The 121,896-nt window shown below is 39.7% G+C and overlaps 1 protein-coding gene across 1 annotated transcript; it reads left to right on the top strand.

The window, feature by feature from the left end:
* The first annotated feature begins 19,176 nt into the window (after positions 1-19,176).
* On the top strand, positions 19,177-117,924 carry LOC126297497 (PI-PLC X domain-containing protein 1-like). The gene is made up of 6 exons (XM_049988382.1): positions 19,177-19,285; positions 54,510-54,668; positions 60,923-61,151; positions 63,546-63,785; positions 91,452-91,747; positions 113,227-117,924. The coding sequence occupies exons 1-6, from the start codon at positions 19,225-19,227 to the stop codon at positions 113,592-113,594; spliced, it is 1,353 nt and encodes a 450-aa protein (XP_049844339.1). The 5' UTR covers positions 19,177-19,224; the 3' UTR covers positions 113,595-117,924.
* The last annotated feature ends 3,972 nt before the right edge of the window (positions 117,925-121,896 follow it).

Genomic DNA, 121,896 nt, shown 5'->3' on the forward strand with positions numbered 1-121,896 from the left:
TACGTCTGTTCTGGATTTTTCTGCAAGTGAAAAAGCAGATATCTGGCAGCAGCTATTTGAACTTCCTGGTCATAGTGCTGAGTTAATGCAGTGATTACTCTGTCGTAGCTGAGTTCATTGGGAAATGCCATTGGAAATAGTTTTTGTATTAACCTGAGCAGTGGGGATCCCACAATTGAAGGAAAGTATTCTAGCTTCAAAGTACCTTGAACATGATGAACTTGACAATTTGCTTGGAAATGCATCAGGTATTCGAGCCTCTTCTGTGTCGTTAAACTGCCTGCACATTGTTATGCTGGTCAGCAGCACTTGCTGGGCTCATTTGTTCATATGTTGTGCGGTCGACACAGCTTGTGCAGCCAGTTGTTGTTATACCATCATCAGTAAGGGAGCAGTTTTTTGGGATTGAAACTGAAAAGCTTGTGTTAGATCCACCACATTCGCCACCTGTGGCTGAGGTGTGGGAGCACTTGTGGAGGGGGTTGGGTAGCCATGATTTACACAAATACGTTATAGCAAAAAAGTAAGCAAATCCTCTAAAAAGAGATGTTTGATTAGTTCTGTGGCTCCCCTCCTGGAATACATGCAAGAACAAACAACAACAGATTAGCAAAATGACCACACCTGCAAGCTAAAACACAAAATAAGCAAGCAATATCTTCTTCTGCACTGAATTATCCTCATCGCCACGTTTGTGTCGTCTCATTGCTGCTGTTGAGTCTTGTGCCATGGGAAGCAAGGAGAGGATGATGTTTTGTCGGTTGGTATCCTCTTTCTACAACACTACTGCACACATTTATTAACAGGGTTATTTATTTATCAGAACAGAAAGCTACTTACCTTTAAGCTAGTCCATGTGTTGTGGCACAAGTTCTTCTGTAATAGTCCATGTCAGTGTCACTGCTGGTGAAGTACAAGTCCCACTATAAACACTACACTCTCGTAGCCAGTGATGTAAACTGACAGCTGCCAAATAGAATAGTGACCGACTCTGTGACTGCAACTGAGTGTGACTTGATGACTATCTCTCTCTCCTTGGCGGTGATCTAAATACTGGCAGCTGAGAGGGTGTTGGCGGCACCTTTCTTGTAAGTCTGTCTTCGTCCTCTCTCCTCATAGGCATGCTTGATTTGGCACCTATCATCGATCTTGTTGCAACCTCTTTGCTGTGTGCTGGCAACATCTTACACCTGCACTGTAAATAGAGCTGTTTGTACAGTAATTATCAATGTTATTTTTTGTGTGGACAACTGACTGATAAATCCACTCACATATTGCAGTTTAAATCCCTAATGTACTGAACAGGTCTTTACACTGGCTTTACTACAATTTTTGGTTATTATTCTTATGGTCCTTCTCTGTAGTTTGAAAACTGTGTTCATATTTTAATGAATTTGCTCTCCAGAAAAGAATTCAATATCTAAGAACTGAGTTTACATATGAACAGTATGTAAATAAAAGACACTAGTTGGTACACACCAATGGCAGGATACTATGGCCATAACATGCTGATGACATTTTGTTTGTGTGGTCATACCGCATCAGCTGAGAATAAATATTCATTCCTAGAAATTTTGTCTTTGTTATGCAGTCTATCGAGGTCACACTCACATGTAACTTAACAGTGTTGTTTTCCTTCCTCAAACTGAAATTTATGGCATTGCTTTTCTTCATGTTTAATGTCACTTTATTGTGTATTGGCTATTTGTAAACTTCTTTGAGGATTTCATTTGATTTTTCTTCAACAGGTTCTCTTACTTCCTCAATGACTACAATATTGCTGTAATTAAAAGAGAGAATTTATGTCTGTGATTGACAATATTCATAAAGTCACTGATGTATATGAAGAACAGTACTGCTCTTAATATGCTGCTCTGAGGGACTCCCATATTAATGTATTTTGTTTCTGATAAATGTTTCACTAAAAGTTTAGCCTTATTTGAGGTTTCTGTTGTCCATACACTTTGAACCCTGCCTGCTAGGTATGATCAGAACAAGTCATTAGCTATGCCTCTTATTCATAATGATTCTAGGTTATTCAGTAGAATCCTATGGTCAACAGTATCAAAAGCCTGTGATATACTCATGTTTGCCAAAAGTATCAAGTACTTTGTAATTCTACTGTAGCTCATTTTGTACTTCTGCTGCGTCAAACCCCAAACTGTGAGTCATTTAGAAGGTTGTCTGTATTCAAGTAATTCATTAATCTGCCTTTATATATCATTTATTATTTTTGAATATGATGACAGCAGGGAAATGGGCTGTTAGTTTCCTATGTCTTCTGCATTTGCTTTCTTTTGTAGAGGCACAACTCTTGCTTGTTTTAAATACTCTGGAAATTTTGCTAATGTGACAGACCCATTTATTACGATTTCTGCAGGACATATATTGGTATTCGTCTGAGACTACTGCCTTTTTATTTTGTAGGTTTTCTAAAGTTTTACTGACTTTGTGCTCTGTGGTTGGTAGTGACATCATTGTACTTAGTGCAAAATTATTTGCAAGTGTTATATTTGTTTCTGGGAATTTTTGTTTTAATTTCTGTGCAGTACTTGATATGTGCTCATTCATATAGTTTGCAAGGTGGTGTGGATCATTTACTACTTTACCTTGTTTCATACCAGTATATTGTTACACTTTTGTTTCTCTCTCCTTGTTTAATGACAGCGTTGATTTGTTTGCTTTTATTCTCTGCATTATACAGGGTGGTTGTAGAGTCAACACCTATTTTTAAATTTGATTCGCCTTGAAAGTAATGACAGCTTTTGCTGGCACGTAATACCATTGACTAATTGAAGTTTACCATTTATGGTTTCAGAGGTTGGTGAGTGAAAACCAAAAAATGGCTGGTGTCCTCACAGTAGAAGACAGGGCTAAGATTGCTGCCAAGTGCAGAGTTTGGCAGTCGGTTGTATAAGTTCAGAGATGGTGGAGGCAAGATAAAGGTGGGAATCCAACACTTAACCATTAGACAATAAATATATAATATATAAAAATTAAGAAAACTGGTAGTGTGTGAGACGCAAGTTGACCTGGAAGACATGAACATCCAAATAGGAAGACAATGTGAATGATGTTCAGCACATCTTTGAACAGAGCCCTTCAAAGCCAACAAGACAAGCTGCTAGGGAAACAGGATTGTCATGTCACATGGTAAAGACCATTTAAGAAAGTCAGCTATCTTTTTGACTTTTGAAGTCACATTATGTGCAACATCTGTTTGATGAGGACTGCAACAGGAGAACGGACTTTTGGAAGATTATGTTTTTTCATGAGATGATTATCCCGATCAGTATGATAATATCCTGTGTCTGATGAAGCAGTATTTCACCCTGGAGGTTTTGTGTACCATCACAATTATCATTATTTGTCAAATTTGAATCCAAATGTAATGGCTGAAAAAAGCAATCAAGACCAAAGGTAAATGACTGGTGTACGATGGCATCAAGTAGATTCATTGATCCATATATGCTATGTGACATCATGAATGGTGCATGACACCTGGACATGCTTTGAAAGTATGTATGGTCTGTGACTCAAGAATAGGAAAATGAAAGAAAACTGCTGTTCATGCAAGATGGAGTTCAGCCCCATTACACCATTCCAGTGAGAGAGTGGCTTGATGACCATTCCCCAGGCAGGTGAATTGGCTACCAGGGGCTGACAGAATGGCCTGCATGCAGCCCTGATCTAACCCCATGCAACTTCTTCCTTTGCAGCTGGGCTAAAGAATAAGTGCAAAAGTTAAAACCATAGGATATTAACACTCCTGAACAAAATATCCTCAAGTGTTGGCAAATGTCCCAGTTGATATGCTAAGAAAAGCCATGGTTTCTGTTCCTGTTTGTGTGGAACATGCCATTGCATGCATTTAAATGTAACTTAATAACCAAGTGGTACACCCTAATAATATATTCGGAGGGAATAAAGCTGTGATAAGTTGTACGTTTTTTTAAATATTCATTGTTACTAATAGGTACTCACTTTACAATCACCCTGTATATTATTTTGTCATTAAAGGATATTTTTGCAGCAATCAATATGTTCCTACAAATATTTTTGCACCTATGACAGAAATTTAGGAACTCTAGCTCATTATGACTCTTTCTCATATCAACAATAAGGTCATCAAAGACTGAGCACCACCTTATATTGCGTATGTATCACAAAGCAGATTGGTTATGCCCTCTAAATCAAATCATCCCGGCATTTGCCTTAAGTGAAATCAAGGCAAACCTAAATCTTTATGGCTTTATTGGGATTTAAACTGACGTCATCCTGAATACAGGTCTACTATCTTACCACTGCTGCAGTCAACACCAGCTGATGACAGTTACCTACAATTTATTTATTGTGGTTACCCCTATGAGAATCGAACAAAATTGGGCACTGACTGTTGGAAGTAACTAGGAGGGCTATGTTGACTCATACTTTACAGAACCATCTCCACATCATCAATTTGGCCTTTATGTTTCCATGACAAAGATAAGTACAAAGCCCTAGGAACTGTGGTCGCTGAAGAAAGTTGATGGGAGAAGACTTGAAATAGAACGTTGATCATTGGCTTCTTCATGGACAATGACACCACATGCTTGATGATTGTTTTAAGATAGTGTGAAGCCTGCAAGTACAAATGTACATCTCAGGCGAATGCCTCACCTTGCTATTGAGGGTAATTTGAGTGCTGTCCTGTCTTTGGATGATATCCTCCAGCCTGTAGTCCAGCCTAACAATCAGCTTTTTAGCAATATGTCCTCTTCCAAGTTGATAATGTGTGAACACCCTGCTCTCCCATTATCAACACCTTCCTCCAGCTGCATGGCCTGCAGTACCTGTTGACATGACATGATGCAGTTTAGTGTCCTTAGGACCAGTTGAAATGTGCAGTGCTTCTTACACACTGGCTGACCTCAGTAGAGCCGCAAATAAAGAATAGGACAAGCTTGATCATCAATGTCTCAACAACCTAGTGGACAACATGCCAATGAGAGTTCAAACAGTTTTAAATGTACAGAGACAAGCAACATAATACTGGGTGTTATGCAGCAGCAGATTTACTTTCACGGATGTGCAAAACTGGGCAGATTTGTTTAGGCAGGCTTTATTATGTTTACTGTTTTGTTTTACATTTTATGGATAATGTTTTTTAGGCTTATTCTTCCATTCACTGCTCCCCTTGTATCAAAGCCCACACCCCTTTGCAGCTATGCAAGTGGTGCAAAACATTTATTGAGGTGATTGTAGAATCATTATCTTCAGGAAAGCATGCATTAAGTGTCAAATTAATATTTTATAGGGCAAGTAATAAATGCTATGTACTTTTTTACTTTAATATTAACCAGCTGGACCGAGCAAGGTGGCGCAGTGGTTAGCACACTGGACTCGCATTCGGGAGTGTCTAATGGCCTCGTTGTCGACGGGACGTTAAAAAACACTAACCTAACCTAAACAGCTGGTATCATATAACTTCAGTTTATCTTCTTTGTTGTTGCCTATCTTTCCAATATGTCTTTATCTTCTCCACTTGTTGTCTTTTTCCGTCCTTCCATACATGTTGTTCATGATTTCTCATTTTTCCTGCCTTGAAAGTCTTCTAAATTTAGTATTTCATACATAAAAGTGTATTTTTCTTTTATTTCCAATTCTTTGGTATTGTTACCTTCTAGTCCTTTTCTTATTTCTGTGATCTATGCTATTGTTCTCAATTTTAAACATGGCAAACAGCAACAACCATAAGTAAATTTTCAATGAATAAAATACACAGCTAACTAATTGCCTAAAAGCCTTGACCAAGATTCAGTACCACTAATAGTATCTTCTTCATACAAAAAGTCACCTACTGTGTTTTAAACAATCTATAAAATAATCATCTAAAGTACTTAACACTTTACAACATTGAAATGGAGTACTTGGAATAAATTTGGAACTTGCATAATTACATGATGGTAAATTTGTACACATATATGATGCGCTAAGAAGTCTCCCTTTCTTTTATGGACACTTTACTTTCTTATTAATAGCACATCAGATGGCACTGTATAACATGTTCTGTTCTGCAGATTTTGTGTAAAATATATTGCCCCCTTTTTCACATATTGTAAGATCTTGATAAAACCTTCTGCAGTAGATTCCTTATTCTCAGCAAGTATTCGTAATTAACCATTATATTCATTTTGTGCTACATATTGTCATAGCCAATTATTTTACTCCTTCTGTATCTTTTATATATCCTTTCTGTTATACTACACACAATTTACTCTGTTTTTTGCCCACATTGGACCACCTTAGTCAATATTATGAATTAGGTTCTTCTGTTACCCCCCCCCCCCCCCCCCTCCAAATACTTTTTCATTTTTTCTGATTGTGCCCTTCTCTCCTCATCCGAAATCACGCTTCTCATTCTCTATTTGTTAATTTTTATTGTCAGCATGATATGTTTGTCTTGAAGTGTGTTGAGCAGGTCAGTCTTGCCTTTCAAATCCTCCATAATAATCTGTAATTTCATCATGTGCTCTGTGATCTCTGTGAGCCATCTAATGCCACTCTTACAACTCCATCACTTCTCAATTATTCTCCTGTGAATTCTATTTTCTGTTGTCCTCATCAAATGTCATGGTAAATAGATTAGATTCTTTTTCATTGTACTTGTCACTGGTTCTATTTCTTTATAAACTGTTTCATTCTCCAAACTCCATATTTTTGGTATTTTTTATTTATACATATTCTAACTACCCTTCTTTCTATTTTGAGTAATTTGCCTATTGCTATAGTGTTGGAAATATGTATCATACTAGTGTGTTACTCTAACAGCTGGGTATTTGTACGGGCGAGCGTTTATCACACTATTTGCATCTAATAAATGGTGCAGAGTATAGCAGGTTTACCTGGCATGGCATGTAGTTGCCACAAATTCAGTCCAATGTCTGCTGTTTAGAAAATTGTACCTCAGGAACAAGTTTTACTGTTTTCATGGAGAACTTCATTCTGTATTTTCTATTATTTGCCTTGAGCTTCTTACCTCATCATATATGTACAATTTTAACACCATGTAATTTATGTAAGTAACAGTTTTATTCCATGTATTTTATTTTAGTGTTGTAAAGTACAAAGTATTTTAGACATTTATTTTATATGTTTAAAACATTATAGCTGACTTTCCATTTTAAGAAGATACCCTTAATATTATTGAAACCTGGTAAAGGTTTTTACAATAAACTTATGGAACTGGTTGGCTATACGAGGTTTGTGCAGAAAATACGTATATAAGTTGAATAATGTCTTTCTGTTACAAGTTGCAGTCATCGCCAGGTGGGACTACTGCTGTAATCAATCCCATCAATGCTCAGTTCGAGTCAGAGCACTCTGCGTGAAGGTGGGAGTGTGCGGCAGCTTGTTTCTTTTTTTTTTTTTTTTATTGTTATTTTCAAACCTGTTAACAGGCAGGCCTGCAGCAGCATACTATGCCACTCTTTGGACTCTGAGAAACACACAAGATACAAATGAAGACAATGTGAGAGAAAAATACGGTGGACATATAAACGGAGACAAACACTTTTTAAAATACATGGCGCCATTAACAGGCGTAGAGTCCAAGATAAAAGTTGTTCAGACACTTGGACACATACATAGACGAAAATTGTCACATGTGACCGCAGGTGCACAAAACGAATAACACTGAACCACTTAAGCACAAAACGATGGTACACACAGAAACACGAGGTGTTGATCTCCGGTGTGCGAATGATCACTAACCGTGTACGAGTCCGGGGACCTGCCAAGAGAGGAGGGGGGGGGGAGGGAGAGGGGAGAGCAGATGCCATGGGCAGGGGAGATAGGGGGCGGGGAGGAAGGGGGGGAAGCCCAGGGGAACAGGTGTGGAGGAAGGGGACGGGGGAAAAGGAAAGAGAACGGAGGGAGGATGCCTAAAGGAAAGGACACAGGAAGTGGGGCTGGGAGGATCAAAGTTGGTAGGAGGGGTAGATGGAGGGGGAAGAGGACATCATCAGGGAGCGGGAACTGGCAGAAGCCACCATGGGAGAGGGTAAGGAGGGTGGAGAGATGGAGACCGAGTGGGATGTGGGAATACAGGCATGGCAGCGGGCAGTGGTGGGAGAGGATGGGTGAGACAAGCGGGTGAGAAGGATTGAGTTTGTGGGAGGTGTGCAGGATCCATATCCTTTCAAGGAAAAGGAGGAGGTGAAGGAACGGAATGAGATCGTACAGGATCCGCATGGGGGAGGGGAGACGGATGCGATAGGCGAGGCGGAGAGAATGGCGTTCAAGGATTTGAAGGGATTTATAAAAGGTAGGGGGGGGGGGGCGGAGATCCAGGCCAGATGGGTGTAACAAAGGATAGGGCGGATGAGAGATTTATAGATGTGGAGGATGGTGGAGGGGTCCAGACCCCACGTACGGCCCGAAAGGAGCTTGAGGAGATGGTGTCGGGAGCGTGCCTTGGCTTGGATTGTCCGGAGATGGGGGGTCCAGGAGAGGCAACGGTCGAGGGTGACACCAAGGTACTTGAGGGTGGGGGTGAGTGCGATAGGACGGCCATAGACGGTGAGATAGAAATCAAGGAGGCGGAAGGAAGGGGTGGTTTTGCCTACAACGATCGCCTGGGTTTTGGAGGGATTGACCTTGACCAACCACTGGTAGCACCAAGCGGTGAACCGGTCAAGATGGGATTGGAGAAGGTGTTGGGAGCGCAGCAGGGTGGGGGCAAGGGCAAAGAAGGCGGTGTCATTGGCAAACTGGAGAAGGTGGATGGGGGGTGACGGTGGCAGCATGTCCGCCGTATACAAAAAGTACAGAAGGGGGGAGACGACAGAGCCTTGGGGCACACCGGCGGAGGGAAAAAAGGTGTAGGAATCCGTGTTATGGACGGTGCCGTAGGAAGGACGGTGGGAGAGAAAGGAGCCGATCAGACGGATGTAGTTAATGGGAAGGGCGAAGGTTTGGAGCTTCAAGAGGAGACCGGAATGCCATAAGCGGTCATAAACTCGTTCGAGGTCCAGGGAGAGGAAGATAGCGGAGCAAAGGGAATTAAGCTGGTCGGAAAGGAGATGAGTGAGGTGAAGGAGAAGGTCGTTGGAAGAGAAGGACGGCCGAAAGCCACACTGGGTAACGGGAAGGAGGCGGTGCTGGTGGAGATGCTGGTGGATGCGTCGGGTGAGGATAGATTCCAGGACCTTGCTGAAGACCGAGGTAAGGCTGATGGGACAGTAGGAGGAGACGGCAGATGGCGGTTTGCCAGGTTTAAGGAACATCAGGATATGGGAGGTTTTCCACAGGTTGGGGTAGTAACCAGTGGACAGGACTACATTGTAGAGCCTGGCCAGGGTGGAGAGGAAAAAGACAGGAACTTCACGAAGATGACGATAGGTGACACGATTGTGACCAGGAGCGGTGTTTTGTTTTGTGCGGAGTGTAGCAATGAGATCCTGTGTAGTGATAGGAGCATTGAGTTCTGTGTGTGCAATGTTGCGGCAGCTTGTTGACAGTTACCCTTTTTCACCTGCCGTTGGCATGGAGCTCTCTCTGATTGCCAAACAGCGCATCAACATCAAGTTTGTTGCAAAGCCAGGGAGAAATGTCCGTGAGATTTTTGAGTGTTTGAAACAGGCTTATGGAGACAATTCGCTGAAGGAACCAACCATGAACAAGTGGTTAAAAACGTTCCGGGATGGCCGAAAAGAAGTGAACAATGACCCATGCCCAGGACACCCGTCAACATCGAGTTCCGATGCAAGTGTTGAACGAATTCAGGCTTGTGTTCTTAAAGACTGTAGATTGACAGTCAGAATGATTGCTGACGAGCTGTCAACCCCCAAAACAATCGTTCACAAAATCCTGACACAAAAACGTGAAATGAAGAAATTGTGTGCGAAAATCGTACCGAAGCTCTTGACACCAGAACAGAAAGCAAAGAGGGTTGAGTGCTGTGAGGATTGGTTGGAAGCAGAGGAACAAGGGGACTTTCTCAATCGAGTCATCACTGGAGATGAGTTCTGGTTTTATGAATTTGATGTGGAGCTCAAATCTCAAAGCAAGGAATGAAAACTAGCAGGAGAACCGAGAACAAAAAAGTCGCGAGAATCAAGGTCCAATGTGAAGACAATGTTGATTGTTTTCTTTGATTCTAGGGGCATTGTTCACAAGGAATTTGTCCCTCCCGGCCAGAGAGTGAACGGAAATTTTTCCGTTGAAGTTCTGACACATCTCAGAGCTCGTGTGGCCCGAGTTCCACCAGAGTCGGCAAAGGGGGCAGGTGGATACTTCTTCGTGACAATGCGCCTGTTCACACATCACTCGTTGTGCGCAATTTTTTGGCCCGAAGCTCAATCACCATGACAGACCACCCTCCTTATTCACCCGATTTAGCCCCATGTGACTTCTTTATGTTCTCGAAATGCAAAATGGTGCTTCGGGGGCGGCACTTGGGAGATGTGGAAGCCATCACGGAGGAAACGACACGGCAACTGAACAACATCACAACTGAAGACTTTCAGCAATGTTATCAACACTGGAAACGGCGTTGGCAGAAGTGTATCGCATCTCAGGGCAAGTACTTTGAAGGAGACCATATTGTAATACCTGAATAATTGTAAAATAAAGTTATTATTCAACTTTTATACTTATTTTCTGGACAAACCTCATATACTTTATTCATTTAAAAAATGCTATTTTTAATTTCTTTTTCCAGAATTACAGGAATATATGTTTTGTTAAAGTGGTCTCATTCATTTGGTAAAGGTGTCCAAAAAAGGTAACCTTCAGTTTGCCACTACCTCTGATATTTTCTGTATATTTTGTTAGATTACACATTATGTCGCATTTTTCAAACATCTGTTGTTTGTGTTGCGCCCATTATTGTTCTACTAATCTGCCTTTCAAGTATATTTATTCTGTCCAGCTTATTATTCATTGTCAAGCATTCACATGTGTATCAACATTCTGACCTTGCCACTGAGATGCACGGTTTTAGTTTGATATTTCTATAGATGCATTGATATTTTTAGATAAACCACATACTCTCTATATTTTATTAATTATTACATACATTGTAAATGTTTCTAGTCCATTCTGCTGTATAGTTTCTCTAATGTAATTAAATTTATTAATTCATGGGTTAAAATAATTTTTAGATTTCAGCACGATCTGTTGGAGGAAACCTTGAACTACCAGTACATGGTGGAAGCAATCACATCATTTCACAGGCCTCTCAAAGCCTTCTAAAAGCCCCTCTAAGCATGCTATGTATCCAAACAAAATCATACTGCCAGTCACAATATGAGATATATACACTCCTGGAAATTGAAATAAGAACACCGTGAATTCATTGTCCCAGGAAGGGGAAACTTTATTGACACATTCCTGGGGTCAAATACATCACATGATCACACTGACAGAACCACAGGCACATAGACACAGGCAACAGAGCATTCACAATGTCGGCACTAGTACAGTGTATATCCACCTTTCGCAGCAATGCAGGCTGCTATTCTCCCATGGAGACGATTGTAGAGATGCTGGATGTAGTCCCGTGGAACGGCTTGCCATGCCATTTCCACCTGGCGCCTCAGTTGGACCAGCGTTCATGCTGGACGTGCAGACCGCGTGAGACGATGCTTCATACAGTCCCAAACATGCTCAATGGGGGACAGATCTGGAGATCTTGCTGGCCAGGGTAGTTAACTTACACCTTCTAGAGCACGTTGGGTGGCACGGGATACATGCGGACGTGCATTGTCCTGTTGGAACAGCAAGTTCCCTTGCCGGTCTAGGAATGGTTGAACGATGGGATTGATGACGGTTTGGATGTACCGTGCACTATTCAGTGTCCCCTCGACGATCACCAGAGGTGTACGGCCAGTGTAGGAGATCGCTCCCCACACCATGATGCCGGGTGTTGGCCCTGTGTGCCTCGGTCGTATGCAGTCCTGATTGTGGCGCTCACCTGCACGGCGCCAAACACACATACGACCATCATTGGCACCAAGGCAGAAGCGACTCTCATCGCTGAAGACGACACGTCTCCATTCGTCCCTCCATTCACGCCTGTCGCGACACCACTGGAGGCGGGCTGCATGATGTTGGGGCGTGAGCGGAAGACGGCCTAACGGTGTGCGGGACCGTAGCCCAGCTTCATGGAGACGGTTGCGAATGGTCCTCGCCGATACCCCAGGAGCAACAGTGTCCCTAATTTGCTGGGAAATGGCGGTGCGGTCCCCTACGGCACTGCGTAGGATCCTACGGTCTTGGCGTGCATCCGTGCATCACTGCAGTCCGGTCCCAGGTCGACGGGCACGTGCACCTTCCGCCAACCACTGGCGACAACATCGATGTACTGTGGAGACCTCACACCCCACGTGTTGAGCAATTCGGCGGTACGTCCACCCGGCCTCCCGCATGCCCACTATACGCCCTCGATCAAAGTCCGTCAACTGCACATACGGTTCACGTCCACGCTATTGCGGCATGCTACCAGTGTTAAAGACTGTTATGGAGCTCTGTATGCCACGGCAAACTGGCTGACACTGACGGCGGCGGTGCACAAATGCTGCGCAGCTAGCGCCATTCGACAACCAACACCGTGGTTCTTGGTGTGTCCGCTGTGCTGTGCGTGTGATCATTGCTTGTACAGCCCACTCGCAGTGTCCGGAGCAAGTATGGTGGGTCTGACACACCGGTGTCAATGTGTTCTTTTTTCCATTTCCAGGAGTGTATATATAACTCCCTTAAGATATCCTCCACTAAATGATGTTCATCTCTTATCTTGTTGGAATAAAATATTGAGTTATTATGTACTTAGCATAGTCCAGTTAAATTATTCTGTAGGCCCTACATTAAAAACCTGACTGAATACTGAATCAGTCTCCTATACTGCAGTGGGATGAGAGGTTTTCTGGTTTATTTCCTATGTATCTGGTTTGTGGCTGGCTGATGTAGAGGTCCAAGAGAAACTCATTCTGCAAATTTTTTGAGTATTGACTCCAGTAATGATAAAAATGTTAGTTGATGTAATCCAGAAGATAATGTTAACATATTATCTGTAGTTCTGTCAAAGATTTCAATACTTTGAAATCACAGTTAGTATTAATTTTATCTTTGCTCATGTGTGTGGTTAGTGTGAAATTTTGATTCCTAATCCTTGAAATGTTATGTCATTTTAATTGGTATGTAAGTGTAAATAATACAAAAATTAGACTGTTGTGTCATGTTAATGTAACAAAATTTTTGAAAAAGTCATGATTCACTGCCAAGAGCTGCTAATAATTTTTCTAAATTATTATAAAGCCAGTTTTGCCCCACAGGTACCATAAAATATTTACAACAGCATAGAATGTGATATATAATGAATTTCATCATATATTATAAAATAGTAACATAAATTTATATTATGAAATGTCTTTAATTTTATATAACTTTGTGTACTGTTGTAAATATTTTGTGATACCTGATGATCATTTGCGCACTGAAACTGATTGTATAACAAAGAAAATTTTATCAGCAGCTCTTGGCAGTGAATCATGACAGTTTTCAAATATTCATGAGCTGTAATGCACCACCTTCTTAGAATGTATCAAAAGCCAGTGCTTAAAAGTGCTGATTATGAAGCTACTTGACTTGCTTCTAGGAAAATATCATGTTGACGAAAGAGTTCACGGGTGAGGAGCCAGGTGTTAGTGTCCAACAGGCACAATATTTCAACAAGCAGGTGTACTGACAAACCGACTGCCAAGGCACTGGCACCAGGCTTTTATCTCCTCCCCTCTCCTGGTGTTCCAAACGTGGTGCGCACTCAGTCATGGAGCATCCAGCATCTAGTCTCTTCATGGTCCGTGCCAGGAGCGCATGCTGGCATTGTCGTCTTAGTATCTCTACCTGTTCTCGAAGTCAGTTCGTAGTGGGATGTCTTCCTTCTTCTTTTAATCAGATTCAAAGCAGGTTCCCATGCCTTACTAAGGATGTAACCGCTATCTCAGTTGATCAACAGTTCCCATATTCAAATCTCGATAGGTTCTTTAATGACATAGTCCCAGTATTTGGATGTCTGTGTCAGAACCTTCGTCTGGTTGTAATTCATTCCGTGTAATTCCAAAAGACAACATTCAGCAACCGCCAACTTCTTCTGCCACTGCAGTCTGGTGTGCCATTGATGTTCTTGGTAACAATCTTCGATAGTATGCACCATTTGACCTATGTAAGTCATGCCACTGCGCAGGGGATCTGGTAGACTCCAGATTTCCATAGTCTTAGGTCATTCTTGGCATTACCAAGCAGTGCCTGTGTCTTAATTGGTGGGCAGAAGACAGCCTTCACTTGATGTTTTTGAAGAACTCTACCTACCTGTCTCGATGAATCACCACAGTACGGAATAAATGCTATACCCCCATCCTGCTGAGGTTCCTCTCCTGTTTGCTCTGCTTGTACAGTTGGTGTGGGATGTAGAGCTCTCCAGAGTTGCTTCTCTGTGTAGCTGTTGGACACTAACACCCGGCTGTTCACCCATGAACTCTTTCATCATGGAGTATGCTGGGAGAAATTGAAGAATCCTAAGTATCATATTGATGGTCACATTGTTCACGTGTTTCTGAAGTCTGGTTGGGGCTGTAAAGGGATGTATTTTGGGAACCTACATACTGATCAATTTTCTTATAAGTACTCTGGACCATTGTGGGGTGAAAGTAAACGTCTTAGTTATTGTGAAAATGTGTTCAGTCCTTTCGTACCTCTCATTATTATACAAAGTTGCCCATTTTGTTCAGTACTCCCATTAACTCTTTCTACAAGAAAGATATGTCAGGAAGACATATACTGTTCTAAAACATGTGATATAATAAACAAGATGTCCAGTACATTAAAGCAGAGGCTGACCATGTGTAAGGTCAGTCATGTGGTAGATACAGCCATCAGTGTTCAATGAAACAAGCACACTGCATGAAAGGGATGTGGATGCCATTTGATGACATGTGGCAGCAACTGTCATTTGTAGATGCTTTGCTGATGGTATCATTTATGCCATAATTCCAGATGTATGTGTAGTAGCTACCCATAACTAGAGAAAAAAATACAACTGACTGGATTTTAGAAAATCTGAGTAGTCACAAACAAACAGGTACTAGTTGTTTTTTGGTGCATTTATTCCAAATGATATGTTTCAGGCTCTGCATATCATCAGATTCCCTGGTGTAAACAGTATAACAACTAATTATTCACACATTTTTTTAAAAAACACCAAATCTTAACAAGAAGGCACAAAATCGAACTAAGTGTCAAAACTAATACATACCATTTCATAGCAAAAACAAATTTGGCAGTTCATTCCTTGGTCATACATTTGCAAACCGAAAGGTGTGACATATAATTTAAACTTGGCAAATGGGAATGTTGATCATGAGAAGGACTATGAAAAACTGCTACTTCAGTGTGTTTGCATTTGTTAGGTAAACCACATGGTGCAAGAGAGCACCATGTTATGGCATTGTGGCTATGTAAATGCCAACATGTTTATAGAAAATTAAAACAGTAACCAATAACAACTAAAAGTACATGTTGTGTGCCTGCACATGGACACATTGAAACACACATCACAGTAGTAAAAAGTACAAGGAAGTACATTACAAAATTGTAGGAGAAATATTTTGTCTTGGAAAGACATGACTTGTTTAAGATTAGAAAATAATTTGTTTAGATTTGTGATTACACTTCTGTACTGTTCATCAAACATAAACTCTTAAGACATTTGTCCCATCCTGTGGTTTATTAGTGCAGCTATCGATATGCCAAAACTGTTAACACAGTAAAAAAACAACAAAAGTACAATCTCATGCCAATGTCTTAAAGTTATTCTTCTTTCATTTTTATTGTGCTTAAATGTAGGCAGACAACAACCTTTCTCTTTACCTTTTTTTTTTTTACATGTGCAGGCACACTACATGTATTTTTGTTGTTAGTGTAACTGAATATGTATCAGATCAAAACATAAGTGTGTTCATTGTTATTGTAGTAAGTATTGATTGTGAAACATTTGTATAGGTTGTGTTATGTGTGAAACAGTAAAACAGTGAGCAAAATTCAAGAATCTATGCACAACTATGTCCTCAGTAAATGTTCTTACAGTATAAATAAATATTTGTTAGCATAAAGAAGTAAAATATCATACTACACATTTTTGTCATGATGTCCTTTAAATTGAAAATAACTTTTAATTTTCAAATTAGTGTCTTTTATACAAAAAGCTGCAGTTGTAAACTATGGTATGATGATGTAATTTACATTTGTGTCTTGAGCAAGGAAGATGATATTGTAAACTATCATCACATCATACAGTACAAATGGTAAACATGCTATTGGTTTTTTTGAAGAAGAGTAAACGCGCCTCTACCTTTTTTGAGATTTAATCACAGTTTGAATTGAAAAAACTAATTATAATTGTGTAATGTAATAATTTACTTGCAGCTTTTTTGTATGTAAACTCATGTATATTTGAAATAGATGTAAAGTTTATTTATTCATGTTGTCTCATCTCATCCTCTCATAATACTGACTTGCCCAATATCAGTTTGTATCTATGTACAAGCACGTTGAAGAGGGTCAATAAAATAGTATAATACCATAAAATAATCTAAGCGATTTATACTACGCTTCCAGGGTTTCTGGCACTACACTAGGAAGTACGCTATTAATCAGCTGTGTAGAGAGAACCTGAGGGATCATCATGATCTAAGTCGGCAGATAGGGATATAAATTCTGCTCCTTCCAAATGTGACTATGAGATGTCAGATGCTGCACAGGCTATCTCAATTGTGTACTGATGTTAATTCTTAGAAACTGATTGTAATTTTCTTCTTCGGATGACAGGTTTGTTAAAAAAGATTTCACTGGAAAAATGACATTTCATGCCATTGCTTCAAGGAATTGATTTCATTTTCTAAATGCTCATCCAGCAGGTAATATGACAAACGATATGTACCGAGTGTATTTTAGAGTGTGATTCTGAACTGGTGTCCTACTTTAGCAGCATTGCAATGAACTTACAGAAATTTTTTCCAAAAGGTGCTAATCAACCAATACAGAAGCATATAGCAAACTCAATGGTATTGCTTCCAACTACTGAGGAGGAAGTATGCGATGTTGTAAGGCAATTAAAGAACAAAAACTCGGCAAGTTTAGATGAAATCCCAATGTGTGTGCTGAAAAAATGTATAAACGGTTTCAAAGCTCCACTAACAGAAATCATAAATGAGTCCTTCAAAACTGGTTACTTCCCCGACTATCTGAAGCATGCCAAAATTTTACCAGTTCACAAGAAAGGCGACATAGAAAACGTTGAGAACTATAGACCAATAGCCCTATTGTCATGCTTTTCCAAAGTGATAAAAACAATAATGAATGTAGAAACAATAATGAAAAACATGCTTTTTAGGTATCTAAGTAAATTCAACCTCCTCTGAAATGACCACCATGGTTTCAGGCCTGGTAGAGGTACGGAATCTGCAATAGCACAATTTACAAAAACAGTTTTAGAAGCACTAGATGAGAACAGCTATGTAACTGGCCTTTTCCTAGACCTGTCTAAGGCATTTGATACAGTTGACCACCAACAGCTGTCACATACATTAGAGGCACTAGGAGTAAGGGGAGTGGTTCTCAAATGGTTTCGTTCATATCTAGAAAACAGAATACAGTCAGTAGAGATCACACATGTCTCCAGTGGATCAAAGTACATTGAGAAACATATATCTGAATCACAATATATCAATATTGGGGCCCCTCAAGGAAGTGTAGTAGGCCCTGTATTATTTCTGGTGTATATAAATGATTTCTTATAACATATCAGCCATGGAGAGAAGATATTGTTTGCGGATGACAGCAACATAGTAATCACCAGTAAGACACCAGCGAAAATGTTGGAAAATTCTACTGAAGTGCTGAGGGATGTTCACAAATGGTCTCAGGAAAACAAAGTAACTCTCAACGTAAAGAAAACAAATACAACATGCTTTAGAATGAACAGAAAACAGAGCCCCTTAAATTTAAAACTAGATAACATCTCCACAGATGATGTACCCACAATAAAATTCTTAGGGTTGCACATTGACAGCCAAATGAAGTGGAATGAACATGCTATGAAACTCTTGAAAAAGATATCCACAACATGTTATGTACTTAGAGTCCTTGTATCCACATGCAGTAGTGAATGTTTGAGAACTGTATACTTTAGTTATGTTCATTCAGTAATCAGTTATGGTATTATTTTATGTGGAAACAGTGCTCAGAATTTACAAACAGTATTTAAAATGCAAAAGAGAGTAGTAAGAATTATAACAAAAAGCAGTAAGTGGGCCCACTGCAGAGAACTTTTCAAAATGTTAGAAATTCTAACTGTTCCTTGTGAATTTATATTCCAAACCATAGTGTACATCAAGAAAAACATAGAAAATTCTAGCACAAATAGCATTTTTCACAACTATAGTACAAGAACAAGTCACTGTCTTCACCTAGACAGGAAGAATAAACATAAGACTCAAAAATGCTTCTTGTACGAAGGTGTAAAACTGTATAATAAACTGCTGCAGAAAATAAAAGGAGCAGATAACATGTACCACTTTAGGAAAAATCTTAAATTGTTTTTACAGAAACACTGCTTTTACACTATAAGTGAATTCCTTAGTACAAAATTATTGTAAATAGCTTTTGTTCCACAATATTTTGATAAGGAGCAAAAATGATTGTAAATAACTTACATGTCACAATGTTTAACTGCATGTAACAACAAACTGTATAAATATATGAATGTACGCAACTGACAACGTCCATACATTTTAAAATGTTCACGGATGACTAAATAAATAAATTTAAAAAAAATCTTAATATTTTTGGAGAGGCTAGAGCCATTCCACTGTTTGTCGAGTGTGTAGAGGCACTGTCCTGGATAACATTTTCTGGATGGTGGGTTAAATGTTTGCTAAGGAGAGCTACTGTAACTATCTGAGAGTAAACGTGTATGGCGTTTTCGTGGGTCATATCAATCTACACGTAGGTCAGAGAGAAGTTTATACACTGCTGGGGCTACCACGAGTGGCGTACGGGGGAGTGAGGACGCCAGATTGCGGCATTAGGTCAATGGTGACTGGCAGGGCGTGCAATTTGCGTGATTATTCAATTGACAGGGGAGCCGGTGCCGCGAAACTAGCACACATCCCATGTCTTCACTCGTCGATGCGACCTCCTCGTGTCAACATGTTCGTCCTGCTGCTCTTCTGCGCCGATCTAGCACACAGTAAGTTTCGGCAGGCGTTTCCCGCGCCTGTTCTTCTTACACATTATTCTATGTCTGCTGTAATGTTTTTAAATATTCATAAACTCAGTTTCTTATTTTCTTCAATGAATGAGACCAAAAATAAGAAAAATGTAATTGTACAAAGAATTGTGTTTGAATGGGACCAACAGTGTGTGAAATTTTTGGAATTAAGTGGCTATTTTAACGATACGTAATATGGTTTTTTGTTCCCGTCTTTTATTCGTTTTGTGGATCATTTGATCACATTTATCCCATCTAGATTTAGGCTTCTCGCAGTTTTCCGAAAACGATGAATGTGGATGACAGAAACGTTCTGTTGAAATGACCAAAGCCATTTTCAGAGATTTGATTTTTATCTGGTTTGACAGTTTGTACAGACCGTCTGTACCATGTCCAATACGAGTTTGTGCTTCGTCTCTAATGATTTCGACGTCGACAGAACACAAACCCTAATCTTTCAATCTTTCTTGTGATTGCTGAGAGCAAAGTCTCGTGTTAAATCTGCCGAGGAAACAATAATTAAAATATTTCTACTTGGAGTCGTGGATCGTATATCGGAAAGACAGATTAGAGGCCATAGGAGTGGGAGTGTCCATTCCAGTTGACAAAAATATTATTGAGGTCGAAGCTGAGTGAGACTGAAATCATGTGGTCGCGTATAACAGGCGTAGGTGAAACTAAGTTAATTTTTGGCTGTCTTTACCGGCCACCAAATTCCGCTGTGACAGTTCTAGAGCCATTCAAAGAAAGTCTACAGTCAATAGTGCGTAAATACCCAGATCATGCAATAATAGTTGGAGGCGAGTTAAACCTGCCGAGTATAGACTGGGATATCTATGGATTTATTGCGGGGAGTACAGATAGACATGCGAAATACATTTTCAGCATCCCATACGCAATGGGCATATCTTAGACCTAGTAACTACAAATAGGTCGCACCTTCTCGACAATGCCAATATAGATATGGGGATTATCGATCATGATGTCATTATAGCAACTATGATTACGAAAGTTAATAAGTCAGTCAAGAAGGGTAGTGGAGCGGTTTTGCTAGATAGAGCAGATAAGCAGTTATTAGCATCTCACACAGTGTGTGAATTGGCATCAATGAGTTGATTACAACATTCAAATAACATTTACGGCCAATATTCGACAAAGTAGCTGTTATTTTTATGTATTTAAATCTTACGAAAATCATTAAATATCAAGATCTGGCACGTGATCGAAAACGCTCTTTTACTGTCTGATTCTCTGTGTGATGTCACAGACTTGGAGTAAGATGAAGCTATACATATGTTATAGGAGTACTAGCCGAATTTATGAGGTTTTTACGTACTTTTTCTGCAAACCGTTTAGTTATATAGTGATGGAAAACGCAGTGACAATTTTTATCTAACAGTAGAAAGCAATTTGGTGAACGCTGATAGTGGAAACATTGTGATAGTTGATTCGATTGTGCTCCACCCATTTAGAGCGGCGATATGTGCAACTAAGGACATTCTTTTCCCTGCTCCATGCAACATCATTAAACTCGCTCAAAACTAGGGAATTGTAGAACTTTTGCAATGCGTCAGTATATTATAACTAGATTGTCGACTATCAGTGATGGGCTACAAACCAAAGCACAATAAAACTATTCTTGGCAAATCTTAGTGCTGTTTCCCTACATAGAAGACATTCAGCTGCGATATTTCTGCAGCAGCAGCAGCAGCAGCAGCAGTAATACGAGGTGCATTCAAGTTCTAAGGCCTCAGATTTTTTTTCTCCGGACTGGAAAGAGATAGAAACATGTGCATTGTTTTAAAATGAGGCCGCGTTCATTGTCAATACGTCCCATAGATGGCAGCACCATACGGCAGATGGAATTTTACCGCCAGCGGCGAGAATGAGAACTGTTTTAAATACTTAAAATGGCGACGTTTTCCTTAATTGAACAACGTGCAATCATTCGTTTTCTGAATTTGCGTGGTGTGAAACCAATTGAAATTCATTGACTGTTGAAGGAGACATGTGGTGATGGAGTTATAGATGTGTCGAAAGTGCGTTCGTGGGTGCGACAGTTTAATGAAGGCAGAACATCGTGTGACAACAAACCGAAACAACCTCGGGCTCACACAAGCCGGTCTGATGACATGATCGAGAAAGTGGAGAGAATTGTTTTTGGGGATCGCGGAATGACTGTTGAACAGATCGCCTCCAGAGTTGGCATTTCTGTGGGTTCTGTGCACACAATCCTGCACGACGACCTCAAAATGCGAGAATGTCATCCAGGTGGGTGCCACGAATGCTGACGGACGACCACATGGCTGCTCGTGTGGCATGTTGCCAAGCAATGTTGACGCGCAGCGACAGCATGAATGGGACATTCTTTTCGTCGGTTGTGACAATGGATGAGACGTGGGTGCCATTTTTCAATCCAGAAACAAAGCGCCAGTCAGCTCAATGGAAGCACACAGATTCACCGCCACCAAAAAAAAATTCGGGTAACCGCCAGTGCTGAAAAAATGATGGTGTCCATGTTCTGAGACAGCGAGGGCGTAATCCTTACCCATTGCGTTCCAAAGGGCACTACGGTAACAGGTGCATCCTACAAAAATGTTTTGAAGAACAAATTCCTTCCTGCACTGCAACAAAAACGTCCGGGAAGGGCTGTGCGTGTGCTGTTTCACCAAGACAATGCACCCGCACATCGAGCTAACGTTACGCAACAGTTTCTTCGTGATAACAACTTTGAAGTGATTCCTCATGCTCCCTACTCACCTGACCTGGCTCCTAGCGACTTTTGGCTTTTTCCAACAATGAAAGACACTCTCCGTGGCCGCACATACACCAGCCATGCTGCTATTGCCTCAGCTATTTTCCAGTGGTCAAAAGAAACTCCTAAAGAAGCCTTCTCCGCTGCTATGGAATCATGGCGTCAGCGTTGTGAAAAATGTGTACGTCTGCAGGGTGATTACGACGAGAAGTAACGCCAGATTCATAGATTTCGGATGAGTAGTTAATTAGAAAAAAAATCGGAGGCCTTAGAACTTGAATGCACCTCGTAGTAGCAGTTCTTTGACGAGGCGCTCAGCAGCACAACGGATAGCGCAGCTGACTCCGAAGTTATGTAGTTAGGAAAACGCGTTTTGTAGCTCGCATTCAGCTTTCAGACAGGCGGTCTGGGAAGAGATCAGGACGTGGATAGACCAAAACATATGCAACAATTCTCAGAAGTAGAATGAGTTTGTTAGGTCACAGCATGAGGAGATGGATGAAAAAAATGTATAAGAGTCTTTTTTATCTGCAGTGTATTTTCGAATCCATGAAAGGTTATTCACTTTCAAAAGTTTTGCACGAAATATGAAAGTAGAGTTAGCAGAAATCAGTTGCATCGATGGTGGGATGTACTATATATAGCGTCACATTAATCTTAATCTGATGAATGGATAACAGAGCATAATTGCATTTACTTTGCAAACAAACATTCCACTCTTTTAGAAAGCATTGCTAGTAGTGAAGATATCACTATACGCCCACAGTACAACGAGGTGTATGACGATGGTGTTCTCTATGCGGAGTAGAAAAAAATCATGTACAACATGAGGGTAATACAACCGTGAGGTTTGTGATGTACGTGAGTGTAAACTAACGCCAGTCTCTGAAACAGACTTAGGTCATCTTTATGTAACGTGATGAACTTCAGAAGTTTAAACAAATAGCATCGTAGCTCGACAGTACAGAGATAAAGTAACTTGTTTGTAATAAAGTAAAAATGTTTTGGTCACATTAACTAGAAAATATATTTCTGAACGTGACGTGTGCGAACAGTGATTGCAAATAATGTCAGCACATGTAAACAGCAAGAAAAGCACAATAATATTCTGTTTCTGATAGGTGAGATGACGATAGGCAATTTTGATGTGGTTTTCATATGAGAATACTATCGAGTTGTTTTACATATAAGTTAAAATATTTTTCTGCGGGCATCATCTTACAAAATTCGACGTACCACGCTAATTACTGAGCTACCGAATAATGCAGATAAAGTTGAGTGAAACGACGATGTTCAATAAAAATTTAATTTCGTTGAATGACACTATCCTTCATTGTAATAGAGGGAAAGCATACCTCGGAGGCAAATTTATATTAACTACACAGTGCAATATATTTGTAATTAACTTGTTAGTGAACTTGTGCGTCAACGTGGTGGCACTTTACCGGTTCAGTGCAACCACATTTTATGCATCTCCTCATCTTTGGAGCACTCAAACTTTTCAGGAGTTATTATAGACGTATTTGTACAGTATGGTACTAGACACGTGAATTCTAAAGCAAGTCACCACTGTGAATTAGCATTATGACTGTAGTAGTAGTAGTAGTGAGCTAGCTGAAATTCAAGAGGAAAAACAGCATGTCAGGAGCATAAAATGGCATAATCAATCATTAAGACAGTTTCCAGAAAACAATCAAATACCCTATTATGAGCAAAGTTTAAGTAGATTGTAAGTCGTGGCATCGAGAGTTATGTGCTTAGTAAATGGATAAAGGATGGAAAAGACGGGCCATGATTTAATAACGAAATTCGGCAGAGGCTGTTGCAGTTTCGGTTCACAGGAGAGCTCACAAATGACGACAAGCGAAGGTTATTAGGGATTCGGGCGTCTGTGAAAAGATCTATGCGCGAAGCATATAACTATCACCGTCACATCTTAGCAAAAGATCTGACAGAACCGAGAAAACTCTGGTCTTATGTAAAATCGCCATTCATTCCCTTGTTCACCAGTCTGGTGTGGCAGATGAAGATAGCAAAACAAAAGTCAAAGTTTTAAATTTCACTTTCCGGAAATAGTTCACTCTGGAGAATCGTACAAATATACCGTCATTTGACTATCGAACAGACTCTCGTATGGACGACACAGAAATAAGCGTCCCTAGCTTAGAGAAACAACTGAAAAATTGGAAAACAAATAGATGACTAGGGCTGGATGGAATCCCAGTTCGATTTTACAAAGAATACTTTAAGGCACTTACCCCTTACCTGGCCCGCATTTATCGTGAATCTCTCGCCCAGCACAAAGTCCCAAGCTACACTCCTGGAAATGGAAAAAAGAACACATTGACAGCGGTGTGTCAGACCCACCATACTTGCTCCGGACACTGCGAGAGGGCTGCACAAGCAATGATCACACGCACGGCACAGCGGACACACCAGGAACCGCGGTGTTGGCCTTCGAATGGCGCTAGCTGCGCAGCATTTGTGCACCGCCGCCGTCAGTGTCAGCCAAGTTTGCCGTGGCATACGGAGCTCCATCGCAGTCTTTAACACTGGTAGCATGCCGCGACAGCGTGGGCGTGAACCGTATGTGCAGTTGACGGACTTTGAGCGAGGGCGTATAGTGGGCATGCGGGAGGCCGGGTAGACGTACCCCCGAATTGCTCAACACGTGGGGCGTGAGGTCTCCACAGTACATCGATGTTGTCGCCAGTGGTCGGCGGAAGGTGCACGTGCCCGTCGACCTGGGACCGGACCGCAGCGACGCACGGATGCACGCCAAGACCATAGGATCCTACGCAGTGCCGTAGGTGACCGCACCGCCACTTCCCAGCAAATTAGGGACACTGTTGCTCCTGGGGTATCGGCGAGGACCATTCGCAACTGTCTCCATGAAGCTGGGCTACGGTCCCGCACACCGTTAGGCCGTCTTCCGCTCACGCCCCAACATCGTGCAGCCCGCCTCCAGTGGTGTCACGACAGGCGTGAATGGAGGGACGAATGGAGACGTGTCGTCTTCAGCGATGAGAGTCGCTTCTGCCTTGGTGCCAATGATGGTCGTATGCGTGTTTGGCGCCGTGCAGGCGAGCGCCACAATCAGGACTGCATACGACCGAGGCACACAGGGCCAACACCCGGCATCATGGTGTGGGGAGCGATCTCCTACACTGGCCGTACACCTCTGGTGATCGTCGAGGGGACACTGAATAGTGCACGTTACATCCAAACCGTCATCGAACCCATCGTTCTACCATTCCTAGACCGGCAAGGGAACTTGCTGTTCCAACAGGACAATGCACGTCCGCATGTATCCCGTGCCACCCAACGTGCTCTAGAAGGTGTAAGTCAACTACCCTGGCCAGCAAGATCTCCGGATCTGTCCCCCATTGAGCATGTTTGGGACTGGATGAAGCGTCGTCTCACGCGGTCTGCACGTCCAGCACGAACGCTGGTCCAACTGAGGCGCCAGGTGGAAATGGCATGGCAAGCCGTTCCACAGGACTACATCCAGCATCTCTACGATCGTCTCCATGGGAGAATAGCAGCCTGCATTGCTGCGAAAGGTGGATATACACTGTACTAGTGCCGACATTGTGAATGCTCTGTTGCCTGTGTCTATGTGCCTGTGGTTCTGTCAGTGTGATCATGTGATGTATCTGACCCCAGGAATGTGTCAATAAAGTTTCCCCTTCCTGGGACAATGAATTCACGGTGTTCTTATTTCAATTTCCAGGAGTGTATTTGAAAAAAGCGCAGGTGACTCCAGTGTATAAGACGGGTAAAACAATGGACTCGTAAAATTACGGACCAATATCCGTAAGTTCGGCTTGTTGCAGAATGCTTGAACAAATTCTCAGTTGGAATATAACACATTCTCTTGAGACTGAGAAGCTTATGTCCACGAATCAACATGGTTTTATAAAGCTTCGCTCTTGTAAAAGTCAGTTTGCCCTTTTCTCACACGATATACTGCGAGTAATGTATGAAGGGCAACAGGCAGATGGCATATTTCTAGATTTCCGGAATTTGACACGGTGACCCACTGTAGACTGTGTGGAATAAGTTCACAGGTATGAGAGTGGCTCTAAGACTTCCTGAATAATAAATCCCAGTATGTTGTCCTAGAAGGCGAGTGTTCATCAGAGACAAGGGAATAGTCGAGAGTGGCCCAGAAAAGTGTGATAGGACCGCTTTTGTTCTCTATGTACATAAATGATTTTTCGGACAGGGTGGGCAGCAACCTGCAGTTGTTTGCTGATGATGTTGTGGTGCACGGTAAAGTGCCGAAGTTGAGTGACTGTAGGAAGAGACAAGAAGACTTAGACAAAATTTCCAATGTGATGAATGGTATCTAGCCCTACATGTGGAAAAAATGTAATTTAATGCGGATGAGTAGGAAGAGCAAACCTGTAATGTTCGGATACAGTAGTGCTAGTGTCCTGCTTGACACAGTCAGGTCGTTTAAATATCTGGGCGTAAAATTGCAAAGCAAATCGAGATGAAGTGGAACGCCGACCGGTGTGACCGAGCGGTTCTAGGCACTTCAGTCTGGAACCGCGAGACCGCTACGGTTGCAGGTTCGAATCCTGCCTCGGGCATGGATGTGTGTGATGTCCTTAGGTTAGTTAGGTTTAAGTAGTTCTAAGTTCTAGGGGACAGATGCTCAGTCCCAGAGTGCTCAGAGCCATTTTTTAAAGTGGAATGTGCATATGAGAACTGTGGTCGACTTTGGTTTATTGGGAGAATTTTACGAAAGAGTGGTTCACTTGCAGAGGAGATCGCATATAGGACGCTGGTGCTACCCATTCTTGAGTACTTCTCGAGTATTTCGGATCTATACTTGGTCGGATTGAAGGAAGACATCGAAGCAATTCAGAGGCGGGCTCTTAGATTTGTTATTGGTACGTTCCAACAAAACGTAAGTGTTACAGAGATGCATCGGGAACTCAAACGGGAATCCATGGAAGGAAGGCAACGTTCTTTTCGAGAAACACTAGTGAGAAAATTTAGAGAACTGGAGTTTTTAAGTTGACTGACGAAAAATTCTACTGTCGCCTACATAATTTGCGCGTAAGGACCACGAAGATAACATTCGAGAAATTAGGGCTATACAGAGGCATATTGACAGTCGTTTTTCCCTGGTTCTGTTTACTAGTAGAACAAAATGAAATGGCAAGTAGTGGTACAGAGTGCCACGCACCGTAGGGTGGGTTGCGGAGTATCGATGTAGATGTAGTTAAGTGTCCAGATATTTTGCGTAGACCTTGTAGTTGAGGTGGGGAGGAGTATTTTTAATGTTTTGGAAGATGAATGGCGGCCTGTAAGCGGCCATAAAGGGTTCCATTCCGAACCTATTAAAAACCTGCATAATACCAACTTTTAAATCATTTTCTTGAAAGAGAATTACTTTACTGCATTACATTTGAGTCCTTCGTGCAGAAAGAAATGAAGATGTAAACTATGGTCACACGATTCGGTATAAATGGTAAACATCCTATGCTTTCTCGTGTTCTTATTAAGAGTGTCCCCTCCGTATATCTTTCTTGAGGTTTACTCACAGTTTGAATTAAAAAGACTAAGTGTAATTGCGTACAAGTAATAACGTGCTTGGAGCTCTTTTTGTATGTAAAGTCCTGTATATTTGTAATAGATATACATTTTATAATCATCACATTGATTGATGTTGTCATATCTCATCTTCTCACAATACTGCCTGGTCCTGAATCAATAAAACAATAAATTACAACTTGTCTGAAAGCTGGTTTGGGTGGTGGGGTGGCGGAGGGGGGGGGGGGGGGGGAGGGGGAGTTATGGGCTCCCTTGGGCAGATGTTCACTGAAACGCGCTTGGTTACTAGTAACGTAATGTGGGGAGCATATAATAAATAATTAACGTAACACAGGACCTTTCCCAAATTCCAACAAAGTTTCGTCATATTATGTTTAGGACTGCATGTAGCTTACAAAAGCATCATCTATAGAAATATGAACGAGACGGGAAACGAAATACAATATGGCAAAACAAAAGCCGAAATTATGAATTCTGTCTTCAAAGGTCATTTTACAAAGGAATGTTACCATCATTAAAAAAACTGTACCGTCGGTAAGGCGAACGAGACAATAGTTGCTAGGGTACACTAATGTTCAAATGCAGTTTAAATGGCTGAATGTCAATAAGGTCCCAGAGTCTAAGGGAGATAGTGACAGCCGGCCGTGGTGGCCGAGAGGCTCTAGGTGCTTCATTCCGGAACCGCGTGACTGCTACCGTTGCAGGTTCGAATCCTGCCGCGGGCATGGATGGGTGTGATGTCCTTAAGCCGGGTTCGCACAGGCAACGAAAGTATCGTCACTAGTCAAGTCATTCTGGAGTGGCGCTGTGAGCTACCGTTCACAATTCTTCGTAATTGCGCAGTTTGCAAAATGGCATCACCTGTCTCAGCTGATTAAATGGCTGCACATATTACTAAATAAGATGTTTAGGAAACATAATATATGTAAAATACTAATTACCAAAATGTTTCTCGTCTCTCTTGTCTCGACTACATGTTTTAAGCACCGATCTGCAGCTGCAAACCTAGCGAGGCTGGGTTTATAAATACCGTCTGTAGACGCACCACTGTTAAGTGATTTCAGTACTTTTTTATGTTCATTCATGTAAGCATTTCGAATTTTTTATTTTGTTGTAGCTACATAAATTCCAGGTACATATTCACGCATACTGTTTACTATTTCAATTAATGCAGCACTTCTCAAATTTCTGTCTTTGTGTGATTCGCTTTTGTGGTTGCAAAGCCATTCTCGTTCTTGATACACCGCCAAGAATCTTCATAATTGTCGCTGTTGACCACTTTTTCGACATATTAATAGCAAACGCACAAACAAAAGCACTATCTGCGAACGAATACGCACTAGAAAGGTTTGAATCCAGCCGCGAGGTTGCAATCGACTGACGTTATTCGATTGCGGAGACGGCAAAATGGCGCAACAAAGTAGAACCAAGATCAACTTTTTGTGGCGTGACAAAGTTGCGCTTCTTAAATGGCGCCACCGAAAACTAGGAGTTCACACATGCGTTACAAAGCAACTGCAGTTCGGCATTAGCAGTGGCGATACTTTTGTTGCCTGTGTGAACCCAGCTTTAGGTTAGATGGGTTTAAGTAGTTCTAAGTCTAGGGGACCGATGACTTCAGATGTTAAGCCCCATAGTGCTCAAAGCCATTTGAACCATTTTTTAAGACAGTGACAATATATGCACAGAATTTGCTAGTAAATTGTTTCCATTCATGGTTATAATTTCCCACAGATCCCTTGCTCAAAAAGATGCCTCCTGACTGGAGAAGAATTCAGGTCTTTCCCCATCCACGTGAAAGGAAATCAAATTGGTCTAGAGAACTACCGTTCTATATCACTTATGTCTATTTGTAGCAAAGTACTGGGACATTTTCTGAATTCAAGCATTACGATCAACTTAGCACAAAATAACATCCATGAAAATCAGCGTGGGTTACGAAAACATCGATAATGCGAAACTCAATCAGAGGTTTTCACACATAAGTATCGTCAATGCGATTTATGAAGGAAGCCTAGTTGAATATTTAATCCTAGACTTTTCTACACTTTGGTTCTGTTCCATATCGACGTATATTATTTAATGCCCCCCATCACACTCTCTTGGACATCGGCCCGTTTGCGAACTCAAGTTTACTGGAACTTTTTTACCTCTATTATCGTATACTTTCATCCGATTCTACTTTCGCTACTAATATGATAAATCCTGTATATAAAGCTTGCACCTGCCCTCCTCGCCTGGCAGAGGGTTCATAGAACTATCTGCATAATAATTCTCTATTACTCCACTCTCAAATAGCGAGCGGAAAAAACGTACGCCTTTATCTTTCCGTGCTAGCTCAGACTTCTTTATTTTATTATGTTGATCGTTTCTCCCTATGTAGATCGGCGTCAACAAAATATTTTCTCCTTCCGAGGAGAGAGTCGGTAATTGAAATTTTGTGAGAAGACCCCGCTGCAACGAAAAACCCATTTGTTTTAATGACGTCCACCTCAAATACTGTATCATTTCCTTGACACACTCTTCGCTATTCCTCGCTAATACAAATCGTGCTTCCCCTCTTTAAACTTTCTCGATGTACTCCATTGACCATATCTGGTTATCTGGTAAGGATTCCACACCGCGCAGCAGTACACCTACAGAGGACGGACAGGTGTAGTGTAGGCGGTTCTGTAGTAGATCAGTTGCATCTTCTGAAGTGTTCTGCCAATAAAACGCCTCCTTTGGTTCGCCCTCCCCACAACATTTTCGATATGTTCTTTCCAATTGAAGTATCATGTAACCAAAGTTTAATGGATTCCTTTTAGCAATCATGTTGATGGCCTCACACTTTTCATTATTTAGGGTCAACTGCCAATATTCGCACCATGCAGATATCTTTTATAAATCGTTTTGTGATTTCTTATGATCTTCTGATGGCTTTACTAGACGATGAACGACAGCATCATCTCCTTACAACCTAAGACTGCAGCTCAGAGCCCGCATCTCGTGGTCGTGCGGTAGCGTTCTCGCTTCCCACGCCCGGGTTCCCGGGTTCGATTCCCGACGGGGTCAGGGATTTTCTGTGCCTCGTGATGGCTGGGTGTTGTGTAATGTCCTTAGGTTAGTTAGGTTTAAGTAGTTCTAAGTTCTAGGGGACGGATGACGTAAGATGTTAAGTCCCATAGTGCTCAGAGCCATTTGAACCATTTGCAGCTCAGATTGTCTCCTAAATCGTTTATACAGATAAGGTACATCAGAGGGCCTACAACACTGCCTTGGGGAATGCCAGAAATCACTTCTGTCTTGCTGGGTGACTTTGTCAATTGCTGCAAACTGCGACCTCTCTGACAGGAAATCATGAATCCATTCGCATACGTGAGATGATATTTCATAAGCACGCAATTTGATTACAAGCTGCTTGTGAGATACAGTGTCAAAGGCCTTTCGGAAGTCTAGAAATACGGAATCAATTTGAAATTCTTTGTCGATAGCACGCAACACTTCGTGTGAGTAAAGAGTGTGTTTTACAAGAATGACGTTTTCTAAATCACTGTTGACTATGCGTCAATAGAGTGTTCTCTTTGAGGTAATTCATAATGTTCGAACACAATATATGTTCCAAAATCACGCTGCATATCGACGTCAATGATATGGACCGGTAATTTAATGTATTACTCCTGTAGTAACTCTGCTTTAGCAGCACTGTCAGCGATAGCATTTCCATTGCTTTCACGCAAAGAAGGCATTGATTGTCTTGCCACTAGCATACTTTACTTATTACCAGAATCTCTTCGAATTTCCTGCCAGGTTTCGAGACAAAGTTTTGTTTTGGAAACTATTATAACCTTCTCGCATTGAAGTCCACGGTAAATTTCGAGCTTCTGTGAAAGATCCACAATCTTGGGGATTTTGCGTTCGTTTAAATTTGGCATGCTTTTTTCTTTGTTTCTGGAATAGTATTCTGACACGTTTTGTGTACCAAGGAGCATCAGCTCCGTCGTATGTTAATTTATTTTGTATAAATCTCTCAACTGCTATCGCCGGTCGGTGTGGCCGTGCGGTTCTAGGCGCTTCAGTCTGGAACCGCGTGACTGCTACGGTCGCAGGTTCGAATCCTGCTCCGGGCATGGATGTGTGTGATGTCCTTGGGTTGGTTAGGTTTAAGTAGTTCTAAGTTCTAGGGGACTGATGACCTCAGATGTTAAGTCCCATAGTGCTCAGAGCCATTTGAACCATTTTTTTCAACTGGTTTTGAACCAATTTTTTCAACTGCTATTGATACTATTTCTTTGAATCAAGCCACATCTGGTCTAAACTTACATTGTTAATTTGGAAGGAGTGGAAATAGTCTCTCAGGAAAGCATCAAGTGAATTTTTATCTGCTTTTTTTGAATAGATATATTTTTCGTTTGTTTTTCGTGGATCTGAGAGTTAACGACATTCACTCTCGCTTCGACAACGTATGTTCACTAATCCTTGAACCTGTTTTGATGCTCGTTATTAGTTCAGGATTATTTGCTGCTAAGAGGTAAAGCGTGTTTCCACAATCATTTACTTTCTAGTGGGCTCATAAACTAATTGCTCGAAATAATTTTCAGAGAATGCATTAGCAGAACTTTGGATGATGCTTTATGCATACTTCCGGATTTAAACGTACATTTTAGCCAACATATCGAGGGTAAATTGAAGTCACCACTACCTATAACTGTATGAGTAGTGTACTTGTTTGAAACTAATCTCAAGTTTTCTTTGAACCTTTGAGCAATTATGTGATCTACGTTGGGGGGTCAGTAAAAGGCTCCAGTTATTATTTTATTCCTGTTTCCAAGAATGGCCTCTACCCATATTAATTCACAGGAACTATCTATGTCAATTTCGCTACAAGACAAACTATTTCCAATAGCAACAAACATGCCACTGCCAACCATATTTATCCTATCCTTTCCGAACACCATTACGTCCTTCGTAAAAATTTCGGCTGAACCTATCTCCAGCTTTCACAAACTTTCAGTGCTTATAAAGAATTGAGCATCAGAGCTATCTATTAGCGCTTGGAGCTCTGATACTTTCCCAACACAGCTACGACAATTTACAACTGTTACACCAATGGTTCCTCGATCTACGTTATTCCTATGCTCAGCTTGCACCCTTTGACACTGAAGCCCTCTTTGTGTTTCCCTGAGACCCTCTAACCTAAAAAACAGTCCAATCGACACAGCCTTTGCTACCCGTGTGTGTAATGGCCCTATTTAGCGGAACCCGAACCCCCACTACCCTATGACGCAAGTCGAGGAATCTACAGCCTACACATCACAGAACCTCTGAGCCTCCGATTCAGACCCTCCACTGGGCTCTGTTGCAGAGGTCTGCAGTAGGTCCTGTCGACTATGCTGCAAATGATGAGCACTACTGTCATCTTGCAAGCAAGTCTGGCAGCTTTCACCACCTCTGATAGCCGCCCGAAACCAGAATGTCTTCCGATCCAAAGCCACACATATAATTGGTACCGACGTCAACTACCACCTGCAGTTGGCTGCACCATATGCTTGCTCCTCATGGCATATAGAAGGACCTCTTCCACATCTGGAATGACTCCACTCGGTATGCACTCGAAGTGCACACTGACTTTCTTCTGCTCCTTGGTAGCCATGTCCCTAAGGAACCCAATAATGCTACTAACATTGGTGCTCCCAATTACCAATAATATCACCCTCTGTGACTGCCCAGACCTTGCAGACTGAGAGGTTTCCTTTGAAACTGGACTAGCGACTGCATCTGGCTGAGATGCACTGAGAGCCACAGATAGCACCTGGAACGTGATTGTCAGACTAACAAGGAAGACCTTACGTTCAGGTCCCCGTGTAGTCTTTCACAGCCTGCCACACCTCAAGGCAACCTCCCACTTGGCCCCGTGTGAGGGGTCAACCTTTAAGTGAGCAGTAACTGCACTAGGCACTGTTGTGGACCAATTGGAAGACTCACTGGTTGTGCTGGACATCTATTGGATCCCTACTGCCAGTCCACAACAGTGATGCCCATACACTGCAGCCTCAAGCTGTGTAACCAAAGCCAGCACGGCCTGGAGCTGACAGCGAAGTGTCACAAACTTATCAAACATTCACACACAGCAGTCACAATCCTTATCCGTAGTGAAGGCTGTGGTAAATCATACTATGACTATCGACACGCACTGTGGAACTCTACTGCAGTCACTGATGAAAACACAAGAGCTGTGTCTGGTAAATTAGATTAACATGCAGAGAACCAAAAACTAAACTTCCAAAGCAACCAGGTGGGACTAAATAATTTGCTCCTGGTTAGGAACTTATAACACGTCACAAAATCGGTTACTTTCCGACACGAACGAAAACTCGAAAACACTATTATTTATGATGCAGTTATGTATGAGGAAATTCTGTCTAGTAAGATGTCGCAAATATATCCGTTAAGACCGGTAACTAGCTCTTAATGTAGAGGAATGTAAAACTGTACCCTCCAAAAAACGTAAAAACATGTTATCTTTGGAGTACAGGATTAATGAATCACAACCCGCCAGTAATGCGATGAAAATAGTTACAAGTATTAATGTGTGTAGATATCAAGTGGAACGAAAACATGCCCCATCAGTCCGAGATTGGGTAAATAAAAAAAAATAGAGAAAAGTTCAGATGGTTGTTTTAATGGTTCAGGTGCTGTACATAGTTCAAATGGCTCTGAGCACTATGCGACTTAACTTCTGAGGTCATCAGTCACCTAGAACTTAGAACTAATTAAACCTAACTAACCTAAGGACATTACACACATCTATGCCCGAGGCAGGATTCGAACCTGCGACCGGAGCGGTCGCTCGGCTCCAGACTAGCGCCTAGAACCGCACGGCCACTCCGGCCGGCTCTGTACACAGTCTCCCCCACTTGAGTACAAGACACACCATCTGAAACTGTCAGAAAAGTACTTCTTTGGGATGATGTTCAACTCGCACATAACATTTGCACTTGCTGTGTCTTGACGGAAATGCAAAATGTGGACAATTCTTTTCTTGAAACAATCACAACAGGCGACGAAACTTGACGTTACCAATATGGACCTACTACCAAAAAGACTCCTTTATCTGCATACTACTGTGAAGTGCGTGGGACAGTGTAATTCTCGTTATGCGGTAGTGCATATTAGTGTTTCTTCCCCATTCACAACTGTACGGTGCGTGAGAAGAATGACAGCTTAAATGAATAAGTTTGCACTGTAATTAGTCTAATCCTGTTTATGTGGTCCTACCGAGCGGGGTAGCGCAGTGTTAGCACACTGGACTCGCATTCGGTAGGATGGCGGTTCAAACTCACGTTCGGTCATGCTGATCTGGGTTTTCCATAATTTCCCTAAATTGCTTAAGGTAAATGCTGGATGGTTCCATCAAAATGGCACTGCGATTTCCTCCTCCATACCTCCCTTATCCGAATTTGTGCTCGGTCTGTAATGACCTCGCTGTCGACAGGACGTTAAACAATAATCTCCTCCACCACCACCACCACCACCACCTCCTCCTCCTCTTCCTCCTCCTCCTCCGCAGTATCCATGAGCGCCATACGTAGGCGCTCTAGTATATTCCCATATATCTCACTTAATACTGGTTTTTGAAGTTTGGAACTAGCATTTTCGACCATTTTAAGCGTCTATTAGTCTGAGGTAAGTCTGGTCAATGGGACCCTCGGGTAAGGACCTGAAGTTCCCCCCCCCCCCCTCCCCCCATACTTTCCTGCTCCCCTTTTCCCAAATCATCAAAACGTCGCCCACACCTTGTGCCTCACAGCCAGAATAAACGATTGACTGACGCTTTAGATTTAGTGGCTTTTGTATTACCCAGGAAATACGGAACATTAACTTTTGTGGTCCTGTCGTCATCAGTTGCGTATAATGTTACGGTATACTGATAATTTTTACTTTTGGGGCGTCTAATTACAACTGAGTGAACAAGTTTTCTTGCCATACGCGTTTCGCGATTATTCTTTGCATGGCATCTTCAGTGGAGGGTTTCGTGGATGTTGTTCTACATACTGTGTTTTGGTTGCATTTTTGGCGTTGTTCTTCTATATACAATTGCCGTTTGAAATTTTATTTTTCAGACTCCGCAGCACTCGGAACTGAACACGATATCAAAACAAGTGGTTACTTCCTTGTTGCTTGTGTGCATTTTGGTGTGTCCCCTTGTTTTATCCGGCTTCCCCGGTCGGAGGTTCGCGTCCTCCCTTCGACATTGGTGTGTGTGTTGTTCTTAGCATAAGTTAATTTAAGTTGTGTGTAAGACTAGGGATCGATGACCTCAGCAATTTGGTCCCTTAGGAATTCACACACATTTTTGAACACCTTGGTTTATTATTTGCCATGCTGCCTTGCATTTATTTGGGGCTCTTTCTATATAGTTTTCCACTGCCAGGTTATTAATATACAGCAATAGCGAGTCCAACAATGCTTTGCCCAACTGCTAAATATAGATGGGAATTGGATATCCCTCTTGATCTCCTCCTCCTCCTCCCGCTCTCTCTGTCCATCTCCCCGTTTCTGTTTGTTTCCATCACAGCATCCCCCCCCCCCCCCCCCCTCCCGCGCCCTCTTTCTCTGACTTTGAGCTTTGTTTGTTATTCCAAACGAAACCTTGATTGGGAATTGAAGTCGCTTAAAATGAATGGTAAGTCGCTTGGGATCCTCAGCAACCGAGAGACGCTTCCAGCTGCTGGATTTGTGAGGATAGTAGCTTCAGTTGCAGCATTTCACATAGTTTTAATCTGCATAGCATGATAAATTCAGACGATTCAGATTCTGTAGTAGTATTCTAAATGTTATGTGATGAGCCATGAATACAGTTTTCCTGTGACCCATTAAGACCGACTGCGAGGAAGAAAACGAAACAGCACATTGTTGTGTATACAATTTTTGTTTAATATTAGATATACGGAAAAAGAACATATATAGGGAAAACAGTTTGCGTAATGGGTGCGCTCTGATAATTAAACTGACTGAACGAATCAAGAAAACGGAACCGCACATTAATACAGCACAGTGTTTTCGTTCTCGCAATTTGTTTTAGCAGGAAACCTGTACATTGTTGCTTAAAAATAATTATATCCTATGTGCGTCTGTAATTTTATTAGCGTATCGTGTAATAATTTGAAGTAAAGCGTTCAAGAACTTTCAGAGATTTTTGCTATGAACGCTTTCCTATTACATATTATTTACACGTTTATGTATTAAAACATATAGGCTATGTCCTTCCGAAAGTTAATTAGAGTTGCATGCAAAAATTTGAAGTAAGTCGGTCGAGAACTTTTAGAGATTTTTTGGTAACTTTAAAAATCTTGTCTGTTCAAATGTGTGTGAAATCTTATGGGACTTAACTGCTAAGGTCATCAGTCCCTAAGCTTACACACTACTTAACAAACACACACACCCATGCCCGAGGGAGGACTCGAACCTCCGCCGTACCAGCCGCACAGTCCATGACGGCAGCGTCTTGGACGGCTATTTTTTTTTAAATCTCATTTTGCTCGATATTGGTCGATGAATTTGTTCGTGGCGGACGTCTGATGACAGCCGTTCAGGTTCTTTGTTGTTCCGTATACTCAGTTATTTATTACACAAGGTGGCTAACCCTCTGACCGAGCACGCTGGGCTACCGTGCCGGCAACCGCTCGGCTAATCCCGCGCGGCGTCTTGTCCGTATACAGCAGTATAGATGAAGAGGATAGGTCCCCACACGCTACCCTGGGGCACGCCTGAAGTCACTTCTACACTCGTAGACGACTTTCCAACCAAAATAACACGCTGTGTCCTCCTTATTACGAAATTTCTAACCCAGTCACAGATTTTATTTGATACCCTAAATCAGGGCTTCCCAACCTTTTCAGCTGGCGGACCCCTTCTTCAGTCGAAAATCCATGGTGGACCCCTAGTCAGTCAAGAGCACAGTAACTTTAAATTTCAGAGAGAAACCCATGGGAACTGGAAGCTTCTTAATACAAGTGCCATGTTCCCAATGACCACCCTCCCCTTTGCCCGAAGTATCAATAGTCTTTGGTTTAGAGATGAATGAAAACAACTTGAAATTAACGATCCAATTTGAATTCCCACTGTAGCCAGACACTTACTAGTGGATGTACTTCCTTTGTTAAACATACTACAGCCTGATTAAAATTACTTGGTAATTGACACTTCACACGTTGGAGCTGCCTTCCTCCAAGAGCAATCAACGTCTTCTCCAAACTGTTCGCTGTTGACAAGCTGCCGCTTGTGGTCTCTTCACTTCCACTGTTTTTCTACTGTTGTGTAAGGAGGAGCATACATGTTTCGTAACATTCGTGTGTGTGTGTGTGTGTGTGTGTGTGTGTGTGTGTGTGTGTGTGTGTGTTTTTTCGTGAAATCCGAAGAAAAATGTTCAAGTGTATGTAAAGTCTATGGTACTTAACTGCTGAGTTCATCAGTCCCTATTCTTACACACTATTAACCTAAGTTTAACTTCCGCTAAGCACAACACACACGCACGCACGAGAAAGGACTCGAACCTCCGGCGGAAGCGGCCGCGCAATCCACGACGACATGGCGCCCAAGACAGCGTGGCCATTCCGCGCGGCTGTGAAGAAAAGAGGTACACCCATGATTCAGGATACAAACACGTCACGAAAGAAAAGAGGCCACGGAATTGCCTTTAAAGGACTATTGTGACATCTGTTGTGCAATGTGTGGGAATACATTCACCCAGTTTACATGCGTTTCCAAAACCGGATTTCGCAAGCCGTTGTCCCAGTTCCGCTTTTGGTTGGTCAGGTAAACACTTCAAAATAGATTGTGGAAATCTGCTTTTATAAAGCCGTTTTCGAGATCCACAATCAATTTTCGTGCCCATGTAAACAGCTCGGAAAGTCTAGCTACTTATACGTCTTTGCGTATCTACTGAACGGCAACTGTCAGTTCATAGCCGGCAGCTAGCAGGCGGCGTACTGCCAGTTGGTATCTGGCAACTGGCAGGCAGCGTGGCAGCAGTGTAGCCACAGCTGACAACTTCAACTACTACTTTGACACTATACCATGGCAGTCAGCCTTCACTGTAAACAAATAGGAAAACAAACAAACAGACTATCTTATTTCTATATAAGAAGACAAAGCATTCCACAGAACGTAAAACTTTTTTCCTCAAAGGAAACATTTCTGGCAGAGGAGGTTTACGTTTTACAAGGTGGCACGTGACAAGTCCTCATCTGTTTATGCTCGCAGCCAGTTGCCACAATATAGTGTCAGAGTAATACCAAGTAATTGTAATTGAAGTATAGGCAGGCCATATTTTTAACTGAGAGGACGGAATATATTATAAAGAAAAGAAATTAGCTTTAGAGGTCATTTCAATTTTCGTAACAAAAGTATCAATGCCAACAGAATTCAATTAATATTTTTTTGTAAATGATAGAAGACAGAAACAAAATTCCTGCAGTGTTATAGTTCAGGTACGTTCATGGAGCATCTACGAAGAGAAATGGCTTCTTCTTTATTATAGATGAGTCTGTAGCAGTAATAATGGAATCCTAATGTGATGGTTGAGGGTGCTTCTGCCGACACTATTTTGAAAAGTTGGGTTCAGTTCTTGACAACTGGAGACGAGTGTCTGGTTTCGCATCTACACAGCTTCGGTAACTCCTTGAGGAGAGGAAAATACTCGACCTCCCCCTCCTCGACACTCTTTGCCCAAAAGTTGATTTTCCCCTTGAATGCTCGAACTTTGTCGATAGCAGTGACCTTTGTTTCACTTTGCCCTTGAAGTGAAATATTCATTTCGTTCATTTTGGAGAAAATATCTGACAAATAGGCAAGTATACACTGCCAATTTTCGTCATTAATAAGGTCTGCTAAGTTGGTGTTATGCTCCAAAAGGAAAGCTAAGACTTCCAATCTTAATTCGTACAACCGAGAGAGTGCATTCGCAAGTGAGAGCCACCTCACTTCTGTGTGGAGAAGCAGGGAACGATGAAGACTTCCTCTTATCTTCACAAAGTTTTGTGAAAAGTCTTGACTTCAACAGCCTTGATTTTATGTAGTTAATGATTTGAATGGGTTCGTCTAAAACTTTCTTAAACGAAACAAGCATTTGTTTCATAGCTCAAGCATATCTGTGGAAAGCACAATGACTACTGCAACAATTCTAGGCGTTTTCTTTTATTTTCGGTATTGCTCTGACTGTAGGACCCTTCATAGCTTTTGCACCATCTGTGCACACATCTATGCAATTAGACTATGAGCCGGTCGTGGTGGCCGAGCGGTTCTAGGCGCTCAGTCCGGAACCGCGTGGCTGCTACGGTCGCAGGTTCTAATCCTGCCTCAGTCAAAGATGTGTGTGATGTCCTTAGATTAGTTAAGTTTAAGTAGTTCTAAGTTCTAGGGGACTGATGACCACAGCTGTCAAGTCCCATAGTGGTCAGAGCCATTTGAACCAATTAGACCATGAAAATTCGTTAGTCCTTAAAAAATCATCCAATAGACGGAATATTTCAGCACCTATTGTGTTAGCAAGTAGTGGTCTGCACAATAGTAAGTCCTTCTCAAACCATCCAAAATATTCATTGTGGAAAAAACCCAATAAAATAGCTAATCCTGCAACATCAGTGGATTCGTCGATCTGCAGAGAAAATTGTGTTGGATGCGAGAAACAAGAGTGTCTTTCACATCATTTGACACGTCAACAATGCGTCTCTTGACAGTATTGTTTGATAATTGCACCGAAGATACAAGCTTTACTGCATTTTCGTCTAGCATGCAAGAAACACACGGCTTTATGAGATTTTCTACAATGGTATGAGCTTTGCCTGTTTTTGCCACTCGATAACTAACCAAGAAAGAAGCTTTCAATGAATTTTCATTAATTGTTTTTGGATGAGTTTTCATGCAATGCTAGAAGCAGCTAGTTCAGCACTCTTCCTTTTGAAAAAATCGATGTCTTTAGCCTGGAAATCCGGGTGAGTACTTTCAAATAGACGGCGTAATTTAACTGGAACCTTTGAACTGTTCGGAATGACTCGAGCACAAATTATACACTGAGCGTTACCCTCCTTTGTCTCCATAAAGCCCATTTCTAAACAGCTTTCGTTGTACTTGCGCTTCTTGGTTATTCCACTTCCACAGGATATTGTAACCAATGAGCAACTTGCAGCGTTTTCCGTAATAAATCCGGCTGTGGAGCTTCTTGTGATTGTTCCTCCTTAGGTTGTCCTCCTTCCTCATTCATTTCAACTGGAAACTTACCTTGTTGTGAAGGCGATGGAGAAACTGCACCCTTCTTCAATAATCCAGACTTCAGCCATCGATCCACGTTAGAAGTAATATACTGACCAAAAATCGACTTATGAAAGAGGTAGTGCACTGAAAAAGTAAGTTTAACATTTAATGATGCCTGGGGCCGCATACGTGCCAGCGAGCGGGGTGATTGGTCGACTAAGCTCGCTCCGCGCATGCGTAAAAGGTTTCAGCGCATCTAGCGCCGTGAGCCGGCTCACAAACGACCCCCGTATTGTTGCGAAACAGTCAATCAGAGAAGCCGCATTCTCCAGCACTAAACTGTGTATGCGTTCTCACTTAGGAACCGCAAATGCTGCTTGGGAATACGACCTGAAGTAAAAGTACACTTGTTTTTCACACGAAAAAAAGTAGTGATGAATTTGATTTTCACATTTTTATTCAATAATTTTACTCATTATTTTAAACGATTTGGTGAAAGATGGCCGCGGACCCCCTAGAAAGAGCCGGCGGACCACACGTTGGGAAGCCCTGCCCTATATGATTGTGCTTTCGTAAATAAGCATTGTGTGATACTGATTCATTTTTTTTCTTTTGTTTTAGAAGTCAACAAATACTCCATCCACCTGATTGCTTTGATACATGGCTTTCAGGATGCGTTGTGAAAAAAGCACGAAACTGGTTTCACATGACTGATGTTTTCGGAGTCCATGCTGGGTGGCATGGATTTCATTTTATTCTAGGGACTCGATAATGTTTTAGCTCAGAGTATGTTATAAAATTGTACAACAGATGGCTGTCAGTGATACTGCACAGCAGTTTTGAGATTCAGTCCTGCTTCCCTTCTTGTGTACAGATGTGACCTGTGTTTCTATCCAGCCACTGGGCACAAACCTTTGCTCAAGGGATGGACTGTATATTATGATTAAAATAGAAAAATTGTTTGTAACGAATAGTCAAGAGTTGTCAAAGTGGATGCGTCAATGATGATAATCCAGACAACTGTAACAAAGTCAAGTGCTTTGGAAGTGCAATGTTACATAGCTGCTCACAACAGTTCTATTAATATAAAATGTGTTGTATGGGGGCTGTGCAGACAGTAAAAAAAAAAAAAAAAAAAAAAAAAAAAAAAAAAAAAAAAAATCCATGAAAAGAGTGGCTCGTGTGCAGATTCAGGTGCAGCTTCTGTATAAAATTTCCAAAAATTCCACCGGTCCCTGGGGCAATCTCAGTTTTTTTTCTCAAAGCCCTGACATTAATATACACCATGGGACCAAAAGTATCTGGACACCCCTACGTAATGATGATCTGAGCACCAGAGTTCACGATAGGTGAACCAGCGAGTGAGTACTGAGTTGTCAATAGAGATACAGTAACAGCAGAGTAGGTCGGTCTGCAGTGATTAGTGACTTCAAATGTGGATTAGTCACTGGATGTCACCTGAGTAACAGATCCATCAGGGACATTTCAACCCTTCTACAAGTACCCAATTCGACTGCTGGTGGTTTGATAGTAAAGTGGAAATGCGAAGGAACAACTATAGCTAAACCAAGACCAGGTAGATCTTATGTGACTCTCAGCAGAGGGTGACTGTAAAAAAATAGTATGAAATCGGAAGAAGTAATCATTCGTGAGTTACAAAGTGCTGTCAGCAGTTGAGCTAGCACAGTGAGCGTACGTCGGGAGCTGGGTTTGGCAAATGCCTGCAGAATGTTACCTGTCATCATGGTACAGTGAATCATAGATGAAGTGGTGTTATATGGGGGAGATTTTCGTGGTTATGGTATCGTTACCTTACTGCACTTAATATAACGTTAAATGCAGAAGAATATCAAAATATTTTGCAGCACTGTGTAGTGCATACAGTAGAGGAACAGTTGGGTATGATAATTTTTTTGTGTGAGGATGGCAGTGCACCCTGTCAATAATCAGCATCTGTGAGACAATGGTTTGTGGACAACGACATTTCTAAAATGAACTGGCCTGGCTAGACTTCCGATCTGAATCGAGCAGAACACATTTGGAATGAGTTATAACGTCGACTACGCTCCAGACCCCCGCGCTCAACATCACCACCTTCTTTCGTTTCGACTCTTCAGAAGAAATATGTTACGGCATAAAGTCGATCACCAGCACGCCAATCAGGAACGAGAGAGCAGAGAGGGATGTGAAGAAGTCAGCCCATTGCACGCTGACCGACTCGTCTCCAGGGCAACGCGACAGCCGCTGCCTCTATGCGAAGAGAACATAAGCGCCGCGCCCGACTGGCTGCGGCCCAGTTCTACACCAGCTACACTCCTGGAAATTGAAATAAGAACACCGTGAATTCATTGTCCCAGGAAGGGGAAACTTTATTGACACATTCCTGGGGTCAGATACATCACATGATAACACTGACAGAACCACAGGCACATAGACACAGGCAACAGAGCATGCACAATGTCGGCACTAGTACAGTGTATATCCACCTTTCGCAGCAATGCAGGCTGCTATTCTCCCATGGAGACGATCGTAGAGATGCTGGATGTAGTCCTGTGGAACGGCTTGCCATGCCATTTCCACCTGGCGCCTCAGTTGGACCAGCGTTCGTGCTGGACGTGCAGACCGCGTGAGACGACGCTTCATTCAGTCCCAAACATGCTCAATGGGGGACAGATCCGGAGATCTTGCTGGCCAGGGTAGTTGACTTACACCTTCTAGAGCACGTTGGGTGGCACGGGATACATGCGGACGTGCATTGTCCTGTTGAAATAGCAAGTTCCCTTGCCGGTCTAGGAATGGTCGAACGATGGGATCGATGACGGTTTGGATGTACCGTGCACTATTCAGTGTCCCCTCGACGATCACCAGAGGTGTATGGCCAGTGTAGGAGATCGCTCCCCACACCATGATGCCGGGTGTTGGCCCTGTGTGCCTCGGTCGTATGCAGTCCTGATTGTGGCGCTCACCTGCACGGCGCCAAACACGCATACGACCATCATTGGCACCAAGGCAGAAGCGACTCTCGTCGCTGAAGACGACACGTCTCCATTCGTCCCTCCATTCACGCCTGTCGCGACACCACTGGAGGCGGGCTGCACGATGTTGGGGCATGAGCGGAAGACGGCCTAACGGTGTGCGCGACCGTAGCCCAGCTTCATGGAGACGGTTGCGAATGGTCCTCGCCGATACCCCAGGAGCAACAGTGTCCCTAATTTGCTGGGAAGTGGCGGTGCGGTCCCCTACGGCACTGCGTAGGATCCTACTGCGATGGAGCTCCGTATGCCACGGCAAACTGGCTGACACTGACGGCGGCGGTGCACAAATGCTGTGCAGCTAGCGACATTCGACGGCCAACACCGCGGTTCCTGGTGTGTCCGCTGTGCCGTGCGTGTGATCATTGCTTGTACAGCCCTCTCGCAGTGTCCGGAGCAAGTATGGTGGGTCTGACACACCGGCGTCAATGTGTTCTCTTTTCCATTTCCAGGAGTGTAGAAGACTAGTAACTGGATAGAAGCGTCATAAGTTCGTTACTTTGCTCGTACATTCTATATAGCTCTATAAGGAATTGTTATATGGAAGAACATCGTCTGCCGCCCTTTGCTTTCGACACATCTGTTTAAAACAAAGTTAACTGTTGTTAGTTACTTTTCGTAATAAAACTCATTAATACGGTTGTTTGAATTGTTGACTAGCGATCCGAGAAAGCAGGTTTTCTATACGTCGAATATTCCACGACTAGGCAGGATTCAGTTTATTTTGATAAACTGTCATTCCTCCACAGACATCCACACACCTCACTGAAAGTGTATGCAGCAGAGTTCAAGCCGTCATAAATGCGAAAGGTGGACACATTCCATATTAATGTCCACTAATAAGTCGCTGGATGCTTTTGATCAGGCACTGTGGAGGTGTGACAATAAAACGGGGGCAAAAATCCTGGATCTTGGTTTTTAAAATAACGTCTGAGACTCGGTTCAACGTCTGCTTTTCCATGCCCAGTTTCTTTTCTGCGTCATCTGTGAGTTTGTGGACCGTAACTTTGGTGCCACTGGCAGCCTTTACATGTGACCAGAATTTCTTTATTAGAAGGCTTTCGATAAGATCTTGTTAGCTGTTGAAAGAGTCACACATTGCAACATGTAAACGTGTTTCATTGAGCAGCCTTTTGTCTACAGCCATGTGCTCCGTTTTACATCAATTGTACAATACCGGTAATCGTTATTTCTTTTGAAATTCTATGCCGTGGACACTCCATTCCTCCCCCTCTTCCACTGCCCTATCAAGAACTGTTCTACCAGGCACATATCTATCCAGTGCTTGGTCAACTTTTCTTGTAAACATGAGCCATAACTAATCTACAAGGCCATAGTTGAGAAATGACAATACTGCATTTTATCTAGTTTACTGAATTTGTCAAAATTTCTACTTTTTTGTTGCCCTTTGCATTCGTTTAAGAGGACAGGTCCATTTATTGGTATTATATCTAATATATTTCTTCATGACTGGGCTTCAGGAAAACCTGTTCTAAGCGGTTCACAGAGAAAGCATTTACCATTGTTTTACATGATGTCTTGCCATACAGATTACTCATAGTAGCTGTCTGAATGGATTGCTGGCCGATTAAAATCTTCTAGCAATATCATTAAGGAACATAACTATTAGTGAGCCGAGATTTTCTGGCTTTCTGGATTTTTTGGTTACATCTTGGAGAAGGACCGACCTGCGAGTTTTTGCTCATCCTCGAAACTGAGACTCGGCCGAATAATCTGGCATACATCTTCAGGTCCTGTGGGTTTAACTTTCTTTGCTACTACCGCAACGATTGCACCACCTACAGTCCTCATTAATAACGTGTCCTTTGTTATGTTGCAGTTAATAGTGGAGCTCAGACCTACCAGAAATTTCCAGTTTCAGTCGTCATGGAGAAAGCGAGGATAGTATAACTTTTGTTACTATTCTCTGTACAAGTAACCTGATTTAGAGGTTACTGTTCTGACTCAGTAATCTCCACATATCACAGGACTGACGTTTGCTTCGGAAATAGCTGGCTCTAGTCACTGGCCACAGGTTATCGGACACTTAAGAGCGGCAACAAAAGTGTATTCTTACTCGAATGACTTTTCCAGCTACGGTAATTTACTGAGTGTGACGAGTTTTCAGTGTACAAAAGGAAGTTTTCTGATGATTTGTTCACAAATACGGGGACGTTGACTGAATGCGAATGCTTTTGTCAGATCACTAAGTTCATCGACGTGCTAACTTTCGTAGTTTCTTCCGAAATAATCTTAAATGAGTCTTATGCACAAAGCTTAACGTTTTACCTATCTTTACAATACCATTGGCAACGTAAAAGAAAGCTTTATGGTGCTAAACATTAAGGCGTTTCTTTCTATGTGTTCATCCAGGATCTTCCAACAGATAAGTAATCAGAACCAGGGCCTATCCGTTGTGCTCAGAAAGGAAGGGTGTTAAATTATTCACACGCAGTCGAATGTGTCCATGACTGTTTTTTTTTTTTTCACAAATTGAACTACATGGGCCTTTAGTACCTCGAGATCGCACTTATATGGTTGTTTTCAGATTTGTACACATCAGGCCGGCTCTTAATGCCATTAAAGATATATGTGAGTTGGGTCTCACCATTTTACATCATACTTTGTGGAGGCCCCAATGGAGCAAATTTCGTTCTGGATCTTGCATTAAAAATCTTGATACCCATGTAGATGCACTTCATAGTGCAAGTAGTTTTAAAAAGTCTTCAAATAATTGTGGTAATGGGAAGTCTTTGGTGGAAAATTTTTAGAAGGGGTAAAGGTAACTTCTTACTATATAAGTGGAGGCACATAAACAAGTAAGCTTGGTTAACAGCCTCTCAGGTGAATCCTTCTTCAGGCCTCACTGAAAAACACACACACAAAATACTGTAACAGCACTGCATCTCATCTTGTGTGTGGGGGGTTGTATTGAGAGGAGTGGGTGAGAGAAAAGGGTGGTGGAAGGGTTGGAGGAAGTAAGACTGACAATAGTGTGTGGGAAAAAGTAGCAAATGTATAGGATATGGATGGGGAACCAACAAGCTAGCACTGGAACATGTGGGGTGAGTTATGTGTAGCATGTAGTGCTGTGAAGGAGTGGATATAGAACAGAAGAAGGAGGAACTGCAGGTTGAGGGTGTGAGTGTAGTATGAGTGAATCTCTGGGTGGGGGGGAGGGGAGGAGGAGTTGAGTGCAGGACGGGGGATAGCAGAGATGGAGGCTAGGAGGATTGTTTGATCAATGGATGTGCTGTAAGGGCAAATCCCCTCTACATAGGTAATTCGGAGAAGCTGATATTCAGGGGAGGATCTACATGGCATGGCTTGTGAAGCAAGCATTGAAGTGGAGCATGTTATACTCAGCTGCTTGTTCTACCGCTGGGTGATCAACTCTTTTCTTGGTCACAACTTGGCAGGGGAATTTCTTTGGATAGATGGTCGATTGGTGGATCATGACCAAATAACAGGCTGTGCAGAAGTTACAGCAGAGCTGGTGTATGATATGACTGATTTTTTAGATGACCTTGCTTCTCATAGTATAGTATATGCCTGTGATGGGACCAGAATAGGATGTGCAGCGTGGGTGCATCAGCCAAGTCTTGCAGCTGTATCTTCCACAGGCGTATGACCCATGTGGCAAGAAGTGGAAGCAGGTGTCATCTAAAGATGGACTAGGATGTTTTGTAGATTGTGTGGTTGGTGGAATGCCACTTTGGAAGGGATGGTAAGGACTGTGGGTAAGATGTTCCTAATTTTTTGGTGTGATGATAAGTAGTTGAACCCTGGTTCCAGTCCACACTGATGTTAGGTCATGAAGATGGTTCTCTTTGCAGCTGGTTCAGGGGGTAATTGGAGGACTAGAGACATGTATTAGTATGGCACATGTGGATCAGATTTGGTGGATAATTCCAGTCTATGAAGGCCTTGGTCAGATCTTCGGTATTCTGGAAAGGGATTGCTCATCACTGCAGATGTACAATCGAGGGGAGAGACTTCCTAGGGTAGTAGGATTGGCAGTTATCAAAATGGAAGTACTATTAGTGGTTAATGGACTTGATATGAGCTATAGAGGAATGGGGATAGGCTGCATTGCTTCTAGACAATGGTTTTGGGATCTTGGGTCGAAAATTGGGTATGAATGTTAGGGCATATCCCACAAGCGATATGCCTTCCCATCTCCCAGGAAACATGACAAATGAACAAAGGCTACCCCACTGGACAAGGCGGGCTAAAGAAGTTATTCCATCTATGAATTGTTACTGTCAACATTTAACCATGTCCAAAAGAAGCTAGGAATTAGTTGAAACCTTGAAAAACAGGCATGTACACATTACATGTATTCAATAAACCAAATGGAAAGAACCAAAGGCCTGGGAGATTGGTGATGGATAGAAACTGTACTACAACAGCACAAGCAGCACTCATAATGGCATAGACATTGTGACTAGTGGTGGGCATCAGGACAGTGTCACAAATGTATATTGATTATGTGACTGACTCACGAGTGTAAAAATTGAGTCTGGCACATCTAAACTTTGAATTGAGTCCTGTTACAGGCCCCAGGTTGTATACCCTGACGAGGAAAAGGATGAATTTTGGACAGAATTAGATACCCATCTGTGCACTATTGATCTCGAAGAATATCTGGTAATAGGAGGCAACCTCAATGGTCTTGTAGGATCAGCAAGGAATGAGTATGACCAATGTCATGGTGGAAATGGGTATAACACTGTCAATGAGGATGGGGTGTGATTGCCCAAGCACACGAGCTTGTGGTGACTAACACATTCTTCAGTAGGGAGCATATACATCTGATAACATGTACAAATCGTGGGCACAAGACTCCAATTGACCAACTGCTTACAAGAAGACATAACCTGAAGCTGGTAACTGACATAAAAGTCATCCGCTCAGAATCGGTTACTCCCCAGCATTGGTCTCATGGCATGGACCTCAAGCTGAATATCCACAACTGAAATCATCCCCAAATCATTGAAGTGCAGAGAATCAAGTGTTGGTATATGTCAGAATGCAAAGCCAGTACAGGCATATGGGACAGCATTACCAGCCAAGCCCACTGTGAAGTGAATAACATTCTTGGTGGGACAAAACCAGGCAAATGAGGAATCAATAAAGAAGTGTAATAGTGGAATGAAGATGTGCAAACAGCTGTGAGGGAGAAGAAGGCTTTCAAAGAATGGTTCCAGTCCCACACCGATGAAGATCTGCAACGCTACAAGACACAAAAATTGGCTGCCAAGTGAGTCGTTGCAGCAGACAGATCTTCTTACGATGTATGTATTATGAACTAGACATACCTGAAGGAGTAAATAAAATTTATCTTCTTGAAAAAGCACACCACTGAGCCACAAAGGACATTGGTCAAGTCAAACACATAATGGACAAAGACCATCAACCCCTTCGAGTCCCTCTCAGCATTCTCTACAGGTGGAGTGTTTACTTCTCCAAAAGAAGCAATGAGGAATTTGACCATTCTCCAATACTGAGTGCTGATCCAGTTGCTGAATCTGTACTACCAATTACCTCCCAGGAGATCAAGGAAACGGTCAAAAAGATGAAGAATGAGAAGGCTGCTAGCACTGATGGCATCCCACCTGAGGTGTGGAAGATCCTTGGCCACAAAGATGTCACAATTCTTACTACCCTCTTTAACAGAATCATTGATGAAGATATAGTCCCAGCAGTCTGGATGATTAGTTTCATACTGCCAACCTCGAAGAGAAAATCTGACAGAATGTTCGCTTTATTGACCAATTTGACAGCTGTGTCACACCATGAAGATCTCTGAGCAGGTTATAGACACGAGGCTCTGCACAATTGTTTCTATCACCCCAAATCAATGCAGATTTATCAAAGGAAGCAAAACCACAGATTGTCATTCTTGCTGCTCAGTTACTTATTGAGAAACACTGTGAAATGAACAAGGGTATTCACGTGTCATTTGGAAAAGGCCTTTGACCATATCCCACATCAGCTTATTTGGTACATATTACGATCTCACAGTGTCTGTGAAGCCTACATCCAACTGCTATTTTGGAATGTCTCCAGCAATGTCCAATGTGCAGCGGGAACATCACCCCTTTTTACTATGAATGTCAGAGTACATCAAGGTTCAGCACTGTCACCGCTGCTGTTTATCCTCTGGATGGACACTGTGACATACAACCTACAGTCACCCCACCCTTGGTCACGCCTATATGCTAATGATGTTTTACTGGCAAACAAATACCATGAAGACCTCCAGGAACAGATGCAGCACTGGACTCAGTGAGTTGGTAACACTGGCCTCAGACCAAATATCAAAAAGACTGAGTACCACACTCCACGTATTCTAACTAATGGGAGCATCGAAGTCAATGGAGAGGACCTGAAGAAAGTGGAGCAATTCAAATATCTTGGCTCACTCATATGTAATGATGGTGAAAGTCTACTGGGTGTCTGTGCCCATGTTAACAAGGCATGGATGAAATGGCACAAATTGAATGGTGTATTGCATGATCTCAGTATGCCTTTACACATTAAGTCAAATGTTTATAAGACTGTAGTATGCCAAGTCACACTTTATGGGTTGGAGTGTTGGCCAACAACAATGAAGCATGGCAGACTCTCCACATGATGTAAATGTGCATGCTCCGATGCTCCGTTGGGCTTACCCAATTTGAACATGCAACAAACATCAACGTTCAACAGCAACTTGGAGTTGCACCCATCTCAGACATACTAAGCAAAAGCAGGTTAAGATGGTATGGGCACGTCACATGCAGTAAAGCAGACTTGGTTACAAGAACAGGTATGCAACTGGACATAAATGGTTGACGAACTTGTGGCAGACCCAATACACAATGGATGGACCGTATAAAGAAGGAAATGTAATTCATCAATGACACCTATGAAGATGCTCTTGACAGACCAAAATGGAGGTGGATATGTCAACAAGCATACCCTGTCAGTGCAGGATAAACACTAAGAAGAAGAAGAAGAAGAAGGCCCATAAAGAGGTTGTCATAGAACAGTGCTATGTGCATGCTCATGGCTGTGATGTGGATTTGTTTATATACATTCCACTCAAAGGAGAAACAGTTGTGGGTAAGGATATAATTTATCAGCTGTATAAGGAATGATGTGATGAGCTTGGAGTTGGGTAAGACACTGGAACAAGTATTGTTTTAAAGTGACAAGGTCATGGGTATGGAGGATTCTGGTGTATAGGAAGATGGCTTCAATAGTTATGGGTAGGGTTGCAAGTGATAATGAGATAGAGATGTTTGAGAGGCAGAGAAGGAAGCAGTTTGCGTCTTTGATATAGATAAACTGTAGGCAATGAGTTGGAAATGTTAGTTAATATGAGGTAAGATTCTTCCCTCGATAGCAAAATTTATCTTCTCCAAATTCTTTTATGTGGCCATTACCACCAACAAGCTATCGACTCGAATTAGTGGCCAGTACAAAAAGAAAAAGAGTTGATCACCTAGTGGCAGAATTTGCTACTGAGCAAAATATGCTCCAACTCAGTGGCTGCTTTGCAACCCATTCCATCTGGATCCTTTCTGTCTAATACCAGCTTCTCTGAAGTATGTGAATGGAAATTCTTTGATATTCCTTGATTAAGCAGTCCTACTGGCACCAGTCTCAAGAAGACACTCTCCCTCACCTACCTGCATTGCTGTCCCTACAGCCTTCACCAACTTCAATCATTTTACACTCACACATTCCCCTTCACAGTCTGCCTCTTACTCTGTGTTCTTGTTTGCACTCTCAGTCCAATCATGCGTATAATTGTGAATCATCTACAAATCCCTGTGCCTGTGCCTGTGCCAGAGTTAGCTCACTAGTTCCACATTTGTATCCAGCCATGCCTTAAAAAATGCAGCCAGGGCTTATGATTTTCTAACGTCTCAGAGATAATCCTGGACAGCTTAGCTATTTACAAGGGCTTGGTTTTCTTCTGGCCACACCCCAGCCATTAGTACACATATCTGTAGTAACCAAGCATCTTGTCAGACTTGGATCTCACATTTCAGATGTTGTTACATGCCATAGTCAATGTTTGACATCATTCTGGGACTGATATTTAATTAAGAGCTTAGGCATTCTAGTGGAACTACAGTAAGAATTAATGTTTGGGAACACAGTTGGGACTGATAAATGGTTTTTCCCAGTTGTGATGTCCATCAATGCTAAAACTGTGATTTAAAATAAATTGTTCTGTTGTAATATACAACGTAGACCTACAGAGAACCATTCACCACATCCTTTTTAAATATGATATCATCACAATTTCAATGTCAATTGTTGCAAGCTAACTGAAATCAGTAATTTAGCAATAAAATTGCTTTGTTGGAGATAATTTTACATGACTTCTGTAAGCATTGTATCACAGAATGAGAGATAACTAATACTGCTTTCTACATGTGAGAGTGCAGACAAAGAGGCCTTAAATGACTAATTGTGCAAATCTTTTAAGTGTTTGACATGAATGATCAGTTTACTGTTAACTAGAAGTAATGTCACATCAACAGTGAGATCATTAAAGACAGAGCTCAAGCTGAAATTGGACATGGGGGGAGGGGGGGGGGGGGGGGGAGAGGAGAGAAAACACATGCGACTTTTTTAAAGGAAAGGTATTGGCATTTGCCTTAAAAGCCTCAAAGAAGCTGTGAAAACCTGTATCTGTATGGTGATTTGAGCCTCACACCTTTCAAATAAATTCCAGTGCCTTAATCAGTGTACCATTTTTTGTGACCTGCCTTTTTCTACGAAGAGCCTCTTTGATGATGTTGTGTGTTCTCATAAAGACACAGAAGTCTCAAAGTAAGCTGTGATGTGTTTTGGTTGTAATATTGTGATGTAAAATGCAAAGGCCAGGATTTTGTTTAATACTGTTTTTTCAAGTCACTAATACATATGTTTTTCTCAATGCTGTGGCCTTAAAGGTTTTTATGAGGGATTCAAATATGAGAAGAGCTTTGATTGTGAGACATTATGATTCATATAATCAGTTCACATCATAATACTCACTTTCTTCAGTAACTAAGACATTATTTGTTTTCCAAAGCATATAAACTGGTCTTCAAAACTAAATCTTGTTTCCAAGCTTTTGAATGATTTCATGTTTCTGCACTGCTGGCAAAGTTCTTTCAAACATCTTTATATTCAGAAGCTGCAGCTTCCACCAAGTCTTTTATGGCCTTCTGAATGTACACAAGATCATCCAGAAGGTTCCAGATAGAAAGAATGGTCCAAGTGAGATGGCAGAATGTTTAAGGCACTGAACTTAGATTTGGAAGGTATGGGACTCAAATCCTCATCTCACCTGTGTAGCACTAAATTGAAACAAAAAGTTTTCAGTTCTAAGTTGCAGTTTTCTATAGTAATTAAATGAGATCATTGTAATATCTTAAAAGTTTTGAAGCCAAATATGTCATATGATTTTTTGTATTCTTAGTGTGAAAATATGATGTGCCCAACAATTGTTGATTGTGACAATTCTTCATTCTGTTTCCCAGTGAAAACCAGTTCACCAAAATGTTTCAAAAAGCTGAAATCTTCTAACCTGAATAATTAACAAACTAACAAGTTATTTTAGTGAAGGAATAGATTTTTGGAAACAGACAAATGTAGGCTACAAAACTATGATGCTGGAGTTTGGAAAGAATTACATTCTGAAATATGAACATTCTTGAACAAGAAAATTTTAAAAATGAATAACTTTTAAATTCTTGTGAATTTGGAGAAAGTAAAATGTTTGTTGGAAAGTGAAGAAAGTGTACTTTTAAAATGAACAATTTTAATCTTCAAAGAAACATTTTTTAGTAGTATGACAATTTGAAATGCATTTGGTCTTCAAGTCTTATAAATTATGAATATTAATTCAAATAAAATGTATCCATAAAAACTAATTATACCATTATCAGCAGTAGTCTGAAAACTATCCTGTGAATAATAAAGTTCTGAGAACCACAACATGAACAAAAAAGCTAGTTATTTCATGTAACCATCATATTTGTATTACTAGCAGCTTGCACAAGATAGAGTAGCATGGAGAGCTGCATCAAACCAGTCTCAGGACTGAAGACCACAACAACAACAACAACAATAAAAAGAATCAGAAAAAATAATATTGGCAACAGGAGTTACATAAGATCAAGTAGAACAGACCCACCTCACTCTGTTACAAAAGTTTACTGAATAGCTTATTGTCTCTTCTATTTAAAATTGTTTCCCAGCATTACCTCTCTATAGCATGAAGCAGAGTACTGTTTGTGACGCTCACCAACATACAATCTATTTGTGTACTTCCCTCATCTTTTAAACTCCCAGTACAATATTCCACTTCAATTCCCTTTTGGAAATACACAAACGAAGTGGATATATAGAATGAAACCAGACACCTGAGACTGGTAGTTATGTGTTTAGAACTATATATGTAACTCCATTTGCCCTCGACAACTGCTAGTTGAATTCATATTAAAAGCCTTTCTGCCAACTGAGGAGCTATTCCTAACACCAAAGATAAACTTCCACATGGAACAATTTAAATTCCAGTATATGAAGTTTGGTGAATGTGAAAAAAGAAAGTTTCTGTTTTCAGCTGGAAATGGTTTCCCAGATGTGTCACTCACAGTGTCTCCTGCAGAGGGGCATGAATCCAACACACTTCAGTATGATCTGGAACTGAACTGGCAGCCTAGTCTGGATGCAGACTGGATTGGCCTTTACAATGTATCTTCACTGCAAGAAGTAACACCAGGTATGGCCTCCAGCAACATTGGCTTTGATACTTGATTTACTAGCATTTTCAGTTATTAGCATTTCCGGATTGTAACCTTTCCAGGTACTCTTTAAGTTAATTAAGTGTGAACAAGGACATTCTCCATTCTTCGCTAAATGTGCTGACAAGAAAGTGGTTGTCATAGTTTGTACTTACTTTGGTACTTAACACTACTCATTTCCCTACACACAAGTGAAAATAAAACAGAGAAATTCTTGTGATGCTTGAATGTTTCAATGTTTTCTAAAAATGCAAGCAATTTACAATTCTGCTACAAGCTTGAAATTTGAATTGTGTATTAACTGCAGCCACCAGTGGAGTTAAAAATCAGAAACTGTATTTTTGTTTTTGTTTTCATAATTTTATAGTAAATATAACACATCCCAAAAGTTTGCCAGTCATTGTAAGAATGGTTTTCCTCAAGGAGCTATAAAGCAGTGAAAAATGAGGGAAGCAACAATAGTTCATATACCCATCGACGATGCACATGTTCGTATTTCAGCTATTTGACTGTGTGAGTTGGTACAGTGGTTAAGACACCGGACTGATATTTAGAAGGTGTGGGATTTAAATCCTTATCCAATTATCCAAATTTATGTTTCAGTGGTTTCACTACATAATTTCAGGTGAATACTGGTATGTTAAATACCTTATTGAACAGAACATGATCAGTTATATTTCCATCTTAGACCTATTGAGCCAATGCTCCATCTCTAGCAATTTTAGTGTTGATGATGGCCTTTAGTTTTGTAATTTTTTTTTATTTTACTTAAGTTTTTAAAAAGGAAAATGTTTACATATTTTGACAAAGTTTAAAATGCTGTTTAGAATATCAGTATTGAAAGAAATAAAAAGAGCAGCTTATATAACTGTGACTCTTTTTAATATTTGAAAAAATAATTTTCCTACTATAATATCAGAATATTAACAATAAATAACACACTTCTTTTTGTTGTTGCACCATTCTCAGCATGGCTGTAGATGCCATTTACCTGATTTCTAGTCATATTAATAGAAGGATTTCCTGAAATGTTGTGTAGACAGTCTCTGAAACCCATTTATTTATTTGAACTGAGAACTACAGAACTGCAGTATGTTGTTTGGCATTGACATTTGTGCTGGACGTGAATGACACAGGTAACTCAGGTCAGGTGCAATGAACCTACTCATGGTATACTTTCAGGATAGAGACATACAAACAGTTTGCTAACACTGGCATTTCCAGAATATTGTTCCTCTTGGAATGAAAGACAAAGGGTATTCTGTTATGCAGTTTCCACTTTTACTTGTGAGTACACCAAGTAAAATGCATATAGGTGAACTGTCAGCTTTACACACACCTCGTTAGTTAGTTTGTTAGTAACATATTCCATGGATCATTTTGCACAATAGATTGTAATGTTGTGGAATGAGTCATTATACACTCACATAATCAATTAATTTTTACATATGGTTACACCTTGAACATTTATTTATTATAAAAACAAAAAAGGTATACAGATGTTAGGAATTCCTACCCACCACCTTTTACACATAAATATAAAAGAAATTATTCTTTGAAATAGGAGTTGTCAAGGAGAAACTTTCTCAGTTTGTTATCAAATTTTACTATGCTGTCTGTTGGACTTTTATATCACTGGATAAATGATCAAAAATTTTTGTTGCAGCTTTGTGCACCCCTTTCTGTGCTAAAGACAACCTTAATGTGTAGTAATGAAAGGTCATTTTTCTTTCTGATATTGCAATTACGTACCTCATTGTTCCTATTGAACTATAATGGATTATTTACAACAAACTCCATGAGGGAATAAATATGCTGTGAAGCAGTAGTCAGAATGCCCAATTCCTTAAACAGTTGTCTTCAAGATGATTGTGGGTGAGCACCATATATTATTCTCACAGTATGTTTTTGCTCAATGAATACTTTCTTTCTTTAAGATGAATTATCCCAGAACAGTATTCCATATCACATTATTCAGTGACAATCTGCAATGATTCTAAGCACAAATGTGGCAGAACTGAGTTGTAGAAGTTCCAAAATATGTGTGTGTGTGTGTGTGTGGTTTTTTTTCCAATTTAAATTCTCATCAACATGACCCTAAGAATTTTGAAGTTTCCGCTCAATTTATTACTTCTCACCATATGTTATGCTTATCATTGGTGTTGTACCTCTAGTGTGCAGAAATGAATACATTGTTTTTTTTTAGAAATTGAGGGTGGGACCCTTCACAGAAAACCAGTCAATGATACTTTTAACAACTTTATTTACCATTTCTTCTGTTTCTGTATGTATGCACAGATTGTTTACAATACTAGTGTCACCTGCAAAAAGAAATAATTCTGCTTGTCGTATACTAGATGCCACTGCTAGGTTTAATGGAATTATGATTAATAAACCTTTGTTTATTAGCTAAAAGGTGCTTGGACTTGAATAATCAACAACTATTTCACATTAATTTCTATTGTGGCTTCGACAGATATTCCACGAAGAACTATTACTGTTCAGTTCAAGGACTAATAGGCCATTTAAATTTTTTAAAAGAAGTTCCCTGTGTTCAACAAATAAGTGAGGGTTGTAACAGTTATAAAGATGCATCACAAATTTTTGCCATATTAATGCCACTGATATTAGTCAATACTGACTCAAGCTTTGTACAGCTAGATGGATATAGAGGGCATTTCATCAAGTGCATTGTTGTCACAGTTTTGCTACATAAACTGTTGGCCTCTCCCTTTCCAGTATCCCCATATTATTCAGGCAACATTTACTTTAATTGAAGCCCATTTGAGGCCTGATACAGCCCATATTTTTTCATAACAGGATCAGGATTTCCTGAATGGTTGGCAAAATCATGGCTCCATAGTTTCATTTTGTATTAATCTGTGTTTGGTGGTATGATAGAGTGCAGGAAACCATTCATAGACCTCAGTTGAGGACAAAAAAAAAGATTATTTTCATGATAAGAGATAGTCAAGTGGGAATCCTTACTTGTTCCATAGTTGCATTAATTTTATGACAGATGAGACATGGAAGTATACTTGCAAATGAATGCAGACTGTTTATCAGTGTTGCTTTTAGGCACCCTGTGGATAACTTACATATTTGATTTATGGTGCCAAGCATATTGGAACAGCGGTTAAGGCATTAACTCATATTCAGGAGGACAAGTATGCAGGAAAAAAAGCTCTTTCCTTTCCAGCAAATTAAAAATAAAACATAATGTACCTCAGGGCTCAATACTAAGACAGGTCGGTTTATGTGGACACCTTGTTGAACATAAGAGTCGCTGAATAACTATCCTGTTTGCTGATGCCCCCAGTATATTGCTCATTGGATCCAGCTCAGAAAGTTTTATGAAAATACATTCAGAATTTCCATAAAAAACAAATTCATTGTAAATACCAAAAAGAAATGTTTGTGTCAGCATTCACTTATTTCCCCTTTCTACACAAATGTCTGTTCAAACAAGATTAAAAAATCATCCTCTAGAAAATGTAAGTGTGACAACATTTTTGGGTCTGTGTTTTAAGCAACAGTTAAAATGGGACACACATGCAAATAATTAGTCAAAAACTGTCATTCATGTGCTATTATTATTAAATTATACAGCAGTCAAAACAACAGTACTGATGGTATAATATGCATAGTTCCACTGGCTGCTGTGCTATAGGACCATTTTCTGGGGACACTCAACTCGTAGCATACATGTTTTCAGAATACAAAAAAGAACTCTAAGAATAATTTGTGGCCTTAAAGAAATGGAGTCCTGTAACTTTCACTTTACTGAGCTTGGTGTTCTGGAAGTTCAATACTTATTAATCTGTGGAACTCTCTTCTTCAATAGCACTGGTTTGTCAAACCAGACAAATTATGCAGGACAAAAATCTACATAACTACTGTACCAGAGGGCAATAAAATATCCATCAAACATATTCCAGAACAGCATCCTACCAGAAGAGCATAATTAATATTGGTATCATACTTCATAATAAGATACTAGATGCAATACATAACCAATGTTTAAAAGTAAACTAAAGGTGTTCCTAATAAATTACTGTTTCCATTCTTTAAAAGAATTTCTGAATATGTAAAAAATAAATTTTAGTTAAACAATTCTGGTAAACTTAGACTTTGGGAATGTGTGCCTTATTTTGTGTACTTATTATGCTGATGATATATATTTCTCTATCCTTTTTTTGCCCCATCATTAAACAGTTATAAACAAACTTGGGTTACAAGTACTGTATATTTACCTACTTACCTTAATTTCATTTTTTACCGATGCTAAATGTAACTGGAACTTCATTTTCAAGTGTCCAGTACCATTTGTACAATTTGTGGTGTATGTTGAAACTGAACCAATTAAAAATCAGTCAATCAATCAATACCCATTTGGATATCTAAATGTAGGTTTTCCTTGTCCTTAAGGGCATCAGGGAACTTCGTCTTCTTTCTACCCAATCTGAGGTACTGCTTTGTTTCCAATTTAGGACAAAGTCAACTTTTCTAATATGCTTTCACCCTTTATATACATGGTAGATGAATTCTCTTCATGAGTAGCCAAATGTTCGAGCTATTGTCTTTATAGTTGGACAATGTGAGTCTCTCTACTGTCATAATTTGTAAACTACTAATGCAGAAACAGTTATAAATAACACTGCTGTACTAACCTTGGTATGAAACCTACCACCTCACCATCCTCACAATTGCTTGATTACCCTTGTTTTTTGGCACTTAAAGCATCATCTGCTCATTCATATTTATGTTTTCCATGATTTCTCTATATCAATCAAGGCACATGCAGGGATGATACCTATGAAAGAGCACAGCTGATTTTCTTGCCCATCTTTCTATAACATATTGCAGAATGAATTTAACAAATTTTTAATGTTTAAAAACTCATTTTATAAATAATATCTACCATTTTTATCCAGATATTCCTCAAAATTAATAATAATAAAGTATATTTTTTATTAAAGTTCTTAACTTACCTCTTCATAGTCAGTAAAAATAAACATCAGCAACTAAAAGAAATGCATCCATACTATACAGACTGTGCAAGACTGGACTTCTGAAGTGGTTCAAGAAATTCTCACAGTGGTGTGCCATTTCCTATTCTTGTAATGCAAAGCACTGCAAATCTGTAATGTGTGGAAAATATGGGAAAATGCTTCACACTATAATGATACAGAAACTCATTGAAAGCATAAAAAATTTGTTGTACTCATCCACAGAAGGATGTGAAGCAAACTTTTCAGATTCTTATAGAAAAAGATGCACAGTGCTGTGTTAATTTATTGAACCACATCAGTATTGAATCTTGGGAGTTATGAACATCATGAATGCATGTTTCAGCTGTTGATATTCTTGAATGAATATGATGTTTGTACTGGCCTTTATCTTTAAGTTCACATATGATTTATTTGTGAGTGGTACATATAATTCACAAATTATACCAATTGTATTTTATATCATTCATTAGTCAATGCAGCAATTACATTGATAGATAACAGAATTAAAGATATGTCCCAGAACCTTTTGGTTACCAGACATGCACTTTACTGGTGGACCAACAGACTCAACAGTTTGTATATTAGTTAGTACATAATATGAACTTCTAAACTATAAAACCAAAATATTATCTATAAGAATATACAATTTTATGTTAGAAACATAGTAACAGTTTGCTTTATTTGGGCAAATACACTTATTATAGAGATCTATTAATTATACATGCTGTTCTTGCATCTCATGTATGCTTCGATTTGTTAAATTACAAGAAGACAGAATTGCAGGTCTGTAGGCAAAATCCCATATACTGCCAATAGAAACACTTAAAAGTAGAAAAACTAAGATGTTTCCTTTTGTCTTCATAGGAGGCAAGTGCCTCTAAATCTGTGGTTTGTGTGAGCTGCCTCTCCTTACAACCTTCCTCAACCAATTCCTCTTTCCTTCCTGAGGAAGGAATATAAAATTTCTGAAAGCTACACATAGGTTTCTTTCTATTTTTTAAAGTAGTTCTATAAACAGATTTGAAATTTTGCCTTGTGGATGGAAATGGTAATTTAAGAGTTTAATGAGCTGAGTATGCTTAGGCACTTCATTATTTTTGCAAGTTACTGACTTAATAAAAACAGACAGTTTTTTAAACAAAACTCCAGTTTGATGCCATGTGCAAAAAACACCATAGAACTGATGTGTTTTATCTCTCACATGGATATTTGGATTACAGACACAGAGCCTCTCATTCGCATCAGTCCTCGTGATTACCCTGATGGTTACTACAGTACTAATATCAGCTTTGCTGAACAACAGTACCCCAATGGATGGAGTAAAGGGTCTGGAGAAAACCCCGTGCCTGGAGATGCTTGTCTGCCCTATTGGATTGCTGCCTACAAATACAATGAATTGCATCAGGCTGTCTGTCTTAAAATCCACCCTACTTGGATGTGGGATCATAGGTAAGGTGCTGATCTTTCTGTATGAAGGCAAACAAGAACACAATGCATTTTAATATATCTGTGATAACTTTCATGATTTAGCCAGATAGTATATTGAATATTGTATCTAAATTTGCATTCTTTGTCAATTACTGCCTTTAGATATAAGATGTGTAATGAGCAACAGAATGAGAACTTACAATTACATAGTACTCATATATCAGAATGTAAATTATGTTTTCAAATGGCTGAGGATTTTCACCATCATTGATCATGGCAATTTTTTTAAATAAATATGCAGTAGCTGGATTATATGGTGAAGGAATTTCTGATGTTCTACAAAGCTATGCAGAAACAATTGTATAGTCTCCTTTCATTAACATTTACAGTATTGAGCTCTTACTCAGTGTGTGGTTTTTTATTCCTTTGACCATGCTTCCACACCTAATAGTGTGTGAAGTTACTGAAGAGCTCAGTAATATTTAAGAAAAATGAAGGAGTCATGCAGAGGAATGTCTGGGATGATTCAGGGAAAAAACTGAAATGTTGGACTTTTATGTGGATGGATTAGGCATCAAAAATGATGGTAAAAATTAAATATTTGGTAGAGGATCTTAAACTGAGTATTTTTTGATAAGTGTCCAGTGACTGGAAATTAATATTTAAGTCAGTATGAGGTCATGAATGCAGAATATATGTGAGGCTAAAGGTGTCCCCCCCCCCCCCCCCAAACACACAGCTCTCAGGAAAGGAAAAAAATTAGTGTAGTCAAATTTCTTTTCTTTCAGTAACATATATTCTTTCTTATAGAGTATGAAAGGGTACAGCTGCTTTCCTTCTCCATCCTTCCCTAATCCGAGCTTGTGCTCTGTCTCTGATGACTACATTGTCGTGGGGTGTTTAATACTAGTCTCCTCCCCCTCCTGCCAATAGTACATAAACAATTGTTGAGACCACAATGGATAGATCATGTCTGTATGCGTTTGGCACACAGTATTTGTTTTGCCTGTGATGTCATCACACTAGTGAAGACACACGCACATGATTGTTATGAATTAGACTTGTGTAAAGTTATAAACTGATGTAGCGTGGAAACATGTTATGCTAGGACATTGACTCAAGTGTCATTGCAAAGAATGTGTGTAGAAATACTAGGACCCAAAGTGAGACAGTAAAAATATTGAAAAGAATATAAGTGAAGATCTGTACTAAACTGAAAACTGCAAAATAATCAAAGATGTGATCTCATATGACTCTTAAATTTGCACAGAATTATATAAAACACCATACAGAGGAAAACTCACATTGAAAGAAATCGAAAAGCCTAATAAGCCCTGCATTTAGTGAATGTTAGGCCTACAGGTGCATCAAAAATGAAATGAAAAAACAACACAAGGTGATTATGTAGATGGTCCAACGGGCATACATTAGCAGCGGCAGTCCAAATATCTACAGATCATACACAAGCATCACTGGAAGGCAATACAGAAAACAGTGGTAATATAGACATAGATGGCAACATGACATCACAAGATGAGTATGTATTGTAACCACCAGATATCAAGTTGTCATCCAACACTGACATGTCGGACATCAGTGCACATACATTGATGGAGGGTACTATGGGAGACTGATGTCACTGGTGTAGCCACTTATTAAAGACAGTGATTAGTTAGTTTAGTGATCCATGCATCATTTTGCACGATAAATTGTAATGATGTAGAATGAGTCATTTTACATTCACAAACTAGTTTCTAAATGATTAAATTACATTTAACAAGAAACACTTCTTATGATTTTATCTCAACATGTTAACAAAAAATCCAAGGTGTGGAATGAAAATGCACACACAGAAATTTTATTTCTTGTCCATGGGGATTAACATGCAAAATTAGTATTGGCACTGTTTTAGAAGTTCTTTTTCTGGCTATGTACAAACTTTAATGCCATTTTATTCTGAATTTATATTATTTTTAGTACACATGAAAATAATTTTCTATTGTTGTAAAGCATTTCATTTGTAGGCCTGTTTTTTTTAGTGCCTTGCTTGAGGTCTACTTTGTGAGAAACAACCACTCTATGATATCCCAGAGATTAATTCTCTGTTCCTACCAACTGAGATTTACCCTTCACTGATCCTTTTCGCTGAGGACCAGGCAGTTTGGAATTTTTATATTAGCACAGCAAAATCTTGTCAAGTGAAGTGTCAGGACTCATATTTGTTTTTACTGTGGTGTAACGACTAGCATCTTGAAGATTTACAATGTTATAATAGAATTAACAGGTTTTTCTAAAAAATAGAAGTAAATAACAGTCGAATTATCGTATCAATAGTCTTCTATATTTATTTATTGTAACTTGCAGAAATAAATTAATTACTGAATTTGAATACATTTTTTCTTTTCTTTTTGACAGAGCTGAGCTGGAGAACATGCCTCTTATTGGTTTGTTCTTTCCTGGTACATACAATTCAAACCATTTTAACAGAGGGAGTATACCCTTGCCAAGGCAAACAGTCAGTCATTTTCTTCTCACACAAGATTCTGATGTCTGGGGGGAATTAATTCGTGGTATTCGGTACCTTGATGTTGATATAGAGTCTTGTCCTAACCAGGGGAAGTCTTCTTCCACCCCTGCAACTAGAGATGATGACAGGTACTTACAATAAAATAATTGTGTAATTTAGGTACCTAACTGTAGTAATTATTGTGCTTCAATGCAGCATGTAAAAAATTGAACTGTACAGTATGGGAGTATGATTATATTTTCTTTGGTAGTTTAATATAATAAATCATACAATAAATCATTCAGTTATAAAGATCACAGCTTTGTGAAATGAGTCCAAGCCAACAATAGTTTAATGAAATGAAAAAAAATCAGTACTCCAGCTGTATTCATTTCATAAAATGCATAGTTACAGAGAAAGTCAGAAAATTATGAGAAAAACAATTACATTTGACTTATTCTTGTGATCTGTGGTGACTGCTGTGACCCATTTAGATACTGCCAATTCCTTCTGCATGGCTTCCATTGATCTATAAAGCATGCTATATATATTTTAAAAGAAGACATAATGGTTCCACTGAGACTTGCTGTTGTCTGAATAAAATATTTTATTTGTGGTTGAAATTGGCCTATAGTGAAGAATATATTTTAGTACAAAATTTAGATGATTAGTGTAAGGCAGTTTATCTAGCTATTGTGGATGTGTAGACTTCCTTTGCCATGTATTTTCAGTATACAAATTTTTATGAATTAAAGTGTGACACTTGTCTTACAGTGAAGTTTAGTTTCATACTTAAAACTCATTAATCAAATGAAACATATTAAGTTCCTTTTCATTTTATTTGTATCATAATGCAGCAAAATGACTATCTTTATCATGAGAATTAATGGTGTTTATCTTAAACAAGATTTCATTTATTTACTTGTAATTATTGGCATAATAGTACCACTGTAAGATATGTCACACATAACATAGATTATCATTGCTTTTACTAAGACTGTTCAAGGTCTCATGAAAGTAACACCATTTTTAACAAGGTGACTCCTACTGTAAAATAATCTATTGGAAATCTAGAAATTCAAAAATAAATTTAAAATATTCTTCACTAAAAATATTTTTATTCAAATAACTAATTTTATAGATTTATTAGTGTGAGTAACTATGAGCAAACAAAACTCACATCAGCAAACAAGTGAGTAACGCTGTAAATATTTACTGACGAACTTTGGACCTCTCCTCCTTGGAGATGGTTTTGTATTCAATTAGCATTTATTAGCTGTGGGCTCATTCTTCTGATATTCCTGATACAAACAACAACAAAAGTTCAATTGATACTCATGTTTCCTACATTATGAAGTATAGCCATAAAAAAAAGCTGTATGAAGGAGGTGTGTTATTTTTCACATTTAATTGGTTTTTATAGTTAGAGGATTGGTATACAATAGCTTGGAAGTTGAAATGCTGGTAGATGAAGGTATTTTATTGCTTTTTGAATGACTCAGTTGTCTACAGTAACATTTTGCTTCCACAGACAGTTGAATGTAGCCTGTTACCCATATTAATTTTAGAAGTCAACTTGCGAATCAAGTAATCAGCAACTTCTGCAACAGAAAAAAAACTGCACTTTATAGAGAAATCAACTGACGATATAAAATCTGAGTAAGTCTCCATGATCTTTTGCTACTAATGAAATTAAAATTGTGATCTCACTGAAAAAAAAAAGAAAACATACAGAAATGGAGACACACAAAGTAATGGAAAAAAAGTTGACAGGCCAACAAAAGTCCTAGTCTCTATGGGTACTGTTGGTAAACATTTACCTATTCTAGGGATAATGCATAAATAGGGTTAATAAAACACTGCAGAAGAGCAAAATTGGAGCAACATTGTATGGAAAAAGAAAGAAAATGAAATTGCTCTCTGTAAAGCAATGTTTCACTTCTTATGATATAAGGAAGTAATATAGAATATGAAATAGATGTGCTGATTTGTTAAATGTTTTACTGTAACTGTTGTAGTATTAGTTATTGGTTGTAGACTTGTTTGATCCAGATACTGTTAAATAAATTGACATTAAGAATATTTAGCCTACCAGTGAAACTACTGGACATAATTTTAAGCTCTTGAGACGTTGGTTTGAATATTCACTACCCTACAGCTCATGGTACACACAGAAATACATAATAAAGTGACTATTTCATTTATCTTTCAATAGAGTATCTATAACTTTGAATTTCATTATTATTTTGTCACTTGGGGGTTGCTAGGATGGGATGAGTGACAGTCATGCTGCAAATAATGAGAATGATTGCATTATGGTCCACTGCCACATTTTCAATCAATTTTAACACTTACTGCCAATTGTGGAGTTGAAATGGAAATATTTTTGTGATGATTATTTATTGATTCATTACAGATCTGAAAATGTCTTCAGTGTTTGCACTTGGCATTTGAAATTACTTTTCCTTCTGTGGTTATGCTCATCTGGTAAACAACATTCAGTGAAACACCTTATGCAAGGGATTGTGGATTTGCTACATAGTAATACTATGCACTTTATGCAAGAGATTGTGGATTTGCTATATAGTAATACTCCACATTTTTTTATTTATTGTTTTTTTTTATTTATTAGCACTTGGTTTAGGATTATAAAGGTCATATCAATTATAACAGAGATGACTAAACATGGACAACTTAACACCACTCTTGATAATGATATGATTTATGCCTGAGGACTAGTTTTCACACATGTGAGAGCTAAATAATCTATCACTAACACACAGCTTATCATTCCGAACAGCATGAATAACAGAGGAATTTAAATAAAGCCACATATATCTTAGGTACTGTAACTGGAGGGTTCTGTAAATACCTTCTAACCCTTATCTGCTTATACAATAAGGGTAATAACCAGACACAGATAAAGTTTGAGTGTCAGTGTAATGAACAATGACCTGGTACACTGGCCTGCCTGTGTATGGTTTATGAAATATTCTATGCCTATTTAGAGGTGAGGTGAGATAGTTTTTTATATTAATAGTAAGAAGCACAAACTACAAAGCTTAAATGATTTACAATCAAACATTATGTACAGTGATTCCCATTACAGTTGCGACAACATTAGCAAAGACTGCAGCATACAAGGACCTTCACAGGAATCTCAGTAATACAGTAACTTGGGAAGCAGGCAATTATTTTCACAATATGTAATGGATGCTCTTGTGATTTAGCAAAGGAAAGAAAATGTAAAAGCATTTCATTAAATGAGAGAGAGAGAGAGAGAGAGAGAGAGAGAGAGAGAGAGAGAGAGAGAGAGAGAGAGAGAGAGAGAGAGAGAGAGATCTTTATAACATTCTTTTAAGTAATAATTTTGATATACACATCTTCATTAACCTTCATAGCGGATGGTGGGAATGCAGCCACATACAGTGACAACAATAAATTAAATAGCCTCAGAGTGCAGTAATGGCATTACGAGTTTTATTGCAAGATCAATCTGAAGACTTCACATCTCATCTTCAGATATACATTTGAAGACAGAAAATATTGTTGAACTAGTACTGGTGTTTGCTATGACTAAGTATAATTCCTATCTATTGGGATTCAGCACAGACCTCCAACCCAACCTTAGGAATTGTTAACTTATTAGCTTACAGCATATACTTTACAAGAAATGTATGTTATGTTGTATATGAACTAATTTACGTAATCTTAATTCTTTTTTTACCATGTGCATAGGTACATATAAAGATGAGACATGAAATCTTGAAATCAATCATGCAGTAAAACTTGCACCAAACCTGCATTCTGAGGCTATTTTGTGTGTTGTTACAACTTTGATAATTTTTATTTCTTTTGAGAGAAAGTTCAAGCATAGTGATGGAATAAATGAAACATATTACAATAATCGGTATAAAGTATGAACTATGTTGTGTTTGGAATTGTGGAAATAAGAAGTTTCTGTGAGACCTTCTTGCTAAAAGCAGCAGCATGAGTATTGTACTCAATAAAATACAAATGTGTGAATAGTGATAAGTGTACTTGTGCTTGATATCAGGCAAATGATTTACTTAGCCTAGAAGTGGTTTCTATAAAGCCTCTCTTACACTTTGTGTTAGTATTAACAGAGCCTGTCATTTGTTGAACTATTGTTAACAGGTTCACATATTTACAATTATTGTGGACTATGCTGTTTGGAAATGAAACCTGACCCTAACTAGAGATTTTGCTCTGAAGACTATTTCTTATATTAATATAATTAGTGATTCTTTTTTTATCCATTACAAAACATGCAGTTGACCCTGAAGTATTTTGTCTCTGAAGAATGTCCATTCTATCTGGCAAATTATCAGTAAAAATACAAAAATGGTACGTGGTACGAATAAAGACAATACATCACTGTAGATAGTTTTGGTGAAAAATTGAACCAGCAGGAAAGTAAGTGACTTTTTGAGTGGAGGGAGGAGGGTGGGTCAAGATGTTGTTTTTGTGGTCTTCAGTCCTGAGACTGGTTTGATGCAGCTCTCCATGCTACTCTATCCTGTGCAAGCTTCTTCATCTCCCAGTACCTACTGCAGCCTACATCCTTCTGAATCTGCTTAGTGTAATCATCTCTTGCTTTCCCTCTACGATTTATACCCTCCACACTGCCCTCCAGTACTAAATTGGTGATCCCTTGATGCCTCAGAATATGTCCTACCAACCGATCCCTTCTTCTAGTCAAGTTGTGCCACAAACTCCTCTTCTCCCCAATTCTATTAAATATCTCCTCATTAGTTATGTGATCTACCCATCTAACCTTCAGCATTCTTCTGTAGCACCACATTTCGAAAGCTTCTATTCACTTCTTGTCTGAACTACACTCCTGGAAATTGAAATAAGAACACCGGAAGGGGAAACTTTATTGACACATTCCTGGGGTCAGATACATCACATGATCACACTGACAGAACCACAGGCACATAAACACAGGCAACAGAGCATGCACAATGTCGGCACTAGTACAGTGTATATCCACCTTTCACAGCAATGCAGGCTGCTATTCTCCCATGGAGACGATTGTAGAGATGCTGGATGTAGTCCTGTGGAACGGCTTGCCATGCCATTTCCACCTGGCGCCTCAGTTGGACCAGCGTTCGTGCTGGACGTGCAGACCGCGTGAGACGACGCTTCATCCAGTCCCAAACATGCTCAATGGGGGACAGATCCGGAGATCTTGCTGGCCAGGGTAGTTGACTTACACCTCCTAGAGCACGTTAGGTGGCACGGGATACATGCGGACGTGCATTGTCCTGTTGGAACAGCAAGTTCCCTTGCCGGTCTAGGAATGGTAGAACGATGGGTTCGATGACGGTTTGGATGTACCGTGCACTATTCAGTGTCCCCTCGACGATCACCAGAGGTGTACGGCCAGTGTAGGAGATCGCTCCCCACACCATGATGCAGGGTGTTGGCCCTGTGTGCCTCGGTCGTATGCAGTCCTGATTGTGGCGCTCACCTGCACGGCGCCAAACACGCATATGACCATCATTGGCACCAAGACAGAAGCCACTCTCATCGCTGAAGACGACACGTCTCCATTCGTCCCTCCATTCACGCCTGTCACGACACCACTGGAGGCGGGCTCCACGATGTTGGGGCGTGAGCGGAAGACGGCCTAACGGTGTGCGGGACCGTAGCCCAGCTTCATGGAGACGGTTGCGAATGGTCCTCGCCGATACCCCAGGAGCAACAGTGTCCCTAATTTGCTGGGAAGTGGCGGTGCGGTCCCCTACGGCACTGCGTAGGATCCTATGGTCTTGGCGTGCATCCGTGCGTCGCTGCGGTCCGGTCCCAGGTCGACGGGCACATGCACCTTCCGCCGACCACTGGCGACAACATCGATGTACTGTGGAGACCTCACGCCCCACGTGTTGAGCAATTCGGCGGTACGTCCACCCGGCCTCCCGCATGCCCACTATACGCCCTCGCTCAAAGTCCGTCAACTGCACATACAGTTCACGTCCACGCTGTCGCGGCATGCTACCAGTGTTAAAGACTGTGATGGAGCTCCGTATGCCACGGCAAACTGGCTGACACTGACGGCGGCGGTGCACAAATGCTGCGCAGCTAGCGCCATTCGACGGCCAACACCGCGGTTCCTGGTGTGTCCGCTGTGCCGTGCGTGTGATCATTGCTTGTGCAGCCCTCTTGCAGTGTCCGGAGCAAGTATGGTGGGTCTGACACACCGGTGTCAATGTGTTCTTTTTTCCATTTCCAGGAGTGTAGTTATCGTCCATGTTTCACTTCCATACATGGCTACACTCCATACAATTACTTTCAGAAACGACTTCCTGACACTTAAATCTATACTCGACGTTAACAAATTTCTCTTCTTCAGAAACGCTTTCCTTGCCATTGCCAGTCTACATTTTATATCCTCTCTACTTTGACCATCATCAGCTCGCCAAATAGCAAAACTCCTTTACTACTTTAAGTGTCTCATTTCCTTATCTAATTCCCTCAGCATCACCCGATTTAATTTGACAACATTCCATTATCCTCGTTTTGCTTTTGTTGATGTTCATCTTATATCCTCCTTTCAAGACACTGTCCATTCCGTTCAACTGCTCTTCCAAGTCCTTTGCTGTCTCTGACAGAATTACAATGGGTCAAGATATGGGATAGAAATAGGGGTAGTGGTACATAGAGAGCAGGGTATAGCAGAAACCTATACAACAAGGATTACAGACTTGAAAGATATGTTAGAGTGAAAGTTTTGACCTGCAAATTTCAGTGAACCTGGTACATGTAAGGAAGGGGAAGCCACAAGACACATACTGTGCAACAGCAGTGGAACTTAATCATGTTGTGCTAAAAAGTGCCAAATCTGACCTTATGGTCAGATTGGTACTGATTTTAATTGAGCTATTAATGTAGGAAGATTGGAGATTATGGACAACACATGGCTATATGGTTTCTTATTAGAATACCTCTTGAAGAACACACTGAATGAAGGCTATGACTTTAGCCTATAAAATTAACTGAAGTTGAATTTGTTGCTGGGAGTAATTGGGAGTCAAATCTGTTGAGACAGCTCCTCACTGTCATTTCTGATATTTGTTCAGTATGAAATTTCAGGAAACAGTTGAAACATAATATTTACTATAGCATCTTTTAATACACAGATGTTATCAATGTCCCCCAGATTGGTGAAGAACTTTTAAGAAATACAAGCAGTTGTCTGCTTTCATAATTCCATTGTAGCCCAAACCAGTAACAGTACTGGGTGAGACAAATTTGGTGAATGAAGGCTGTAATATTTTTTAAAAGCTGCTCTTAGTTATATCACTAGTTTCAGCTTGAAAAGCCAATTTCAAGTGTTTACCTAGAGCAAGTTGCCATAAATATGGGAATGGCAGCAAAATTTTGTAATACACTACCATTTGTGATAAAGTTTAACAAACAGTAAGTGCAGTTAAGGTGGGAAATAAATTCTGTAACAGGAATGCTTGGATGCAGTGTTCTATGGGGCAGGTACAGCTGAAACATAGAGCGAACACTGTCAAATATTGAGAAGTGCTTCCTTGTTATGCAAACACTCATGATGTAGCCACATCAGCTGACATGGCCATAAGCATAAGAGAGTCATCATTTTATTTTTCTACTTATTGTCAGACGCTTAATGCATCGGCCTTTATGGCAGTCAATATGTCAGTCAGTATGACACAGGTTGTGACAGTCTTCCTCCATGCAGACTAATCACTCACTTCATTGTAACAGTGCTTTGCTTACTCTACACTGTTAAATATTATTTGGGGCAATTTACAGCTCACTTAGAATATAGAACAGTTGTCAGACATCACAACCAGAATATGTTTCTTATTTCACAATACCACAGTGAATGTCAACTGTTACAATAATTCTTCTTGTAGACATTTGCCTGTGTCAACAGTTTTTCACACCAAGGATACAATTTCCTCTGTTTACAATTTACATTATAATCTTTAATCAGAAATTAAATACATGTTGAACCTTTCTGTGTCAGTAATCAGGGTAGTTTTGAAGTGTATATACACAAATTACCGTTGCACTTTAATAAATAAACTGTGACCTCGATGTACCAAAGTGGTTTAACTATCTAAATTGGAGTGGTATTTTATTTTATTTGCATCACCGTACAGCATTCCTTCATGAAGTGTGTGCGCTAGCTATTCATTGTAATAGTTTTGTGTAAAAAATACATGTAGGCTGTAGTGTTGTGTTAGTGTTAACGATGCCAGTGACAGAGCAAGGAAGAGGATACAACCTACTATCACAACATATCCTGTTTCTTTTGGATGGCACTAGATGGGGCATCACACTTAACACACTCATTTTACGAGGAGATTGCTTACTTTTGTACTTTTACTTCTACAATAGAAGCTCCAGAATAGTGGATACAGACATATAAATGGGATGGACAAAAATGTGGGAACACCAAAACCACAACACATTATAATGCCTAATAAGTGTAGGAAACCCATTGGTATTTAAAACAGCTTCCAGTCATCTCAGAATGGATAAATGCAGGTAATTTATGGTTTTCATTGGAATCTTGTACCATTCCTTCTACAAAATGGTGGCAAGTTCAGTTATTGATGATGGAGATGGATAGCTATCAAGCACCCTTCCCTCCAAAGTAAACCACAAAGACTCAATGATATTGATTTCTGGTGACTGTGATGAGCAAGAGTGATACTACATTTCATCCCTGTACTCACAAAATCAGTCCTGGTTTATGTGAGCTGTTGTAATGTTCCAACACAGAATCATCATTTGGGAATGAATGTTGTAACATGGGATGCACCTGATCAACCAGAATGCTCACATAATCTTGGTAGTAATACGACCTTGCAGAATACCTACTGAGCCCAAGGAGTACCATGATATGACTGCCCAAATCGTCACCAAATGCCTGTCATGTTCCACACTTGGGACACAAACTCAGCCAGAAGTTGGAAACAGTGTGAACCAAGACTTGTCCAACCAAATGATTTTGTTCCATGGCTCCATAGTCCACATTCATTACTGTTGAGTGGTTTTGGAATTCCAGCTCACCTGAAACAATTCCAGCTTGCCCTACAATTGCCACTTATTGAGCTCCCTGCATGTTTTTTTGGTGCTGCCACAGTTCACGAGTGTGACATTCAGTTGTGCAGTGACTTTTGCAGCTGTCATCCTTTTATTTTCCTAAGAATCATCTTCAATTATCATCTGTTATGATCACTCAACACACATTTCATCTGTGTTGTTGCTAAGCAGATAATGTTTTCCTGCGTTCCCTGTATGTGGTATACATCTTTGATATGGTGCCTTTTGAAACACAAAACACTTCAGCTCCCTTGGCTACAGAAGCACCCATCTGCATTTATGTCCAAGCATGCACTTCTTGCATTGCTTCCATATTTTTGTCCAAACCCTGCACAATGTAAAGCATAGATCTGCAGAGTCATTGTAGGCTGGAGAGAAATTCTGTGAAGGAACATTCCAAGCAAGACCAATCCATAGCACAAGTTTCAATACATAAGTTTGAAATAAACAGCTAAAAATCAGCTCAAGCAAGCATAAACGTGTCCACTGTGATAATCCAAAATGCTGGTCTAGCAGTTATCTAAAAACAACTGGCAGAGGGGCTACCCAAGAGATGTGATGAAGTTGGCACACAACAGTGCTTGGGGTGTTCCGCTGGTGGCTCTCTCAGCAGTATGACAACAATTGTGAGCTCCTCTGTACTGCTGTCTTAGGGGGGATAGCAAACCCTTCCCCTCATGTTATCAGCCTGTGGGTATGCTAATGTACCAGAATGGAATCTGATATGGCAATGAGGGGTAGGAGCCACTGAGATCCTTGCCAGACCCCTGCCAAATGATGTTCTACTGGCTAGTGAGGCCCCCGCAGGAAACAACATGGCTAGTGGAGAGGCAGAAGGCGTAGAGGTAGAGGTAGAGGTAGAAGTAGAGGCATAGGGTTAGGTGTAGAGGTAGAGGTGTAGAAGGTCTAAACTGGCACTGACTGGAGTTAGACCTCTCCTCTGATGGTCGTGATCTCAGCTAGTTCTGCTAGCACACCAAGGCGAGGGGTAGGCAAATGTAGAGGCATAGAGGTAGAGGTAAAGGTAGAGAGAGGTAACAGCTGGATCTACATCAAACTTCAAACCTACCATGGCAGGTTATCATGGTGCCAAAGCCGTTACAAAGTAGGTGATTGAAACACAGTCATGTCAAGGCTGCAGGTTGTACTGATGATGTGGTGAGACCAGCAAAGGGATGGCATAGTGCATGAGCCAACTGAAGGTCTAAACTGGCACTGAGTGGAGCATAGAACTCTCCTCTGATGATTGTGATCTCAGCTAGTTGTGCTAGCATACCAAAGTTTTGCATTGGGCTGTGACAGAGAAGATTCTCAGTGAGCTATGATTGTGCTATTAGTCTATCCAGGGCTAGGCCTAAATTTCTGCTCTCCAACAAAGTCCCAGCTTAAAAAACAGCTGATTGATGTGTGCCATTGGAAGCAGAGAAGGAGTAGATCCAGCAGGAAGTGACAGTGGTGGTTGTGTAAAATCTCAGCTGTATGTGTTGGCAGCAGTGGATCTTTGGGTAGTCAAGAAGCTTAACCTTAACAAAGGTTCATTCATTTTTCTATTCTTTAGTGACATCTTTGTCTTAAAGCTCCTCAGAATATGCTCTGCTTGAGAGTTCAATGTTGGGTGTAATGTGATTGTCATGGGGTGTTGAATATCAGTCTCGAAGCAGAATGATGCAAACTAGACTGATGTATACTGGTGAGCCATGTACAGGGAGTGGCAAAGAGATCTGATGGTTTTAAAGTACAAATAACACAAATGTTAACTGTGATAAAAATGTTTTAATGGTTATTACAGAATGGCATTAATGAAAATGAAAGAAAACAGCATTGGAACAACCGATTTCATCAGGTAAAGATCTGAAGATGACGTCCTTCAAATGGTGCCCTTCTGTGATGAAGCACTCTTCCAGTCTTGCACCAAAACTGTCCAACACCTCTCCTAACATTGCAGGTGACAGGCTGGCGATTTCTTGAGTTATGGCCACCTCAAGTTCGCGAATTGTGCAGGGCTTGTTTGTGTAGATTCTCAATTTCAAGAAACCTCACAAGAAAAAAATCACAAGCATTTAGATCAAGGGAGCATGCTGGCCATGCAATATCCCCAAAATGCAAGATTACTCAGCCATGAAAATTACTTTTGAAAAAAGCCCATCACCTCATTGGCTGTGTGGGCAGTTGCCCCATCCTGCTGCAACCACATTCTGCTGTGCACCAAGTGTTTTCTCTGAAGTTCAGGGATCACGAAGTTTTGTAACATCAACAGATAACATTGCCAATTGACTGTAACAGTTTGACCATCCTCTTAATAAAGAAGTATGGTCCAATGACACAAGTGTTTGGTACACTGCACCACACAATGACCTTAGGACTATGTACACGTTCATGCAGTTCTTCAGGATTTGTAGCTAACCAATAAGTTCTGCTTGTTTACATAACCCTCCAGATGGAAATGTGTCTCGTGGCTCATCAAATCAATCATTTGCTCTAAAACAGCTTTTTGCTTTGAAAAGTCATTGGGCTTTAACTGCTGAACAATAGCAACTTTGTTTTGAGGGAAATGCAGATCAAATGGCACAATTCCTCTTACTGAGCAGTCAGACATATGCAAAACAACAGCTTGTTTATGGGTTGGCCACCAAAGATTGACTTCCACAGCTTCTCTTACCCTATCAATATTCTCTGGCATTCAGGCTGACCTGGGATTGCCTGTCAACTTCTGTTCCAGTGCTGAACCAGGTAGCTCTGAAGTTACTCTTGCTTGTCAGAACTTTTCCTCATGGACCTAAATTAAAATGCCTATGGAACTGCTGCTGCACAGCAACACAGGAATCACCACTTTTAAAAAATGTCTCGACAACAAACATGCAATGCTCAACCAACACTGCTACATGGTTACTAAAAATGTCCACATGTATGTTCTGAAATGCGCCTATTCCCACCACCCTGCACAATCTACTCACTGACTCATGTGGCAGCAAAACCGTCAGATCATTTTGCGACTCCTGTATTATGACCATCTGCTTAATAGCATGCTGGTCCACCTTTGAAATGCAATACACCAGCAGTTCTGTATGGCATTCATCAAACAAGTCCTTTGTAGATTTCTGGAGGTATGTGACACTATATGTCTGTACATAGGTCATGCAGTTCCTCTAAGTTGTGGGTCAGTTGCTTGTAGGAGTAGATCTGGCACCTGGTAGTGCCGCAAATGTGTTCCATTGGGTTCAGATCCGACAAATTTGGTGGCTAAGACATCAGCATGAGTTCACTATCATGTTCCTCGAAAGACTGTAGAATGATTAGGATCTTTTAACATGGACAGTTATCCTGCTGGAAGATGCCATTGCTGTAGGGGAAGACATCAAACATGGAGGGCTGGAGGTGGTCCACAATAATGATAACACAGTCCAAAGTTGTCATTGGTGCCTTTGATTAATACCACAGGTCTGATCGGAGACCAGGTGAATGTCCCCCATACCATAATACTGCCTCCACCATTCTGCATCTGTGGCACAGTACATGTTTTGTGCAGCTTTTCACCAATATAATGGCATATCTTAGCATGACCTTTGACCTGGTGTAACAAGAAACATGATTGCGATTGGACAAGGTATCAATGGAAAAGTCTGGTCAAAGATCCCATGTTCAGTATGATTATAATTGACAGTGTCATCGGGTCAACATGCAAACATGTAGGGGTTGTGTGCTGTGGAGTCCAATGCTCAACAGTGGGTGCTGAACAGTATTGCAAAATACTTTGGTGCACCATCATTGTGCTCTGTTGTTAGATCAGCAACTGCAGACAGCCTATCCTGCTTTACTGAGCAGGTACCTTCACATTCTGCGATGAGGCATGGACTACTCATGGTTTAACCACCCTTCAACCACTTCATATAGGTAAACCAGTAGTATGTGAACAGGTGACCAGTTTTGCTGTTTCTGAGATGCTTTTTCCCTGGTTACTGGGTTGTAACAATCTTTCATTAGTGAAAGATGCTTATGTCAGAGGATTTCCCCATTTTTGCCCTGTAGCCTGACTGACATAATTTCCTATTCAGCTCTGCTTTGATTACATACTTTCTTCACTTGTCACTTGCCAGCAACACCACCAGGCAGTTGTCATGATGTTTTGGCTCATCAGTGTAATAAGTGAACCATTATCTGAAAGAATGGTTTCAGTGGCACCTTCAATGACAAATATTGTTGCTGGAGCTCTTATGGTATACCTTCTGGCAAGGATAAGGGTACAGTAGCTGCTTATGTAGAGCGCAACAGTGTTGTGAAGCAAATCCTTGTCACATTCATTGGCTGCAGTGCTCGGCACACAGTTTCTCTTCAACTGTAAGCAAGTCAGCACTGATTTGACTCCTTGGATTACCACATTTTTCATTATTGACTGTGAGCATCCACAGAACCATTCTTACACTCTAACACAACTTGTACGTGATAGAATTGTGATATGGAAAAAAACTGTCAGTAACATCAGCTAACTGTATCACATAAGCGCTGATTGTGGCCAACAACAAACGTGAACACTATATAAAAAACATCAATATTAATGCAAAAGTTAAAAATATGAGTTAGTGTTATTTTATTATAGGTTAACTGGCTGAGTCAGTCAGTTCAAACATTAGAGGAAGACAGTGACTTACAATAGCATAATGCATAGTAAAGCAGTGTAGTGTTGAAACCAACATTTGGGTGGGTGACAGTTTTACATTTATGCTACATGGAAACATATCATTTCTACACAAATGTACACAAAACTTCACCTGCTAGTCATAGACATGACTAGCAGGTGAAGCTTAGAAATACATAGCTGAAATATTGCAACACTTGGTATCATCATCATCATCAAACTTTAGACAGCAACTGACAGATAAAAGTTTACTCTAGACTTTTCCATACTGCACAGTCTGCACAAATACACATTATGTTGTTCTTGTACATTTTTTAATCTCATTTGCCCACTGTACATTAAATCATGATCCAGATAAGAGCTCCCTTGGTCTGGCTACCATCAATTTGCTTTCACTGTAGTTGTAATTACTGAGTCATCCTTTTGTTTTATTGTCCTTCCTAGTAATTCCTAAAATATAAGTATCCTCTGCTAACAAAGTGATCACTAGGTTTTGGATGTTTTTTGAATTAGAATTTCATGTCTCACTACCCTAAGTCAGAACTGAGAACACACAATAATTTTAAGCTTCCATTTCTGATGTATCAAAAGCTCAGGTTTGAAAACCACATTTAGTTTCCAGAAACATCCTTATTTCTCTGTCCATCCAGCTATTGTTATTAACTGCCTGAAATACAGGAACTAACCCACCATTTTCTGTTTAATACCTTTATGAAACATTTTAATCTCATTGTGATTGATTTTTAAGCCAAATTTTAAAGTTGTTCAATGAAGTTCATGTTTTTGAAGTCTGTGTGTGCTAGAGGCAAATAGTAAAATGTTACCAGCAGAATTAAGGTATTTCAGACACATTCCACTAACGTGTATTTGTTCTTCCTTTTTTTCCTGTTTGAGCATTTGAAAAGTTGCCCTAAGGTTACTGTAAATAGTTTTGATAAGAAATCATCTTGCCAGACTCCTCTTTCAGGTCTGACTTACTCACTATCCTGAAAAAGTCTAATGGAAGAAGTAGCACTGAAATATGAACAACATCCTAGAAATGTGATTAGCTTCGAGGTGTTGTAGATGGTGTCTTGAGGAACAAACTGAGGATAGGAATCCATGTCCAATGCTGCCACAGAGCATTGAAGTTATAGGCACTGGTGCCTGCCATTAGGCCAGCCCTTCATCAGCAAATGTGACCTTTTACACTGAAAGACTATAGGCAGAAAGTCTCGCAAGGTTGTTTGTTAGTAAACAATCATGACTGACTGCCATTATCACAGGAGAGAAGATTGAGCCAGCTGCTATGTAGACATGCATTGTCTCCTATGAGTGCAATGCTCTGTTGCCATGGTGGATGACAGTTTTGGACACAGAGTTCCATCTCCATTTTATTTTTCTCCTGTTTACTGAAAAACATTGGAGACCTAGGGTTCCAGGAGAAAAGTAAACTGTGATGGAAACCCATGTCTGAAACTGGCATCCACCTAGGCAACAGAGCATTACATTTGTAGGAGACAAAGCCTTTCTTTGCACTGGTGACCACGGCAATCAGTTGCAACCACTGAGTAACGGTCAACATTGCGAGATGTTCCACCATGGTTGGTCAGCATAAAAAGTCACACCTGCTGCCAAAGAGGTGGCCTAGTAGCAGGAACTGGTGCCTATAACTTTGATGCTCTGCAGTGTCTTTGGATGTTGTTTCTGGACATGGGTTCCTATTCTCAATTTGTTTTTCAAGGCAGCCTCTACAACCCCTCATAGTTTGTTGCACATTTCTGGGACACTCTGTATATTCTGCAGCACACTAGAGTGTCATGCAAGTTAGAGGGCAGCTATAGTATGCAGTCTTCAAAGAGAGAGATGCTGAAGACTTTACAGACTCACCATTGTGCTCTGTTTTTCTGTCCCACACTATCAGCACCAGCTGTTCTCTGCCTTGGCACCTGGCAATCCTTTGGTATGCTCCATGAGGGAACACTTCTTTAAGATGCTCTCTTGAAAAATTTAGATACTTGCAAGACTATGGCTATTGCATCTTAGTGTAATACTATGTGTGTTCACTTTAGGTCACTCATAATTAAAAACTACACCACCATTTGTGAACATTTCAAAATGGCTCTGAGCACTATGGGACTTAACGTCTATGGTCATCAGTCCCCTAGAACTTAGAACTACTTAAACCTAACTAACCTAAGGACATCACACAACACCCGGTCATCACGAGGCAGAGAATGTGAACATTTCAACTCTTAGGAGGAGTTGTGATTACAATGAAATTTATTCCACAGTTAAGGGACAAGACAACACACACATGATTAGAATTACAGATCTGTTAAAGATTTCAACAGAGAGAATTCAGTAGGACATGAAGCTACATGCTAGAATCAGAGTCTCTGGACCCTGCGGTAGGGAATCAGAGGGGTCCTGTATATGCTGCTGGGAGTATAAACTGCCACCTAGTTTTTATGCACATCCACAAAGCACAAACAATGTTTGGAGAGGGACCAAAATGATCAAGTAGCTGACCAAATATATACTGGACATGTTTGATGGGCGACATGTCAGGCAAATATGCAAGCCAGAGTAGCAGTCGTACACATTGTTCTTCAAAGGAGGATTGCACTTTCCTGGCCACATGTGGGCAGGCAATGCTCTGGTGAAAAAAGGCATGTCGAGGGGCAGTACTTCAGACTCTAAAGCCTGCCTGGCATAGTAGATGCTGTTCAGATTGCCCTCAACATGTAGGAGATGAGGTTGCACATTATAGTCATTATCACCCCAAACTGTCACATTTGTCATTTGCCCTCTGTGCTGCTCAACTTTGCAATCTGCCCGATTGTGTTCAACACAGTAACACCTAACACGTATGCCGCTGATCATCCACTGCAGGCCAAGTCAAAATAGGACTCATTAAAAAACACTTCATTCTGCCACACAGTACACAGTGAGGACATTCAGGTGCTCATTGCAGTCTGAGGTGTCAGTGATTTCTGGTCAGTGGAAGCCAACACAATAACATGTGTGCCATTAGTCCAGCCCCAGCAGAGGGTGTTGAACCATCTACACAGACATGTCCACACCCACTGCAGTGGACCAAGATTGAGCCAACACTGTGGACACAGCTGTTCTGTTGGTTGTGGCCATATGGATAAGATAGTGATCATCCCATTCTGTGGTCATATGCTGTGTCCAGTACCTACTCGTAACTGTGCATGACCCTCTTCTATCTGCTCATTCCTCATATCCTTTTTCCAGAAGCCAATCATTCTGCCCCATTCAGATGCTCTGAGATACTTATATTGCTTTCTTGGACATTGAAGAGTCATACCAGCACTTGCTTGCAACTCATTTGATGGTTCTGTACTGTCTGAGGGTGGCATGACACTGACCTGTGCATGCCACATGAAAGATGGTGCTGCTGGATCTACAAGCATGCCAGCTTTCCCCAGTCTTAATCATCTATTATTGTTCCACTGTTCTGTATACCCTCCAGTTTTGGAGTGATCCAGACCATTATTTATGAGTGCTGCAATTTTCACTAACAGTAGTGTACAAATGCTAAGAAAAACCTTATCATTCCTATACTGACATGGAAAAACAATTTAATTGTTCTATGTATACCCTGAAGTATACACTATGGACAAGCACAGCAGAATGACGTTACTGGGTAATAAGTCATGGTACACTGCCCCTGCCCTACCTCTTGCTATCTTAGGTGCACATCATTCTAATATAGTTTAAATTAATGCATTGTTTCTCAAAAGCTATGAATACAAATTGTGTGGAAACTGAGTCAAAAAGCTTTCTCACAACCTACAAATCACAAAAAGAGGCATTTCATATTCATTTTTTCATTCTATAATTTTTGTTCATTATTTGCAAATTGTCTATTCTGCTAAGTCCAGTTCAAAAGCCAACATATTTCTTTTCCTGATTGACCTCTATTGTTTTTCTTGTATATTGCTGAATGAATTAGAAAACTGTGGAATAAAGGAAAGTTATTTGGTAGGGTTCAGTCTTATTTAAGCAATGGAAAGAAGAAGGATGCTTACATTCTCATATAACAGAAAATGAGCTGGTATCCAAACGGGTACTGTAATATGAAGTGCACCACAGGCTAACATATTAGGTAATTACTTTCTTGATATACACGGCTGGTCAGTAAAATTGCTACACTAGGAAGGATAGCAAATAGTAAAGTGTTACTTGCTGTATGAATATAGTACAGCGGGAATAATACATGATTATATCTGTAGGTGATTTGGGCTGTATTTTAACACATTTTATCCTAATGACATAAATAAATTTACATTTTATCATCATGTCATAAGTAAAAGTACCACATTTTTCTTTTAAGAGTTTTCCTCTATTCTTACACAAAGGATTCCCTTTTAACAATAAGAATACATTGATTTTATTTAAAAAAATTGATATATGAGGAATGCTTTTAATTTCCTTTTGAAACTTGTACATTATTAATTTCCTTTTTTTATGTTGATGGGAAACTTATTGTATACTTTTATACCCCACTCAGTAACTCCTTATTTTACTTCCATGAGAGTTGCCAAGCCTTGGTGGAAATTATACACTCGATATGTGTAAAATATGACAACAATATAATTGTTCTGTCAACAAAGTGAAAAATTCTTCTCAGTGCAAAGCACGCTGAGCTAGGTTTCTTGAGCAGCCGATTGATACAATCAAAGTGCATAATAATATAAATTGACATACAACATAGCTTCTACATTTGATAGCTGAGATGACTTGATAAACACAAAGAAAATTATAATGTGAAGTGGTATAATACATAATTAACAATATTTGGGAAATGAAGTGTTCAAGCAATAACTGTTTCAACCTTAGCTTAAATATATGTAATGTTGGTAGGCATTTTAGGCAAGAAGGCATATGGTAATGTAATATATCTCCAATATGGTACACTCCTCTTCGGCATAAGTTAGTACTTACTGTGTTTATGTGTAGATTTAGCTTCTGCCTAGTTTCATATATGTGTATATATTAGTTATGTTTGAAGAGGCTTTCTTTAAGGTTTTCTCTGTTGTGATGAGATAAAACTACTTTTGTCCAGCCATAACTGTGGGTTCCTTGATTGCTCTGGGACAAGTCTCATCAAACTACACTCATGCTCATAAATTAAGGATAATGATGATAAATGGTGAAACAATGCTGTGGTGGGCGGTTTGCATGTTTAAATCACCTCGGGGTATGATCATGCGGTGCATTTGACCTGCGGTCATCATACGGTGGCGCTGGTAGGAGTTCATATATGCAGAGATGTGTTGGTGCATGTTAAAGTACAGGGCAGTGAGGAAGTGTGCAGATGTTTTCAGATGTCCTAATGGTGACTGTGTGTTGAAAATGGCCCAAATTACACATATTGATGACGTTATGGGGGGTAGAATACTAGGGTGACTGGAGGCTGGTCAAACACAGCAGGTCGTAGCATGGGCCCTCCGTGTGCTACAAAGCGTGATCTCAAGATTATGGCAACAATTCCAGCAGACAGGAAACATGTCCAGGTGCTACAGTACAGGATTTCCACAGTGTACAACACCACAAGAAGATTGATATCTCACCATCAGTGCCCGCAGACTGCCATGGAGTACTGCAGGTAGCCTTTCTCGGGACCTTACCGCAGCAACTGGAACAGTTGTCTCCAGACACACAGTCTATAGACGAATGGACAGACATGGTTTATTCTCCCAGAGACCTGCAAGGTGCATTCCACTGACCCATTGTCAAAGGAGAGCCCATAAAGCCTGGTGTCAAGAACATAGTACATGGTCATTGGAACAGTGGTCCCAGGTTATGTTCACAAACAAGTCCAGATATAGTCTGAACAGTTATTCTCGCTGAGTTTTCATCTGGTGTGAACCAGGAACCAGATACCAACCCCTTAATGTCCTTGAAAGGGAGCAGTATGGAGGTCGTGGTTTGATGCTGTGGGGTGGGGTGGGATTATGATTGGTGCACATGCACCCCTGCATGTCTTTGACAGAGGAACTGTAACAGATCAGGTGTATCGGGACGTCATTTTGCACCAGTATGTCTGGCTTTTCAGGGGTGCAGTGGGTCCCACCTTCCTCCTGATGGATGATAATGCACAGCCCCACCGAGCTCCCATCATGGTGAAGTACCTTGAAACAGAAGATATCAGGCAAATGGAGTGGCCTGCCTGTTCTCCAGACCTAAACCCCAACGACCACGTCTGGGATGCTCTCGCTTGACATGTCGTTGCATGTCTTCAAACCCTTGCAACACTTCAGGAACTCCGACAGGCACTGGTGCAAAAATGGAAGGCTATACCCCAGCAGCTGCTCGACCATCTGATCCAGAGTATTCCAACCCACTGTGCAGCCCATGTATGTGCGCATGGTGATCATACCCCATATTGATGTTGGGGTACATGTGCAGGAATCAGTAGCGTTTTGTAGCACATGTGTTTTGGAATGGTTTTCTTAACTTATCACCAATACCGTGGACTTCCAGATCTGTGTTGTGTGTGTTCCCTATGTGTGTATGGTATTAGCGCCACTTTTGTGTAGTGTCACATTATATGGCACCACATTATGCAATTATCCTTAATTTATGAGCATGAGTATAGAACACATGAAGTAATAGTTCACTTTATGACACAAATGAATAAAAGTTTTAGTTAATTTTAACACATTTCTTTGCGACAAGAGTCCTGTATAACTTACAACTGTCATTGACTATGGAACCATTACTTAATGCTCTAAGCAACAAACTAACAAACTGTTCTCTTGAGGCACAATGTCCAGCATGTACTAAAGTACAGCTTCATCAGAAACTTTAACAACTTGTTGGTCCTACACTGTGATGGTGACACCTCCAGATGAGGTCACAAACTGGGCCGTAGGCCAGAGCTCTTCCAAGCTTGGTCCTATATTAGCCTCAATGCAAGGGCACTGCAATGCTAGGGGATAGATACGATCTTCAGAAGCATCTCGCATGTTCTGTTGCAGATTGCAGCGCCCCCACACTAATTTCTGTGGTACTGATATGCGTTGCTGACTTTAGTGTGGCACCACAATCTGGATGATCTCTCTCTCTCTCTCTCTCTCTCTCTCTCTCTCTCTCTCTCTCACACACACTCACTCACTCACCAACCCCACACCCCATTCACCAACCTCCGCCGCACTGTCATGTAGGGTGGATGTACGTTATAACAGGGGATGGGGGGAAAGGAGGACTGGATGTGGATGCAGATGAGGATGCAGGGAGGGTAACTGTGGCCAATGGCACGTCCCTGCCCACACCCTGGTATCCAATGCAAGGCTGACCAGGAACACCAGCCAAAAAACCAGTCGCAGGGTGCATGCACACATCCAGAGATACAGACACTGTAGTCAGTTGGATGGCATGAGGATCTTATGGAGATGCATGATGACCTTCTGCAGAGACCTTGTCCATGGACATCAGTTGGGCAGATGTCAGCGCTAGTGGCTGGGCGTCAATCTCCACGGGCATCACAGTGTATGGTGCCAGCCACGACTGGTGAAGAGATGGCTGCGACAGTGGGTGAGGACCCCAGCAGTGTGCTGGGTCTCTGGACAAGCAGATTCACTTACATACTCACAGGTGCAGTGCAGCTGGTTTTGGTGGTGCCTCAGTAGCCCAGCAGAATTATGGATGACATAAGATGAATATCTGTGTGCCTTGGTAATGAGCCCACGCACCCAACACTATTTCTTTCCTAAGACTTTGTAAAAGGCTTAATCCTGACGCTGAGACTTTGTTGCACTGGAAAAAAATTGTTTCCACAATGTGCCTTTAACCAAGTCATAATACTGCTGGTGATTTCTCATCATGTGGCAAGGAGCAGTAGGAGGATAGAAAAATGTTCAGTGCCTGTTCCTGTGTATGGGAGGTATGGAGTTTCTCTCTGTGACTTTTGAACAAGCTGTTTACCTTCAGCATTAGTCTGTGGATGAAAAGATGCAGTGGTAACATGGTGTATGCTACTGGTGGCACAAAACTCTTGGAAACCTGCTGATGTGAATTGTGGACAATTGTCCAAGACAATGATCTTGGGAAGAGCTTCAAGACACAAAACAGAAGACAAAGCTGATACCATACTTGCAGTAGTGACGGATATCATAGGGACCCACACCACATTTGAGACAGATGTGGCTACTCAAAAAAGTGTTGCAGCAGAGCTGACTGATTTTCCACATGAACTTTGCAATGAGCAGTCATTTGCTCAATCTCAGTATCCATGCAAGTTGCTTTGTGTGAACTATGCACCAATGACCTTGGTGCAATAAAGACAAAACTTTTTGCTTTAGAGTTTGAGGAATCATAACATGTGCACGGTCATTCTCTGTATGCAATATAAGAACATCTCACGTGGAAAGTGCATAATGATGAGAAAAATAGCATCGTGCCACTGGCTGGGGAGTTTCTTTCAAACTACATAGCCACCCATGGCACACATACTGCAAAACAACATGAAGAGCCGCACCAGAAGTACATGCTGCAGCAACATGCTGAAAGTTGAGAGGAAAATTTTGAAGATACTGTATATCCTGACAAATAATGTGAGAACATGGTTCTTCAGACAAAGCAAATGCTGTATTGGTACCAACCAGTAAACATGACAGCATTTGAATTTTGGACAATGAACCTATACAATAACTCATACTAATAATTGGACAATATCAGACCCCAATGTTCACTGTCTGAGGTGGGACAGGCATGGCAGGATTGAACAAGGCCATCAATTGCCAATGATTTGTCAGCAAATGGAACTTTTGACCATACAGATACTGTTGGAATTTTGTAACACCGTAAGTAATAGCGAGGCCTCTTTTTCAAGCTGACTGTAGTTACACTGCACTTTGTTAAGAGTTTTTGATGCAAAAGCAATAGGTTTGACAGAAGAACCAACCTTATGGGAGAGCACACCTCCAGTCCCATAAAAATGCAAAGTGAATAAAACATCTATGACTTTCAGTTGTTGAAATGCATTCTGGCAATGTTTGGATCACACAAATGGAACATTTTTCTGGTGCAGCCAGTTAAGCACAGCAGCAATGTGCACAGCATTACCAATACATTTTATATAATAGGTGAGCTTCCCCTTGACTGACTGAAGCTCCTTGATGATATGAGGCATCAACAGATCTCTAATCACAGCCAAGTGTGATGGAGTCAGCTGTATACCCTGTGTGCTTATTATGTGACCTAGAGAGTTCAGTTCTTTCTGGAAGAAGGAGCACTTTTCCTTATTACACTTAAAGCCAGGTGCATAAAGAACTTGAAACAAACAGTCTAAATTTGCTGAATGTCCTACAGGCATATGACCTGTGATCACAATATCATCCAGATAGTTAGTACAAGAAGGGACTTTTGCTGTCAACTGTTCCAGAAATCACTGAAAAATTGCAGTAGCTTGAAGCACTTCTGAACAGTAGCCTTTGAAACTGGACAAACCTAAGTGAGTGTTTATCATGAACTATTGCTTGGACTGTTCATCCAAAGGCAACTTACAAACGTTTTTTGCAAATCCATCTTCGCAAAGTATCTGCCCTAGTTCAGTGTGTCCATCAATTCCTCAGGATGTGGAAGAAGATAAGAATAGTCTGTGGGTTTACTGTTGCCTTAAAGTCAGCACACAAATGTAAACTACCTGAAGAAGTCTTCAGAATGACCGAGGGTGATGGTCATTGGCTTCCAGAAACAAGTTTGATAACTCCATTGTCTTGCCATCATTGCAACTCTGAACAACTTTTTCACATATTGTAAAGGGGATAGGAAGCATATGAAAAAATTTATTCTATGCATTATCCTTCAGGGTGATGTGCGCTTCGAAGTCTTTAGCCCTTCCTCTACTTGGTCCCTGTAGTTCCGTGTACTTACTACACAAGTCAGAGATATTAGTTAGAGGCACAGAAACACTGATCTATAACACATTGTTCTGAATGTACAAGTCGAACAAATCAAATCCAACCCAATTATGTTTGCACTATTTTTAGAATTGAGTTCATGAAAAGAAACGCACTTTGTCACTCCCTGGAAAGTTGCTGACAAACTACACCTGCCAAGGACTGGAATTTCTTGACCACTGTAGGCAGACTTAATAGAAGTAGGCAGCTGAAGCAATGGGCTACCACTTCAGGCACAAATGTCTATCAGGAAAACAGAAGTACTAGTGTCAAACTATAGCATGATTGTATTATGCTGCACTTTTAAATGAAATAAAAGTTTGTTCACCTGCCTGCATATTGCAATACAATCTTTCCATAGTTTGAAATACTTGGTTTGACTTGCACTGTGCCGGCCGGAGTGGCTGAGCGCTTCTAGGTGCTTCAGTCCGGTACAGCGCGACTGCTACGGTCGCAGGTTCGAATCCTGCCTCAGGCATGGATGTGTGTGATGTCCTTAGGTTAGTTAGGTTTAAGCAGTTCTAAGTTCTAGGGGACTGATGACCTTAAAAGTTAAGTCCCTTATTGCTCAAAGCCATTTGAATCATTTTGACTTGCACTGTGAACACTTGTGGTTGCCACATGCTAGCACGGCAGCAACTGTTGCCCTCTCCCTGTCTGCAGCACACACACACACACACACACACACACACACACACACACACACACACACACACACACACACACACAGATTGAATGTAACCTTCACATCCTCATTAAAAGCAACTAGCATTACAAGGGCAGCCTTGCTGATGATGCCTAGAGAAACATGAAGGACACGATTTTCTACCAGAGTGTTGTAATACACATTGTATACTAGAAAACTGAAAGTTGTTACTTCTACTGTTCTTAATGTTTGTCTGAGCTCCTTTCTGAACTCCTGGAACACTATTCTGCACTTGAGACTGAGTGTCTCATGCCCCATGAACAAAAGAGGTCAATGGAGCCTCAAAATCAACCTCTGTTGAGTCCACAATTGTTTGAGATTCCACTACAGACAGTACTATTTTCAAATAAGGGTCATACAGTTTTAGAATCACTGCAGGAAAGTGTGCATCAGACACATTCTGTGTAATATCATCATGCCACATGACTTCACTATAATAAATGCCACACAAACACTTAAACTTGCAGTGTCTGGTGAGACCTTTGAGTTCCTCTACCCATTGCGTGACTGACTGAGCAGGTTTCTACTTCAGATGAAAAAATTTTAACTGCGCAGCTGCTACATTAAATTCGCTATCACAATATTCAACTAGCAATTTCACCAACCGTTACCATGACCAAAAGAATCGTTTATATCTAGACTAAAATTAAGTCTACAACTGACGAAAACAGCAGGCAACAGACTTAACTGGAATTCGATTCTTCTTGTCTCCAGCTGTTGTAGCGAATTCGATGTTCTCGATGGTCTTGTAGACTGTTTGTTTGGAACGGCGGCGATATCTTCTGTACATGACCGTCTCAGGAACAGTTTCAGCACACAGTTCAACACTGATGTTTTAGACATCAGGACAAACATTGGACAAAAAGTAAGCATTGTGCTCCATACCTGTTATTTGGTAGGCAGAAAAGTATGCTTCTAATTGCACCCAGTAGTTTACCCATTCTTTGTTCTGGCTGTGATATGGGAAAATTTTTGGAGCATCTAATGGCAGCAGTACTGCATGCTTGTTCAGTAAAGAGATCAATTGACTGACAGCGAGCAGCAGGCATTCAATCTGCTGTACCTGAAACTGTGCAATTTTTTCATAGATATTTCCTGTGACAGCTCAGACATGGTAAAAATTGGTAGGACACACAAATACAATAGAACACAATAGAAACAGCAAGAAAAATGTGCGCTACTCTTGTGCAGGCAGGCAGCTGCCAAGGAATATGAGCCAATTAAGCACCGATCATCGTCACTTTTGTTGTGACCACATGAAACTACTTTTGTATAGTGTATTCAGTTTTTTATTTTGAGTGGTAAGGTGCATTTCCCACTTACAATCCTCCTGAACATGCATGCATAAATATTTGTATGACAGTAATATCAGTGGTGAAACAGGGTTTGCAGGATGGAGGTTTAACTGCCACATCTTTTTCAGCCTATTGGTCCTGAATCACTGTGCTAAGCCATGCATAATCGATGTTGCAGTTTCCTGCAGATTTTCCTCTCTATGTGATTTAATTAGAATATCAGAGTTATTGTCAAGGATTACTGTTATTCCATCATGTAGTTTACCAGTCAAGTCTTTTGCATACAGCAGGAATAGGACTGTTCCTAGAACTGAGCCTTGTGGGACTCCATACTTTATGTTTTAGTCATTACTGCAAAAAAACTAGAAATTTTGTTTGTTTCACTGTCTTCGTATTTTACACCTGTAATTTTTTGACAATTATTGAGATATGATTGGATCCACCTTTCAGAATTCCATAATTATTTAATTTATGCAAGGGACAGTCTCGATCAATAACATCAGAGATTTTACTTAGGTCAAGAAATATCCCAGATACAGGTTGCTTATCACATTACATTTAAAAAGAAAAAATTGCTAACTGGGTTGACTATATAACTCTGAATCCATGTGAGTCTTATCAGCCTTCCTTTATTTAAGAAGCCAGTTAATCTTCTAAGGAACATTTTGATGAAGCCTGATAAAACAAACTGGTAGGCAATCCTTTAATGATTTTTGGCAATTCTACAGGTGTTGCTGGATACATGAATAATGCCTTTCCATGAATTTTTTGATTTGAATGTTCTCTCTTACTGTATGGCTATTTGTCATGATTTGTGTTTATCAACTGCTGTGCCATGCTTGAGAAATAATGGTTGAATGCACTAGCCACTTGTCTGGGATCAGTTAGTTTACTGTTTTCCATAATCATCTCTATGTTAGTGTGGTTAATTGACCTCACACTCATTTCTCTTCTTATAATTTTCCATATGGCTTTGGTTTTATTCTTTAAATTACACATTGTCATTTTCTAGTTTTTTTCTGTATAAAATAATTTGTTTTGGTATTCATTGGTATCCTTTGAAATGGGTATTAAGACTACACAGAACAAGTATTTTGCTTAGGGTACTCATACAATCTCTCGTCTTATTTTGACATGATATCCAACTACATGTTGGTTTGGTTTAAATCCGTCTTTGGGATAAGCAGATTTCAAAACATTCAAGAAATAATTTCAAGAATGAATTTAATTTCCCATGTGCTGTGTTGGCTGGCACTTCCTCCCACAGTTCCTGATGTAATTGGTTTCTAAACAAATTAATAGATTCAGTATTTATTATTGTAATATGTTTAACCTGGATGTGACCATTTAGTGTTTTTCTGCTAGTGAGTTTTAAGGTTGTCATTTGACTGTTGCGATCAGGCAGATCATATATTCAGCCCATTGTCATCAAGCAAGGTCAAGGAACAGATTAACAGTTAAGGTCTTGCTGTGCCCATATACACTTGCTAAGTATGACATCATAAGGTATAGGTTGAAAGTGAACAATAATGAGTCTAATTGTTTATGATTATTATTGTTTAAAAGCAAATACAGTTTTAAAAGAATTGATAGTAGCAGAGAAAGGAACTTTCGAATTTTTCCCCATAGGTGCCATGTTAATTGTTTATTAATTACTACTACTACTACTGCTACTACTACTACTACTACAACAAAGGACAGTTTCCAGTTCTAATCTGGCAACACAGCATCATTCACAGTACTGCTCAGTACAGTACCTAGTTACATCTACGACTTCCTCTCTCTGGGTAGCCAGCGCATCCCCCTCCCCCCTCCCCCTTCCCACCAATGAAAATAGAAATATTTAGTTGTGGAGAACTTTATTTTCCTTTATGGCTCCAAAAAGAGTCACAGTAAGTAGAATGTAGAATTTACAAGAAAAACAGAGCATAAAATAAACAAATTACAACCAGAGAATGAGTTCATTGTTCACGGTGACTAAAAGAGCACTATTTATACATACATATATTTCTGTGTGATTAGATAAAAATAGGATTGTCTGATTATGCAAATAGTAAATAATAATTTCAATATTTGAAAAAAATTGTGTTATAATGATACAACAATTAAATTATATCAAATATATTCCAACTTAAATTTACTAATAAACTGTTTAGATGCTCGGCGAATCATAGCCTGCCTCATGCAAATCATCTGCTGCCTGTGCTTAAGGATATTAAAGAATTCTTGAAGAGGGCAAAGTATGAAATAGTCATACTTGACATTCACCACTTCCCCATGGGATTTGAAAAAAACACAGACCTACACCGTGAATTTGTTTCATTGCTGTATTCTGAGCTTGGTGATTACATACTGTCATTCGACAACATTACCTACAATTCTACATTGGCTGACGTGTGGCACACTGGACGTACTCTTATTGTGGCATACAATGATTCTGTAACAACGACAGGTAAGGGTAATTTGTTGGTAATATTGTGTAAAAATTTATTCGAAAAGCTGGAGGTCTTCTGTTACAACTTTTCTTAAAGTCTGCAATTAAATGTATTTTTTTTCAAATATTCTTTAGAGAGAGAAACAAACAACTGAAGGTTGTGGTGCATGATCTCCAGTTTTCAAAGTGACACCAACTGTACTCTAGACTTAGAGAGGAAACATATGAGAGAAATTGGTTTCTGTTATTTCAGTACACAGATTGTGTTTAACTGCTGGATCATAGATTACTACCAAGTAACATAAACTAATTTAATAACAACAGCAGTGATATGCTTTCATATTATTCACTTGCATGATTAATGTTTGCTGCGTCTGCTTCATGGTATACAAGATGTGAGGGATGTCTCACTTCTCAAAGACAGTCCCCTGTCCTTCAGTCCTTACTTAGTTCTAGATCTTGTATAATCTTTTTCAAATGCCTCCTGTGTTTCACATCTTATCCCTACTGGTTTGCTACCTGTTACCCTGAAGTTCCATATCTCTACTGGGTTTTGGTCACTCACCCATTGTCCAAGGTTCATAGCCGTATGTCAACACCCAGAATATATGTGAATCAGCCTTGTGCCTTGTTTAAAGAGTTTTGCCAGACTGCATTAAACAGATGGTATTTCCAGAACACAGTTCCACCCCTTTCTCTCTTCAACTCTGTTATCCAGACAATGATGTGCAGTAAGTTTTACTCAGTAGAAGATTCTGTTATTGTGACATCTGAAACATGACAAGCTGGTTAGTTGAACTGACCACATTACAAAGATTCTAATGGCCAGCCTTTTAACTTTTCTGCTATATGCTTTATCATTTGGTAAAGTTACACTATGAAAAACAGACTTATCATCATCTTGCATCCTCCTCCGATTAGCTGATACACGCAATTGATCTTATTGCACTAATAGGTACATATTTTTGTCCAAAGTTCTGCAAATGAGATCTGTGCTGAAGAATTTCTTAAATCCAGTGTGTTTATAGTCACTGCTGCAAAAGGTGCTGCGAGGACAATCAGTTTAATAGAATCATAGGCTTTTTTCACTTTGTCATAAGGGGCCTGTTTTGTGACCTTTAGTCTCTTTTCCCCCCCACCCCCCTCAGTGAAAGCTGAGCACTTGTGACTACGTACTGTGTGCTTCCCAGTGCATTTCATGCAAAATATATAGAAAATGAACACATAGTTCAAGGTCCATATACAATCTTTCCACATTTGCCGTAAGTTGCCTCACACTTGCAATTTATGGCCATGTATCCACAATGTTGGTATATAAAGCACCTCATTGTGTTGTGAAAAGAGAGTCACAACCTGGTAACACTAGTGCACTGAGTGTGAGTATAAATGTATTTTCTCAAGTGTACTATTTACTCCTGTTGTTACATTTCTTATGCTAATAAGGTCTCCTCCTTCCAATTTGTCATGTAACCTTCGAATATACATCCCTGTTAAGTCTCTACAAGATCGAAATCCTCACTGAAATTCAGATGTTCTGAAGCTTTGTAGATATAGGGTATTATCTTAGCAATTTTGCCTGTTTTATATTGTTTTTTGCAGTGTCATTGATGTTTGTTTCCAGAAATGTTCCATTTCTAAGTAATATTATTCACTTAAGTGTTCTATTTTGCACATCTAAAGTATGCCATCTCTCAGTATACTAAATATTATCACTAACAGAAATGTCTTCCCAAATTCTGCTTTTACAATAAACTGGCTCAGGTCAGATTCCTTCAACTTCTTAAACAACTGAAAAACAGAGTTGACAGATTAGAAATGTTATCGTACTTCCAGTGGCAAAACTGACTTGTCTTGTTTCTTTAAGTTCATTACTTTTTCCTCATATTTTTGGCACATCAGTCTTAAGGTATGTAAAATTGATGATTGATATTGGGTTCATCTAATGTTGGACATTAATACAAATAACAAAAAACACAGGTTTTTATATTCACTGTCAACTCATTTAGTCCATATTTGCCAAATGTTTATCCTTCGAATAAACAATATGAAGCATGATGCATCACATGCATAATATAAAAACTAGCTTCACACCTCACTTCCTGTCAACTTATGACTTTGAACTAGTAGCCAGGAAGTACAATGACAACATATTTATCAAATAGCCTTTGACATAAAAATGTGTTTCTTATTGATAATCTTTTCTGAAGTTATACTGAAAGTTTATAATTAATGGATTTAATGTCAGTCACTTTAAATGAAATTAAAACAGGGATAACCAAATTTTGAAAGAAATCCAATATATGAAAAATAATATAATTAATACTATTTATGTTAGATTCATGTTTGAATGCACATTTTGTGTATAAATGTACAAAACCATTTTATTTATGTGATTAAAACTATGCAAAATCTGAAATTACAGTTTTGAACTTATCTGTACCATATAGCACCGCCCCACCCCACTGAAGAATTTTGCAAGCATGAAATGCTAGCAACATTCTGTACTAATATAATGGAACTGCCCAATGTTTAATTCTGACAAACCAACATAATGATAACTATCTTTTGTAGTTATTGTTAAATGAAAGTATGTTTCTAATTAATTCATTTCAAGGCATTGCATGTTAAATTTAATATAATTCAAACATAATGACAGAATGATTACTTGATATACACTTAGAAAATAAAATTTGAGGAACACATAAAAAAAAGAGTTATATTTTCATTATTATTCAAACAACAATCAAGCTAGTACATATTTAATGGATTACAATCATGTTTTCACATACCCTAATCATAATATTTAAAAGGAGAAAGACAAATTTCTCTCTCTCTTTCCCTCATGTCATACATTTAACTAAGGTGATTAAAGGCATGGGACACTTGCTAATATTGTGTCAGACTTCCTTTTGCCTGACATACTGAAGCAACTTGACATGGTATGGGCTCAACAAGTAGTTGGAAGTAACCAGCATAAATATTGAGCCATGCTGCCTCTATAGCCGAAAGTTGCCAGTGCTGAATTTCATGGACAAACTGACCTCTTGATTATGTCCCATAAATGTTTGATGGACTTCATGTCAGGTGACCTGGGTAGCCAAATAATTTGCTTGGACTGTCCAGAATGTTCTTCAAACCAATTGCAAGCAACTGTGGCCTGGTGAAATGGCACATTGTCATTCATAAAAATTCCATCGTTGTTTGGGAACATGAAGTCCATGAATGGCTGTAAATGGTCTTCAAGCAGTTCAGTGAGGGCCAGAGGACCCAGTCCATTCCAGGTAAAGGCAGTTATATGGAGCCACCATCAGCTTGCACAGTGTCCACTTCTCCATGGGGCCTGCACCACACTTGAACCCTGTCATCAGCTCTTACCAACTGAAATTGAGACTCATCTGACCAGGCCACAATTTAGAGTCATCTAGGGTCCAACTGATATGGTCGAGTCCAGGAGAGGTGCTGGATGCAATGTCATGCTGTTAGCCAAGACACGTTGATTGTCTGCTACCATAGCCCATTAATGCCAGATTTTGCCATACTGTCATAATGGTTACATTTGTTGTACTTCTCACATTGATTTCTGTGGTTATTTCATGCATTGCTGCTTGTCCACTGCCACTAACAACATTACGCAAATGCCAGTGCTTTCAGTTGTTAAGTGAAGGTCATCTGCCACTGCATAGTTCATGGTGAGAGGTAATGCCAGAAAAATTTGGTATTCTCAGCACACACTTTATTCTGTGGGCATGGAATATTAAATTCCCTGATTATTTCTGAAGTGGAATGTCCCATACATACCACATTTGAAGTCTTGATTCCTGTCGTGCGTCCATAATCACATCAGACATCTTTTCACATGAATCACCTAAGTACAAAGCCAGCTCTGCCAATGAACTGAAATTTTATACCTTGTGTATTTGACATGACCACCATCTGTATATGTGGATATTGCTATCCCAGGACTTTTGTCACTCAGTGTATATGAAAATGTTTCTTCTGCTTATGAAAATATGCTCTAAAAATTGCATTGTGTGTGATGTTAATGTAGTACTTGACATCATTAACTCTGCAAAGTAACATGCAGCATTTAATTGATAAGATTTAGCAGAAATTTAGAATTACATTACTATCATCTCTTTCCCAAAATATTTTGTAGTCTCAAACAGTAACATCTGAACTTTATTCTAAAACAGTATCAACTTTTTCTAATTTACCTAAGCTCTTTTTTAGCCAGCATACAGAAAGTTTTGTATTGCAAAAGCATAAAGGAGTTCAGCACCAGTTTTTCTAAAGTACTGCAAATATTAATATTTTTGATTTTGTATATGATGCTATTCTTTTTTGATAAATGTCCATTGCCACATTCAAGACTAATCTCAACTCACTTCCACTTAGTAATTCCAATGTCTTTTACAGTAAATTTGCACTTTTTACATATTTGGTTATAACATCTCTTCCTCGTAATTTGCTTAATACTTTCAATGTCTGTTGTAATAGGTTTATTTTTCTTACATGTTACTAAAGTGTCTCCTACAATAGTTACCTTTGCTCCACAAACGTCAGTAAATCAATGTTTTGTGACATAAGTAGTCACATTGTGTAGATAGCAAAGAGATATATACAAGAGGTGTTATCCTATTAGTCAAAAGATGTGGAACCTTTACTGGTTTATGAACTAAAATTCATTTCAAATTAGATTAATAGTTCAAAGGTAAAAATGCATGTAATACAAATATTGATTCAAGATTATTAAAAAGGTCAACATTCAAAATACAAGAAAATTCCTATTATCTAGACACACATAAAAATGCAGCACACAAGTTAAAATTGAATGTATTGGCAAATTATCATCCTACATGAATCAGAAATTTGAAACTAAACAGTTTGAATTCTAAAAAGAGGCATCGACCTCACAAAATACTACCTTTAAAAAAGTACACATTGGTGGGGGTGTTCAGTTAGCATAAATCATTGTTAAAGTAGTTAAGACAGAAGAGTTAAACTTATTTTATCACATACTAGGCATGTGTCATCATATTTTACACTATTCATGAAGTTCTGTCTTTACCAATAAAGATTAGCTCATCAAATCTGAATAACCCTTAAATTATGATACTAATTATGTACAAAAGATAGACATGATACTCTACACCAAGAACACAAGAGAAGAGTACTAATCATACTCTGCAACAAGAGAAGCACAATGCCTCAAAAGATGGAAAGAAAAATGGAAGCTCTTGTGCTGTTGGAGAAGTTCATCCAAAACTGTCCATCACCAGAAGAAGAAATAAAGAACAGCCTTAGTGATATGGAAAGAGGGAAAGAAAATCAAATGGGTGGCCTCAAAAAATATAACTGAGTAGCATCTGATGGCAACTGCTCACCAACATGAATTCATGATGCAGATTGGTATAACAGATGATTATGGTCATGCCTCTTCAACAGTATAAGTAACCCTGTCTCTGATAAATTGTCTACACTCTACTTTGGGTGATGGGAAGATGTAGAAATGAACATATAAGTGTGTGTGTGTGTGTGTGTGTGTGTGTGTGTGTGTGTGTGTGTGTGTGTGTGTGTACACACAGAAAGATGTGAACATCAGGGCTTGTTATGATCATAGGAATGATACCAGGATCAGGTTATGATTAGTTGACTACACTAACAGTTAATTCAAAAGACAACACATTTTCAACATACAGGAACTACAGATAAGGCTAGTGAGCAACAAAAGGATTCATACAAGAAAGATGATACATTGCTAACATTAATTTTCAAATACTAGAGGAATAGAAAGAGATAACATTGATAGATTTATATATAGAAGATGTAGCACAGAAGACACAATGTACAGAGAACCTTTACACAGAAAATGAAGATAGAAACAGTGCTACAACAGCTTGAGGCCCTGTGCACACCAAGTACATGGCACACTAAGTGTGTATGTCTCTCTGAGGGCACCAAACATTCTTATTTGCAAAATGAGCTAATCTGAAAATTTACTCTATTTCTTGTTATCAGTTTTTGTTGTCCACTTTCTCTAATTACAAATATTTTACTATTATTTCGTAACACATCATTTCATGAACATTATTTATTACCATACATGACACTGACTCCCTAAACATAGCTCCCTAAACCTTCAAATATCCCCAACAAATCATCATCATAATTCTGCTCACATAAAACACCATCATCATAATTCTGCTCACATAAAACACCATCAGCATAAAGCACTAACACATTACCATTAATCCTATTCTTTCACAATCCGTTCTGAATATGTAACAAGTTAAAATGCTTCAAAACCTCACAACCAGCAATAAGTTCTTATCTTACTGTATCATAATTACAGTAGCATAGTAACATACAATTTCTCATAGCCATACCACATGTAACATTATGAACTATATCATCAGTATATTCTCAACCTCGCCTACTTCACACAGGTTAGGACAAGTGCATATAACACTACACTGTGCAACACAATTAAAGGGTAACTTTTCTGAAACCCCCATAATTGCCTCCTGTTGCAATGCAGAAGATGAAAATTTGGCTCAAAGGTGCCTCCAACTTTCCTCTGTAATGATGAAAAACTGCGGTGTCCTGCACCATCACCCTTGGGCATGGCGATGCTTCAGACAACAAGGCATCAACACTTGTAGAAAAAATGCCAGAGCTCAGAAGTTCATCTAAGGTTTAACAAAGTTTAATGAAGTCACATTGGCACCAAATTTCACAATTCTGTCCAGCACCACCATGGACATGTCACATGATGTGGAGGTCATTCTGCCCCTCTGACTCACATTTCACTCCTCCTTTTGATATCTCTGCAATGGAGATCTGAATTGCGATGCCCAGTGTTGAAATAGGCAGTTTTATTATGTGATGCCACAGAAAACATTTCATGTATACCACCACTTACTATCGACATGAAAAGGCCTCAGGGAGTGGTATAGAGAGCACCACTGAAACTATCCATTTCTTTGGGGCATTGATTCCTCACACATTTTGTGGTTAAAAATGACAGTTCACAATGTAATGAGCAACAGAAGAATGCTCTTGACAAAATTTGACACTCTTGACACTCTCTGGGCAATTCAACACTTCTGTAAGGGCATCATGGGCATGCAACCCCACTGAATGTGATCTTGCCCTTTTGGAATGTAACACAATCAGAATTTTTGCTCTGGTATAAAGGGTGGAAGCACTAGCAACCATTCAAAACCATTCAACTTAATCTGAATGCAATCCGAAACAGCAAAGGTTCTTTCAGCCCTCCTATTGTGTGATCATCGGGGGAGGGGGAGGAGGGGGGTGAAGGAGGTGACAATAACATCTGCATGAATAATAATGGCAAGAGTCCCTCTAAGATCCCTCAGTTTGGCAACATCCTCAGTGCCACCTACTCACCTTCATTGGGCACTTCAAAAATTCACCTTTACAGAGACAGGTAGCCAGCGATTACTTGGCACTGGCATGACAGGCGTTCCTTGTGACACCCTTTAGATCCTGCACGAGTCCAGCAGGCACTAGTTCAGTGACACAGTGTCACTCAGCTCAGGGGTGTAGGGGTGTTGAAATGGTTGCCTGTTACACAGTCACCTAGTAATCAGTGACTGGTTGTCTCTGTACAGGTACATTTTTAATGTGCTCGACAAAAGTGCATGGGTGGCAACCAGGTTGTTGACAAATTGAGGCACCTTAGAGGGACCCTTTGTCATTTTATTCACATATGTTTCAATGTCCACAAGCACTAATCAAAGAAAGGAAAGGTGGAAGGAACATTTTGAGTGTTTATACATGGGGAACAAACTCGAGAACAATATTATAGAAATAGTAGGTGAAGTAGGTGAATACGAGATGGGAGGTATGATACTGTGAGAATAATTTGACAGGGCACTGAAAGACCTAAGTAGAAAAAAAGGCCCCTAGAGTGAATGACATTCCCTCAGAATTATTGTGATCCTTGGGAGAGCCAACCATGACAAAACTATTCCACTTAGTGAGCAAGATATATGAGACAAAGTACCCTCAGACTTCAAGAAGAATGCAATAATTCCAGTTTGAAAGAAGGCAGGTGCTGACATATGAATATTACCAAAGCATCAGTTCAACAAGTCATGGTTGCAAAATATTGACACAAATTATTTGTAGAAGAATGGAAAAACTGGCAGCAGGAAGCCTCAGGGAAGATGAATTTGAGTTCCAAAGAAGTGTAGTAACACATGAGACAATACTGACCATACATCTTTTTGTAGAAGGTAGGCTGAAGAAAGACAAACATACATTAATAGAATTTGTAGATTGAGAGAAACCTTTTGACAATATAGAATGGACAACTGTCTTTAAAATTCTTAAGGTGGAAGTGATAAAATACAATGAGTGAAAGGCAATTTTCAAGATGTACAGAAACCATACTGTGGTTAAAGTGTCAAAGGACATGAAAGGAAACCAGAGGTGAGAAGGCAGTGTGACAGGGTTGTGGCCAATCGCTAATGTTATTCAATCTATGCATTGAGCAAGCATTAAAGGTAACCAAGAAGAAGTTAGGAAAGAGAATTAAGGTTCAGGGAGAATAAATAAAAATTTTGAAGTTTGCTGATAGCAATGAACTTTGTAGGGAAGATGAATGGAACTGAGGGTGCCTTGAAGAGAGATAAGATGAATATAAACAAAAGGAAGCCAAGGGTAATAGAATGTAGTGATATTAAATCAGATGGTGTTGAAGAAATAAGATTAGTAAATGAGACACTTCAAGTAGTGGAGGAGTTTTGCTATTTAGGCAGCAAAATAACTGGTGATGACTGAAGTAGAGGAATTTTTTAACATAAAATATGAATTTAAGTGCTACAAAATCTTTTCTGGAGGTATTTGTCTCAAGTGTAGTTGTGTATGAAAGAGAAATGTGGTCAACTGGCAATTTGGATAAGAAGATGATAGAAACTTTTGTAATATCATGCTATGGAAGAATACTGAAGATTAGATGGGTAGATTGAATAATTAATCAGGAGGTAGTAAAGTAAAGCTGTTATCAGTCAAAAGATTGTTGTTTTGAGCACCACAGTGCATTACTAGACATTGTCCTGTTGGAGGTCGTATGTGACTGCCTTCCTCCAAACTTCGAACTGACTGACATAGCCAATTGTAGGGAGAACCTACAGTTTAATTTGGATTCTGAACCACAGTGTAACTCAACACTTTTCACAACAAAAAACATTGCTGGAGGTGAAAGATGTAAGTGTCAGATAAAAATCCTAGGACTGAACTCGAGATCTGTGGATTTTAAATCTGGCAGTGAACCACTGAACCACCAAGCTACACTGAACTGGGAAAAAGAAATTTATGGTACATCTTTACTAAAAGACGAGTTGGTTATTAAAATAATAAGACATATCCTGAGGAATAGTCAATTTGTTAATGAAGGGAAGTGTGGGGGATAACAATTGTAGGGGGAGAACTAGGATGAATACATTGAGTCTGAGCTATTTGTAGTGTCGCTCCCAGAACCGATCATGGTCCTCTAGTTTGGAGCTGAGTGGAAGGCTTAAATCAGAGGCTCAGACGATTCTGCGGAGATCTGCGGTGCAAATTTCTCGAGCTCCGCTATCAGCTGGAAAAATGTAGGGTCCCCCTGAATAGGTCAGGTGTGCACTACTCACAGGAAGCAGCTACAAGGGTAGCGGAGTACGTATTGTGTGCACATGTGGGTTTTTTAGGTTAGAGAATTCCCTCCCTAAGCCCATCAAGACGCCTCCTGAAATGCGACAAGGCAGCAGTAGGCAAAACGCAACAGCGAATGACAATATTAATGTGGCAATAGTAAACTGCAGGAGCGTCTATAGAAGGTCCCAGAACTGCTCTCATTAATAAATGCTCACAATGCCCACATATTACTAGGGACAGAAAGTTGGCTAAAACTAGAGGTAAACAGTAATGAAATTCTTAACTCAGATTGGAATGTACACCACAGAAACAGGCTTGACAGTGAAGGGGAAGGCATGTTTATAGTGATAAAAAGTGCAATAGTATCTAAGGAAATTGACAGAGATCCAAAATGTGAAATAATTTGAGTAGATTTCCCGACCATGTTATAGTTTTGGGTGAAGATTTTAGTTTACCAGATATAGACTGGGAGACTCAAATGTTTATAACAGGTGGCAGAGACAAAGAATCCAGTGAAATTTCTTTAAGTGCCATTATCTTAAAACTACCTTGAGCAGTTAAACAGAGAACCAACTCGTGGCGATAACATATTAGACCTTCTGGTGAAAAGCAGACCTGAACTATTTGAAACAATTAAGGCAGAACAGGAAATCAGTGATCATAAAGCAGTTACAGCATCGATGATTTCAGCGGTAAATAGAAATATTAAAAAAGGTAGGAAGATTTTTCTGTTTAGCAAGAGTGACAAAAAGCTGATTTCAGAGTACCTGATGGCTCAACACAAAAGTTTTATCTTAAGTACAGATAGTGTTGAAGATCAGTGGACAAAGTTCAAAACCATCATACAATATTCATTAGATGAGTATATGCCAAGCAAGATCGTAAGAGATGGAAAATGGCCACCGTGGTACAACAACCGAGTTAGAAAACTGCTTAGGAAGCAAAGGGAACTTCACAGCAAACATAAACATAGCCAAAGCCTTGCAGATAAATAAAAATTACACGAAGTGAAATGTAGTGTGAGGAGGGCTATGCGAGAGGCATTCAACGAATTTGAAAGTAAAGTTGTATGTACTGACTTGGCAGAAAATCCTAAGAAATTTTGGTCTTAAAAGCGGTAGGTGGATCAAAACACAATGCCAGGCACTCTGTGACCAAAATGGTACTGAAACAGAGGAGGACAGACTAAAGGTTGAAATACTAAATTTCTTTTTCCAAAGCTGTTTCACAGAGGAAGACTGCAGTGTAGTTCCTTCTATAGATTGTCACACAGAGGGCAAAATGGTTAATACTGAAATAGAAAAACTATTAAAATCACTCAAAAGAGGAAAGGCTGCTGGACCTTATGGGATACCAGATCGATTTTACACAGAGTACGCGAAGAAACTTGCCCCCCTTCTTGCAGCGGTGTACCGTAGGTCTCTATAAGAGCGTAGTGTTCCAAAAGATTTGAAAAGGGTGCAGGTCATCCCCGTTTTCAAGAAGGGACGTTGAGCAGATGTGCAGAACTATAGACCTGTATCTCTAATGTCGAAAAATCACTCCATACATCTTGCTATGTAAACCTTTGAGAATGGATAAGAGTGCATGTGCTGCAAAAAAAAATAGTTGAAATAAAGATAAACTCTCCAAAAATGTACTGAAGGAAAATTAAGATTTCCTAAAGCAGGTGCAAAAAGATTGGAAATGAACAAAACCAGGAACTGATGATGAAAAGTGAAGGTTTGAATGAGGGATGAGAAACAAAATAATCAGAGATTACTGTAACATTAAAGATGGCACTCTCTTCAGAATATTATTCATAAACAGAGATGAAGAGAGATTGTGAGTCCCAAAGAATACAAAATTATGAGTGCCAACAGTAACACAAGTAAGAGGAATTTACAAGACAGTGCCAGAAAGAGTAGTGGATCTGGTAGCAATTTGGCTGTTTGCATCTCTTCCAGTAGCCAGAGTTTGATTCGTATATACATTTTAACTGTTAGATATAGTGTCAAAGGTTTCCAAGTTGAATCCTCTACACTATAGCACAGGCAAGGCTGTAGCAGCTAAAATTAAAGGTGAGTGCATTTCCAAAGTGGATAAAGTCAAGAGAATACTAAGTGACAAGGGGCTTCAGTTTTTATAAAACTACTGAAAGAGAAAGATGGGGGGAGGAAAAGAAACTGTGTACATTCCTAATCATCATCTCAATGCAAATACGGCTGAGAGCATAACAAAAGGAAAATGTAGACTAACTGACTGTACCCTGCAAAACGATACATAGCTTAGAGACAATGTCTACAAGAACTTTAAAGTACACTATCCGATAAAAAGGTGAAGCATCCACTAGGGGAGGAGGAAACTAAATGAAACTTTATGGGCTGAGGAGGTATGATATGTTATTTCAATTATTACAAATATTGAGTCAAATCTGCAGTATGAGCAATACAAGCCCACTTATCAATACCACGCTGCATCCCCTCTGGCCTGGAGACATGTAAATCTCACCTGGGCTGATGTACTCTCTCCTGAGGCAGGCTGGCCAATAATTGTTATAACTGGTACTGGATATTGGCACTGGGACAGAGTTGACGTCTGAGCTGGTCCCACACATGTTATTGTGGACAGATCTGAGGATTCTGTTGACCATGGAAGTACCTCAGCATCATGCAGACAGTTCATGGAGAGGGATGTCATGTGTGGATGAACACTGTCCCACTGAAAAATGGCACCACAGCAGTGTCAGAACAGAGGTAGCATATGAGGACGCAGGTTGTCCACGACAACAGTTGTGCCATCAGAGTTCCTTCAATCACTACCAGTTGTGAGCTGAAGTCATACCCCGTGGATCCCCACACCAGGACATGAGGAGTAACAGTATTGTGCTTCTCCAAAACATTTGAACAATGGGACCTATGCCCAGGTCACTGCCATACCCACCGATGATGAACATCCAGGAAAACACAGAACAATGACTCGACACCCACCACAATGGGACACCATTCATCAGAAGTCCATATTTCCTGCTCATGACACCACTCCAAATGAAGGTGTGTGTTAATAGCAGCCTACATTAGGGACAGTAGTTCGGTACTCCTGCTGCTGCTAGTCTGTGACCAATGTGCACAATGAGTCAATTACTAGTTTTTGGATGTGGGTGCAGATGTGAAGGGGTTATAATGTTCCTGGTGGACAGTAGGGAGAACTTCATTCGTGATGGTCAGATGTGATTGACCACAGCTTTGATGACAAGTACACCTGCCCTCACACTCCCATGGAGTCTGACATCCGAATGCCCCATAAATCTGGATATTGTTGAATTTGACCCAGAATGAGGTCACTTTCAAACTCTGTCAGGTGCTGTTAGCACTGCCTCACACTAGTATGTACTACTTTTGTGTCCTTCACAGTGATCACTTAACACCTGATACTGTTCCCACCCGTCATATACTCTACAATGCTTAACAATGACACATAACCCAAACAACACAGAACCCAAATGACACTAATGCACTCTGGTGGCCGTTCTAGTAGAGACCTGCAACTAGAATCATTTACATACCCATAAATGGTGTGTATGTGTACAAATTTGCATGGGATATGATCTCGTCTTCTAGAGGCTTTACTTTTTCTATGAGACAGTGTATCTGAAAAGTACTACTACTACTACTACTACTACTACTACTACTACTACTACAATAATAATAATAATAATAATAATAATAATAATAATAATAGTGTGGAAGGATTGGAAGGTAATGCACAATAATTTTTGCCTGCTCTGGTACTGCAGCTGGAATGTTGAAATTTCATGACAATATATTTTGAAGTTTGTTCTAAGAGGGTATTTTGTTTTCACATGCAGATCTAGTGAGAGAAGTCTGAATTACGAAACAAAAATGGTGTGCGTATTGCTGCTGTCAACATGTGAGAAGCAGTGAAGTGTAGTTTTATATTTGTAGGTAAACAGGCGTAAACCGAGTAAGTTCACAGGAAAATTTGTGTCATGTATGGGGATGACTATACATACCCTAGTGGTGTGTCTAGGTGGTGAGCATTGTACCAAGAAGGCTGTATGAACCTTAATGATTCGTCATGCTCCAGGAGCTGGTAACAGCTGCAGCCCCACAGAATGTTGGAGCCATTGAGGCAGCAATTTTGAGTGGCCAGTGTGTGCAACTATGGACCTTATTACAGCAGTTCAATATTTCCTATGGAGTGGTGTATGATAATGTTCATGACACATTAAAATTTCATGAAGTTAGTGTTCACTGGGTGCCTAAGAACCTGATAGAGAACCACAAGGGCCAGCCTGGATCACTTAACACACATTATGCCACAGGAGGGCATGACTTCCTGAAAGGAATTGTTGTGTGTGCACAACTAAATGCCTAAAAAACGAAGCAGACCTTTATGGAGTGGAAACATGCAGGTTCCCCAGTACAAAGAAATGTCAAAGTGGCTCAATCTGCTAGACAAGTGCTTGTGGCAGTGTTCTGGGATATGCATGGTGTGTTATTCATGGACTTTGCTGAACATGGAACCACTGTGAATATTGCAGCCCACATTGAAAGCTCAGTTAAGTCACTGACAATATCAAACTACTTCATGACAATGCTCATCCCCTGTTGCTGCTCCTGTTCATGAGATAATTGCCAAATTTGGGTGAGAGTTGCTCCAGCATCCACCATACACTCTGGACTTTGCACAATTGGACTTTCATCTGTTTGGTCCCATGAAGAACTTCCTGGACAGCCAACACATTGTGACAGATGCGGAAGTGAAACCAGCAGTCAGCAGATGGTTATACATCCACCACCTGGATTTCTATGAACAGGGCATATTGAAACTGGCACTAAACTAAACTAAATTAAACTAAACTCAGTCCGAACAGGCCTTGGAAGACCCAACAGTACCGACTGACTGCCTTGTCATCCTCAGCCCACAGGCATCACTGGATGTGGTTACGGAGGGGTATGTGGTCAGCACACTGCTCTCCCAGCCATATGTCAGTTTACGAGACCAGAGCCACTACTTCTCAATCAAGTAGCTGCTCAGTTAGCCTCACAGGGGCTGAGTGCACCCCGCTTGCCAACAGCGCTCGGCAGACCAGGTGGTCACCCGTCCAAGTGCTAGCCCAGCCAGACAGCTCTTCACTTTGGTAATCTGATGGGAACCGGTGTTGCCACTGTGACAAGGCCATTGGCAAAACTGGCACTATGATGGGAAAAATATGTTGAGAAAATTGATGACTATGTAGAAAAGTAGAGAAAAGATGTGAATTAATTTGCCACTTTTGTTTTATTGCTTATTAAACTTTTGGTAATAAAATTATTGTGGATGATGATGATGATGAGAATGATGATGATGATGATGATAATAATAATGATGGAAATGTCATGAATTGAGCAACAAAAATCACAAACATTGATTATAAATTCTGTAAATTTTCCAAAATAAACAATGATAAAAATTGATGAATTTGATCAACACTGTGCTTCAACAGATTAAAGGAACAGCCAGATATGAAAAACTTGAAATCAGAAGAGAGAAAACTCAGTATACTGTAACATATGTGATTTGTGTTGGTAAATGACCATGACAAATTATCAAAACTGAAATCTGAAACCAGTAAATTTGTTCCATATGTCAAGGACCTGACAAAGCAATCAGAATGCACCTTAATGTGGTTGAGATGGTAACCCCAAAATAAGGAAGAAAGTGAGGGGCAGCTGCTGGATAGCAATTTAAGCAAAATAAAGGGTAAGGGCTAAGTGCAGGGTTGTTGCAGGATTCTCGGACATATTCTCAGTTAGAATATAATGAATTTCCTTGAGACAAAGAAGTTGCTGTCCATGCATCAGCACGGCTTTAGAAAGCATCAATCCTGTGGAATGCAACTCGCCCTTTTTTCATATGATATCTTGCAAACCATGGATGAAGGGTATCAGACAGATGCCATATTCCTTGACCTCCGGAAAGCGTTTGACTCGGTGCCCCATTGCAGACTCCTCACTATGGTACGAGCATATGGGATTGGTTCCCAAGTATGTGAGTGGCTTGAAGACTTCTTAAGTAATAGAACCCAGTACGTTGTCCTTGATGGTGAGTGTTCATCGGAGGTGAGGGTATCATCTGGAGTGCCCCAGGGAAGTGTGGTAGGTCCGCTGTTGTTTTCTATCTACATAAATGATCTTTTGGATAGGGTGGATAGCAATGCGCAGCTGTTTGCTGATGATGCTGTGGTGTATGGGAAGGTGTCATCATTGAGTGACTTTAGGAGGATACAAGATGACTTGGACAGGATTTGTGTTGGTGTAAAGAATGGCAGCTAACTCTAAATATAGATAAATGTAAATTAATGCAGATGAATAGGAAAAAGAATCCTGTAATGTTTGAATACTCCATTAGTAGTGTAGCACTTGACACAGTCACGTCGATTAAATATTTGGGCGTAACATTGCAGAGCGATATGAAGTGGGGAAGTGGGACAAGCATGTAATGGCAGTTGTGGGGAAGGTGGATAGTTGTCTTCAGTTCATTGGTAGAATTTTGGGAAGACGTGGTTCATCTGTAAAGGAGATTGCTTATAAAACACTAATACGACCTATTCTTGAGTACTGCTTGAGTGTTTGGGATCCCTATCAGATCGGATTGAGGGAGGACATAGAAGCTATTCAGAGGCGGGCTGCTAGATTTGTTACTGGTAGGTTTGATCATCATGCGAGTGTTACGGAAATGCTTCAGGAACTCAGGTGGGAGTCTCTAGAGGAAAGGAGGCGTTCTTGTCGTGAATCGCTACTGAAGAAATTTAGAGAACCAGCATTTGAGGCTGACTGCAGTACAATTTTACTGCTGCCAACTTACATTTCGCAGAAAGACCACAAAGATAAGATAAGAGAGATTGGGGCTTGTACAGAGGCATATAGGCAGTCATTTTTCTCTCGTTCTGTTTGGGAGTGGAACAGGGAGAGAAGATGCTAGTTGTGGTACGAGGTACGCTCCGCCACACACCCTATGGTGGATTGCGGAGTATGTATGTAGATGAACAGTTGAAAGATAACACATACACATATGTGTTACAAGCAAATACTAAGGATTATTTATAGGTCATTTGTGTATTTCATACCTGTGTCTGATATAATTTGTATCTTGAATTAATGTATATAACAAAAAGCATTAGCAGACACACAATAATGGAACAAAATATAAGCAGCAGACTAGTGATACAACAAAGGTGTTGCTGAAACACAAGAAAGCTGATGAGCACTGGCATATGAGCCAATCAGATGATGCCACATCAAATGATTATCTTACATCATAGGTTCATTGGACTGATTCACTTGCAAACCAGTCACATTTGGCTCCATAGTAAGAGGAACAATATACATGTATTTATAGGAATTAGATATGAACTGTGACTTTTAAGGAATACTGATAAACAGTTACATGGTAACGAATATGTACTGTAATTAATGCTGCTGATGGTAAACACCTGAGACTAAATTACTGTAACAGCAAAAACCTGAAATGAGCAATAAACTCAACGGACTCCACAATGGCATGCAAAGATCAAAGAGCCAAGTAGGAACAACTAGTAACTAGAGGTGCTTTGGCACCAGCAAACAACAATTAGTAATCAGTGCTAATGGTGTGTAAGATTAATGGTGGAAATGTTCCAGTTGATGAATATTCCAGTTTATAAAATTAGTGATGGAAATATGCCAATTCAGGGAATATTTCAGAGTGTCAAATTAGTGAGATCAATGTAGAGTGTGTGGTGATTTCATTGTTCTCTTATTGCATTGAGCTAATGGTAGGAAAGCATAGAATGGAGAAGGGTTACAGGGAAAAATTGGTATTGCAATGTTGTTGAAAAAACGTGTCATAAATGACATTCCAGAAACAGTTTTTCATTTTATCATGTGTTTTGATTCTTGTTTGTGTTAATATTTCAAAGTTTTCTTTACCATCAATTGCCTTTCTTATGTTTTTAAATGTATGTCTCTAGTGATATGTGATAAATATTTAGATATTTTGATGAGAAGTTATGTTAGGCTTAGCTTTTGATAATAAATATTTTAATTGTAGAACCTCCAAAAGCAACCAATAAGTATGTTAGTATTTCAATTGTGATTTTAATTTTTTTTAAAAACTTGTAATTTCTATTACAAAAATGTCCCCTTCAGGTGGGGAGTATGTGAGAAGCACTGTCAATTTCTTTTATTTATGTAATGAGTAAGTAGCATTTCCATTTATGCATCAAAATTAAGTCACACTATCCATGTTGTAGATAGAAAGTGAGATAATACAGTGCTAGTTTCAGGCAACTTTGAGGTAATGGTGTATACTCAATTCAAGGTACGCTAGTGTAGTGCTACTTACACATGTGAAATAGGAAGGTGACTACCATGGTAATTTTCTCTCATCTTTCTCTTCATCCTATTGCTTTAATTCTCACTCTTATCACACTAGAAATACTGTCATACTGCTCTGAACACTTCAGCAGAGTGTATGTTACACAAGACATTTTTAAATTGCGGTGTACTGACAGCAGTTAGGCAACTGCTACAATCTGTCAGTCTCTGTGTGTTTGAGTTATCTAAGTGCACGTACATTGTGGATAATGTGAAAGCAGCTAGCTACTTGCTGCTTTGTCTGTCACTGCAAGTTTTCTGTTCTACCTGGTGTAAGAGGAACACAGTTTATGATGACCCTCTTTGGCAGTGATGCAGTAACTGGTGGAACAGACAGACAATTCTTGCAGTTGATGAGGATATGAAGTCTGACTGTATCTGACCATTCCTCCACATCGATACTTGGGCTGGATGGAGAATCTTAACCACCATATGATACTAAAGCAAGTCCACATATTGTCCTTTGCTGTCATTTAAACTGTTTGGTAAGAGAGGAATATTAAATCTAGGGGAACAGTATGATTTAATCTGGTCAGAAATTTAGGCATTTCATGATGTTGAACACATTCCAGTTGCTAAATGAAAAATTGCTTGTTTCTGCCTTTGTTTTTGTCTTCAGTGCCATGAGGCAGCTTCTTCATCGCACAACAGTGACATCACTACCATACTAAGAAAGACAGCTGCTACATGATAATATTTAGCTTGCATTTACTTGATTAAGTTGCTACAGCAATTTTTTCAGTCTCTTAGTACAGCTGTTAGTCTCCTTTCCTAACCATAGAATTGTATTACACATAAAAATATTTCCTTATGATAATATTACTGAATTCCGGATTGCAAAGATACTGAGTAAAAAAAACTTGCATTAGGTTGTAACTAACATGGAAAGTAAAATGTGAACTGTTGACTGATAACACCCTTCTATATATATGTCATCTGACTTGACATTTGAAGTAAATAAATCAGTTAAAATATAGAGTGTTTCAAAAATGTTTGTCAATTTCACAAGATTACATCTCCTACATGATTTAAGATAGAAGCTTGTGTGTAAATTTTAACTTACACAGTGGAGTACAAAGTGTGTGCTTTCAAAAGAATCATCCGATTTTGCCAGAGTATATCTTTTATGTATAGGAATATACAACCCTAAGGTGCTTTTAACTATTATGTTTAAAATTACACCCATTCCAACTGATACACTGATGATGCAACACATTGTTGAAAAATGCTCTTCCATTAAGGTGCCAATGTAGAGGTGGCCCACCATGCTAAAAATGAAATTTTTGGCATGTTCTCACAATTTCAGGGGAAAAACCAACAGATCTCTGACATATCCAAGTAAGTGATTCCTGTAACCATCTTTCTGGAGGGAAACAAAAGTCATATGTCTTTTCTTGGGAAACAGTGTGAAACACATGAAGCTTTGGAGAGCCTCTCTCATGCTTGACCATGGTATGAGGCTGCCGTGTTCCATTTAAATGAAATGTAGCCTAAACATAAAAATAAATTATTAACTTCCATCTCCCTGCCTAGAATGGATTCATGGAACTCTACACAGTGTTGCTTACTATCATTATGAATGGCTTGTAGCAACTGAATAGGTATGGTTTGAGACACAAACTATAGCACAAAACACACAAGTCAGACACATGACAAATTGCCAACTCTTTGCTAGCATTATGAATTAAATTCTGTGAAACACATGCAAAACGGTTTATAATGTGCTCTGGTTCATATGACTAAGCACTATGGGACTTAACATCTAAGGTCATCAGCCCCCTAGACTTACAACTACTTAAACCTAACTAACCTCAGGACATCATACACATCCATGCCCGAGGCAGGATTCGAACCTGCAAGCATAGCAGCAGCGCGATTCCAAACTGAAGCACTTAGAACCGCTCAGTTGCAGCAGCCGGCTATAATGTGCTCCATCTTGTGAATGAGCACACAGGGGTTAACTATGGATTCCTCCTTAGATGATTAATCAGTGTCTTGAAATTACAGATATCAGTGACAGTATTACACTGCATCTTTTACAGCTCAAAACAATCAGTGTAAATCACACTACACAGTTGGAAGTAAATTATTGTTGTTGAAACAGAGAATGCAAAACATCTTTTGTTGCTGTTATTGACATCTTGACTTGGCACACATTGGTTAGTGGGTGAGTTGCACAAAGGAGAGACAAACTAGCAACTTGCAACTGACATCAAGGTCACCTTTTATTTTTGATGTGCAAGTTAAAACGTATCCTTTAGTTCTGTCTTTACTCATGTAGATGATATAGTCTTAAACCCATGAATCTTATGTGCACCACATTTGACTAAATAATCCATTCAAAATTCTGTCATATTGTATGTCAAACATGTCACCATTTGATCACAGGTCCCTTCATTTCTCTGCTTACTCCTGACATCAGATTGGTACGCCATTTAAATTTCACAGTTTACTCATTTCATTGAAATTTCTAACCTTCCACATGGTTCTTACTTAAGCAGTAACTTTGTATATTTTCCTTTTGGCAGGCATCGCTAACATGATTTGAAATAGGACGAATAAGCCTGACCCACCTTTTTTTATATAAAATAATCTCTTGTTTAGAAACAGTTGATAGTTTATTAACTAAACAAACATTGTTTTTGCCTTGCTTCACCAAGAACCCACAGTTGATTCAATTAGAATGCACTAATAGTTCTGTCTTACGAAGACCAAGTTCATTGACAGAAATTTATGTTGCTGATACCTTTTAAGAAACCCTCACCATAATTATCAAATATCATTTTAGGCACTAGTTCCCTTGTAGGGGCCAGAGAATGCCCAACCATTCTATCCAGTCTTTGTTGTGGAAGATATGTAGTTTCCATGGCCATGGCAGAATTTGTCAAAAACTGTAAGTCTTGCCAACTGTGAAGTGCAAGGTGTGATTGAAATACACATGTGTAAAATACTGTACCCTCTGGCATTTATCAGAGTCATTATTGTCAAAGATAAAGACCTTCTGAACATGATTAGTATCCTGAAATTCCAATTAATGTTCAATAATGAGTGAATAAATATCCACAACCCTCACAAAAGTGTGACCCTCTCCTCACATGCACTGAGGAAAATCGGCATAGATTGCAGTTTCAGATATTACAGTTTTTCCTGAAGATGAAAGAACAGCTTGCTTGTATATAGCTTGTGGACAATGTTAGCACCTAAGCAGATTAATAGGTGGTCACATAATGTGTTAAGTCAAGAAGACCATGCAACGAATCAAGAGGACAGTATGTGTGAACTGGTATGTATTCCTCTTATTAGACGATTTTAAAAATATTTCTGAATAGCAAAAGGCTCTGTACTTTCCAAATGATTCTCCTCTTTATGAGTTCACTATATATTGTTAAAATGCCTTCTATTTTTTAAAATTAACAGTGCTCTCTTTTCTTAAAGAATTTGCTTGGCTGTGGGGCCCAATACCACGGCTTTATGGAGATCACCAAACAACAGAAGGGCTCAAGACATTCCTTTGGCAGTGCATGGACGATGCACGTGCCACCAGTGGGACAACTTTGGAAATGTCTACAACTAGTAATCTACCAACACCAGCAGTTTCCACATCAGACAACTCAGATAGTCTTCATGATCTAATTGACATGGCCAGTCGTAATATCACTAAATGGTTTCATAATTATTGGTGGAGATATTCAAACCTTGTTGCCACTGACTTTTTCCTTGGAAATAACATAACTGATGTTAATGTTAGAGCTTGCCTGGATAAAGCAAATAATGTAATATTTCAAATAGCATCAGAAGACTAGTGATGGTTATCATGATGACAGTTTACTGCATGACATACAAAGTGTAAATTCAAAACTGCACACACTTGCAACCAATAATAATACTACTAATAATAATATTAATAATAATAAAAACTATGTAAAACAATAGAAAGAAGAGAGATGCATTGTAAACTTAAGTTGTAAACAGGATTCAAGTGCTTTCTAGTCATATTTGGTTTGATTCTCTTGAGTACATCACCATCAGTAAACCAAGTCTCTCCAAGTCCATCCTTATACAGATGGTTGTGGGGCCTTGGCTGTTCAATACAGAATATCGAATCAAAACACTTTCCAGCTATCTAAATTTTCAGTTGTTATTTTATTTGAGCAACCAGTTTTGGTGCTACACTACTACACCTTCAGACCACCTGACCGACAGTAAGAAGATTCCCATAGGGGATATCATTCACTGTAGATTTCTACTTGACACAGTGATCCTTTCAATCATCACTTGCCAAATGTTACCTGACAGTCAGCAAACGATGATCAAGGGATCACAGTGTCAAGTAGAAATCTATGGACACCAGTCACTCAATGCTGGCCTCTATTTTGACTACTGCAGAGGTGAGAATCTTCCTACATGTTGGTCAGGTGCCTGAAGATGGCATAATGTAGTGCTAAAATTGATTGCTCATGTAAAATAACAATTGACAATTTAGACGGCTGAAAGATGTTTTGATTCAACATTCTATACCAGTAAACTAAAGTCAAATGAACTTATTTGACATATTTACTGAACATGGCAGCAAAGAAAGGTATTTAAATTTGTTTGCATTGACTGTAGTATTTGATATAATGTAGAAGCAATAACTACTTAGCAGGCATTGGCAATGCATTGCAAAGCATAATCCAAGGCTCAAAAGAAATATGTAATGAGAAGGATGCTCCATGATTGCTGCCAAATAAAGCCTACAATTTTAATACACAAAACTCTCATTAGCTTACCTTGACACACATGTGAAGCTTACAGCCATAAAACTCCATCAAAGTTATATTTGCTTACAAATACGCAAAGATATGTAATATACAGATTTATGATTACACACATGCATTGCTGTTATTTGGTTTTGATACCCTTCATGGGGCTTTCCTCATATGCTGTAATAAAGACAGTGAAGCATTGCTTGGTATGCTGTGCTTGTTCATTGTGCTTAGACTTTTGGATGGTTTCACACTCTTGTTCAGAAAGTTGCCAAGATGTTCAAAATTTTTCAGTGAAGTCCACAGAAGCAGTACTACACCTAGCAATCCTATGCTTCTACAACTAGATACATGTACATGACAAATAACACCATTTTAGAAGAGTAAGTAAAGTGGCTTTGTGTATACATTTGTCTCCTATATGCAAGCAATGCTTTGTCAAATTTTGAAATGTATAACTATTACCATTCAAAGAAGTGGTAATTACATTTTGTTTTTTAGCATAATTAATTTTTTTTAATTATAGTAATCAGTGATTCCCAGTTCATCCATCAGAAAACTTCTGTCCTTTTTAAAATATATAACAACTATGTATCATTGTGTGTTTTTCAATTTATGTTCCAAAACTATTTTTTTTATTAAAGAAAGCATCCTATAATGAATGACAGTACATATGAAGATAGTCTTTAAAGCTCAAAATGATGAGTTACAAAATTTTGAAGATCACTAATAATAAAATCCCGGGTATATTTGTGCACTGGACATTCACTAAAATATCCTCAAACTCAAAGTTATTTTTTAGTTTCTGGGTAGCTATGAAGTCTAAACCATGCATTTCACAATGATTTCCTGTGAACATAAATCTTAAAAGAGCTGGGTGGAGCATAATGGATGTATTTATCTCATACCACTGGTGAGCACCTGTCACTCAACTGAAGAACTGTCATCACTTTCAGACTCTAATGCAGTAACATCTTATTCTTCTTCACTTTCCGAGCCACTAAACTCAATATGAAACTCAAGCTCACCATAGCCATCCTCTTTTTAAAAACCATCAATGCAGGAAAGAGGCAGAAAGTGTGTGTTTTGTCACTGAGTATCCAAAACTGTACACAGTGAAGATGATAGCTAGTGGCAGCCATCTTGACCAAAAGATCACAGCTAGGCTACAAATGTAGAACCAGATGCTCTCTAGTGGCTGAACGCTTAACTAACAGTGCTGAAATGGATACAAGCATTTTTTTTTTTTTTTTTTGCCTCAGGATTGTAAGTTTCTGTCGAAATAATAAAAAGAAGATAACTCAGGGTTTTATGTCAAGGAGTTAATGTAACTTCAGTTTTACATAGTTGTCAGAGTATTGTGAAATACTCTCTTTTTCACACTTGACAACAAAGGCTTCTTTGACAGGAAGGTTAAACTGGCTAAATTAGTTCTGTTAACAGACTTCAGGTGTCAGTACATATTAGACTTCCATATATGAATATTTCTGTATGAGAGTATCAGAATTACGTGTCATGCAATTAAAGGAACTTGCATATTATTTCACAATAACTGTTAATAATAGCTGAAAATGAACTAAAGTTTGAGCATAATGTCAGCTAAATGGAGAAAAACTGCTAAGATGGACAAAGGCCAGTTATTTACATGGCTATGCCCTTGTTGAAAAAATACCACTATCAGGATGGGTGGACTGGAGTTAGGATCCCCCTCTTCCTGAATGTGAGTTCGGTGTAAACCACAGTGACACCACACATGGTACTAAAGAGGTCTATAGTCTGCATTTAACAACCCAAGTAATAATTAGGTCTGTGTCACATCCTACAACAAATTCTCTGAAACCACATCTGTTAACATGTTTTAAATCTGAAGTCGTGGGCCAACTGTTACCAGAAAGAACACTAAATTTCCTTTCAAATGAGCTTTGCAGGTGTTTATGTTTTCAGCCATTTGTAGAACATACCCCCTGATCTTGAAAAGGAATGATTTGACAGTGTCACAAGCAACTGCAACTAATTTCACTAGCAAACTTGTAAAGTATTCATATTCCATTAAAACCATTTCATGATACTTTAATAATCATTCTGAACAACAATAGCAGACTCAGCACACCATAAACTGATGCTAACATACAAATATGTCACAAAAAGCTATTTTATGACAGCACAGTGATGAAAGCTTCCTGCAACAATAATTTCCAACTAAGAATTCAGTTTTTATGAAGATACTGAGTGGCTGTCAGCTAACTTATACATTGTTGATCAGACACATGACAAAAATCATGGATTATGAACAGGGGAAACTGATAGACATCAACAAATACAAGAAAAAAGTTCAACACTATCTCAATCAAAAGAAATCATTAATAGCAATCAGGCAGATAATACAAGAAAAATATGTTAGATTAAGTATCACAAAAGTAAGATGAGTGTACTGAACACAATCTTCAAATGTTCCGAAGAAATCAAATATGTAGTTACAGTGAAACACATTTAGGATACATTGATGTGCAAGGTATTTACCCTGCATGTTTCCAACACAACAATGAGATAGACAGGAAAGTGATAAAAAAAATTACAGACCCACTACTAAAACTGGCAAATGGCTTATGCCACTTATGTAATGCAGTATTCACATACCAATGTAGGGAGCACACTGGACCTTGTGCAGCATTATTTACAGTGGAATGACTGGAAAATTCATGACCATGAGGCTCATGGATGGTAAACAATACAAGTTGGTACAAAAGGAAAAAATGGCTCTGAGCACTATGGGACTTAACTTCCGAGGTCATCAGTCCCCTAGAACTTAGAACTACTTATACCTAACTAACCTAAGGACATCACACACATCCATGCCTGAGGCAGGATTCGAACAAAAGGAAAATTGTTATACTACAAGTTGAACAAAAAATGACCTACTTGAGCAAATAATATCACATGAGTATTCACTTTAGTAAACATATCTAAAAATCATGCTCACCTCATCGTTTACTTTGTAATGACATGGTTTTACACATTTCAGACCCTGAATTGTGGAAGTCACTGTTCTAACATTTCTGTAAACAAGTGTTGTAAAACAATTTTTTTTATCTGGTGATGCACAGCTACAAATAGCCTAAGAATAATCCTATGCATTTGAGTGTATTGAACATGTTTTGTTACAAGGTTTTGTTCTCCATCCATTATGACCATTTCACTCAGCATCTCTTGGAAGTACAGTAGAACATTTGTTTTTCTTTGTAAATATTTACTGTGTATTCTTGGTTTTTCTGACATGTTCTACATCCTGAAGGATCTTCTTGCTATAGTGATATATTGGAATGAAAAGTACATCTAATATAATGTAACCATTGTAAAATATTGCTCCATAATAAATCCTTTACCATCAGTGAAACTATTTTATATAATTCTAGCCATCACTCCTATATTTTGGCAATTTCTGGTGCTACTTCATACAATATATCATACTGCATACTTCAGAATGTATGACAGTATTAGAAGATGTACTATACTATACTGCACTATACTACAAATTTTGGGATCACTAATCCTTTACAAAATAGACAAAAGAAATTTCTTGATCTATATTTATACATACAGAGCTAATCCTCTCAGCACTGCATTCATATTAAAATACAATGGATTACTTTCCACATGGCATTAAATCCTTCTGGTTTTCAGACTTATTTCACAGTCAGTGCAGTTCTTACATGATTTAGAATTACATAATTTGCTGCTAAAGTTTACTAATGCTCTCACAGCAACTGCTGTTCAAACAAAAGGTAACACTAAAAGTAACTTCCCCTTTCTCTAGCGTTGCCATCCTTCCCACTTAGCAATCATGGCTCCATATATTTTTCCAACCATTTTATTGTTTTTATCCCATTTCATCTCCTTACCTACATGTTCAATACATCATTCTATTCTAATCAGCATGTGCTGAAATTAGTGTTAGAAACCTCTCCTTTTGAGCTCATATAGATTGTATCATGAAAGTACAACCTGACTTTCATCCCAGGCCTCATGGAAAGATGAGATTCAATTAAATGACAGTTTTCTGCTAAATGAATAATTTCTCATGAATTTTACATTTACAGAAAATTTGTATTTCTGCCACCAACCAATGTGTTTTGAAAGAAAGAGAGAGAGAAAGAAAGGTAGAAAGAATGGAAGATTATTTTCTATTAAATCAAGAACTCTAACACTGCCAAGCAAAATGAGTCAGAAGTATGACGACGATAAGACTAACAAAAGGGATTTGAAATACACAACATTTGTTGTTCAGTTGCAAACACAACATTCATGTTCTGAACACTGTCTATATGAGTTCTTTATACTCTGTAAACCTTCCATTCTGACACTGGTCACATCCCTTCCATCTACTGATAATTTATAGCTCACCATGTAAGGTTACTTAGCTGTGTTTGCTTGGCCTCGGTACCTGTCCTTTATGACACTACTCCTATAATTATTTCGTTTAGCAACCTGATTGTTATATGATGAACACAGCACTGCAGAAGTTAGTTTGAAATATCTCTCATTTATTGACTTCAGAAACCTTATGATGATCTGCTTTTAATAATGAATTTATATAGTTCTTGCACTTCACACATCTTAACAGTGGCAACATATTTACTGGAAATTTCATCATTGAACCTAGTACCAGAGTCACTGCACATATTAGATGTTCACACAAACAAGTTGTATTATGCTTGAGACACAATGTGAATACTCCACCTAAGACTGGCTAAATTATGGAATTTTCTAGATCACATAATTAGCAAACTAATGCATTTTCCTAGTGCATCTGTACATTTTTGTAATCACAACGTCAAAACTATGCACCTGAAGTTTGGAAATAAACACTTGTTGAAAACTGAATGACAGACAACTTCTGAAACAGGAAATTTTTGGAAAAAATAAAACACACACTGAGAAGAAGAGCACGAGAGCTTTTATACGAGGTATATTGCTTAAGTCAGAACCACTTATTAGCTCTCAACAAATCTGACCTCCATGTGTTTGTACAAATCACCAAATTATGGATATTCGCTAACAAAATTATTATTAGGAAAACCAATTATTTAGGAAGAAAGGCGATAACTCACAGAAAGGCAGAAACACTGCGTCATTGATATGTGCCTGAACAAAAGGTACAGAGCTTTGCTATCTTTCAGAATGAACTTCCTTTTTCAAGCTTGTAGGTAAAAGAAAACCACACACACACACACACACACACACACACACACACACACACACACACACAATAATAGCACATAGGGGAATGCCCCTGACCGCTTCATGAATCAAGTCTTCTAATTTGGTGGTGTATCAACACGGACCGTCCAGTGTGTCAACAAGGAATGGTTTACTGCTTACAGCCATGCAACCTGACATAAGAACAGTTTTTTGTTGTTTCAAAATTCACAACTAACAGGGAAGAGAGTCATGACTTGCCAATAACCATCTGTTTCAAATCCAACACGAATTGCTGCTGTCAACAAATTTAGCTCATTTTGAACCAGTTTATGAGAAATCACTGCAAAGAAAACTACACACAATAGCTATTTGGAGTCTAACACCTCACAAAAGGCCATTTATAACAGTGATACATAAGGCTCCATGCCCTTAGTGGGCCAAACAACACAAAAAGAACATCACCTGAATAGAGGTATGTAGTGTGGTCTGTGAGGTCATGGTTCTCCCTCTTTTGAAATGATTCAAGTGTTGATTACTCTGACAGCCTAATGGTGTGGGATGTGTAGTTCAGATTGGAGACAGTTCTGTTTTTTTTTTTGGGGGGGGGGGTGAATTTTTCCCATACAATGACTTTGACCCACTCATTCAGGTTACCCTGAACATAAAGCAGGATTTTTATTTCAACATTCTTGGTGACAAGGTGTTGCCTTTTCTTCAGCAGAAACATTTCATGTGGGAATATTGGCTGTTGAAGATCAATTGACAGTTAATCTTTACTCTGAATGATGACTTTGGTGCACAGTTAAATTCTTGTAAGGCTCAATATTTGAAATTTAAATCTTAGGAATTGAAACAAATGGTTATTGGAATGTCATGACTCTCTTCCCTGTTCGTTGTGAATTTTGAAACAACAAAACACTGTTCTTATGTCAGGTTGCATGGTTACAAGCAGTAAACCATTCCTTGTTGACTTGTGGACATTCTTATCTCCTAAGATGAAAACAGACATGTTCACAGAGCTGCAAGTGTATGTTACTGGTCTGAACACACAACACCTTATTGCAGAATACAGCCTCCCACCACAGTATGTTTGTGACCTCTACAAATTACTCAAAAATGTCTATTTTTTAAAGAATGTAGACAGTTTTATTACAGTGCTTTACTAGAGATAGCTTGTGAATACAATACTGGCAGCAAAATTCACAAATCTTATTTCTGAAATAATCCATGAAAATTATATCTACATTAGTTTTCATGCTATCTTAACTAACAAAATTTCATTGTATCAGTCAAAGTCCTGAAATTTAGTCAGACTTAATTTGGTCACAGAACAGTGTGTGTACACATTTCACTTACTGTCAGTTTAGCAAGTTGTGTTAATATTTTCTTGAAGGCTTTAACTTCCTAAATTTCAAATATTGAGCCTTACAAGAATTTAACTGTGCACTGAAGTCATCATTCAGAGTGAAGATGAACTGTCAATTGATCTGCAACAGCCAATACTCCGACATGAAATGTTTCTGCTGACAGTGAACATTAAAGGAGATTAAAAAAAAATGCTTTTAGATAATATCCGATTTTCTGTTTTTACACTAGATGTGTGCTTAACTTTCACATGAATTGGTATGTACTGCCCCTGAGTGTCAAAAAACACACAGTCAGTTTTATTATCTATTTTTGATATATATATATACACACACACGCACTCCACTAGCTCTAAAAACTGGTGGGTTTTCTTGCTGGAGCAAGGCATGGTTCAGAGGACAGTGACAATATGGAGAAAGGTAAGAGCCATTTCATTCCATCTCCGTGACCAGGAGGTGGCTCACCATTGCCCGACAGTTTTGCAAGGTGACAGCTCATTTTTCTACAGCGTGAAACTGGCAAGCATCCTTGGCTAAAGAACTAGCTTCCTCAACTCTCTGGATTCCAACATGCTCATATGTAACAACACTACTACCTTTCCTTGATTGTGGAAGTTCATCACAGTGTTCTGAATAATTTGAAGCTTTTTCTCTACTATGTACGCCTGTGTAACCACATGGAGGGCACTGAGGAAGCTGGAAATGAGAAAATTCTTCCCCCCCTCCCCCAATCATATATACCAGTGGCTTCATAATCATTTACAGTTCTGCACCACACATCATAATTTCATTTAGAA

The sequence above is a fragment of the Schistocerca gregaria genome, chromosome X (assembly GCF_023897955.1).
Source record: "Schistocerca gregaria isolate iqSchGreg1 chromosome X, iqSchGreg1.2, whole genome shotgun sequence".
Classification (NCBI taxonomy): domain Eukaryota; kingdom Metazoa; phylum Arthropoda; class Insecta; order Orthoptera; family Acrididae; genus Schistocerca; species Schistocerca gregaria.

Bases quoted from the DNA above. Each gene is read 5' to 3' on its own strand.
- LOC126297497 (XM_049988382.1), top strand. From the start codon at position 19,225: ATGCGACCTCCTCGTGTCAACATGTTCGTCCTGCTGCTCTTCTGCGCC. The intron at 54,669-60,922 runs GTATGGCCTCCA...TTTGGATTACAG, and splicing joins ACTGCAAGAAGTAACACCAG to ACACAGAGCCTCTCATTCGC. The intron at 61,152-63,545 runs GTAAGGTGCTGA...TCTTTTTGACAG, and splicing joins ACTTGGATGTGGGATCATAG to AGCTGAGCTGGAGAACATGC.